Source organism: Ceratotherium simum, chromosome 1, assembly GCF_057802395.1.
Source record: "Ceratotherium simum simum isolate JZ-2026a chromosome 1, ASM5780239v1, whole genome shotgun sequence".
NCBI lineage: Eukaryota > Metazoa > Chordata > Mammalia > Perissodactyla > Rhinocerotidae > Ceratotherium > Ceratotherium simum.
In genome coordinates, this window is record NC_141900.1 from 86,042,718 (window position 1) to 86,186,896 (window position 144,179).

The window sequence follows — 144,179 nt, forward strand, 5'->3', positions numbered from 1 at the left end:
TTTCCAAGGTACAGGGAAGGGACAAAAAGTTAGCGTTAGAAGGAATTCTGTTCAACTTATCAAAAGTCAATTTCCCAGTGGAGACGAAAAGCCCCCCACAGAGCCAAAAACACGCATGGGACCAAGGTTAGTGCCCAGAAAGGATAGACTTGCAGAGAATGAGAGGGTACAGCACGACTTGAGTAGCAATTTCAGGAGCTTCCAGTGCTAATAGAATTGAAGCCTAAATTACATCTTAATCACACTTTCATCACACAGACTTGGATGGACATGCGCACACACGCACGCACACACACACACACACTGCAGCCATACTCAGATCTGCTTCTTAACGCCTACAACCTCCCCCAATAAGTCTTCATTCAAGAAGTCTGCACCACCAGATTTCTAGCGCTGGAGCTCTCAATTGGAGGCAAGCTGATAACTTTTCCTTAGAGAAACATAGATTTAGTCGGGGAGCAGGGCTGTGGCACTGCTCACATAACTTCCCTAAACTTGGTTCTACTAGTTGTTTTGAAAAGATTAAAAGCAATTATTACTGGACATTATTTTTTTGAAAGGTAATTAGAACACTATTGTTTATACAATATTGAAAAAATACAATTTTTTATTGTTTGAACTCAAATCACCACCCAGCACTTTAAGCCTACCCTAAATCGCACCTACAACAGTTATAGCACAAGCAAACTGCTAGTTCAGCAGGTAAGCAGGTTAGACAGTGCCAGCACAGCCCCTCCCTCCCCCAGAGTAATGAGAAGACAACGTGCTAGATAAGAGTTAAAGTACACCAGTACATGTTAAATAGTTAACACTACCCTTCCAACAAGCCACAAATGCTAGATAGATAACTCAGTACGGTTAACTAACCACAGCCCTACATAACAGCACTTTTAAATTTTTTTTAAAGAAACCCTTTTGCTTCATGCCCGTAATTAACATAAAATAAGTAAGTTCTTTGTCTTTTTATTTAGGAAAATAATCATGCTAAAAGCAAGTTGTATTTTATATAGATTTTCAAAGAAAAGATTGATTGTGCTTTTTGAATAAAAAAAGATAGGATATCTTCCAACCTCACTGACTCAAATCTTGTGAAATATAGCACTTTTAAACTAAAAACATACATCAGAAAGAAAAATTAAATTATCCCAGTGGGACATTCAAAATTGTCTTTAGAAGGTTTTAGGATTGGCTAATTCTGCTATTGTCCTATTGGTTGTGGCAAAAACAGAATACAGAGTTGCTGTCTGAAGTTCTCCACGTTCAGCAGGCAACACTCAGATTTGAAAGGAACTCTGCCGGCAACCTGGACATATGGTTAGCTGAGTACACATTTGATTAGCAGGCATTTTAAACTGTCTGATTTCCTCTTAACTTATACAAGAGAGAAAATTTTCTTCTTTCCAAACCTGTTCTACTACATCATATTTCTGAATCCTTTCCTCCTATTCAGCCACACTCTGAAAACAGCGGTTTGTTTTTCTCATGTAGAGCCACTTTGGGTACAAGAACCTTTATTTGTTCCAAATATTACTCATTTTAAATTTAGAATATGTGTTGGGTCTAAAATACCCATTTCCCACTCCCACAAGATGATGATGACCAGGCTGCTGCCAAGAGCAGCAGCAGACAGGAGAACAAAACCAAAACATGAATGAGAGTACCCAGGAGTCCCAGCCGCCAGACGGGTCTTCTTCCCGAGGCTAACGGTCCACTGAGCGGCTGTCCGAGGCGGCGGCCATCTCTTGGTAGGTGAAGATTAAATCTGCAACCTGTCTAAGCACAATTCACACACACGCCGAAAAAAAAAGAAAAAAAACCTCAAAACAAAACCACCTTCAAATTTAAAGCTCTTCGTCCAGGGTAGCGGTCTCAAAGTGGCCAACAACAGGATGAGGATGTGACTCTGCACGTGCTGGATGAGAGGAAACATCTTCCCAGTCACTGTTCTCCTGTCCTGTCCTCTCAAAAAAGGTCTGGATTACAAGCTCTACCCAAGAAAAAGAATCAGGTTCAGAAAACTTTCAAAAGGTTCTCTAAAGCAAACACTTGTGGCTGCAGGGCCTCATAGCAAGAAGGGCAGGAATCTACATATAAAAATGTACTTAAAATCTGAGTCCAAAAAATTGGTTTAAGTTTCAATACTCCAATTAGCTCCCTGCTTTATACTGTTACTCCACAGAAATGGGGCCACCTAGGATTCAGAGGAAGGAGCAGCTCTGATTCTGACGGGGCTGGCTCTAAATACTCCCACAGCAGGGCTTTTCCTCCCCATTTTTTTCCTTTCCATTTAGAAAAAGCACTATTCTATCTTCATGTCCAAGAACTGGTTGGTTTGGTTTGTTTCTTTGGAACCATCAATAAAAGAAGCAACTTTTTCTTGTTATTTTTACTCACGTCTATCTATCAGAGCGGCTATTTCTTTCAACAGTTCAGTAGCATACAGGCTGACTTGGCCAAATGGACTTATGAATGCATGCATTCAGACCGCATATTGCTACCAAAATGGAATGTGGGAATATGCTATGCACCTCAGGTTGAGAAATGACCAAGAAATCAAGATCTAAAGGGTGATATATAATATATATATATCAATGCTATTATTCATAAAAACCTTGTTTAGTAATAAAAAAAATTGCTTTGTTTAAATATGAATATTATAGTCTGCTTCTCATGGTTAGGAAATAATAGTCTTTCTGAAAAGCAGATGCTTCTTCTACTACAACTCCATATCCTGGGCCTCATCTTCCGAAAAGTCAGACATAGAACTCTCCGACGAGCTATCACCGGTGCCCTCTTCCTGCTCTTTCAGCGCCTCCTCCGTTGCATATTTCTGGATGTACTCTGCACAGGGGGTGGGGATAAAGAAAACACAAGGGCAGTGAGCAGGCAGGCATGTGCTTCAGCGACCCCCAAGCTGGCAAGTCCCAGGGAGGTTCGAGCCTTCCTTACATGACAGGGGGTAACAAAGATGATAGTTATGGTCTCTAAAGCTAAGGGGAAAATCCCACAGGGAGATGTCTTTGGAGTTTGTGCATTTTGCCCCCTTAGTAAGAGAGGCAAAGCAGAACACTTGATTTGCAGGGGAATAAATACACTGCATCACTATCCTAGGAACTCCCTTGGGCCATCACCTCCCAGGTGGATGAACACCCCCGAGGTGGAAGTGTACCACCCCAGTAGCTGATCACCCTGGGCCTCAGCTGCACGCCATGGGAAAGCCGGCAGATGTCCAGGATAATGCCTGGTGTTAAATGGCCTCCATTCTCCAGCCAGAGCGCCCTCCAACTCTTTCCTTGTTGGCTTACCAATATGGCGCACTCCTCCAAACTTGATGGACTGGGGAAACGTGAACCCCATACTTTCTATGCTAATAAAACCATTCACCTCCCAGATAGAACAGGACTAGTTATGGTTCCGTAGTAATTTACAAGGAAATCCCCCATCATTTTTAGATCTGCAGTTATATAATTACAGTCAGCCCAAATCTATTATTTTGGGAATAGATTTTAGCCTAAACAGAGCCTGCCTGTCAGGTTTTTGAGCAGCTGGTAAAAACAGTCTCCTAATCTGCTCTGGAATGAGCTGCTATGTGGAGACACAGCTACCTTCTGAGCGACTTCACCATCTATTATCTACCTAAAGATTTATGCTACTATACCCTAGGCTGAACCTGCTGGCTGAAAAAAATTTTAAGAACTGCTGAATAAACAATTAAACTTGTTCCTAAAAACTCTTAAGTGCACACTGTTTTCAAGTAACTAGCCTACACACAATATGAAAAGACAAGAAAGAATCCTCATTCAGAATGCCAGTAGGAGAAAAACATCTCCTCGTGTCCTGATGCCTTGTTTTTCCCCCTATAGAGCTGTAGGGACTAAGTGCAAAAGGAAAATAAGGGAAATGGCTAAATGGGCCTGCCAAATTTGAATAACTTAGTGCAAGGGCCTAGTTAAAAATATTTATTATATTTTTAAAGGGTTGTTAAAAAAACAAAAAAGAAGAAGAAAGAAAGAAAAAGAATATGTGACAGAGACATGTGGCCAAATCTGGCTCTTTACAAAAAAGTTTGTAGACTTCTGACTTCAGAGTCCTTCAAATTCATTATAACAAAATTTTACACAGAGATAATGAGATTAAAAAGCCCCTGACGAGGTAGAAATTTACCTTAATTCACCTTTTAGAGTGAGAAATGTTTATTAAACCCTCTGAAATTTTATTTTTACTCTAATGGGCTGGCTACTTTGTTTCTTCCTTTGTATAAAGAAGTTGCTGCACTTTGACATTGTTCTTGGACGCTCTAATTTGCTAGTCTCAGCCTTAAGTATATTCAAGGAAACAAATATGTATTAAGTGCTTACTAGGACAAGGCCTTTCAGGAGAGAGAATAATGAAGAGCAAGGTCACTAATGTGCAGGAGAAACAGATAACGATAAAAGCAGTGAGCTGCTAAGCGCCATCAGAGGAAGCATGGAGGAATGGACTGCGGCCCTTAGAGCCAGGAAGGCGATCACATCTGCACTGACCCTTGCAGGAGTCCTGTCGGCTGCAGCACAGGAGGCGCCATGCCAGGGGAAAAGCATAGCCTCCCCAAAAGCACAGGGAGAGGAGAAGTGGTTGGGATGTTAAGATACAACATTAAGAGAGAACTACATTTGTTTCCTTTCTGTAAAAAAATTTGAAGCAAATAAGGCAAAACGTTTTGCTATACAGTCATGTGTCGCTATACAGTCATGTGTCGCTTAACAACGGGGATACGTTCTGAGAAATGTGTCATGAAGTGATCCCGTGGTTGTGTGAATGTCATAGAGTGTACTTACACACACCTAGATGGTATAGCCTACTATACACCTAGGCTATATGGTAAGAATGTGGTCCGTCGTTGTCTGAAATGTTGTCATGTGGCGCATGACTGTAGTTGGATGGCGGACACACGGTTGTTAAGTTATTCTCTGTTTTTCTGTAGGGTTGAAACTTTCCATGACTAACTAAGGAAGCAAAGAGATGGGTATCTGAAACTCATCCAATTTGATTGTCACATATTGATACATTTAGAGGAGTAAAGGCAAAGACGTAGATCACTCACAGTTACAGAGAGTCCTGAATGGCAGGCTAAGAGGCCACTCAGTGAAGGTTTTTGAGCAGGAAGTGACATATCTTTAGAAAGCTCCAAGGTGCCCCGCCCTACAAGCAGTCCAATATTTATGAGATAAAACAGCATCAATTAAATATGAATGCTGACCAATGTTCATGGTAAGAAAGGGTACCTACACTGACCTGTGATGTTAGGCGTGGAAATGTCCAGGAGGCAGCTGGGGAGAGAGGTCACGCCTAGACAAACATTTTTGGAAATCATCTACCTGGACGGGATCATCTCAAGCTGTGAGGGGTGAATAAGCTCCCCACAGGGTGGGGGAGAGGAAGACAGGTAGTTGAAGATGGAATCTTAAGAGAATGACCACGTTTAGAAATTGGAATGAGAAGAGTTTTCACAAAGCTAAGGGGTAAAATACCAAAGCTGCAGAGAGGTCCAGGAAAATGGATCTTGAGAAGGGTCCACATGATTAGGAAGAAATGAGATTACAGATTCAGTAGAGGAGGGGGAACAAACCAGACCTCAGGAGTTTAAGGCAAGGAAGCGAGACGTTTGAAAATGAAAGGAAATACAGAGCAAGACTCCTAAAGGAGGCCACAGGACTTCTGAAATGGCCCCCTAATAGTCTGCAGGTGGAGGGGGAGGACCAACAGTGCCAGGATGAAGGGCATAAATGGGAGAATAAGATCACAGGTTGGTGGGGGTAGTGAGTCTGAGAAATAAGACAGGACATCTCTTATTCCCATAGGGGGAACAAAGAAAAGATGGGGGGAATAAATACATATAAAAGGTACAGTAGGAAGTTGGGGTGAGCTCAGGTCTGATAGCCATGATTTTCTCAGATTACTAAGGAAGACAAAATGACAGCCAACATTAACATTTCAGAAAGCTAGAGCTAGCCAGTCTAAGATAAAAATGTAGGTTGGGTTCTTTTTGTAATTGTTGCTATAGCAGATAGGTACTAAACAGGAATAGTGTTAAATTGCTGAGGCATAATGACTATAACAACTATAGAAATATGCTGTGCACCGAGATATCTGTGGGTTGCAGACACTGTTAAGTGATTCCTATGTCAAAACTTGAATACAGTCTCATAGAAGAATTTTATGTGGTTGAAACTGCCTTTTTCTTGAAATACACGTTTGTTTGGCTATGTAGATATTGTGCTACCTAAATTAGATATGAATTTGCAAAGCACCTGAGACCTAAGTAAATTAATTAGAGTCGATTTATTTCTACTTTATCTCAACAAAAGTACCAAACAATACTCTAGAGAAACGTGGGAAGAATGAGAAAACAGAAGGAAAACCATTGCTCAACAAACAGCCCCAAATGCTCCCATTTGTCTCATACTGGCACTGTTAAAAGTGAAGACCTATATATTCAAGCTCTCATAAATTATTTCTACCCTCATCTCTTGCAAATGTACCTCAGAGGGGCCACACATTTTGCAGAAGTTGATGTTTTCAATTGCTATGCAGATGGGCAAGTCATGCTAAAAATTGGGCAGATACCAACGCCTGCCACTGTTAAGAGCAGGCCCATTTTTACAGACTGAATTCCTTTCCTTTTTGGTAGAACTTTATGTATCTAGACTTTTCACTATGACAGTTCTCAAACACATATAGAGATAAAAAGGACAATATGATGAACATTGGTAAACCTGTGTGGAGCTTTAGATGTTCTTTTATAACTATATTTTCATTTTTATGAAATTCACATCCCATTAGCATGTAAACTGTTTAAGAATAGGAAAATAGGGTTCTAAATCTTAAGGGATGAGCAAACTACCACCACTACTAGCACATTTCTAACTTGAACAGCACATTTCAAGTTTTAATAGAAAAGTCCCACAGCACCAGGGTACTGGGGCCGGGTATCTGCAGTAGAGGAGAAATGCGCCCAGATGTAAACTTCCCAAAGTAAAAGCAAATCAGTATGGGACCAAGAAAAGAAGCCCATTGGTTATTTTTTTTTTTCCTGAGGAAGATCAGCCCTGTGCTAACATCTGCCCATCTTCCTTTTTTTTTTTTTTTTTTTTGGCTGAGGAAGACTAGCCCTGGGCTAACATCTGTGCCCATCTTCCTCCACTTTATATGGGACGACGCCACAGCGTGGCCTGCCAAGCAGTGCATCGGTGTGCGCCCGGGATCCAAACCGGCGAACCCCGGGCCACCACAGCGGAGCACGTGCACTTAACCACTTGCGCCACTGGGCCGGCCCCCAGTTGGGTATTTTTAATTCAACAGGTGAAAGGATATAATTTTTTAAAAAGTCTCAAGATGAATTAGGCATTTCCCAGCTCCCGAAGCTGCTTTCCTGAAAGGCCAGGATGATATTGTCTGTGAACAAATGTGAGATTATGCTTTTCAATTAATACTTGACTCTCAAGTCCAATTTTCTAATTTTACAAGAGGAAGCAAATGAAGGCAAAGGTTTTTTGTGTCCACAGGGATTTCTGGCAGAGTTACATCTACTACCATCCAACAGGTGAGCCTGCCACTTTCTCATCTTTCCCTTCGCTCTTTCTCTCTCCTTCTCTTCTTCCTTGCTGGTACCTCCAGTCTTCAACGGTGTCTCTGACCCTCGGAACTACAGAGGCTAGTGAGCTCTGCTCCAGCCCACAGCTGTCTCTTTTTAGGCCTGAGAAAAATGATTAGAAGGGCTTTTAATTATCAAAGCCCAATAGACTTAAAGTTCTTCTGTCTCCAGGTTAAACTATTTGCCTTCTTACCTTTAATTTTCTGCTTGTATTCTTCTGGTCGGTGGAGGTACATGGCTGCAGCGTCACCATTGAGAGGATCTATGGGGTTAGGATAGGCCAACAACTGGGGCAGGAAGGACTCAAATATATTGGTAAGATCTGAAAAAATAAACAGAAATACATCATTAATGGAACAAGCAAGTTCACCTAAAATTCATTTGAATTCAGTAGTCAAAACTGCTTACCTTCCTAGATATTTAATCATATGGATGTTTTTCCATATAACTGTGCTCCATTACATGTGATCTATATTATATATTCCTTTCAATACCAATTTTTAAATTTAATTTTAATTTGAAGAACCAGATAAAGGTATATCTGATATTCACTTTGAAAGGCAATTGTCCCAATTCTAATTCACTTCATTTTTCTAAACCAATAATTTAGAAATATTACATACATTGTTTATTAATTAAAACTTGTGTCCCAATACTCTACAGCACTCTACATTCCAACAAAATGAGTGGTTAATCTCTTAATATCACCATTTTCTACAGCTTTGAAAACCCCCACCCTGAAAAGTATTCAAGCGCCAGATTTTAAAAGAACTGAACACAATTTTATAGGCCTTGACATTTAATTCAATTCTCCTAACTTCTAATGAAGGTAAATATAACCAGTTTTTCAATTATTCTGGGTAAGGAGGATAGGAATCTATATGGACCACTTAAAATTATAAATAATCATAAAACAGATAAATACCAACCTACTATATTTATTAACTCCCTTCTTGCCAGATTCAGAACAAGGTGCTGGGTGTACACAGATGACATCTACACACAGTTCAACAAAAACAACAAAAACCCTGTAGCCACATAGTGTTTTATAAAGGATATAGGCCTTGAAAACCTGTAAAATAAACCACACATCCTCATAAATTCAGAGACGCTCTCCCATTCTATGTGCTTCTCAGTTAGCAGACATAACTGTAGAACCTTAACGCCTCCATTTCTCTGCCCTATTCTAGTTACTCTACCATGTTTTATAGAAAACATTTGTTTCTGGAGGGAAGGCTAAAATATAATAGCATAAAAACTACTCTTTAATTTATTCTGCTCTTTTAATGGACTCTTTTTTTGTTTTTCACAGTGAGCACTCTTATCCAGTATTATAAATGAATGTTTTGTTAAGCCACATCACTTTAGATTAGTGGTGCTCAGCCAGGGGTGATTTTGCTGCCCACCACTTGACAATGTCTGGAGAAATTTTGGGTTGTCACAACCAGCTGGGGGAGTGGGGGCAGGTGGTGCTACCAGCATCTCGTGGATAGAGGCCAGGGAAGATGCTAAACATCCTACAATGCACAGGATAGCCTTTCACAACAAAGAATTATCTGGGCCAAAATGTCAATAGTGCTGAGGTTGAGAAACCCTGGCCTAGACAAAAGGGGTTAGCAAACTTTTTCGTAACGGGCCAGAGTAAGTACTTTAGGCTTTGTGGGCCACGTTCAGTCTCTGTTGTAACTACTCAGCTCTGCCACTGTAGCACAAAAGCAGCCATAGACACTGGGTAAACAAATGGGTGTGGCTGTGTTCCAATAAAACTTTATATACAAATACAGGCAGCCAAAGTTTGCCAACCGCTACTCTAGAAAACCCTACAAATAAGAGGAGGCTTTTCCTTGTCACTGTAAGGTTAAGAAAGTGAGCAGTCAGAGAATGAGCTAGAGCTGCACTATTTTTTTTTTTAATTTTTTGTTTATTGCAGTAACATTGGTTTATGACATTGTAAAAATTTCAGGTGTACATCATTGTACTTCTATTTCTGCATAGATTACATCATGTTCAAGAGCTGCACTATTCAATAGAACTTTCTGCAATTATGAAAATGTTCTGTATCTGCACTGTCAAATGTGGTAGCCACATGTGGCTACTGAACACATGAAATATGCCTGGTATGACTGAGAAACTGAATTTTTAATTTTGTTTAATTCTAATTAATTTAAATTTAAATAACCACACATGGCTAGTAGATCCCATATTGAACAGCTCAGGTCTAGAGTGATGTAATGGAGAGTCCTATGACAGCTAGCACAGTCATGTCCTCATGCACAGATGTTGATGCAGAGCACGTTTACCTCTAACCCCAAGTTATGGACTTGGTATTATTACACAGACTGAGGCTATTTCACCTTCATAAAGCTAACTTCCCAAAGAACCACATTATAATAAGATTCCCATGTACCAGGAGACAAATACAGAGATTCCTAATCAATAGAGCAAAACAAAAATAATCTTCCAAGATAACCCCCAACCATCTGCAGTAAGATTTTTACTGCTGTTTTTCTTATAATTTTTTAAAAAAGGAAGCAACATATTCAACAAACCAATAATTATTCATGGTACAAAACCACTGAAAACTATTTGCAAAGGCTAAGGGACAGAGAAAAATGCTTATGCTCCAATGCCAGGTGGAGAAAGTCCATTAAATGGTATGTTCTCTAGAATTACAACTATGTACAGTATGTATACCTAAGAACAATATTTAAAAAGTTATGTCAAGGCAATAGGCTTGTAATTTCTACTTTTCACACTTCAAATGACACTATTTTTTTTACCTTTAAAAATGGAATTTTCCTATAAATATGTCCTTTCTACTTCTGCATATGTTTGAAATATTCAATAAAACATGAAAAGTTTCAAAAAATTTTTCTTTTCCTCTCTTTATCCTTAGGTGGGTGGGTTATTAAGGCAGTGGTAGGAAATGCCAAAAGATAAGCAAATTAAGAAGAAAAAACAAGGAGTGCGGAAGTTTTACAAATTGAACATGATCCTAGAGCAGGGAAGAGTTAATAAGAGTTACATGAACACTAGTAACAGTAACAGGAATGGCAGCAGCAAGTTCACACTCACATAGCACCTACTACAAGCCAGGCACTAGTAAACACTTTACATAAACACTCTTACTTTCACTATAGCCAGTGAGGTAGGTACCATAACTATCTCCATTTTGCATATGGGGAAACTGAGGCACAGAGAGGTCAGAGGCTAAGTAACCTGACCAAAGGGCCAGGTTTCAAACCTGGGCTTACCCTATGCTGCCTCCCTTAATGGCTAAAATGAACACTGTCTCAACCTTCTTGATGGCACAAGCTCCCCGCACCTTGGTGTCAAAATTGCATACCCTCAGAAATGGCCACCCCCCTCTCAAAGTTTTCCTTTCTCACAAGTCCAAGGCCAGCAGGATGATCTCTAAGCAGAGAATGGTCAGAAGTTTCTGCAGCTGAACTGTCTGATATTTCACAGAGGCAGTGTGCTTGTTTTCAAGTAGCCCAACCACAGGAAGTAGCCCACAGCTGTTCACAGATACCGGTGCACAGTGAGCTGGGCCAGGCTTCTCCTGCCATGTCATCATTACAGGCGCTGCTCAAAAAGATTAGCAGCAGAATGTTGCTATCAAACAACAAAAACCTTAAAAAAATAAAGTACAGGTTTTATTCTCTTTAAGTATTGTTCAGAAGTGCTTCAGGACTCGAGAAATATTGCAGACAACATGGTGAATATTTCATAACTAGGTGTTTCATGTGTTCCAGGAAGAAATTTTTAAACCCTTCCCCACTACTTTTAAGTTTTTTAAGCTACCAATAAGTGCCTCTGCCTAGGTATTTGTTCCAAACAAATACAAGAACCCTCAATTACTGGTTCTTCCTTCCTGTGTCTACTGTCTTCCTGCATTAACATACTTTTGATCCATTTTACAGATGTGCTGAGTCACACCCATAAAACAGAAGAGCAGAAAAGGAAAAGTACACAGCCCAGTTTCAGGTGAAGATGACAGCTTCTGAAAGCCAGGATGTTGTGGCTATGGCCATTTTAAAGGAGTACAGCATTCCTGAAGGTGGCTAACAGAGTGATTACTCCTGAGAGGGTCCTCCCCAAAAGAACATCTCTCAAACGTGCAGATGTGTACAAAATCTTCTTTCAAGATAAATATGTTGGCAGAACGGACCTAAGCTATAAACCAAGAATGAAACAAAGATACTCATTCTTTGGAAAAATCCATCATAATGAACATTTTTTCCTAAAATAGTAAAAACATTTATCAGTTCAAAAGTCTTTTTTAAAAAACATTAACCTTCCACTTTTTGAAAGGGAGAGAGCCAGATACAGGTCACCCAATCTAGCGATTACAGTCAGCTGGCTCCATTACTGGCTGCCTTAATTTTTAAGGGAAGTCCCAGGATCCCTGAGAAGGGTTTATGATGAGCAAACAGTTCTTACTTTTGCTTTGGACTATATCAGCACTTACCAAAATGCAGTTCATAAGGACTGATTCTTCAGCTTTATCTTAGAGTATTAATGTTAACAATATTACAACCCTCGTACCTCAGTTTAGGCACATAAACTAATGATTTATATTCATATTTAATTTTTAAAAACACTCAAATCATACTCATCTCTCATCAAAAGTAGCATCGTTTGGGGCTGGCCCCGTGGCCTAGTGGTTAAGTTCACGTGCTCCGCTTTGGCGGCCTGGGGTTTGCAGGTTTGGATCCTGGGTGCGGACCTAAGCACTGCTTATCAAGCCATGCTGTGGCAGGTGTCCCACATATAAAGTGCAGGAAGATGGGCACGGATGTTAGCCCAGGGCCAATCTTCCTCAGCAAAAAGGAGAATTGGCAACAGATGTTAGCTCAGGGCTAATCTCTCTCACAAAAGAGTGGCACCATTTACCCCCACTCAGTCTAGAGCAATGGTTCCTGGACAATTCTAGGTCCTGGGTGTTTCTCCAGCAGAATTACCCATGGGGCTTTTGCAAAATATGCATGCTGAGGCCTCATACATACCCCAGGGATTCTGATTTAGGATTGGCCAGCGTGTGTGTGTGTGTAGAAATGCACAGCCAGGAAACACTACCTACCCTATGCACCCCCTATCCCCAGAGACCAAATGGGAAGAGGGCTAATTTGCTTGTGGATTCTTTGGTTCAAGGTCTTGGCAGCTAAGCTGAAGAGGTCTAGTTTGGTGGCCCTCCCTGAACCTCTCATCGTTCTTTTCTGCTCACTGTGGTCACCATCACTTCCTCCAGGTAGAAGAATTCCAAACTGTAGGCAGGAAAAAGTGGATCCATTTTAGAGGGACATTCAAGGGCTGCTTTAGAGTAGAATAGGCAGTGACAGTGGACATCGGGTGTGGAGCAAATTCCATTAGGCTGAACTGTCTCCAGCAAAAGGGAAGCTGGCTCCTTAGTGGTGAATAACAGTTGAAAAACCTAGAAGACCACAAGTCTAATCTCAGGCCTTCCACTGACTTGCTCTTTGACCTTGGGCAGGTCTCTTCCTCTCTGTATCTCAATTTCTTCATCTGCAAAAAGAGAAGTATAATACTGCAGTTCCTTACAAGGAAAAATTACACATAACTAAAAATGACTATTAAAATAGGCTTCAAACTGCAAAGGACTAGACTAAAATATTAATACAAATATGACATCTTCTTAGAGTAGAAGGTACCTGTAATCCCTCAAGGAATACATGTTAATTAAAATGAGTCACACTGAAGGAAAAAAAAGCACCAATTCTTGAAGTAAAGCCACCCTAACTCCAGGCAACTCACAAAAAGATGGTACATGGCTTAAAGGAGAAAGCACAGGAGGGGATGAATGAATCACACATCTCATGTTTTATTCTTGGCTGTTTATGAACCAGTGACCACAGGTTATTTCTTCTTCCTCTATTTCCTTTGAACATTAAAATGGAAACTTTTATATAGCATGCTGCTATCTTCAGCTTAAAACCCTGTGGATGCCCAAAGCTTGACAGTGGTCTGCCCCACCAGGAACCACAATTACCAAGCAGATAGTCATCTCAGAGACTTTAACTTACATAATCTTCATTTGTTTTTCAGATTTAACACCCCAAATGCTGTAACTCAGAAAACACCACCATCCTATAGTACAGTCATGGCCAGGCGCCAAGAACCATCCAAGTTACCCCCTCCTTCTCAAATGCCACCTATCCTGTCCCTTTTCTAACTCTGTTCCTCATCCCCCAGATGTCCAATGCCCTGGGTTCCTTCTTTTTAAAGCCCAACAAATAACACACAGAAAAACTTGTTTGGAAAGACATCAGTCACTTGCACAGCAGTGTGAATTCTGTGGTATTTGTATTTTAAGAATTAGCTTCATACACTGTTACTCTGGGAAGCTCATCATCTTATAATTTTAAAGAAATAAGTCTATGTTGATAACTCTAAATCTTTCTAATGAGTCCTTTATATCTCTCGTCTTATCAAACTTGGCACACCTAAAATTATTTCCCTGAAAACCTATTCCTTTTTCCTAATACCTAGTGTTGACTCCAATACTCTGTCCCTAGGCTCCAAACCTCTGGAAGGACACGGTTAGGCTTTTCTCCTGTATTCCATGCACTCAGTCTGTTTCCCAGACTTCCTACGTGTCCTAATGAAATGCCTCTAGTTCCTCTTCTGGTTCCCCTGGCATGTAACTACCTCAAGGCCAATATATCATTCTAGCCCTGGATCATGGCAACCATCTCCTGGATGGCCTTCCAGGCTTGCCTTTGTAATCAGCTTCCTTAAAACAATCACTCAGGTTATTTCTCATCAAGAGCAAGCTCCTCTTGTTTTCCTTCAAAATTCTTCATATTCCACAAGCATGCTATCCAAATACACTTCTATTTTACTGTGTCCCTGCCCTCTGGAGGACCCCTGGCTTCCCAATTTGAGAATCACAGAGCTAGCCACGACTCCCTAAGGTATTTATCTGTTCTGTAATTCAATAGGGAGCAGGACCGAAAGGAGAAGAAGAAAATAAAAGTCCTACAAACAACTAGAGGTAAAAAGATGGACAATCATCACGAGAAATCAACCTGGTCCAGAACTGATGATTTCCTCTGTGACTTACACAGATCTCTTCTTTCCTTGGGTTTTTGGCTACTACAGTGGAAACTAATGACTAAATAAGTAGGGATCGCCTGGGAATTTTAACCATGTTATTGGTATTCTTGATTTATTAGAGAAAATCAGCAGCTGACCTTTCAAAATCCCACTGATTTAACTTTTGTTCATCTTACAAGGAATTGTAATTAATTCGTCACAAACTGCTAAGCAAGTCATGAATTTATAATATATCTTCAAAATAAAACCAAGTTTTTTTTGGGGGGGGTATATACTACATGTATAAAAACATACAAACATACGTGTAGCCAACTTTTTTTAACAAGACTAAACAGGGCAAATAAATAAAATTTCTAGATTTCCTTCAGTTATTTAACAATTTGGGGCTAATTAACAGACCTTTACTTTTCCACTCTTTTACCAGCTCCTAAGAAGTTGCAATATTAATAACAGATTTGAGTTTTTTACTTTAACTTTCTTTTGCTTACAATCTGAACACAGTGGAATTCTACTTCCAAAAAGGAGGAGGAGTCAGAAACCTATACACTCCCATCAACTGGAGGGTCAGCATTGCATATGATCAAACAGTTGATACATATGAAAAAGATATGGTAAGCAGTGGGCCCTAAAAGATGTCCGACATCCCCTTGAGGAAAACCTTAAGCCAATCAGGAGGGATGCCTTCAGATAGACAAGTGGACTTGAAAGAAGAAATGGTTTTGAGATTAAAAATATTCTCTAAAATAACTAATTTGAACCCAATTTCAATGACAAAAAACTTATTTCTATAGTTGTTTTGAGGGCACATGCATCACGGCAAGCTGAAGTAGACCACCACAAAGATTTCCTGCGGTCCTGTGGCACGGAGCCAGGTGGCCACACAGCTTGCCACACTGTATTTAGCTTACCAAATGCTAACATGCTGCTAATGGAACAATATATCCAGCCACCAATCTGCTAGATGATAAATTCAAGAATGTATCCAATTACTTAACTAAGACGGTCTTCTGTGTGGATAAAATACACAAAAGGTCTGAACACATGAGATTTATGTATGTTCTCATCTTTTAAAGATAGAATAAGGTCTCATGAAGAGGGTCATGAAAGCAAACAACAAACACCTCCCTGCTCATGCCCCTCAAAAAAACAAAACAAAATGAGCAATTAGTAGGAATTAACAAGAATTAGTAGTTAAACAAGTTTTTGCAATATACATGATACATTTAATCTCACTAGTGATAGCATTACAGTTTTTAAGTATTCCAAGATAAAAACATGGATTTCTGCTATATGTGAGAAAGGGCAATGTCAAAGATGTAGGGTACTAAAACCCGGAAGAATAGCAGATACATTCTGCTGAGTGCCAGATCACCAGGTCACCAACCAGAGGTGTGTAGTTACATAACACAGAACATTTTAGAGCATTCCACGGACTTAGAAAATCATCTCCCATCCACTGCCTAATTGCAGCTCCCTCCTCCCAATGTATTTAAACTGTAGAGATCTGCAGAAGAAAACGAATGTTACTACATAGATCAGAATGAAGAAAACAAGCTCTTGCTCATCAAAAACATCCCCCTTATTGCCATGTCAACCTCAAAACACTTCCCACCTTACTCAGGTGTTCTTTAGAGGTCAGTCATCCTAGTTCAAACCTGGCATGACCCTGCTTACCTCAAAAGATTGCAAGCTAAACATGGTAATAGGATTTGTTATTAACTTTCCAGAAATGAGGGCAGTTAATTTATAATTAGCTGGCTGGGTATTCTTATAATCATACTAAAACTCATTATTAAAGTGTTTAATTACTAGACAATAATTTAGTTTGTCCTTACCGTTAGAAAAGAACAAGATAACTTCATGCAATTACAAGATAAGTGGCCATGCATGGGGAAAGACTTTACCTATACACAGTGATCACAAGCAAATGAAGAGAAAACAAATCCATATAATCACTACTGAGCCCTGAAACTACAGCCCCAAAGAAAGCAGAATATAGCTGTGGCTGTCCTTCAGGGCCATAGCCTGGCCCATGTCCCACGATCCACAAAGCCCGGACCACTCCATGGTTCTAATGCTGACCACCAGTGAATGTTAATGTGGTGTTTTTAATGAATTTCCACTAAGTTGTTCAACCCAAGAAGACCCCATTTTTCTGTGTGTAGCTATTTAAACTCGGGCCTCATACCAATACCACATATGAATATCTCCAAGCAGACAGATAAAGGAGGTGGATCACAGAGCTAAGTACTATTGAAGCCATCAAATCCAAAACTCAGCCTATTTCTTTTTATCTACTACAGTTGACATTTCTCCCATAGTACTCCCAAGAAATTGCTCTACCTGGCCTCTGTCTAGGAGACCCATAATGACATCCAGCTGTTCCAAAGGCAGAATGATGTTTGTGATTCCAACATGGATGGATCAATACTGAGTTCTCAAGCCTGTTCAGACAGTAGTTGTTAGCCAATCAATCATCCATGCAGACAGACACATATATCTCTTGTCTGTGTAACTACACTAAAATGTCTAGAAACATAAGTTAGCAAACACTAAGGCAACACAAAGCATTATTTTTAGATACCATCACCTTCAGCCAAAATCTGAATTGTTTGGAAAGATTCACAGGCTATCTAACTGAAAAGAGGGACGGAATACGTATTTCCAACACGGGAAAGCTGAAATTCATTTAGCAGCTTAAATTCATTGGGCCACAGCATAGTACTACTAAATAAATTTATGGTTTAAAAGTTTTCTAAATGTCTAGTAAAAGAAATTTTGTTTCTCTGTTCTAATCCTAATCTCCAAGTCCCCTAAGCATTCCTTTTGTTGTAGTCAACTTCATTTGTCTGTTATTGACTCGCCAGATAACTCTAGGGTAAGTAATTTCCAAATGTTGATTTTTCTCACCAGTAAAATAAGAGGAGTATCCAGTCCATTGGCTACCCTAAGGGTGAGAATAAAACTGTAAACTGCTCAATTTATAAAACTGTTTTCCACCTTACTTGTCCACAACTTAAACCACAACAAAAGAAATTTGCCAAGTGAGGCAAGAAATGAGTAAAATGAAAGTTGGAGAGAGAAAGACAATTTGCAGGAGTCAAGTACGCGTGTCCCAGAAGGGTGGGGGGGGAATTAAAGCTGTACTGTAGTGAAGGTACCTGAGTTTCCAGAAGTGTGGGTTGAAAAGACAACTAGATACAATATATCTTGGAGTAAAAAGGAAAACTGGAAAATAGAAGGGAGCTTACAAAGCTACCTATGGCTTAATGAACTCTCCTTCCATCAGTCTAAAATTACAGTTGTTTTTGAAACTGATATCCAGATCCCACTGGCTGCATTTTAAATTTTCCAGAGCTTTTATCATTACTGTCTGGAAGAGCAGGAAGGGACGTAAAAAAAGATGCTATCATACAGGAAGCCAAAATGAATCAATTTTGTGATGGCATCTGCTACTTTCTTTTAATGTCACAAGAGTAACAATAGTAACTTCATACTCAATAGACAACTTCATACTGATGACAAGCATCTTTACAAAATTAACTGTTACCCACTATAATTAGCTCTCTTGTAAGGTTAAATAATATAAAATTAAAAATTACTGGGTGATTAAACTACAGTTATACCAATTTTGAACTTCTGAATGAACTGCATGTACACTTGGCAAAGAAAAACAGGATGAGAACAGAAGCAATGAGTCAAATGGGCTATTAGAAATCAAGTTTCTTTTGGTGGTGGGGGGTTGGAATAGAGGACTAAATTTGCTGGACACATCAACATGGTTTATTATCAGGATATGATAAGTATAAATCTGAAATTTCAACTGGAAATTGCTGTTATATTACAAATATGTATATTCACTGCACAGTACACACCCTCAGGCAAAGTTAATAGCAGGAAATTTCACAAGTAATTCTCTGCTCCTTACCGTATTATATACAATAGAGGTGTTGAAACAAGTTTTGGTTGCCAGACTAACCCTTTCGCTTTTCAGACATATTTGAACTTTCTCCTCTTAGTTGTTTTGTATTAAATTACATTTTTTTGGTCCTTTGAACTAAGATTCTCTCAAGAATTACAGGAAGAAACTGAGTGATTCAGAATTCACCAATTATGAACTAACCTTCAATGCCAGAGGCTTTAGCAGTTTATAATAAAAATTTAGATCTCAAGATCAGTTAACTCTAAAAGAAACTTCAAGGTCATTTGAACAAACCTGTTCTACCAGTACTTTTATATAAATAGTATTTACCTGCTCCTAAAGCTTTCTATGAAAGAATGTTGAATTTTCTTGAGGAATAGTTTGGGTTTGAGCAAAATGTCAAAATAATTCTCTCATGCAGAGTATACTTTTGACTACATTCTAAAAATATTTCTTCTTGGTTTCTCCCACTTACCTGTAATGTTAGTGTATCCATGCTCTTGTATTATGGAATACTTAATGATAACTCATACACATGTAAATCAAATGTGGTTTAATTCTTGTTACTAAATGCTTTGCAAGGTAATACAAGAACATATTCTAACATTTTACAGACATGATGAAACCTTAATCATGTTGGCCTTCTGCTTTAAAGTCTGTTCTGAACCTCATACACTTTGGAAAACAGTCTGCCAGCTTCTCAAATGATTAAACAAAGAGTTACCATGTCATTCAGCAATTCCACCCCTAGGTACATACCCAAGAGAAATGAAAACATATGTCCACATAGAAACTTATGCACCAATATTTACAGAGACATTATTCATAATAGCCAAAAGGTAGAAACTACTCAAATGTCCATCATCTGACAAATGGATAAAAACGTGATTATCTGTACAATGGAATATTATTTGGTCATAAAAAGGAATGAAGTACTGATACATGCTACATGGATGAATCCTGAAAACATACGAAGTGAAAAGAGCCAGTCACAAAAGACCACATATTATATAATTCCATTTATAAGAAATGTCCAGACTAGGCAAATCCATAGAGACAAAAAGTTGATTAGTTGTTGCCTAAGGCTGGGGGTGGGGGGTTAGGGGGATAATGGGGTCATAGCTAAAGGGTATGGGTTTTCTTTCTGAGGTGATGAAAATGTTCTATGATGAAAATGTGGTAATGGTTGTACATAACTGTGAATATACTAAGAACTATCAAATGACACACTTTAAATGGGTGAATTTTATGTATGTGAGTTATAATTCAACAAAGCTGTTATTAAAAAAAGATCTGTTCTAAGATGTGAGGTACCGAGAATCAGCAAACCTCTTCCACAAAGCTTTTCTGGTCAATAGTAAAAGAATTAGCTAAACTCAAGTCCAATTTACTTTATTGTAATTGGAATCAGCTTGCACTATTTTGTTATGTACATTTCTAAAATGTGAGTGCAGTTTAAGAAAATATATCATTACATCAGATATTCCAGGCAGACTGCCATGAGACATTTTCTACCAAAAAACCATCTTAAAAGGAATCCATTTAACCAATCTCAGTATATGTTCCTTCTCGTTGCCTCATCTCCTTATAAGACGTCGTTTCCCTAAAACTCTCACGTTAAACAGTACTGGGCATGATGAATTCACTCCTTCATTCAACAAATATCTGAACATTTACTGCACACTAGGCACTGTTTTAGGCACTTGTATACATGTGTGTGCATATGTACACACACACGCACACACATACGACCAAGTCCCTGCTCTTGTGGAGCTTACAATCTAATAGGACAAGATAAACAATAAACAAATACTGGTTTTAAAGACAGGATTTTAAAACAGGGTGCTGTGCTATGGAAGGGTGTTATTTTAGATGGGAGTGTCTTGGAAAGGAGGCTTCTCCAAGGAAGTAATGTTTGAGGTGAGAAAAGAAGGTGCGAGCCACACAAAGATCAGGGAAGGTCACTCCAGGCAGAGGAAATTATTCTTAAATGGCAGAGTCAAGAGGAGGAAAAAAAAAATGGATTAATTGTGTGTTGCTGGTGACCAACCTTCCTCAGTGATTCTCACGCACCATCCTAGTACAAGGATGTCTGGCAAGGTGATGCGCAGGTTCACCTTGCGAATAAGGTGGCTGGAATAAGACGTCTTAAGTACCTTAAACTGTTAAAAGGTCTCACAACTCTTCAACAAGAGGAGGCCATCTCTGGTTAACTCTAGCCTAAAGTGTTCGTTCCCCCTTCTTCTTCTACCTCTCAGCAACTGTTTATTGTCTATACCACTCCTTCTTTCAAACACATCGGTGCAAGGCACTGTGCTAGGAGCGCTGAGACTTAAAGACAAATCAGACACACACTCCGAAGACCTTAAGCGGGAAATAACCTAGTAGCACAAAAAATGTAGGCATAAACAACAAACACAAGGCAGAAAAGCGGGTCACAAAAAAAAGAGCTATAAAATGTAAGAGTAGCTAGAGATTACTCCTAGCTGGAGCATCAGGGGAAGCTTCATGGGGCGGGGGCACGAGAGCAGGGAGAGTCTGTGATGCCTGAGGACTTGGATATGTGAGGGAATAAACAGATTGATTTGTTGTAATCTTAATTAACTTTAAATATATTTTAAAATATTTTTAGCTCCCCAACCAAGTTACAAGCTTAGGGAGAGATGGTCTGATAATCCCTATATCTCTCTGTGATATTCAGCACAGTATTTTGTGGAGCTAGGCAATTCATTGTTGATTCACTGTAAGAGATGTCAATTTCGGCACTGAAGGCAAGCCTGAATTAGTCTTCACTTCATAACGAAGTTTAGGCCTTTGAAACAGATGATCCCCCCCAAACCTCTTAATACCTCATTTCATTTCATAGAGACATTCCTAAGAGTTTTTCCAAAACTAAAAGGTATTACAGATAAACACACATATAATGTACTTCTGAATACACACATATGTAAAATGTTTGCAAATGTATTTGTATGTCTGCATATGTGCATCACTATACCTTAATCTCAGAACCTCACAAGATTATTTTAAATAAACTCCCACTGCTAAACCAAAGTTTGTACTTGTGAGAAAATATTTTTTTCACTGATCAGATTTTCCCATCCAGGCCTTCAAAATCCCTTCCCAGTCCCAACAAAACATCTTAAACCAAAGAAAAAAAGCCAAATGACATTTTTTTAAGGCAGTGTCTCAACATCTCTAAAAAATATTCCATGGCCAAACTCACCATAGAGAGCTGTCCAAGTTTGATTAATTACATCTAGACACACAGTTCCTGACCTGAAACAGATGGAAAGAATGGCATTTTTTTAAAAATTAGGAAGTTAGTTGCATGTATCTGGCAACTAATTTTATTTATTAAGAAAAATACTTTTAATAGATCATTAAAAAAAAAAAAAGAATCCCAGTTGGGGAACATATGATGAGGAGCAGAATATATACAAAGTTTTAAGTGTCTCCTTACAGGCTATTAGGGAAAAACAGTCACCACACAATGGAGAAATCAGACAACACCTTAACCAGGTGATGAGAATTAACGCTGGTAACCAGGGGCAGGGAGACCTGTGTGACTCCAAATAGGATACCCTGAGAAGGACACAATATCACTTTGTGGTTTTCTGGCCTTAAGTGCATACTCTGAATCTAATGATAAGGAAACATCAAACAAACCCAAATTGAGGGACAGTCTATAAAATAACTGGTTTATATTCTTTAAAAATGTCAATTTTATAAAAAGTTGAGGAACTGTTCCAGATTAAAGTAGTTTAAAGAAACAAGACAACTAAACGTAATGCATTTGATTCTGTACTGGATTCTTTACTGAACAAAAAAAAAGTGCTAAAAAGCACATTATCGGAATATGGTAGTAGATTAAAAATTATTGCGTTAAGGGGGCCGGCCCCGTGGTGTAGTGGTTAAGTGCACACGCTCCACTGCTGGCGGCCCTGGTTTGGATTCCGGGCGCGCACCGACACACCGCTTGTCAGGCCATGCTGTGGCGGTGCCCCACATAAAATGGAGGAAGATCGGCAGGCATGTTAGCTCAGGGCCAGTCTTCCTCAGCAAAAAGAGGACAACTGGCATGGATGTTAGCTCAGGGCTGATCTTCCTCACACACACACACACACACAGAAAAATTAATGTTTATAAAAAAAAAAAAAAGTATTGCGTTAATATTCAATTCCTGAATCTGACGACTATACTGTGGTTACATAAGAGAATATCCTTGTTTTCAGGATGACTGATACACAAAAGTATTAAAGGACACTGGGGCATGATGTATGGATACAACCTACTCACACAGGGTTCAGAATACCTCATATGTACGCGTGTGTGTGTATATGCATATCATATCAAAATTTAGTGCCATGACAAGGAAAAACTGCAGAACAAATAATTATGCATTCTAAACAGCACTGGAAGTACAAAATAAGAGGCACTAGTATCACATTTTAAAATATCACTAACAAATATTAGAAGGAAAGAAGAGATAATTAAGATTCATTAACTGAAATGAAACTACAGTCATTCCTGTCTGCTTTACTCTCAAGAACTGAGAAATACTTTAAGGACTGAAAATAGTAAATCTGTATACTGAAAACAGATTTCTGAATTGTGTCTATACAAAGAGAATGGACACGTGAAATATTACAAATCCTAGCTAGATATCAAGAGAAATGAAGGACCCATTCATGACAATAGAAAAAACTAAGCAGTCCAATAGCAGAATTTGAACTAAATAGTTTAGAATACCTTAGGGCCAGCCCCATGGCTTAGCGGTTAAGTGCGCACGCTCCGCTACTGGCAGCCCCAGTTCGGATCCCGGGCGCGCACCGACGCACCACTTCTCCGGCCATGCTGAGGCCGCGTCCCACATACAGCAACTAGAAGGATGTGGAACTATGACATACAACTATCTACTGGGGCTTTGGGGGAAAAATAAATAAATAAAGTTTAGAATACCTTATCCTTGGGATTCTATTGTTTAAGTGACCATTCATACAGTCCTATCTGCTGATAAAATCCAAAAAGATAATTGAGGCTTTTTTTATAATGGAGAGAGAGATGAACTCTAATCAAGAGCAGTTGCTGCTAAGATTTAAACGTTTTTAAATAGTTACTTACGCTTCATCAATGTTGGGATGGAAAATTTTATTCATGAATCCTGTAAAAAGAGATGTTAATTAGCAGCAAAAAGTATCCAGAGAACAATTAGTTTTAAACTTCAGTATTGGAAACAATTTCAGTACTGGAAAAAGGTGATGATACCCACAACTCATTATTTTCAATCTTAGATCTTTGGTTACTGAGAAGACTATATTCTCCTGACAGTGTCAATTACTTAAAATACATCAGAATTCTATTATTCAAATGAGCTAACTTTGAGAGCAATGCAGCTTATACACAATAATCATTAAAAGAAATTGTTTTCTGAGCTATGAAATTACTCGCCAAGAAAATTTATAGTACTAAATGGTTTATACCTAGTGCCATGATAAAAGCTAAGAAAACTACTCTGACTCCCCCCTCAAAAGTTTTATTTTTCAGTCTCTAAATTTTCGAAGTTCTGCATTTGAACTTCTCCTTCTGAAGCTCAGTTACTGGTATCACTCTGCTACACTGTGTGCGGAACATGAATGAAGCTGTTGAAACGCTCAAGAAGCACCGCTTCCAAACCACACAGGATTTCGTAAGAACAGTGACCAAAATATTTCCTTTAACTTTAGTCTACTCATTCCAGGAAACCCACTTTTGATTAAAATTGGGGCAACTAAGAAATGAGGCAAGGAGTTAAAAAAAAATTCTGTAAGATGGCTATATCTGTCAGGGATTCAAGTTTCTTGATTTATTCCTAGAAAAATGAGTATGGACTTTAACAAATATATTGATATTTAAATTCCAAGGAGAAATTAATTTTCTAACTTAAAACCAGTGATTCAATCAATGTGTATACATGCAAATGACAATACTCTAAAGTGAGATCCACTGTCAAAGCTGTCATTTTATCATCCTTATTATCTCATTTCCATTTAAGATTTCCTTATTAGATTTCATACTTTCCATAAATTGAAGTTCCTTCCTAAAGTGACCATCACTAGTTACCCATCCCACATTCCCTCACTCCCCACCTCACATATTCTCTCTCCTTCATTCATTCAAAATATATTTGGTCAACATCTCCGTGTCAGGCACTGTGCTTGTTTAGGGTACAAAAATAAATAAGATGCTATTCTCAAGGAAGGAACTGAAGCAGGAGGACAAGAGATACCAAGAAATAACTGCACTGTGCACAAAGAGTTGACACGATCGGGGGAGTACACATGGGAAGAGGAAGATGTCAGGAAACATACAGAGAAGTGGCATTGAAGGAGGATCCTCAAGAATGAGTTGAAACAAAAGTCTTTTTCAAAAATCTAAGAAACTTCTCTAGACTTAGAAAATGGGGATAAGAATACAAAATCCTAAGTATTCCAGTCCTCGCTTGCTCTAGCCACTCTAAGTACTAATCATGCTTTTAATTTTTGTTTTTTTAATCCTTTGTGTTAAAATAGCTTAATGTTTTACTTACTACTATCAAGAGAGCCCATGCAATGTTTAAATGCAAAAAGAAAAGCCTTGTGTCCAATTACTGTTTCATATTAATTTTCATTAAGGAAATTAAAGACGTTTCAAAGTTTAGATTTAAGAGGTATGTGTTTATGAAGAGATTATACTAAACCAATGGCAATGTTCGTGTCTTAATGTTAAGAGAAAAAGCATAACAAGTCTCTGTAACCCTAGAAAAACACTAATACACGTGTCCAAGAAGACCTATGAGGATATCCATTGCAGCGTGTTTATAAAAGCCAAGAACCAAATTCAACCCTATCAAGAAGAGACTAGAGAACCTATAGCACATCCATATTGGGAGTCCTATACAGCCAAGGTAATGAACTAAGTCAGTATGTATCACTTTGGACACAGCCAAATTTGAGGGGAAAAAAAAGTTGCAGAATGATACATTTACAGCATGACACCATTTAGATAAACTAAAACAAAGCAGTACCACGTATCCTCTGTGGTAATAAGCATACAAAACTGTACTGGACCAACATATAGCAAACTTACAAGAGTATTATCTCAGTGAGGGTGAAGGGCCAAGGTCATGGTGGAAATAGGGAACAGAACAGAGAATCGTGATTAAAGATGAATTACCTGTAAAACTATATACCTTTTAAAAAGAGAGAGTGCTCGCTTCAGCAACACATATACCAAAAACAGATAATGTACTTGTATTTTATTTGCTCCATTTTTTTTAAGTGTGCACATAAGATTGAAAAAAAAAAAAACACTGGATGCAAATATGTACAAATGTCAACAGTGCTTAATTCTTAGTGGTGGGAATATTTTCTCCATTATACTTTTCAAATCACATCACCCCACCCCACCCACCACCCCTGTACCAGAAGCAAGATCACAGCAATGCAAAAGGGCTAGAAGGAAACAAACAAGTGTCAGTGGTAGCCAACCTTGCGAGACTCCCCCATTATTTCCACCACTACTCTTCTGACTTTCCAAAATTTCTCAAATGTATAGTTTTAATAGTTGAAAAAAAACTTTCAAATAGGGCCGGCCCCGTGGCTTAGCGGTTAAGTGCGCGCGCTCCGCTGCTGGCGGCCCGGGTTCAGATCCCAGGCGCGCACCGACGCACCGCTTTTCAGGCCATGCTGAGGCCGCGTCCCACATATAGCAACTAGAAGGATGTGCAGCTGTGACATACAACTATCTACTGGGGCTTTGGGGGAAAAATAAATAAATAAAATCTTTAAAAAAAAAAAAAAAAGAAAAGAAAAAAACTTTCAAATAAAAAAATTATAACAGTAGCAAACATTCTATTGTGGACCTAATTATACATAGGTTGTCTAGTGCTGAACCCTTCTAAGGAAAAGAGTCACTAAAATCAACTATTTTATTTGAGATCTAATATTTTAAACACTCTTGTTTAAATAATACAAACTCATTACAAAAAAATCAGAAGATCCCCAGGTTATAAGGCACAGAGTCCTCAAAATCAGTTACATAAAGAAATATACTGCTATCACAACTGCCAAGAAACAAGTGGGAAACATTAATGTTTAGCCACTATACGGTTTAATTCAAGAGAAGCTACAATTTGCTTGAAGCTACAATTAGGAACTTAAACTTCATTCCTGATACTTAAAATCCTGTCTCTGCTAGAATTGTCTCAAGTAACACCCAGTGAAGCAATATCTGTGGTAAAAGTTCCCAATGCCAGCTAAAGGTAAGAATCACCTGGAGAGCTCTTTAGAAAACAGAAGTGCTATGCTAGAAGGTGGCAAGTGTCATGGAGAAAAACAGCAAAGAACGGGACTCGGAACAGGGATGCCAGGGTGGGGTTTGTACTTTTAATTAGAACGGTCAGGGAGGGCCTGAGAAGGTGACTCAATTTGAAGGAGGTGAGAGAGGAGTCATTCAGTGTTTAGGGAAAGAGGGTCTCCACAGCAGGAACAGCCAAGTGGAAAGTGCATCAGGCATTTGCTTGATGTGTCTGAAGACCAGCAAAGGGACTAGTGAAACTGACGTGGAGTGAATAAGGAGCAGAGGACTAGAAGTGAGGTCAAAGGTGACGAGCATTTGCGGGCCCTATTAAGGATACTGAGTGAGGTAGGAAGCCACCTAGACTAGTGCTAGAGCAGAGAGATATATACACAAATCCTTCTTTAAGTTTGTTTTTAACAAAAGGCTTATCTCCTAAAAAAGGCTAATTAGGACACAGCTCAGTCAGCTCAATGGCAGATCTCAAGCAAAATGGAATGAGCTGTCTCTCCTACAGTAAGAATGAAGCTTCAATAATTTGATGTCACAGGGAAACTCACAGGTGTAAGTTAAGAAAACAGCTACAGTGAAAAGAGCTTTAAATGTTTATCAAAGCTGAGAACTGTTTGGTGGGTACCAGGGGCAAGGGAGTCGGGGGGGGCTGGCACAAGGGGTGAACGGAGGCATTTACATGGTGACGGACAAATAATAATGTACAACTAAAATTTCACAATGTTATAAGCTATTAAGACATCAGTAAAAAAAAAAAAAATCAACCTAAAAAAAAAAAAAAAACCTGCCTCTGAAGGATTAAGGTGCCTCCCTCCTTGTATGAGGACTGGAGATTACATTTGGAATCAAAATAGTTTCCACACTGTTTTCAATTAAATCTAGATTTTGGCTTGGTTAGGTCCAAGAGTACATAATAGAGAGGGCCAAAAAGGACTTAGTAAACATATTCGTTAGTGATAAACGGGTTGGAGCCCAGTCTCCAGTGCCTCTGCTAAGTACAAAACACCACTGAGTTCTGAGATAGAAGGCAGAATCAGACTGGAAAGAGAAAAGTACTAACAGGGACTTGGGTTCTAGTCCCAACTCTGCTATTAACTGCAGGCTTTGGGCAGGTCACTTTACTTCTGGGGGCCTGTTTCTGATCTCCAAAATCTCCACTCTTATTCTGTTTCTAAAGGGACTATCAGCTCTAAAAATCTAGGAGTTAGTAACACGGCCAGAGCTCTGAGAACAGAAGACTTAAGGGAATGTGTTCAATGGTTAAGTCCATAAAGGAAATTCATTCCGTAAGCCACCTTTTTAGGCACAGAAATAGTCTGGATAATATAATACAAAGCTACCAACATGCTAAAATACCACAAGGAGACACACAAACCACTGACTCTTCCAAAGCAGGCAAAACAGAGTTTATAACCTTGCCTTTGAGGAACAAGCACAGCCAGACCAATTCTACCAACAATTTCCAGACTACAATGATCTCTTCCCACACCAGGCTTTTTCAATTGTTAGAAAAATATCCAAAGCAAATAAACGGAAAGAAGCATATATATCTCCTTTACATTTGTTCTTGGACAAGCTGAGGACAGCACTTCTGGCAAAGCCATTTACATTCTGAATAATGATGGCAACAATGCAACTTCTGGACGAGAAGGGGAGGAGACTGAGAAAGAAGAGGCCAGGAATTCAGAGAAGGAACGTTCTCAGGACTGAGCGTGTTTGCCCTGGCATGTTTTCCTTCCTTTTGGCAACGCTATCACCACAATAATGAATATGTCTGCAACAAGAGAATTTTCCCAACACTTGTTTCCATTCGACCAGGAACTATTTTGAAGATATTTTAAGAGAACATATTTTGAAAATTGCTTTTATGGAAACATGATAAGTAGAAGCAGCAAGTCATTTTTAATCTAAATGATTTAAGATTTTATTCACTACCAGACATTTTCAAATGATATACTTCAGTGACTTGACCAGATAAAATTCAGAACTCCTTTGTTTAAATCTTTTGGACAATTATTCTCTGGCATGGCTCAAGCACTTGTAAAAAAAAAAAAAAAAAAAAAAAAGGGCAGGGGGACAACAGGAACAAAGCTTTAGCTAAAATCTCACTGCCTGTCCTCTATCTTTTAGCAGAAGGGAATCAAGTGATTTATAATTCTGGAGGAGGAATCCAAATCGTGCTTAGCTGATATAAAACTACGTATCTTCGAAAATAAAAGCACAGATTATTAAAACAGAAAAATATGCCATACTTTTTTGCTTGTTCCACTCGAATACTCAACTGCTTCTAGAAAAACAAATCTCTTGACCCATAGGCTAATAGGCAGAGAAAGTAAATAACATCGTGCTGAGTCATGCTAAAAACTAGTTTTTATTTCAGCCTGTTTCTGTGTCCAATCCCAGGAGGGATCTGTACAAAGTTGCACACACTTTCAAGTAACTTCTGATATTGGGGTCAATACATACATAAGACAGGCAAAAATCCATTGTATTTTTCACTTTTGTTTCCTTTATTTGTGAGGATCTTTTTAATGATGAAATTTGTGGATAGAATGAAATACCTAAGGCCAGTCATCTATCCAGAAATTCCATTCAGAATAATCTTGAAGAAATAAGAGGTCAAACAAGTGACTCATGAAACACGGTAAATCCACCTTAAGGTAAACAGGTAAAAAGCGCCAAAGGCAAAAACGGTAGCTGTATCCCAGGGGTAAAATGAGCCTGGAGCGCAGACAGCTGAGGCAGCTGTGGCTGACGCAATTTAATTATAAGCTTACGAATTCCTGTGAGAAAATAGTAAGTGCATACATTAAATTATTCTGATATTCTATCTTCAGGACAAATGCCCATAAAAAGTAGACCATTCAGAATCAAATTCTTTAATTCTACTTTTTTAAAGTAAACATAATTGTTTAAAATACATTTATTAAAGATTGAATCTTATCTCCCCTAGCAGTATCTCAGACTACAAATTTTTTAAGGGCAATAACTTGGGTCTCCATTCCTAGCATGCAGGAGGTGACCAGAATTGGGGTGTTCCAGCTAAAAAAGGGGTGGGGATGCTGCCAGCTTCACTAGCGACAGCCATACTGCCAGCTTTGTGCATCAGTGCACACTTGGATAGATTTTCATCTTACCTCAGACAGCCAGGCCCAGCCCGTGGCAGCCTGCACCAGGCAGAAGTCTCTTCATAGAGCTGAGCCTTTCCTACTCAGGAGAGATGGACCTGGGCCGGTCTCTTCTTGGGTGAGGAACCAAGCAAGGAGCTCACTCTCAATGCCCTGTGTCATGGGAACTTCTGAACTGATCCTGTGTGTGTTCAGGAGATCTAAACTCAACAAGGGGTCCTCTTTTCTGTTTCTTCCTTTCTCTCTGAATATATGGAATCTGAGGAGGGGGCTGGATGGATAAGAAAAGTTCATTTATAACTAAGAAAAGGTGAAGTGTTATCCTTCAACAGCATAATCCTTCCACCAACCTAGCAGATTACCAAAACCTGCAGCCTTAAATCTACTCTCCTGTAGTTTCATTTTTGGAAGATTGTAATCTCTTTGCTGTCTCCATAGTTTATCTTTCACTCTCCTGGTAATTCATACAACCACACTGTCCGAATCAAGCAGCATTTATTTTCACAGTCAGAGGCAGTATAGAACACAGCAGACTTGAAACTGCAAGACCCAATCTCAAGTCTCTGCCACTCCTATTAAACAAGGTCATGGTTAAAAGATCAGGCTCCCATCAGCGTTGCGCAAGCTCAAGTTATTGAGTCTCTGCCTTTCTGTTTCCTTATTCATAAAGCTAGGTTAAATAATAGTATCCACATATCACAGGACTGTCCTGAAGAGTAAATGAATATATGAACAGCATTTGACCAGCAAGTGGCACACAGTAAGCACTCAGTAATATTATTAGCTCAGGTAAATAATTATACTTCACTTTCCTCATCTTAAAAATGAAAATATCTGCCCCTACATATCCATCTCTTAATGCTTGAGGAATTGTCAAGAGCATTAGAGGATATTTTGATTATGGGATATTAGGTTTCTTATAACCCCATCACACTGGGAATGGAAAATACAGCCACTCCAATATTTATTATTAAAAAGACCATTCTGACTGCATTTGGTATAGGGGGAAAAACACTAGACTGGAAGCCAGAAGGCAGACTCCGCAACTAGTTAGTAGTGATATATTTCTGTCTTCCTGAGTCTCATTTTTACCATCCTTAAAATGAGGCAACTGGATGATATAATCTTTGAAGTTCCTTAGCAATATGGTTTTCACCATTCCAGGAATATGAACAAATCTAAAACTGTGTGAACAAGCTTTTCAGAGGGAACTAAGACATTACTCTTATTTGTTTTTAAAAGAATTTCAGTTTAACTAAAGAAAAAGGAAGCCAAGAATACATGTTTTCACTATGATGCCAATCCTAAAGGGGAATGAATGGATCCAATGCCAAAAATATGTCAGAATTAATAACCAGCTCAAAAGCTAGAGGTCACCTACTATAGTCAAAGTAGGAACTAACCTAAACAGCAAGTGAGATGGAATTTTTATATAGTAAATGGAAAAATTTTATAACAATGAATTGCCAAAGGCAGAACTAAAACGGACATAAGCCAGCTTCAAGAAGGAAATGGACAGATCTGATTGAAGCAGGCATGTGTAAAGGCAAGGCTACCCTTAGAGGTGGCCTGGGGAAGGGAAGGGAAAGCTAACTACTATTATTTTCACTCTGCCTAATCTGAATTAGATATTAGATATCAGAATCTAATATCTGAATTTAGATATTACAGACTGCTAACAGCAGGTTTTTCATTAATAGGGCCAATTTGACCACTGGCTTCTTCCATCACTGAGAACTTCAGCACCTGGTCCCCAAGTCTCTGTCCCCCCAACTCCCGTCATTTTTAGTGACATTATCACCTATACAGACCACACTTCTGACACCCTGGCCTCTTGGTTCCTTAAGCTTCTCCTCAGTGACCTTTCCTCCATTCCATTTCATTCACACTCCAGGACATACCTTGAACTTTGTCTTCTCTACAAACAGCTTCACCTCCAAACCCACAAATCCAGACATCCCTCTCCCACCAGTCTCTTATCCTTGTCAAAGAGCTTCCCACCCCACGAACAATTCTTTCATCTGTGAACTCTAATCCACTGACCCTCCCCTTTTCCTTCCTACCTATCAGCCCTCCTATCTTTACCCCTCTTCTTCTTCTTCTTTTTTTTTTTTTTTTATGAGGAAGATCAGACCTGAGCTAACATCCATGCCAATCCTCCTCTTTTTGCTGAGGAAGACCAGCCCTGGACTAACGTCTGTGCCCATCTTCCTCCACTTTATATAGGACGCTGCTACAGCATGGCCTGACAAGCGGTGCACCGGTGCATGCCCGGGATCCAAACCCGGGCCGCCAGCAGTGGAGCGAGTGCACTTAACCACTACACCACGGGGCCAGCCCCTTCACCCCTCTTCTTACTTAAGATTTAAGAGCCATCACCATCTTCGCTCTCTAGCAGTCCTCTGTAAATCCCTCACCCCCTCCCCTCCAAAATGCCCATCTACAACTGGAGGAAACCAACCATTCACATTCTCTATACTTGGACTTGAGGGTGCCACTAAGTAGATATTCATTCATTCACTCACACACTCATTCACTCAACAACTATTCTTCTACAGAACAGGCAATGTACCAGGCCCTTAGGTGAGGAGAAGGGGGGTTAGTAAAACAGACCCAGAAACCGCCTTCATGGAGTTTATAGCTACTGGGCTGGCAGGGAGGAGAGACACAAATAAACATATATCAACTTACAAAGTATGCTCAATAACCTTCTGTGGATTCAGCATCACCTATAATTTTTCTCTCTCCTTTCTCTAGCTGCTTGCTCCCCCATTCTCCAATGACTTGACCATTTTACCACTACTCTGCATATCTCTCATTCCCTTTGTTCCTCCATTTCTCACTTTGACTTAGTAGCCCTGCCCACTTTCTTTGAGAAAATGGAAGCCAACTGGCTGGATACCTCATTTTCCCCAACAAAATCCTCCCTCCACACATGCTCATTTCTCCTGCCTCAACAGCTCACTCAAATGTTCAGTATTCTCAAACACCAGTCCTCTATTTGTGTTCTTATCTTGTCCCTTCAAAGGTCTCAAAGGCATTGCTCCTTCAATCCTCCCCCTGACCTCCAGCATCACCAAGCTTTCCTTCTTTTCTGGACAACTCCCTACAACAAGCATATGAACATTCTTCAGAATCTCCCATAAACCTTCCTTTTATCTTCCTTCAGGTACCATCCCCACTTGTATGTTTTCCTTAACACAGCCAAATTTCTTCAAAGCAACGTATATTACACCAGAGTTTCTCAATCTTGGCACCCTGATCCAAACAACTAGTATCTCTACTCTTTCTCCACAACAGTAGAGTGATCATTAAAACACGCCTAAACCCTTTCCATGACTTTTCCATTACATTAAAAATAAAACACAAAAAGCAACAAATGCTGGAGAGGCTGAGGAGAAAGGGGAACCCTAATCCACTGCTGGTGGGAATGCAAACTGGTGCAGCCTCTACAGAAAACAGTATGGAGATTCCTCAAAAAATTAAAAATAGAAATACCTTATGATCCAGCTATCCCACTACTGGGTATCTACCCAACAAACCTGAAATCAACAATCCAAAGAGGCTTATGCACCCCCATGTTCATCGCAGCATTATTCACTATAGCCAAGACACAGAAGCAGCCCTCAACTGATGATTGGATAAAGATGTGGTATATATATACCATGGAATACTACTCAGCCATAAAAAAAAGACAAAATCGTCCCATTTGCAACAACATGGATGGACCTGGAGGGTATTATGTTAAGTGAAATAAGCCAGAAAGAGAAAGACAAACAGTGCATGATTTCACTCATATGTGGAAGATAAACCAACACACGGACAGATAGAACTGTTTGGTGGTTGCCAGGGGCTAGCGGGGTGCGGGGTGGGCACAAGGGGTGGAGGGATGCACATATGTGATGACTGATAATAATGTACAACAAAAATTTAACAATAATAAAAAAAAAGAATATACACAAAATAAATAAATAAATAAAACACGACCCTTTAACCTGGCCTAGAAAGCCCTACGGGACCTCTCCCTGCCTATCACTTGGACCCTCTCTCATCTCTCACTCTTCACCCACCCTCCTAGTCTTCTCTTCCTTAAGCATGCTAAGCTCCTATCTGCCTCCGGGTCTCTGTCCTCACAATTTCTCCTGCCTGGAATGCCCTCATCTCCGATCTTGGAAGATCTGGGCTGGCTTTTTTTCCTTTTCATTTAAACCTCAGCTTAAATTCACTGTCAGAGAGGCCCTTTCTGAACACTTAATCTAAGGTAGCTATTATATCAATTCTATCACATCAATTCTCTGCATAAAGCTATCAGACATTTTAAACTTTGCTTTATCTTCTCCCCTCAAAGAATATACGGGTCAAGAGAGCAATTTGTTCACTTCTGTATCTAGCACGTAGAATAATGCCCTGCACAGTTGGTATCCAATAAATTCATGGAGCTGATTAGTAAGATGTAACCATTTTCTGAGAAAGTAGGTTCTGCCTCAGCTGTCAGACATCATCTTTTAAAAAATCCATCCTGAAAAATTTCATTTTCAGAACACCGGTAAAAAAGAGAGCTTTTAACAATGGCTTACATTCTCATAGCATTACCTAAAAAAATTTTCCCAAAACTTTCCTACTAGAACCTCGTTTCTCTCTATTGGAATTCAAAAGATACAGATCACTACACAGTAGCAATTACATAACTGTTTGAGACAGAAAATAAATTCAAACCCAAGGTCATAACAGTAGAGAAGTATATAGGTTATCTTAATGGAATTTTGCTTCCTCAGTCTAAGAATTCATTCTACTTGTGGAAATACAGTGGTCCAAGTAGCCCTTTGTTAAATAACTAACCCCAAATCTCTCATGAATGACACACTCCTCTCTACTCCAAATCCTGGTCCGCCTCTGACTAAACACTGTTCTCTTAAGTTACTCACACTAGTCCCTGAGGGAGTAATTGTACAACATTTCCATCTAGGAGGACACAAAGTAAAATAGTAACTATCTTAAGCTCTATAGTTAGTTCAGTCATACCATATTATAAAACTCCATTCCAAAAACATCATGATGCAATTTCTGGTCATAGTGAAATAAAAAATTTATAATGCCAGGAGAGTTTGCTATTCTGACAATGAAAAAGGTTAAATCATTTCTCTTAATCGCTGGCACAAGTGAAAAGAATATGGTACACTCATTATCAGAGTATCTTTCAATTAAGAATCTATGGCAGACTGGAAGATTTAGAAGGAACTGACGGGTTATCTAGTTTAGTTTCCCTTGGAACAGGATGACCTAAACCGTCCTATTTAGATGATTATCAGGTCTAATTGTAAAGGCTATTGGTAAAGCTCAACACAGTATTCTAACTATTGTTCTTGCCCATGACTTTTTCATTTTGTCTTCATTTACTCAACGGGACTTGGCTAACTCTTGCTATATGCTACTGACATCAAATTCCATTACAGAATGATCTTGGTTTTTTCTTGGCCATTCTATCAACATTCAGCAAACCGTTAAGCAATCCCTCCAGAATCCTGTTCTCAACCAACCATTCCTCTTAAATGCTCAGCTTTGGCATCATCAAATTGCAATCCAGACACACAGTGTATACAGCTTGTTCCTGGGAGACGGTCCTCCTCACTGTTAATATGGAGATATATATATGCAGTATTTCAAAAGTTAGTTTCTAGACTTGTTAGCTGGATCTTACAACATAATGTTCTATTTTTAAAAAGTATAAATAGTAACATAGTTTCCAGTCTGGTCTTAAGGTTATTTACAGAAGATTCTACAATACTCTATAGTTCTATGTGAAATTAGTAGAATGCAGCTCTATTAAAACACTAGCCAGTAATGATTTAAAAATAAGACAAAATGACAACTTAATTTTCTCTTCAATGCTAGTGTTTAAGTAAAGTAGGTATGATATAATGAAGACTACTGGAGATCCTGAAGGGGACTTCAAGGTACTTTCAAGACCTTTAGAGGCTGAAAGCCTTAAATCTAATATTTTATGTCAATATTTTATTTGAAGACATATTTTTCCCTTGGCTTAGGTTTACCAAAAGTATTACTGTTATTACTATTAGCTATGAACAGGAGCCTTTTTGGGTTCATATGAAGAGATAAATGGAGCAAGAGGAACACAAGTGGAAGAGTCAGACTGAAAAGAGAAGTGAGAAGAATTGCTTGAGGTGCAGCCCAAGAGAATGGAAAAGAGGGGAAGCAAGAAACAAGTGAAGAACAGTCATGCGTAAAGGTGTAAAGATAGAACCCAAGATGGAGTAAACTAAACTGTAAGCAGAAAGACCAAGGAAAGAACAGTACATACACTTACATGCACACATAATTAAAACTGAAAGGAAAAAAGAAAGGAGGTTGGTGGGGAATATGAGGACCAGTAACCCCTTAGTAAGCTACCAGGTAGAAAGTCTAGCCAAGGATAGCTTGATGGCTTTCTAGAATAAAAGACAGGAAAACTGAAGAGTCAAAGATGTAGACAGGACATTCATTTGCCTTATGTTTAAAATATTTACTTTTATAATGAAAGGGAATTTATTGTAGAATATTTGGAAATTACAGAAAAATGCTTTTAATCCCCTTAACAGCCACGGATAACTATAGTCAATATTTTGGCATTGATACTTGGAATTTGCATGGAAAAAAATTAGTGTTACACTATATAAAGTTACACATTTTCCTGTGTGTTTTTTTTTTTTTTTTTTTTTAAAGATTTTATTTATTCAGTTTTTTCCCCCCAAAGCCCCAGTAGACAGTTGTATGTCATAGGTTCACATCCTTCTAGTTGCTGTACGTGGGACCCGGCCTCGTGTTGGAGGGAGAAGTGGTGCCTCGGGGTGCTCCCGGGATCCGAACCCGGGTCGCCAGCATCAGAGCGCGCGCACTTAACCGCCAAGCCACAGAGCCGGCCCTCCTGTGTGTTTTTTTAAAGATGGTGTTAAAATATGAGTAATGGCTGTAAAACATTTTGTCCATTAAGATGTAGCATAATTTAACTACTTTATTATCAACTGGGTCATTTAGGTTGCTTCCAACTTTTAAGTTTTAGAAATAACACTGCAATTTACATACTCTTGTACATTAATCTTAGTGTACATCTCTGAATATTTCCTTAAGATAATTTTTTAAGTAAAATCACTCAAAGCGTATAAAATCTTTATTGATCAATATATACTGGTAGGTTGGCTATATCATAATACCTTTGCCAGCAATGTTTAACCTGCCAATTTGATAAATCATATAGTCTCATTTTTTAATCTGCATTCTTTGGATTGGACATAAAACCATTTTGTATCCTATGCTTATTGGTTATTTTTTTTTTTTTACAAAAAATTGCTCTGTGTTACTCTCTCTATACATGGGATCATTCATCTTTATTTCACCCCCACAGCACGTGCAAGTCTGTGTTTTCTCTGACTGGTAAAAGCTTTCTCTTAATAGATGAGCACATGTGTAATGGCTGAAAACCATGAATCTGGAGAAGTACAGAATATGGCGGTCTCTGTAGGAACTTCTTTGCATAGAACAAAATCTTCATGGATTGGGGATTACCTGGGGTTTTGAAAGAGTATTTCTAAAGTCCTTATGTGCAGCTTCACATCTCTGAAGCTTTGTAAGGACTATATTCTCAACACATGAAACACAATCTTCCTTGTAAAAACCTATCTCCATACACTCTCTCTTCCTCAACTGAGGCGCTGACTCACACCTCTCCTAAAAAGCAATGAAATGCTGTCACTAAAGCATATGCAGTATTTTATTTATGTTGATCTTCTAACTAGTGAAAGCCTTATACAGCCTTCCTAATTATGCAGTGGAATGCCATATATCCTGAGTATTTCATACACTGGTCACTATCAAACATGCAGAGTTCATTTAATCCAATCTCACTTTCTAGAAGAGGAAACAACGGTTCAGATGAGTATCATTCTCATGGCCAAGGAGAACCAAGGCCAGAACCACTCTTTCCTGATAACCAGTCCACTGACAAATCACACTCTCCTAACTCTATACAGTTGGTGACATCCAGCAGCACTGCTAAGCATTCTAGGAATGTTTCTAATGAAAAAGATAAAAGGCTAAACTTTCAAATAAATCAGAACTTAAAGATTCAAATATGATTTATTTCAAAGCAGTCTCTCTGGAAAACTATGCAAACATTTTAATGATGTTACAATTGATTAAAGGAGTTTTATAATTTCTCTTTGAAAGCACCCATAGGGTCAGTTTATAAGAAAATCATAATCCTTAAACTTAAGTCAATTTCATAATCATATATCATTTTACACATCAACTGATTAAATTACTCAGTTTTTCCATTCATCTTATGCCCTGGGATTAAACGACCTGAAGCCATTTCAAAAATTCATATTCAGCTTCAAAGCATCAAGATTTGCCATCACTTATGATATTCAAAGAGAATGTAAAATTCCAAAAGATGAGCTTAAGATGTTTGAAACAATGATGGCATTGTAAGAGTAAGTTTGTAACCTCCCAAGGTGTCTGTTTATATTCTTTCTCTTTCCAAGGAAGATTTGAGGTAGGCTTTATCACTGTTTAGAAAAAAAACACTTACTTGAAGATGTAAATTGTTTTTAAACGGACATTTTTAGTTACACCTTACGCAATCACGTAACTACTGAAAACTCTCTAGAACTATATTTGGAGGACATCCCAAAGATGAGCATGTCAAATTATATTGAATATATACTTAAATATGTATATATGTATAGAAAAATGTTTTACAGTACATACACTAGAATGTAAATAATGATATCCATTGAGGGATAAGGTTATGAGACATTTTCATTTTTCTTTATTTTTGCTCACCTGGACTTTCTTACATTCCTACTGTGGATATGGAGCATTTACACAATTAAAAATATATATATACATATATATAAATATCAAACAAAAAAGTCTATATCCACATATATTTTAAAATTCCAAGATCTAAGCATTAAAGATGCTTAATCGGAATTTGCACATCTTCACATTCAAGAGCTCAAAATTTGGCTCAAGAAGAAGGATACACCTGCCTAGATACTATAGAGGCAGGGTTTAAAAAGAACGTTGAGGTTGGGTTTATCTTTTCTCTTTAACTTTCTGTATAATTCTACAACTATCTGTACAACTCAAAAAGGAAACTTTGCCTATTCCAAGTGAGCTACTGCCTCTCAAAATGTTTAAAGTGCATTCCAACAGTAATTACATTGTTGACGACCTGAAAATGGGTCACCCCACACAACTGATTAAAACTCTCTTATGCAATCTTCCTTTGGAGGGAAACAAGGACAGCTTGTACAAATATTTCAACCAGATCTACTTCCCTAAGAGAAGATGGTATACAGTCATAGATATTGACAAGAAAGGCAAAGGAAAAATTATGAAGAAGTTAAATTAGCCTCGTCATTTGTCCCAACCAATTTCATATTACATCATTAATTTAAGAAAGTACATAGGCTTCTGTTGTGTCATTAGCTAATAAATAAACAACGTCTAAAGTTTAGATATTTTTACTTTGAAAGTTATGATGAAACAATTATATCACTTGGAAAAATGTTAAGACAAGGTTTGAGAAATAACTACATTTCTATAGGATATGTAATTGTTATTTTTATAAGTTCACTGTTTCAACAAGCTATGTTTCCTTTCTGACTAGGAATCTAGGGTAACAAAATGAGATTTAGCATGCGAATTTTTAGTTTTTAAGTAAAGAGGTATTTATGAAATATATTTGAATCAATTTACATGGTTTGGACATTCTGTTTGTAAAGGTTTAAAGACCATGCCACTCAACTACATAAAAGTTTAAATTGCCTCTACAGAAAGAAACATCCTAAAGTTAAGAGATAAACGGCTGACAGGGAACCATAACATGACAGAAAAGCCCTCCCGAACTGAGTGAACCCTATATTCCACCACCTGGAATGGAACTGGGAAAGAGCTGCTGCCCCGACTACACAGGTTAAGTCTGCTAGAGATTGTCTCAAAGACTCAACATCACACAGCTCCCTTCCTATTTCACCATCCGATAACTCTAAAATTCAGAGGCCCTTGTAGCAATGGGGAAATTCCCAATTCTATTAACCATCAAGTATCTTCTTGATTACTGAGTTCAGAAAACTTACCTAAGGGACCTTAAGAGGAAATCACCAATTTATTCTTACAGTGAGAACTAAGATCTCCCAGCCTAAGAAGGAATGATAAATGCTCTGTAGTGTTCTTATACACAAAGCTATAAAGCATGTAAAGTAGCTAGATGCTGGAGGAGAGGCTGCTGCATTTGCTTGGGAATTAGTCTGTGACTATCCTAACTTTTCTGCATTATTTATCCTAGACAGAAATGTGGGGGCCTAGGATCAAAACACATGGCTCAGAATGTCTTTGGTCCACCTCTTTTAAAAAACCCTTTCACTTAGGGAGTGGGGGGATGTCTAAACTCCAAGAGATCTGGCATTAGTTCTGAAGACAAGCCCACAGCAGTAGCAAGATGTATGAACTCTGGCAATTCTGAACAGGAGCCTCAGTGTGACTGACAGAGAATGTTCGATATATCCCAATTTTATTTTCTCCTTTTTTTTTTTAAGATTGGTCAATATTTTAGAATATTTAAAAATAATCTACAGAATGAAATTTTTAAAAGTTGGCTTTAGTTAGCTAAATTACTACCATTCTACAATCTCAAAATATTTAAAGGTGTCAACCTTCAGATATACCTCTATAGCATCTGATGGTAAAATACCTAAATTGTCACTAAGTGCCTTAATGGGGGTGACAGGTTAATAATATCCAAATTAGGGCAGAAGGAAGATGAAGGCAAGGAAAAAGTATCTTTTTATACAACCCCCACTGAGGTTTCTACTCTACTTTCTCCAGCTTATTTAGAGAGCTAAAAAGATGGCGAGTGGTGAGAATGGAAAGCAGTCATTTCATTGCTAGGCATCCAGACCTGGAGTGAACAAAAGCAAAGTAGGATATAGAGAGGATTTCTAAATGAGAGAATTAGAATAGACACTATCTAATATTAATTCTGACCATCTGGCATTTAAAATGAGATTTAAGATATGTTTATTATTTTACTACTAATAGCCTGAATGAACAGTGGGCCTTAAAACTGTTTGTTTAGTCTGACCCCAAAAGAGAGAAAAACCTAGAGTTACAGTCATTACAATCATGCAAAGGGTATATTTAATGATAAGGAAGTCCCTCTATCATTCTATGAAGTCCCTCAAAAAGTCACTGATTAATTAACCAAAGTCAAAAAAGGAAAAATTAGCTAAGTAACCATTTCTGGAATTAATTATTTCCCACAAAATGTAGGATTTTTTTCCCTTTGATTTCAAAACTCTCTAAGGAGAGAAACTGGGTGGTTACATACCTATAGATGGAGATTTGAAAGGGTATTTATCAGGAAGATCCACTCTAACTTTCCATACTCCGCCTTCATATGGTGCTGAAATAAAAGTAAAAATGTTAAACATTAGAACTGTGTATCCAAATTAGAAAATAAATCTGAGTGTAAGTTAAACATTATATCCTAATCTACTTTGAAGACCTTGCAAATTAACTCCTTCAAGAGTCAGAGACCTCTTATAACCAGTAGGTACTCTATGTTCAGACTAAAATACTTTTCTTTAAAAGATCTAGAGTTAGAAAATAAGCAAAAATTCATTTTCTCCCCCAAATTTACCCAATTCTCTAAAGTATTAAACACTATCCAATTATTTGGTAAGTAAGAGCCTCCCATCTCAATCGACCCCATGCCCACCAAAAAACAGAAACAAAAACAAAACAAAAAACATTTCTCCAAAACCATGCATGTGGCCATCCATAACAAAACCCAGAATTCACAATCCATGTTTAATACTGTCACACAGAAATAAAAGAGAAAAGCTTATAAAGTAATTATGAAAAGAGCAAGACTTTCTCACTGGTTCTAGAATTCAATTAAATTTAATTTTCAAAAACTACACATAACCACTATCTGTCTTCGATATTCTCATTGTCTACTACGGAACTGAGTAAAAGATAATAGAAGAACACATACCAACACGTGTACTTACTTCCTTGTGGTCCATAAAACTTCACTACAAATTCATTGAGGCCTCCCAGGATTGTAACCTCATGCTTACTCTCAATGCTAAGGTGGAAGGTAAAGGAAATTACATAGGTTTTATATTACCTGGAAGAACTACAGATGACATCCCCAAGACATGCCATTTAAAGTGGCACCCACATTTGATATGAAACTGATAAAATATAAAATATACACAATTTAGAAGGCAATATGTACTCTCGTAAAAAGAACACGAATCAGCTTTAGATTCAGAGAGAGTGGTATTCATATCCCAGGACTGCCATTTACTGGGTTTGTGAGCCTACATAAAATAATGTAAACTCACTCCCTGCGCCCTTGTTCTCTGTCGGCAAATCAGGAAAACACCACTTCATAGGATTTCTGTGAGGATTAAATGGCTAAATATGTCAAACGTGTAAGACTGCATTTTGTATAAAGTAAATGAAAAATAGGACCTTAATTTTAGTTTTTCTCCCCTCTGTACTCTCTCCTCCCCAACCTTATCCCCAATGAGCCTTTAACATAAATCCATTATTTCCTTTAGTCAAACTCAAATACTCAGGAAAACATTGATTCTCCTAAACTGGAAATGCTATGCTCCTAAAATTATGAATTTACTAAGGAAAGTCCCCACAATTTTCTCCCTGAATTAGAGATACAACCTTGCTACATGTAGTAGTGCCAAATGCAAAAGATTAGCAAAAAACAAATTTTTTTAAATCTTGTCTGTAGTATTTATTTTCACCTACTCTTTCCCTCCCTCCCAAACCTCCATTCCCCTTAGCCTGGTCTCTAGGTTCTGGTGCGCTCTGGAGCTCTAATCACAGAGGAGTAACACTTCTGTGTTCTCTTCCTCAAAAACTTACCTGTCCCTAAGACTCTAACCCCTTTAGGGTACTAAGATTCAACTATAAAAACCAAACCAATCCATATCAGAAGATGAGAGGGCTACCGGTCTAATACCTGTTTTATGTCTCTGTTTTGTGGTCTAACCCAAAAATGACTCTACTGATAGAAATCTTAGATGGTGGGGGCTTTGGAGAGCTCTCAAATCCCACTGTAACATTTGGGGAAAAAGAAAACAACAACAACTGTATATGATAGACCTGTCTAAATCAGCAGTGCAAATTATATTAATTACATGTACTACTATACAAAAGAGAAAGAAGCCAAATTTTCTCTGTATTTTTACAGAGAAAATGGTATTTTTAAAGATTTGAAACTAAGATCCTCTGTCCCATGTGCCACCGAACAGAGAGGTTGGGTGTTATTTTTGTCAAAGTCCTTGCTCAAGAGCCCTGAGCAGTATCCACTAGAGATATTAAATAAGATAATTTAGTCTCTGCTAATTTGATCTCATTCTTTTCTAAATGAAAACTAACTACTTTAATAACATGCACATTGAAAGGATTCAAATAGTATCCACGTTGGAAAATGGGCTTCATTTCTCATGGTCAAATGACACATACATGCATGCTTTGGTGTACTAAATTTTCCTGACCAAACAGTCATCCTCTGACACACTGCAAAATATACTAAAGCTAATGCTAATGTAACTAATGAAAGTAAAACATAATTGTTTTAAAACTAAAAAAAAAAAACCCACCCTTGCGTTACTGAAAGAAAAAGAAGTCAAATCCAGTTACAATAAACAAAATTAAGTACAAACAATAAAGTCCCAAAGAAAACACTTAAAATAATCTTGGGGGTAAAAAGGCAGACACTAAAGGCTGGCTAAGAATGACACTAAAGCCAGAAACCACAGAGGAAAAGATCAGCAGATGCAAGCATGCTCACACATTTAAAACTTCCAAATTATAAAAGACAAAGGACAAATTAGGAAAAAAAAATTATAGCATATGACAAAAAAATGTGGATTTTTTTGAAAATAAGGAGTTATTACAAAGCAACAAGCAAAATTAGAAACACCTCAAAAAAGAAAGGCCAAAACAGCCAAGTTAAAAAAAAGAAAATTGAAATGAGCAAAATTAAGTTATAAAAAATTCAACTCATTAAAGTAGTTTTAAAATGAGAAATTTTTCACTATAAATTGAAAAGATGAAAGAGCCCGATAAAACCTAGTGTTTAGTGGAGAATAAATTAGTACTCCTGAGGACAAATTTAGCACTATATTCCAAAACCTAAAATAAATCTACTCTTTTATTCAAATTTCACTTCTATGAAGTTATTTTTTTAAAAATAACCAGACACTGCTGGTGGGAGTGTGATACAGTTTCACCCACTTTGGAAAACTGTTTGGGTGGGAAAGCTGCACATAAGCATACCCCATGCCCATCAGTGCTACTCCCGATAGATATGTATAGCTGTGATCATCAAAACACACGGTTAAGCATGTTCACAGCACTATCTGTAATATCCAAAAATTAGGTTACAGCCCAAAGGTTCATCAACAATCAAAAGGATAAATTATACTACAGTCACCCAACAGACTATTACACAGCAAAAAAAAAAATCCATTTACACACATCTCAAACAGGCTAAATGAATCAATGGTATTAGAAAGTAGGATAGTGGTTACCCTAGTGGGGAATGTGATAACTGGAAAGGCGTTTGTGGGGATTTCTAGGGTGCTAATGACACCTTTATTTATTGTTCCATTTATCATTGAGCTGCAAAAATGATTTGTACACTTTTTGTATATATGTTATTGTTTAATAAAAAGTTTACTAAAAACAAGACAAAGTGTAAATACATTTACTGGAATATTTTAAATTTAAAAATGGAAATAATCTGAGTATTTATCAATAGGAAACTGGTTAAATTAATTATAAGCCGTTTATACAACAGGCTGTTACTAGTGTCTACTAGTGCCCTCTCCTCACCCCACAGCTCCTCCAACGTATGTTTCCACTCAACTTGGGGTATATAGAAGTAGTCAATTGAATATAGTAGTAAAGATACCCCAGCCAAAAACAAAACCAAATAAATTCGCAAGGATAATGAAAGAATGGAATAAGGGAGAGGATTAAATGAGTTTAATGAAAGAAGTCATAAACTAATTTTATAATATAAAAACCTGGAAAAGCAGCATTCCCCATCAATCAGAACTAATTTGCTATGAATGACACTGATTTACAGCAATTACTTTTTTTTTTTTTGCTGAGAAAGACTGGCCCTGAGCTAACATCCGTGCCAATCTTCCTCCACTTTATGTGAGATGCTGCCACAGCATGGCCTGACAAGCGGTGTGTCAGTGTGCGCCGGGATCTGAACCCGGGCCGCCAGGAGCGGAGGGCACACACTTAACCACTAAGCCACGGGGCCGGCCACTACAGCAATTACTCTTAATTAATCATTTAAAATTATGAGTTATCCACATGGATGTCTCTTCTAGAAAACTGAAGGTATCTTTTCTATCCTTTATGTGGATGCGATAAATCCAGGTTTCTTCCATTTCATGATCTGTTTGCGATTTAGTCCATGCTTTTATCTACTTCCCAGAGAAGATTCTCCTTTCCAACAGTCATGTTAAAATGAGATTAGAAATCAATGCTCCAAACCTCCTCTTTCCCATGATCCCTGGTACAACCTACATGCCAGATACACTGGGTCTGTCTTTAATTACATGTTATACTGTAAATTAAAGAGTTCTTATAGTCCATTTCATATGAAAAGCTAAAGGTAAACTGAATGAAACCTTTACAACCTCTACCGAGTTGGTAAAAATGAAGAAGCTGTGCTAAATTTATGCTGCTTTAGAATGATACAGACACTAATTCAGATGGAAAAAAAAGAATTTAAGTTTAGCTGAAAGAAAAACACTACATTAAAAATAAGCCATTCCATTGCCACGAATGAATGACTTGCCCACAAAAAATAGAAAATTACTTGACTGCTGTTACCATGTGTATTTATGGTAGAGGCCACAAGTTTCTTTCTCCTCTCTGCTGCAAAGTCAAGGGCAAGGAAGGCAAATGAGAAGGCAGGTTACAACGACAAAAATAATAATCTATTCCTGAGATGTCCTGGTCTGGCTAGCAGACTGGTGGAACTCAGTAGAAGGCTCCTTCACTACGTTTTCAGTTTCAAAGCCTGAAAATACAAAATATCCTTCAGATATTGTTCTGGTAAATATATGCTAAACCCATAAAACCACATTTTACTCACCTCTGATCTAAGTTATTGACAAAATACTGCTTTCTACTTACTTAGCATTTCACTATTAAAGAGTATCAGCATTTTCAGTAGAATAATGATTAACATTCCGAGGAACCTAAGTTCATTTCACGTTTAAAATGCCAACCACCCACCACCTTATTTTTCCTGAATGGCATTATGATTACACAATCTAATATTTAAAGGTTAACGCCAAACTGTCAAGAGATAACTGACATTCTTGGCAAAACGTGTCTATCGGGATTTTAGAAATGATTTTTATATAGTTCTGGAATTTTCCAGAAAGGGAGCCAAAGCGCTAAGCCTGTGCCACAAGACTGACATTAACAGGAAGGACCTAGGATTCAGACAGCATTGTTTCCTAAGTTTACTGACAATGAATTTATAAAATAAAAAAAGGTGGCCTCCCTGAGCTGTGTCCATGGGTATAAGAGACTGGGGTGAAGAATGTGCTTCTGTGCAGAAGGTAGAAGCAATCTGTGTGGCTTTCTCTCTGTATGTTCAGACCTGTCTGTTTCCAGCTCTCCTAGAGATTAATCACACTACCAAAGTTGAAGAAACTCAGCACTGTCACTACCTAGTTTTCTTGGTAAAAATATGGTATGCCTATTAACCCACTAATGTGCAAAATATCACAAAAATAATACTTTGAGGGTTATGTTTATAAAGAATCCTTCTCCGTTAGAAATACAAATGAAATATTTACTAATTAAAATATATGATATCTAGGACTTGCTTCAAAATAACCCAGTGTGGGTAGAGTTAGGAGAGAGAGGTCTAGAAGAAATGTCATTAGCCCTGAGTTGACAATTACTGGATCTGAGTGATGAGTACATGGGGGCTCATTATTCTGTTCTCTTCACTTTTGTTTATGTTTGAAATTTTCAATAACAAAGTTTTAAAAAATAAATAATGTAGTCAGTTATCATCAGAACTTTAGCATTTAACAAGCATAACAGTTTAGAAGAACTCAGCTATTATATAGCTCTCTTAAAAGCTTATGAAACAATCCAACATTTTCCTGAGGTCCAATAGTTAGTCTGAGGAAGAAAAAAATAGCAAGTGATTCAGTATTCAAGAAAACAAAGACTTTCTCTTGAAAGAGAAGAATACACTGCCAAGATAGTAAATCAACAGCTGACATTCCAGAAGAATCAAATTTAAGTGGATTCAAAAGGATGTCTAAGAAAAAGCCAAGCACAATGAATGAAGATGAGCATGGCTTTTGCATATCCATGAAACATGGCCTCTGGGCACAATAATAATTGTAGATGTGCTTCTGTTTAAATTATAAGTAAAGAAAAATGTACAACAGCAAAGGCTCCTGTTTGAGATGAAAATTTAAACTTTTTTAAAAAACGTTCTTAAAGGTTTGTGTTCTTCATATTAGGAGAAAGGGGGACTTTTATTCAAAGGAGAAATAATAAAAATAGCAGAAATAAAAGCTTTCAGAAAATAAGCATGGGGAAAAGGATGAAAGGCAGTGAAGAGGAGGAAAAAAGGCTTCTACCAGTTATGAAATACATATAGATAAAGAAGGAGGACATACTTTTATTCATTTATCTCAATTTGGGAGGCAAAAATACAACATCAAGAGCAATCAACAAAACAATATACACGTATCATATCTCCTAAGTTCAAGCAGTTTTATTCCCTGTATCCCTCCAAAAAATATTTTAAGCTTTCCACATGAATTAATAGTAATCTATTAAGCTGAGCTATGAAGAATATAGTGCTAGCATCTATTAAATCCACGAAAGAGCACAGGCTTTATTTCTATTAAAAGTTGGCTTACTAATTATTCACTATAGCCAAGAAGTGGAAGCAACCCAAGTGTCACTTGACTGATGACTGGGTCAAGAAGATGTGGTATGTATATACAATGGAATACTACTCAGCCATAAAAATAGACAAAATCATCCCATTTGCAACAACATAGATGGACCTGGAGGGTATTATGTTAAGTGAAATAAGCCAGAGAGAAAGACAAACACTGCGTGATTTCATTCCTATGTGGAATATAAACCAACACACGGACAGAGAGCACTGTATGGTGGTTACCAAGGGCAAGAGGGTTGGGGGGTAGGCACAAGGGGTGAAGGGAAGCATTTATATGGTGAATGAGAAACAATAATGTACAATCAAAATTTCACAATGTTATAAACTATTAAGACATCAATAAAAAAATGAATACACGACCTGCATTTTCATTATAAAAAAGAAAATTAAATACTTACCATTTTGTCTGGTGAAAAAAAAAAAAGTTGGCTTACTAAATATTCTACATACCTCCCACATAAGTGCCATTAGGCAAACAAAAACTACTCTTAAACAGAGCCTGCCTTCAAGAAGCTTAAAGTCTAGCAAGGGAACATGAGATCTGTACATTAAGGAATGCATGCAAAAAAAGAATTTGCATCAAGTGCTACTAAAGTTTAGAGTAGGAAGAGATTTCTTCCAGCTTGTGGATAGAGACAGAAGTGGTTTGCTATGGAAGGCAAGGATTTACACAGGTCTTAATCCCACCACCCCCCAAAGCCCCAGTAGATAGTTGTATGTCATAGCTGCACATCCTTCTAGTTGCTGTATGTGGGACGCGGCCTCAGCATGGCCGGAGAAGCAGTGCGTCGGTGCGCACCCAGGATCCGAACCCGGGCCGCTAGCAGCGGAGCGGGCGCACTTAACCGCTAAGCCACGGGGCCGGCCCACACAGGTCTTAAAAACAGTGATTTGGACATGTAGAGGTGGGGAGAAGGCATTTAAAGCAAAGACAGAAAAGAGCAAGATAGATCCAGAGAATAAGGACTACTGTATTTTTATTTCGATAAGTGGACCATGGGGAGTATTAGAAAGTAGGCCAAGACCAGATTACGAAGGGCCCCAAAGCATGGATTTTATCTGGTGAACAGAGAGACAGTTGGTATTTCCAGGCACAGTGCAACATAACTGTGCTTTACAAAGATAACCAAGCTGTGGTGTGTAGGACTGGCTGACGGTGTGATAAATAGAGTGAAAGCAAAAGAGCAGAAAAGAAACGTTCAAGGCCTCAACTAAGGTAACAGCCATGGGAATGATCGGAGAAATTAAATGGAGACTCACAGACTTTGCAACTGACAAGACACAGTATAGCCAGAAGAAAGCACCAGCGTTGCTAGAATATCTCACTTTCACGAGAAACCAAAAAACTAGATATCTAGGTCAATCTCCTAATTTCTAAATGTAAACAAAGCACATATGCTCCAATGTCTTTCAGTGAAATCTCCTGTGACCACCTTAATTACAACCACATACTGCTACATTCCCACCAACTAATATATTATATATTTTACTTTAGCTTATTACTTGTTTCCTACTACTAGAACGCAAGCTCCATAAGGGCAGGAATTGTCTTTTTTGGTCACTGCTGCATTCCTAGAGCCCAGAAAAGTACCTGGCACACAGTAGGCATTCAATCAATATGTATAAAATGAACACATGAATGAAGCTGCAAGACAGGCACAGCCTGAAGCTGCTAGTTTGAGATCTAAGTATAGTTTTAGCCTGTCAGACAGGTGAGTTTGCCACCATTAATGGCAAAGTGGAACACAGGACAGAAGGAACAAGTTTTTTATAGAAGATGCTAAGTTCGGTTTTGAACACACTAAATTTGAAGTATAAATGGATAAACCAAGAGGCGATATATTATAAACAGCCAGAAAACCCGGATTTAAAAGGCACCACCTTGTAAACCACTTAACTCTGAGCCTATTTCCTAATCTCTAAAAAAAAAAAAAGGCGGGGAGGAGGGAATTGGGGAGGGGTTACTACCTTATTCACAGGATTGTTGAAGATTAAGTATCTACAGAGGTAGACACAACATTCTGACACAACAGAAATTCAATTTTAATGTAACATAAATACACAAAACTCTGACTAAATTTCCACATGATTAAAATTACTTAAGCAACACTTGTTTTTTTATAGTATCTGAAAAATAAAGCTTTCTTCTACATTCTTAAGCAGAATACTAAAAAAAAACACTGTTTCTTGACATTAAGTCATCATTATGAATAACAGTTGCTATACAGTACTACAAAATACAATGATACCCTTAGGAACCAATAAGGTATATACTTATTTTCTGAAATAGAAATTTCCCATACTGTTATGCTGAAGGTATTGGCAGGTTCTTTTCCTAGTTTCTCTCTCATCTTTAGCTAGGTTTGAGAGCTGTCACTGGGCTACCATCCCTTAAAATGTATCTATGGTGGGTTATAAAAATCAGATAAGTTCATGAAATTTTATTTAAAAGACTAAGGGTAAATACATTCTAAGAAAGACATTCTTCAATAAATAAAATACATAATTCTTAGCTGTTTGTTTGGAAGTTTACAACTAAGTTAGTTCGCTGAAGCTGCCGAACAACCTCTGAGTGAGGGAGGTATCACTTACTTAAAAATATCCTTTTCAACATAAATATGTATTGTCCAAAAGTAAGTAGAGCAAAAAAGTTTGACAACTTACTATAATATACTGAACACTTAAAGACTCAGTATCTAAGGGGTAAAAAGTAGCATATGTTTTTAAAATTTTACATAGATAGTAAAAAAAATTTAAACAGGTAAGATTAAGGTTAAACAGTAAGCATGTTCTTCATCACCAACCAGCAGACTATAAATCACACTAGCCTTAGGAGAGATTTTTTTTCTCAAGTGTTGTACTTTCATTTAAAGCTTCCATGTCAGAAACCAAAGTAAACACTGGCAAGGTCTAAGTTAAAATATTTTTTAAAATGGGAAAATCATAACTTAGTTCTTCCCTGGATGCATTATTCTGCTACCAGATTCCCAAATGACAGAGTAAAAAATTCCAAAAAATATTAAGAGTCATTAGTTACAGAAAATAATTTTTTCAAATAGGTTTTAAAGGGGCCGGCCCGGTGGCACAAGCAGTTAAGCGTGTGCGCTCCGCTGCGGTGGCCCGGGGTTCGCCAGTTCAGATCCCGGGCGCACACCGACGCACTGCTTGTCGAGCCATGCTGTGGTGGCGTCCCATATAAAGTAGAGGAAGATAGGCACGGATGTTAGCTCAGGGCCAATCTTCCTCAGAAAAAAGAGGAGGACTGGCATCATATGTTAGCTCAGGGCTGATCTTCCTCCTCCCAAAAAAAAAAAAAAATAGATTTCAGAAAAACGAAGTGCATCAGAAACATATATAGGAAATGTAAGCCCCACTCCATCCTCAACAAAATGTTTTAAAAGGCAGATTTACAAAGTCAGACAGAGATGACCCAGTTGCAGAAAAAGTGCGAGAGAGAGAAAAGCAAAGGGAAATACGGAAAAATAATGATGCCATCATGAGACCAAGGTAACACAGTCAAAACAGAAATAAGATTTATATTTTCTAAAAAGTTCAAATTCCAGTTAAGCACCTCAAAATATTTAGAGGACTATCAATAAAAGAGAAATAGTTCTTTAATAAACAAACTCCACTGCTTTGCCATTTTATGGTAGCAGTGCATTTTGTTTACTTTTAACAAAATGTACAAATCCATGTACCTAAATTAACAGTATATTAGCTAATTAAACAGTACATTACTCTTAACTCAAAAGGTTAATCAAAAGCCTAATTTTCACAATTTGGTTTGTTATAGCTTGATTCAAAGGTAAAACCCACAGTATGTTAAAAATAAATACTCTTCCCAAAAAATTGCTTATTTTCTTAAGTGTGATAATGGCATTATGGTTATTTAAGAAAAGGTCCTTCTTGTGTGTGTGTGTGAGGAAGACTGGCTCTGAGCTAACATCTGTTGCCAATACTCTTCTTTTTGCTGAGGAAGATTAGCCCTGAGCTAACATCTGTGCCCATCTTCCTCTATTTTATATGTGGGACACCGCCACACATGGCTTGATGAGCAGTGCGTATGTCTGCACCTGGGATTCGAACCCGTGAACCCCCGGCTGCCAAAGAGAAGTGCGCAAACTTAACTATTATACCACTGGGCCGGCCCCAAAAATGTCCATATTTCTAAGAGGGGCCTACTGATATATGTACTAAATGAATAACAATGTCTAGGATTTGCCTTAAAATATATCAATAAGAAAGAAAAATAGATGTGTGAGAAAACACTGATAATGGAAAAATTTTAATTTGGGTGATGGGGATTAATTAAACTAATCTTTAATCTTGTGTATACTTGAAAAATTTCATAATAAAATAATTTACATTTAATTTCCAATACCTATTATTTCTTCTTTTTTTTTTTAATCAGAAGACTGTACAGTTGTCCCTCAGTATCCTTGGGGGACTGGTTCCAGGACCTTCTGCAGATACCAAAATCCACGGACGCTCAAGGCCCTTAAATAAAATGGTGTAATATCTGCATATAAACCATGTACATCCTCCAATACACTTTAAATCATCTCTGCATTACTTATAATACCTAATACAATGTAAATGCCATGTAAATAGTGGTTTTACCTTATTGTTTAGGGAATAATGATCAGAAAAAAAAGTCTGTACATGTTCAGTGCAGACGAAACCCTTGTAGGCCTTTCAATCCATGGTTGGTTGAATCCACAGAGAAAAAATAGACTTGCAAGATTCTCAAAACATAAGACACCCCAGAGACATCAAGTCCACAATGAAAATCCAAACAAATCATCTAGAAAAATTGTTTAAAAAAATTTTTTTTTAATTATAGCACATAAAACACATTAAAAGATACTGGTACTTAATTACAACTTCCAGTTTCCTGTCCTCATTACGGAAGTAGATGAAAACACTGTCCACACGCCAGAAAAACGGACAGAAAGAACCCTGTCATTCCAAAGGCAGACTACCTAATCACAGGAGGCTGGAGAAGAAAAATAAACAAATCACAACCTTAAGGACAACAACAGTACCTGAACTTGAAAACTTGGAAGTCACAGGCAATATACAATTTCCCCATAAATTATACGGAAACATGCAAATAGTTGGGTGGCACTCTGCAAAATCCTAATGGAAACATCTATTTAAAATACATCATACCTCCCCTTCTGGGTTGCATGCTTCTTCGCTGCGTCATCCACAGTGCCTAAGTCAAAGTACATCATGAAGCGGCTTCTCAATAAGTATTACTAAGCTAAATTTAATACAGCTTTATGGAATATCCATGCAGTGTATTTGGTATTCATGTTTCCAATGCTCTTCTCTTCTCTGAAAATCTCTGAGAACTTTACTTCCTTTATTTGTTTTAAATACAGTAGACCAGTTTTTACCCTAACACCTGACACGTAGACTGCAATGCCACTCGAAAACAGAATTAAGCTAAGTAAGTGTTTAATAAGCCTTACCCACAGACATTCTAATCAAGGCATATGTGAATCGTTCACAGTATGCAGTGACATTGTAAAGGAAATATTTTCTTTGGCACTCTCCAAGTGACATGTAGTATATCACAACTGCAAAGTGATGTGTACAAATTAATAGACACCAAGCAGTGGTACCCATTCAGCAGATAAAGATTACGGAAGAGTGAAAAACAATGGATTGCAGAAAATGAGTAGGGGGAGATCTTAGATATGTATGTGGTCATCCTCTTCTTTTCATGTAACAGTCAACACATCTCGAAGTCATGGAGCTACTTAGAGAAAGACCCAGGTCTACAACCTAGGCCACGGCTCTTCTTCCTTTCCTTCTCTGTGCTGGCTAATTATGAGTTTGTGTCTCTAAAGACCAACAATTCCCCATCATAATTCTATGACTTCAATAATCTCAAAGAGGGGCCAGCCCCATGGCTTAGCGGTTAAGTGCGCGTGCTCTGCTGCTGGTGGCCCAGGTTCGGATCCCAGGCGCGCACCGACGCATCGCTTCTCCGGCCATGCTGAGGTCGCGTCCCGCATACAGCAACTAGAAGGATGTGCAGCTATGACATACAACTATCTACTGGGGCTTTGGGGGGAAATAAAATAAATAAATAAAATCTTAAAAAATAATAATAATAATCTCAAGGAGAATTTCTTAAAACAAGGTCTTTAAAATTCAAATATAAGTGCCTGTAAGCCCAGAGGAAAGAGGGAGAGATAACACACATGCACATACAATTAGTTTGCCCTTATAAATCACCATTCTAAAGTTCTGGTGACAGTGCCTCCTCACTCCCTGGTTCTCTCCCAGAACATGAATGGCCAACGCCTGCTATTCCCTTTACTACTCCATGTTCATTAGGTGTAGCAAATATTAATAAAAACCACCTTGATTTCATAAAAATGATAAGAGGACAGAGAGCAGCACAGACTCAGGCTTTTTAAAGCAATACATGTGCAAAGGAATAAGTAACAGGTTCAAGATCATCGTCACCATTTTATACTGAAAAAAGCAGAACTACAGACGAATATACTGGATAGAATGCTAAATTAAAGCATGGTCTACCATGTAGAGAACTCTGAGTTCCAAAACAAATGAATATGCCTTTATTCAATTAAGCCTAGTTTCTATTATCCATTTGGAAGAATTATGAGAGGTAATAGCAATTATCTGTTGGAAGTTTAATAGAGGCTTGAATAAATAGTGTAAAAAAAAGGGATTAAAAGGTAATTCAAGGGCCGGCCCCGTGGCTTAGCAGTTAAGTGCGCACGCTCCGCTACTGGCGGCCCGGGTTTGGATCCCAGGAGTGCACCGACGCACTGCTTCTCCGGCCATGCTGAGGCTGGTGCCACATACAGCAACTAGAAGGATGTGCAGCCATGACATACAACTATCTACTGGGGCTTTGGGGAAAAAAAGGAGGAGGATTGGCAACAGATGTTAGCTCAGACCCGATCTTCCTCAGCAAAAAAAGAGGAGGATTAGCATGGATGTTAGCTCAAGGCTGATCTTCCTCACACACACACACACACACACACACAAAAGATAATTCAAAAGTGATATGGAAAACAGCAGTTTCTTCTTGATTGAAATACTGCTTAAAAACTATATGAAAGGGTAGTTAGTAGGAAAATATCCTATTTGATATGTTCAAATAGCTTTAATAAACTGCCTTTATTATCTTCGTGAATAACTAGGATGAAAGAACTGGTATGAAAACTTGCAGCAAAAACTGGAGTGTTGCTTTCCAAAAAAAGTCCATAGTAAAAATAAGCAAAAGAACTGAAATTTTAAAACAGAACCCTACCATAAGAAAATAACTCCAATATGATTAAATAAGCAGAAAACCCTGGAAAGTCAAGAGATGTGAGGTAAAAGTGGACTGTAACTAGGTGTGCAATGTGATACAACCACCAGAGTGACTGGAGCTATTTTAAGCATCATACAAGTAACAGGTGCGAGAGCTGAGAAAGGAAGCTTTCTTGCCATGCTAGTCAGACTGCTAGCTCAAGACCAACAGCAACGATTAACACACAGTAGGAACTGGGTTGTCAGGAATAATTAAGAGATATGGAAGTGATGAATATAAGCGATAGGGAAGCTAGCCTAATAATTTAAACCGAAATCGGAGATTTCTCTTTTAATATGCATAAACAGTAACAGAATAAAGGCTGTATTGTTATGGGGTATGGGAAGGAAATTAAAAACTAAGTTTCTCACAAGAAATGCTTCCTGAATAATTAAACAATGTGAAAAAAATTAAAGTTATTTAGCAAAACAAGAGAAAACAAACCTAGACACACACAACAGTGGGAGTATATATAGAAAGAAAATTTGGCATTGAAAAGGTGACAAAACTATTAGGTTTCCCTCTCTCATGTTTGTACCATGGGGACAAGTAGGACTGAGAGGCTCAGGTGCCACTAAGTGAGACAAACAGTTTGCTGGTGCCACAATCAGAGGACAAAGGGCAGTTCTGAGAATGCCTTTCAATGCAACTAAATAACCTCATCTGGTGAAGTACTGAGTTTTAGGCTTTTTTAAAAAATTGTCTTTTAAAATGTGAGTGGGGTCTAGAATAGCCTTCCCACCCCACCCCCCACTGCCCAGATATTACCATTGTTTATATATTTTATATAGAAATGTTTATATACACACACATTCACACAGACACACAAGTGTAAACTGTTCTGTAAACACCTTTCTCCGTGTTATATATGGAGGACATCTCTATCAGTACATGTAGATCTAAGCTCCCTTTTTTTAAAAAGAAATGCCTGCACAGTATCAATGTACCAGAATTTAACTAAAGCATCCATTAGTGAACAGGCAGGTTGTTGTCAGTTTTATGCTATTACAATGTTACAAATGAACATCTCAGTATATGTCTCTTGCTAAACTTTTTCAGTTTCTGTTTGCATTTTCTAGAAGTGGAACTTTTCAAAGGCCTATATACTTAATTTTGATAAATAGTGCCTAAATGTCCTTCAAAAATGCTGCATACAGTTACTTTCTAACCACCATCATATAAGCCAACCTGTTTTCCTCATACTTTCACCAATATTGGTAATTAAAGCTTTTAAAGTGAAAAAAGTTCATCTTTAAACATTTCCCCAGCCGGCCCGGTGGCGCAAGCGGTTAGGTGCGCGCGCTCCGCTGCGGCAGCCCAGGATTCGCGGGTTCGGATCCCAGGCGCGTACTGACGCACTGCTTGTTAAGCCATGGTGGGGTGGCATCCCATATAACATGGAGGAAGATGAGCATGGATGTTAGCCCAGGGCCAGTCTTCCTCAGCAAAAAAGAGGAGGATTGGCATTGGATGTTAGCTCAGGGCTGGTCCTCCTCACACAAAAAAAAGACTTCTTTGTTGGGCCGGCCCCGTGGCTTGGCGGTTAAGTGCGTGCGCTCCGCTGCTGGCGGCCCGGGTTCGGATCCCGGGATCGCACCAACGCACCGCTTCTCTGGCCATGCTGAGGCCACGTCCCACGTACAGCAACTGGAAGGATGTGCAGCTATGACAGACAACTATCTACTGGGGCGTTGGGGGAAAAATAAATAAATAAAATCTTTAAAAAAAAAAAAAATTTCCCCAATTGTCATTTGAACTTCAAACTGCCCAGTGCTCTTTTTCTCTCATGCTGTTCACCAATTCAACTGCAGCCCTGGCTGGGTCACCCAAGGGAAAAGGGATCCACTCTAGGGACCTTCCTTCTTGCCTCTCTAACACCTGCATGAGAAGGTGGCCCTCTAGGATTCACGAACAAAAAGGCACTAGGATGTGAAGCACCTCTCACCAACTATCTCAAAGACAAGACTAGCCAATTAAATCTCACTTAACTCATCAGATAGGTTAACTACATGGCGTCACTCAATTAAAAGACAGGAATATCTTACCTATTTCTCTAAATACTTAAATTTAGTATTGGTGTTTCTAAATCTATGCCCCAAATAGGATAGGAGGTTAATTTCTTATTTCTTGGGTGGGCCTAGTATTTTAAATAGCTCCTTAGACCAAACTACTTCTGCAATCACAGCATACAAAATAATGGATTCTCACAAAAGAATTACAGATTTGAATCCCTCAAAAACAGATATCCAGGGGCCGGCACCGTGGCTTAGCGGTTGAGTGTGCAGGCTCCGCTACTGGCGGCCCGGGTTTGGATCCTGGGCACGCACTTGTCCGGCCCATGCACCACTTGTCCGGCCATGCTGAGGCAGCGTCCCATACACAGCAACTACAAGGATGTGCAATTATGACATACAACTATCTACTGGGGCTTTGGGGAGAAAAAGGGAAAAAAAAAAAAAAAAAAAAGGGAGGAGGATTGGCAATAGATGTTAGCTCAGGGCCGGTCTTCCTCAGCAAAAAGAGGAGGATTGGCATGGATGTTAGCTCAGGGCTGATCTTCCTCACAAAAAAAAAATTAAAAAACAAAAAACAAAAAACCAGATATCCAACATTTAAAGAAATATATATTAGTCTCCAACTTACTAAAAGCCATAGAGTTTACCCTTGACTACTAAAAATAAATGAGATCTTGTAGAAAATAATTCAAATATACAGAATGGTATTTACTTTCCATACATCTAAATAACATTCTTCTGTATTATCTGATTTTCTAGCTTCAAATATTATCAAATGACTTTCTCACTATAGAATATCAGGATTTTCACCTTTCCCCCACATTCCCTCTCCCTATCCACAGAATATAGTTATATTACCACTGTTGGCCAAATCAATATTCAGAGATTACGTTATTAATGACCATGTAAATATTATTCACCGCTGAGTCATACAATATTGTATGATTCAGTTTCTCTTCAGTATTTTTTCCCAAGGAAATAATCACTGCCTTAAAAAACTAAGCCAACAAGAAACCAATGTAACTATCATTAATTTGTCCCTCAACTATAATAGAACTGTCTCAACATGTTTAAACACATCAAGACGAATATTTGTATTTGAGTGTTTTCCCTCACAAATTTACCTTTCTCACTCCTGGGCTTGATCAGGTGGCATCCATTCCCTAACCACATGCCGGCTTGACGGCACAGGAAGGGTATTCATTAATATGCGAGCTGACAGGAGGCAGCCAGATAGGGATCAGTACCTGACTACAACTTGCCCAGGAGTCATTAAGAATTTTTCTGTTAAAAAGGGACCTCTAACATCACTTTAAAAGAAATAGAAAGTATTCAACACCAGCATTATCTAGATGGTAAAATCCAGGAATAAAGAGTTACATGTTGGAGACTCACCAAGGACAGCAAAGAAGTCCTACCCAACTACCTCTCTGCCACTTAACTTCACAAAATCACCCAGTTTCAGAGCTCTCCTTCCCCAAAGGAAGAGGGTTCTTTTCCAAGAACAGAGATTTCATAATAAGTCTGGACAGAGATTTATTATTATTTAGAGAGTGGGCTCATTAGTTTGAATCTCAGCTTGATCATTTACTGCAATATGGTCTTGGGCAGGTCACTTAACCTCTCTGTGCCTTGGTTTTCCTCAATGCAAAAAGGGAGCAATAGTAAACATATTTACAGGATTAAGGGAAGGCTCAGTATTTACTATTATCATTAATTCTCCAAAAACAGTATCCTCAGATTTAACAGGGTACATCTGTTTAAACTAACTTGTTTACAAACCTATAAATCTGAAATTACATCTCTTCAATCTTGAGAAGAGTTAAGTACATAAGTGACTTTTTACCTTTAATATGCTTAGGTCCTTATTACACTGATATTAGTAATTGCTAATGAGGGGCTTATTAACCTATAATTTGTTCTAAAGAGAGCATGCAGCCCAACTTCTATGCTGGCGCAGCCCCTTCCCAATTTTTTAAATTGCTACTTCCACATTTTAGTCACAAATATTAACACAGCTAGACCTTTTGGCACTTCCAATGTGCTAAGCACAGTTCTAAGCCTTTTGTACTAACTCATAACCCTCAAAACAGCCCAGGGAGACAAGTTATTATTACAAAGAGAGGTTAAGTAACCTGCCCAGGCTCACACAGCCAGCAAGGTGTAGAGCTCGGGCTGGAACCCAGGCAGTCTAGTTCAAGTCTGTGCTCTTAGCTATCAGCTGTCCTATAGTCTCTCTACCTAGGCCACAGAGCTTTTGGAGAGGGGTGTACCATACTCAGACTTGTGCTGGTTTAGGGAGATTAACTCCAGCGAGACTGCAGAGCACTGCAAGGAGTCAGTGGTGGGAGAAAGGCCAGCAGGGGTCTGATGAACAAGGACACGCAAAAGCTGACAGGCAGCAAAGGGTTGAAGAGGAAGCCACATTTCAGTGAGATTTCTAAGAACTAAAAGAACTTCACGACTAATCGTACGTGAGGGAAAGAGAGGACTCAAGAATATCTGCTATTTCCAACCTGATAGATGAGGTAGAGGACACTGTTCTAACAAAAACAAAAGGGAAGGCAAGATGAGGAGCAGGTTGGGGGTGGGGTAGATAAGAGCAATATGGGACATTTAAGTATAAGATGATGAGACACCAAATAATTGTCTGATAGACAACATTAAGCAGTATTTCCCCATTTTTTATCTAGCCCTACACTTCTTTAAAAGTAAGACCTTTAAAAAGGGGATGGAGCACATAAAAAATGTTCTAAGTAAATGCTGAAAGAATGAATAGGGCCGGCCCCGTGGCCTGGCGGTTAAGTGCGCACGCTCTGCTACTGGCGGCCCGGGTTCGGATCCCGGGCGTGCACCGACGCACTGCTTCTCTGGCCACGCTGAGGCCGTGTCCCACATACAGCAACTAGAAGGATGTACAACTATCTACTGGGGCTTTGGGGAAAAAAAAAAAGGAGAAGGACTGGCAATAGATGTTAGCTCAGAACCGGTCTTCCTCAGCAAAAAGAGGAAGATTAGCACGGATGTTAGCTCAGGGCTGATCTTCCTCACAAGAAAAAAAAAAAAAAAGAATGAATAAAATACAACTTCAGATCCTTACTAGTATAAGGAATTATTAAATAACCAACTTACAGGTCCCTCCATAAAACCTTTGTTCCTCTGATAAGAGTTAGGGAGGTTCTATGGGATGGTGGAAGGCTTTGGAGTGGAGCAAACCTGGGTTTGAGACCCAGCTCCACCACTTCCCAGGTAAGTAGCCTAGGACCTAGCTACTCAAGGTGGTGAGCTTGTTAGAAATGCAGAAACTGGGCCCCATTCCAGACTAACTGAATCGGAATCTGCATTTTAACAAGATCCCCCAGTGACTAGCATGCACATTGAAGTTTGAGAGGCACCAGCCTACAGCAAGTGAAATGTTTTCTAACTCTTGCTTTTCCCCCTCTACCAAGAGATGTTAGTGTCTTACATATGATACTTCATTTAACCCCCTCAACAACCCTCTGTGCAGGTATTGTTTCCACTACAAAGATGAAGAAATCACCAGTCTGCAACACTTTCCAAGGTAAGATTGTTGCTAAGTAGTACAGTTACCACTCATTGTCTCTCTACTCAATATTCTGCTTTCCATTAAGCCCAATAATGCATATGCAACCGAGGGCAGTGAAAGGCACAAAACGGGTTTGTGAGAAGGGAAGAAGTCTTGCACTTACAGAAAATCCAAATAATAGTTCAAAATAAGTTAGCACACCAATCAACATAATTCAAAAACTGTACTCATATAAGTTTAAATGACACAGCTGTGCTTACCCTGAATTGGTTTTCAGATGAGGATACCATAATAAATTAATAGTATTTACCAACAGTTGTGCTGAATATTTTGAAGATCAACCAGCAGAAAATAATGATGGTCAATAAGACTAAGCAAAAATTCTCAATATGATACAGAAGGCTTATCTGGCTATATCACAGGTTCCCTAGGGACAGAAATTCAGGCATGGAAAGGAACCTCCCAAGAGTAGCTGGTCAATTCCTATAAAACTGTAATTCCAGGTTTTCTTTCAATTATTATTTGTGAAAATTAACTTTCCAGAAAGGAATACGCAAAATGAACATTTAGAATCACAAATTCTAACAGATAATCAAGTACTAGCTCCAAATAAATCTTAACCTACGTGAATCACTGTATCAAAGTTCTAATTTCACTGATACAAGCCCAAAATATGACTGACACAGTATATTCATGCCATATTCTTCCTCTCTGCCTTTCCAGCCACACTGGTCTTTCATTTCCTGAAACACAACAAGCTCTCGCCCTTCTCAGGACCTTTCCAATGGCTACTTCTGGCTAGCCCTGGCTTCCCGGTTTCTACAGATAGCTTGCTTCTTCTTTATCCTTTATGGTGTGTCTTAAATGCCACTTTCTCAGAGATCTTTCTGATCACCTGAGGTATACACCCCAACAGACCCCCAATTAGTCTCTACTTCAGTCTATTGTCCATTTCCTTGTAGGTCTTACCATAAGTATGATTTTGTCTGTTTACATCCTCCCTCAACTTCAACAAAATTCACGTTCCAAGAGGGCAGTGAACCTTATTTGACTTGTTCTTTACATGGCATATAGTGGGTGCTCAACAAATACTGGTTAAGTGAGTAATGTGAATGGGTGACAGGCACTATGCTAGACAGTGGGATCTGGAAAAAAGAGAGTGCCTGCCTTCTGACAGCTCAAGTTCTAATGGGGAAATAGACAAACGTTTACCAAACAGTGAAATAAATGAGTGTTACTCAGAGGGTATTAAGGAGGCAAACCAAGGGTGCATACTGAGGGTGCTCCAAACTGAGGAGGGTAGGGAAGGGGAAAGTGTGTTTTCAGGAGGTAGAAATGCCAGCTGAACCCAAGGGAGAGATTAGCCTTTTGTTCTTACGCGTCAGCTACAATGAAGTCTTCTCCAAACACATGTACTAAGATGGCCTTCAAAGTTCAACTCCAGACCAATACAAAATGACTGAGAAGAGAGAGGTGCAAGCCATCTGAAAGAGAAAGCTTGGTTTCCGTGTAGCAAGATTCAAGCAGAGCCAGAATGAACATATTCATACATACAAAGAAACAAGGTATCTGACAGCAAGGGTCTGCCTTGCAAGCACTGAAGAAAAATTAAAAAGAGAAAGACTGGTAGGGGCTAATGAAGCAACTAGGAAGGGGAGGGGAGCCTTTGCTCAAACACATGAGTTTTCTGGTCACAAGGGATCTCCCTATTACGAAATAGTGGTATCATCCAATTATGGCAGGCCATTAAATACTCGATTCATCTCATTGCTTTTGTTCTGATTCCTTCTCAGATAACCTAGTCATGGTATGGGCTCTTAGCTCTGTGTACCTACAGGGAGGGAACACACTGGTACACACTGAAAATTATGTACTGGCTTTCCAATTTTACCTTTCAAACTCATGAGCTTGGTTATTCTGAGGCCAGGGGAAGTGGACCTGCTTTTAGTTCACCAATTAAATACTTGGAGGGTGAGGGAGTGCCCCTCCCAACAAAGGATGAGGTTAGCCTGATTTCAAACAGAGAGAAGAAAAAGGATTTAAGAGAAATATTTGACGTGGATCTGACAGATATAGAAGATGAGGAAGAGGGCCAAGCCAATCACCCAAGGTTTTAGGCCTGAATTATTTGGGGATGGCAATACCATTCAGCAAGAGAGCAACAGCAATAAGAGGAGCAATAGACTTGTAGAGAGAGAGGTCCCATTTATGTTGAATCTATGGTCTCTGAAGCATAGCTAAGTGGAGATGCCCGGTAGGCATTTAGCCATCCAAGATTGGAAAACAAAAGATAAGGAATTTTTAAATTTTGGAGACACTTGCATTTGGGCAATGATAGATACAATCACCCAAGAAAAGTATGTCAACCAATAAGAGATGAGGACCAACTGTGGAACCTGAGTAAACCCATTATTTAAACAACAAAAAAGAGGAACCTGCAAGGTAGGCTGTGAAACAGAGACAGGCATCTAGAATTGCTCTAAACATTTGTTATCACTCAATGTCAGATTTCAAAAAGTACATCTGCAATTTTTTACAGAGGGAGTACAAGTTTTAAAATAAAAAGAAAAACAATTTGCTTATAGTAAATTTATTACCGAAAAAGACACAAAAGTTCTTTCAGAATACCATAATATGGCTTCCTGGGACAGGAAGGAAATCAATGAAGATACACCCTACTGACTTCTTACCAGAACTTCAAAAAGTGAAATAAAGCTAGCTGAAAGGAACAAAGAATTTTCCTTTGAGACCTACTTTAAATGTTTAAATCTTGCCAAGAGTTCAAAGTCCATGAGGCTAACCACCTTTGGATGAATTTTCAAGGCAGAGATAAAAGCTCCATCATGTATTTTAATGACTAACACTGGTTTTGAAAGACATTACTCCACATTTATACTCTGTGACAAACCAAACCTTCCTTCTCTAAGAGGTCTATGATACAGCACAGTACTATTCTTCCCAACAGTAACACTGACTTTGTCATTTACTGAATTGGAAGAGCCACTGAAAAGTTTACTGTCATCAAGAACCACTTATTAAGTCTTTTTTTTTTTTTTTTTGAGCAAAGCCAAGTGCTAAAAATTGAGTTGTACATTTCCTACCCTATCACAGTTTACAACTTTGTTGGGGAAGACCCAACTATTCCATTAAAAACTTGCGATTTCAGTACAAGTTGCAAAGTTAAGTGCCAAACAGTGGTACAACAGGTCAGATGAAGAAGTGACCACTAAAGACTGGACTGTATAAGAAAATGGGGTCTGAGCCAGACTTTTAAGGAAAGGCAAAACAGTCAAGACAGGAAGGAACATGAGGTGACAGGAGTACTGCAGGCGGGTACAGACATGAGCAAAGACACAGATGCAGGAACTGTGCTAGGAACCAGCTGATCAGTTTTTCTCGAATAAGGGATTTATGTAAGCAGGTAGCGTCTATAAGGCCAGAGAAGCAGACAAAGGGTAAGGCAGCAGAGGGCCAGGCCACAGAGTTTTGTACTTTATCGTATGGACAGTACATAGCCAGTGATGGTTTTATGCACAGGTGGGTGGTGAATGCAAAGCAAGATTTTAGAAAAATTAATCTGGTGACTGTGCGTAGAAGGGGTTATAGGGTATCATGATTGTAGTGGGGTATACATTTGTCAAAACTTATCAAATTATATGCTTAAAATTCCTGAATTTTACTGCATTGTATGTAAATTATACATCAGTAAGGCTAATTTTTAAAAAACAAAGGACAAAGGTAAAGACAGAATGAGACAAGTATTAAAAATACAGGCTGTAAAAAAAAAATGCAGGCTGTAAAATTCTGAACATTTGATAGCTAAGGTTAATTCAGCAGCATGCTGAAGCCAGCTGATTATATGCATCTCTTCCCAACTTCAAGTTCAGTGATATCAGAAACCAGCCATGGTGGAGAACTTACACTTCAGAAATCAGCAAACGCTAGATTTCAGGGCTTTATCCCCACGACGGCAGTTGTTCAACATTCACCAACACACCACTATGTCCTTTCTATACAAGGTCTAGTATGAATATAGCACTAAAAGAAGAGTACCTCAACATTTTCCTCGAATTCAAAATAATGACATAGTTCTGAAGCATCATTTCTTAATTTTACCACAAGCAGATGGTTACCAAAAAAGTATAAGATTTAAGAGCCTAACATTTTATTAGTTCCAAGAACTAAGCATGCCTATGAATAAGACAGAAAGCTTTGTTTGCATCTCTCAATCAAGGTTTTCTAGCTATTATGCGGTTCCCCTGGGACTAACACCAATTGATGATGATGATGTACAAAATTCCAGCATTCACTCCATTATAGTAAAGGATAATTGCATGGGCCTATTATTGGAATATGCTTTCCTAGCTCAAACTAGCTGCATTTCAATAGGGTAAAGAGGGTTTTCTGGAGAAACCCTACTGTGAAAAGATGAACTTTGCCTTAACAACTTTAGTTTCAAAAACTATTCATTTATAAATGCCTATTTCACATCTCTGAAGCAAAATGGCTCATTTGTTATGTAGATTACTAAGCAGTCACTTAAGAATAAAAAGGTTTCTTCTTTAGAGGCTCCAGTTAACTATCTGCATAGGCTCAATCTCAAAACCAGCAGTGTATGTACTTCTAAATATGACAGCAAATAATTGTTTGAACCTTTTTGATTAGCCACAGAGAAATGTGCCCCATTTTCCAACCCATCTTCCAGGGGCCAACCTGGGGCTCCTCCCAAGGAAGGTTGCCTTTATAGAGCTGCTGGGTCTCTATCTGTAAAGGTAAGAAATCAGAGTATAGGAGGGGGGTATGGCAAGAAGTATATGATGATGTTCTGTACAGCAGGTTTGATTCCATGAGTCCTTAACTAACAGACTTAAGTTTTGTTTCAAAAGTTAAGTCCATTACTTCGAACTCAGAATGTAATTCCTCACAAATAAAAGCCAATTTAACTCATTTGTATCTGAGGTGCACTATTTTACTTCAGAATATTAATCCTCATCTATACCAATGTTTCTACTAGAAAACGGGAACGCATTCGGAGCTCTAAATTGAGATGTTATCATCATTTGAACCTCGTTGCACCTAGAGCCCCTCTCTCAGAGGAAGTGAAATAAGATGTAAGAAGAATGGTTATGAAGAACTACGAAATGTAAGAAGCAGGGAGAAAATCTCAGGTGGGAGAAATGACTGGAAGTACGAAGAAAAAATATACGTGTATAAGAATCACCAGGGCCGGCCCCATGGCTTAGCGGTTAAGTGCGCGCACTCCACTACTGGCGGCCCGGGTTCGGATCCCGGGCGCGCACCAACACACCGCTTCTCCGGCCAAGCTGAGGCCACGTCCCACATACAGCAACTAGAAGGATGTGCAACTGTGACATACAACTATCTACTGGGGCTTTGGGGGAAAAAAAGGAGGAGGATTGGCAATAGATGTTAGCTCAGAGCCGGTCTTCCTCAGCAAAAAGAGGAGGATTAGCATGGATGTTAGCTCAGGGCTGGTCTTCCTCACAAAAAAAAAAAAAAAAAATCACCAGAGTATTGTGATCAGGTATCACCAGGTATGGTGACCAGAGTATGACATCCCTCCCCCAGTGATAACTAGCTGGGGAGAGGGGAGTGGTAGGCATTCATTAGATATGTATACCTTGATGAATCACCCCATGAGTTTCTGATCTACATTTCAAATTAAGAACCACTGCACTAGGGAGTGAGCCGCCAGGCCTCGAAGAATACAAAGAGGCAGTTCTGAGTCCCAGGCCTGTCCACTGAGCATTCTTTGTACCACAGACCCTAGCCCAAGGGTTTTTTTCTTTTTTTGCTACTTTCCTTAGGCTGTTAAGTCCCCTGGAGAGTAGAAATAAGAGCCCCCCCCAAAAGGGAAAAAAAATGTACTTGTGGCTCCATATCTTCATTAAACAAATATTTACCCTTCTTCAAAATGTCCAGGCCAGATATACAATGTACTGTTCTAGGAGCTGGACACAAAGGCATAAAAGATACAGGATCTATCCTCCAAGGAGTAGTTTTAAAGAAGTGGGAGCTGGAGCAACAAAGCACACAGCTGATTATAAAGTCGTAACTGCTTCTCTGAGGAGCCAACAAAGGGTGCTATTAAAGCATGCAGAAGACAGGAAAAGTATCTAAGGCAGATATGGAGACTGGGGAGCAATTCAAGGAAGGGTTTCAGGAAGATGCAAAGCTTAAGGTGAATACTAAAGAATAAACAAAAGTTAGGGGCCGGCTTGGTGGCATAGTGGTTAAGTTCGTGCGCTCCACTTCTGTGACGGCCCAGTGTTCGCCAGTTCAGATCCCGGGCGCGGACCGATGCACCACTTGTCAAGCGATGCTCTGGTGGCGTCCCACATAAGGTAGAGGAAGATGGGCATGGATGTTAGCCCAGGGCCAATCTTCCTCAGCAGAAAGAGGAGGATTGGCAATGGATGTTAGCTCAGGGCTAGTCTTCTTCACACACACACACACACACACACACACACACACACACACACACGAATAAACAAAAGTTAGCCAGAAGAAGAGAAAGGGACTACGTAGGACAGTTAGGAATTGTCCTCTGAGAAGGCTGGTGTGCTGCAGGGGTGACTGCAGCACCACATCTTGGACCTTTATGGTAGGAAGGCACTACCTCTCTATCAAAATGATTTTTATGCCAAGGTTAAGCTTTAAACCACAGGCACGGAAGAACAACTAAGGGGTTTTAAGCAGAAAATGGCATGATCAGGTGTACTAAAAACAAGATTGCTCTAGCAGCAAAATGAAAGACAGACTGGAAGGAGACAGACGATATACAGGGGGCCCTGAGGTTGTGAGATGATTTGCAACAGTTCAGGTGAGACCATGAGGGCCTGAGTAAAGCAGTAGTGGTAGAGATGGAGAGAAGGGGACAGAGCAACGATTTCAAGGGGGCAGAATAAACAGGATGAGGGAGGAGTTAAGGGGACATCCAGGTGAGTGAGCACACATACACGAAAAGACTATAGTGTGATTTTGGAGAATACAGTACTGAAGTCAGTTTTTGGAGGATATAGTACTGAAGTCAGTATCAGACATGTTAGTTTTAGGGGCCAGTTGAGATATTCTTGGATAGAAGTTTGGAAGGCAAGCAGCTATACTAATCTAGAGCTGGAAACAATTCAAGTAAATATGTACATATATGAATCATTTTATAGCAAAGGACGCATTACGTGAAAAGAAAACTGAGGATGAAGCCCATAGGAAAACCAACCTTTAATAAATCTACATCGACCTAGAGAGACATATAGAACCAAGGTAGGGCTTTATGATGAGACAGAATTAAGTAAGTTCCTTTAGTCTAGGAGTCCACAAACTAAGGCCCGTCATCTGTTTTTGTAAATAAAGTTTTATTGTACCACGCCAAGCCTACCCATTTACATATTGTTGATGGCTGCTTCTGTGCTGCAACGGCAGAGTTGAGCAGTTGCAAAAAAGACTGTATGGCTCACAAAGCCTAAAATATTTACTATTTGGCCCTTTACAGAATATTTACTATTTGGCCCATCCCTGCTTTAATCAACAACCCTTGGGCAAAGCCCATCCCTACTTCCTACCTCAGTACTCCATCTGAGAAACAAAAAGTACATTATGTTTCAATGCAACAAGAACTTAAAAGTCTCATGAAAGTTGTTAATTTAACATCAAAGCTATTCATTAAAACTTATGTTCAACCCTTAAAAAATTTTGTTCAACACAACCAAGTGTATTTCCAATTAAAGTCAATATTTTAAAGTATATAAAAATTTACAACATATAATTTGAGGATACAGTATTTAAATTACAAGGCAATTTACTGATTTACAGGTGACTACAAAATAAAGGGAATCTCAAACTCTACCTTATATCCAATTCAGTCTACTCCAGAAAGCATTCACTTCTACAAAAACCTTTGGTAAGAGAAGAGATGGACCACAAAGCAGAATAAACCACCACCACTGCCATCATTTCCTGAACACCTACCATGTCCAGATACCATGCTGAGCACCTAATGCATGTTTACCTTACAATAACCTGTAAGGGCATCCATCCATTTTACAGATGAAGAAACCGAGTCTTAGAAAGGTTAAGAGCCTCATCTCAGGTCACCTAGTAGAGAGTGGGTGAGAGAACCAGTAACTGATGCAGCCACAATCAGAACCAGGTCTGACCTCAGAGGCTCTGTCTCACCTTCAACCCCATACTTTATAGTTTGTTACCTACAACAAAGGAGATAACATCTGTAAAGGGACAAATGGAATCTAGAAACAACTAGAAACATATATCTGCTTCTCTTATCGGAACTCAAAGCAGGTCTTAACCCAAGTAGGTATCACAGGCGTAAGAAGGTGAAGTGTATGGATTGTCCCAATGGGCTCCGGCTTTGGACCCACAACCACTGCAAGCAGACAACGTATTCTGAGTTCCAAACCACCGTCGCACAAATGAACCCTTTAAACAACGCTCCTCTATAAATTGGGGGCAGCCAACACAAGAAATAAAAAGATCATAGTAAATCAGATATTATAATAACGTGCTCTAAGAGGTAATATGATCAACTCAGTGGAAAGAACACAGGCTTTCACTTCGAACTGACCCAGGTTTGAATTCTGGTTTCAACACTAGCCATATCACAGTAAATTATTTATCCTTTCTGAGCCTGCTCCCTCAGGGAAATAAGACCATCCTCCTTGCCACACGGTCTGGGGAAATATCAATACTGTAACCTCCTTGCCACACGGTCCGGGGAAATATCAATACTGTAATGTAGAGCTTAGTGGTTCAGAGTCAGATGCTCAGCTCTGCAACTTACTTGGCATGAGACTGGGGCCTAAGCCTCAGGTTTCTCATCTGTAAAACAGGAAAAATGACAGGAGGATCCACCTCTCGGAGCTATTTTGAAGATTAAATAAATTATCTAAAGTGCTAAAAGCACAGTGCCTGGCACAAGGTAACCACTCAAAGAGGCTTTTTATCAGTGTAAGTTATAGATCAACGACAACTCAACTTCCAACCCTCCTAGAACTGATCTTTAGGGGAAGCAACATCTTTCCCTGAAGCTATGAAATTAACTTCTATAGCTTTAAAAGACTGGTAGAAATATATTTCCCAAGAAAAACCGGTGGCTTGGCTCTGTTTTGTTAAATGGCAGGAGGTTTTCTTCATCTGTTGCCTCAAACTTTAAAATAAATATTAAATAATACCACTGGGGCTTTCAGGCAGGCAACGCCCTTAACCTCTAAACAGAACAAGACTATTTCCCCCACACACAGTTTTCAGAGCGCCAGGAACAAACACTGGAAAAGCATCTGTTTGGAAGTAGAACTTTAACTTCTTTGTGTAACAGCCTGCCTGCACCTGTGGCCAAAGCAGAAGCAAACAGGCCAAGTGGCCCAAGACCCCAACCTGTCCTTCAAAAGAACTCCCCACTCCCCCCTGCCCACCACCAGCATGCAGTCACCCTTGAGCCCCATCCCCAACTCAAAAGCCATAAAAATACTGAGTTCAATGGATTTTTCTTTCAATCATTAGTTCAGAATACAGAAACAGATCAAAGGCAACGCAAAGAAAATCTATAATAAAAAATTCCTTGTCCTTTACCAGCCTCGTAAGTCCATACAGCTAAAATGCGCCTTTCCTACCAAGTTCAATTATTAATGACAAGACAGAAGAAATCCATACAGCCTTCTAACTCTCAGTAGGCTTTCTCTGATGCACTTTAAGTTTTCAAATAGTTTATATTCCTGTACCTGTTAATTTTTCTTCAAATGACTTCAGCTTTTTTTATAGGCAGATAACCACATTTATTTAGTCCAGGACTCTAATACCCTAAACACAAAGTTTTAATGGGCATTATAACCGGTTTAACATAGAAGTCCTCTGCCATTAAACATATCCAGTTCAAGGGAGATCTAAGAAAAAAGGAAAAACTCTTCAGACACAGGACGGTGTTCCCCACCACAGAAATCAACATGCTCAGCTTATACAGACTTTAACAGATTTGCTTTAAATTTCTCAGCTATTTGCTACAGAATATGCACAATGACTGATTAATGTTTTGTGCTTTCTTCTCACTTTTTTAAAACCATTTATCTATGCTCAAGTTCTAACAGAATTTTTTAAAAAAAAATCCTCACCAAAAGTCAAACCCAGCACCAGAGCTGTCCTTCCAGCACTAGGCAACAGCAACAGTCTGGTTCAGGTTTACAAGCCTCACTTTTGTTTTGAAAGCTAAGGAGAAAGAAAGTAGCTTTTCTGTTTTAGATTTCATTCCTGGGGAAATGGAAATAGATGCAAGCCTTCAAGGTTATACAGTACACACAGAGAACATCCTGTCCATTTGCCTAACACACTCCTAGCATGCTCACAGCTAATGGACAAACCACCTGCAAAAGTCTCATTTGCCCAGTCTCACATGCCCACAAATTCAAGATTCTGCTGTTTCATTTTGTTTATTTTAGAACAGTCACCTTGTATCCAACTGATCCAGCACATTTCTGCTGCCAAGGCGTTAACATGTATTACATTTGCTAAAGGCAGGAAGCAAATACAACAGTCCCAGTCCCTTCCCTGAGGACTGACCCTCACATCCCTACTCATTCTCCACCTGTTAAACTCTGTGTGTGTGTGTGTGTGTGTTGGAGGCTGAGTGGGTGACAAGGGATGACAAGGCTGAGAGAATCGACACCGTGGGAGCTTCTGAGAGGAAAGGGCAGAGGCAGAGACATTGGGCAACACAAGGTTCTGTCTAGTTCTTTTAATGCCAGGCATGGTTCTCTCAATAAGAGCTCTCCCTGGATTAAGTCCTAAACTAACAAAAAGCCTTTATTTTAGTGATATCATGGAGGGAAGTGTGTATTTTTAAAGTATCAAGTAGCTAGGAAAGACAACTAAAACTTTGAACTGTAAGGTTTAGAAAAGTTCTTTTAAAAATCTGCTTGCATATGATTTCCCTAAATTAAAAATAACATCTGTGCAGTACCTAGTGTTGCCCCAGCATCTCAATGAACATACAGTTATGCATCACTTATCGACAGGAATATGTTCTGAGAAATGCATTGTTGGGCAGTTTCGTCATTGTGCAAACATCATACAGTGTACTTACACAAACCTAGATGGTATAGCCTACTACACATCTAGGCTATATGGTACTAATATCATGGGACCACCATTGCATATGCGGTCCATCATTGACCAAAATGTCGTTATGCAGCGCATGATTATCTTTGAATACTCTTCTTACCACTAACACAAGTGTGAGATTTATTACCAAGAGCTAATATCAAACATGCACAAACTAACAAGTGTTTACTGTTCTGTGCTATATGTTTAACATTTATTCTCTTAAGGCACTGATAAATTTCAAAATATTACAACTCTCTCCAACGTGGTCTCTAAAAATGCTTCTATTTAAATTAGGTGTTGGCAGGTCTCAACTTTCACGCCTTAAAGCAAGACAAACGCCCCTATTAAAAAGGACTGGCAGGGTTCTGTCCCGGTGGCACAGCAGTTAAGTCTACACACTCAGCTTCGGCAGGCCAGGGTTCCCTGGTTCAGATCGCAGGCGCCCACTGACGCACTGCTTGTCAGGTCTTGCCAGGGCGGCGTCCCATATAAAGTAGAGGAAGATGGGCACAGATGTTAGCCCAGGGCCAATATTCCTCAGCAAAAAGAGGAGGATTGGCATCAGATGTTAGCTCAGGGCTAATCTTCCTCACAAAAAAAAAAAAAAAAGGACTTGCAACTCAGGAATGTGAAAAGCGGCAAGGACCCCCAAGAGATCTCTTATAGCATCATCTACACACACACACAAACACACACACACACAGTTGATTAACAAGAGGCATTCAAGCTTTCTAAAGGAAGTTCTGTTCAACTATACTCATACTTGCTATCATGTAGCAAGAGTGAGAGATAAAGATTGTAAACATCCTCCTGAAAGCATTGTTCAAAAATAAAAGATCTTAAAATTACTGATCCTGTCCAAACTCACACCTATTCTTATTTGATGACAGAGAGAAAATACTCTGAAGACCATCTGTTTCCCCACTTAAAATCAAGAAGCATGGATGAGAGCAAATGTGTCACATGCTAGGCTACAATTATTTCTATTTTGGAAAGCAAATGATGAACTCCAGTTCAAAGGAAAAATACCAATTTGTACTGTCTACCTGTTTCAAAAGGGCAATAATAAATTTAAGAGCCAAGGCAGTAAGTTTGAAACTGAAATTAAAACAAAAGCTTGATTGACCATAATCTTTAAAATAGCAAAATCCATTTCTAGACTTAAAAAAAAAAAAAAAGAGTCTCCTGGGGCCAGCCCAGTGGTGTAGTGGTTAAGTTCACGTGCTCCACTTCAGCGGCCCGGGGTTCACGGGTTCAGATCCCAGGCTCGGATCCCCGGCTCGGACCTACACTGCTCATCAAGCCATGCTGTGGCAGCATCCCACATACAAAATAGAGGAAGACTGGCACAGATGTTAGCTCAGGGACAATCCTCCTCAAGCAAAAAGAGGAAGATTGGCAACAGATGTTAGCTCAGAGCCAAAATTCCTCACCAAAACAAACAAACAAAAAGATTCTCCTACAACAATAAACAAACACATAGAGACAGATTGGATTGGTGGTTACCAGAGGGGAGGGGGGGAGGGAGGAGGGTGAAAGGGATAATTCGGCACGTGTGTGTGTGTGGTGATGGGTTGTAATTAGTATTTGGGTGGTGAACATGATGTAATCTATGCAGAAATAGAAGTATAATGATGTACACCTGAAATTTGTACATTATAAACCAATGTAACTGCAATAAACAAAAATTTGAGACAAAAATAAAAACAATACGCGAGCAACAAAAAAAACAGAGTCTCCTGTTAATACCCTGCTTAAAACCTTCACCAGGGAAGGTTTGGTACCTGCAGTATCAAACTCCTTCAGCCTGCCCACAAGTCTGCAGACTCTCCTCTGCTTCTCCTTTGGCCTCCCCAATCCTGGGACTCTATGCACAGTCATTAACACTCAATAAATTCTTTGAGTGATGTGGTTTTACACCTCTATGCCTTTGCCTACTCCCTTCCTCCCCACCTGGAATGTCCTTCAACTCTACTGCTGTCTGAAAATGCCTACTCATCTTTCAAAACCAAGGTCAAGCGTCATCTCTCGCAATGGCCATGTTTCCAAGTGGGCCACATATTGCTCCCTCCTCTGTGTCCTTTTGCCACTCATAAGTTGACAAAGTTCACTTCTATCTCCTAGAATAGAGAAGCCATGTCTCGCTTCTCTTCGTAGCATCTTTACTGCTTTGCAAAGGGTCTGACAGAAAAAGCACTCAAAGTATAAGATTAGAAAACAAACAGAAAACATTGGGATACCATTTCACATCCATCAGACTGACAAACATTAGAAAGCTAGATGAATGTTGGTGTGGATATTAAAAAAAATAAGTCTCTGGGCCAGCCCTGGTGGCCTAGTTAAGTTCAGCATGCTCTGCTTTGGCTTCAGTGGCCCAGGTTTGGTTCCCAGGCATGGACCTATAGCACTCTGTTAGCAGCCATGCTGTCCTGGTGGCCCACATACTAAAAAATAGAGGAAGACTGGCACGGATATCAGCTCAGGGCAAATCTTCCTCATCAAAAAAAAAAAAAAAGTCATCTCAAATGCTGTTGATGGAAAAGTAAATTTGGTACAAATTTGGCAATTTTTTCCTCTCTAGCAAAGCTGAAGATGCGCACCATTAAGACCCAACAATTCTGCTTCAGGTTATAGACGTTATTTGTCAAATGTGGGTCCTGACTAGTTTTTTTTAATGAGGACATATATGGAGAGATACAGCTATTTCAAATGTGCATCTCTCAAATTGTATGGGTAAATATTTTTTCAGGATAAATATTTTTATAAAACTATAGTTTCCAGTATGCATATACACACATACATATGCTGGGTGTCAACATAAAGCACATTTCTTATTATGTCTAATGAACAAAAAAACCTGAGAAACACATACGTGCTCAAAAAGAAATTCATAAATGTTCATTATAGCTCTACATATAATGGTGAAAAACTGGAAATAACCTAAATGTGCATTTACAAAATGGATATGTAAAATATGGTAATGCAGGTAACAGTATAAACAAGTTAACAAATGAAGTACAGCTACTTCTATCAACACCAATAAACCTCAAAAATAATACTGAACTAAAATGTATGACACTATTTAAACATGCAAAACAATACTACATATTACTTATGGATATGTACATATATAAAAAAGTAAAAAAAATAATTGGAAAGATGATAATTCAAGAAAATGGTTTCCTCTATTTCATGAAGAGAGGGAGGGGGGTGGAATCAGGGAGGATTTCACAGGGGGCTTCAATGTAACTTCAGGCCCCATTTCTTTAAAAATAGAATTTCTGGTGCAAATATGGCATAATGTTAAGATCTGACAAAACTGGGTAATGGATCCCATTCTATTATCATTATCCTATTTCTCATATTTGTTGTGGTGCTCAAAATATTTCATCATTTAAAAAACATTTTTAAATGAGAAAATGACTAGAACCAAAAAAGAAAAAAGCAACCTTGAAAACGTCCTAGTGCCTACAGCTCCAAACGTTATTATTTTTTAACAAAAAGCTAACATTTGAACACTTATGTGTCAGACACTGTGCTAAGCCCTGGGTACACAATCTCATTTAACTGGTGCAACAGCCCTCAGTGACAGGTTCTATTATTTTTCTATTAGGCTGACTGCATCACTGTCTCTGGTCTTTAATCTTTTTGTGTGTGTGTGTGTGTGTGTGTGAGGAAGATCAGCCCTGAGCTAACATCCATGCTAATCCTCCTCTTTTTGCTGAGGAAGACCGGCTCTGAGCCAACATCTATTGCCAATCCTCCTCCTTTTTTCCCCCAAAGCCACAGTAGATAGTTGTATGTCATAGCTGCACATCCTTCTAGTTGCTGTATGTGGGACACGGCCTCAGCATGGCCGAGAAGCGGTGCGTCAGTGTGCGTCTGAGATCTGAACCCAGGTGGCCAGTAGCAGAGCGCGAGCACTTAACCGCTAAGCCACAGAGCCAGCCCTCTGGTCTTTAATCTTGACAGTCCAATTGTACTCATCATTCTACATTTTCTGAGGGCAGAAAAACAGACTAATCTCTTTTTAAAAGATTTTAATATGTATTCAAAGCAAAAGGGTTTCTTCTGCTCAATTTTCAGTTAATCCAAAGAACTTATTCGAAGAATTACACACAACTGAAATTTAACTAAAATGTAGCCTCTGCAGTTTGTGTAAAATAAATACATATACAATGAATGCCAATCTAGGCTCCATTTGGTCACTTTGCTTTAAAAAAAATCAATTCAATGAATATGGGTCCACTTCAAGTACATTCTACATAAATTGCTAAATTTTTAAAAAATCTGCAGCTGTAACAGCCAATTTAAACTCTAATTTAAAAGCTTAGTTTATAAATTATTAGAATGTGTGAAAACATTTTCCCCACTAGGATAGCATGGGTTTTAAAGCAATCTTTTTTCGTACTAACTTTGTGTAACACTGTGTTAAAATGTTTCAAGAGTAAGAATATATGCTTACTCTTTCTTCCTCTGTAAATGGGTAAACTAACAATCTCATTTGAATATTTCCTCTATGGAAATTACATGATATAAATGGAATTATTGTTAATATTCTTTGGTGTGATAATGGTATGTGGTTAAACAGGACAGGTCCTGCCTCTTTGAAGATGTATGTTCAAGTATTAAGGCTGAAGTGTCATGACATTTGCAACTTACTTGCAAATGGTTCAACCGAAAAAATATATGACAAAGCATACATGGCAAATACTTATTATTGAGTCTACGTGGTGGGAAGATATACAGGTATTCATTTATATTATTCTTTCCACTTTTATGTAGCTGATATTTTTCATAGTAAACTATAAAGAAAATTTTTCAGTCAATATCTGTTGAGCAAAAAACTTAGTACTGCCATCAATATGCAACTCTATCTGAATTATCCTTATCAACTAACACCCAGAATAAAATGAAGTTTTACCTGCTTTGGTAGTTTTACTAATAAAAATGCGGCAGCTGTAAGAAAAAGATGTACAGGGGCCCGCCCCATGGCATAGTGGTTAAGTGTGAGCGCTCCACTGCTGGCAGCCCGGGTTCGGATCCCGGGCACACACTGACTCACGGCTTGTCAGGCCACGCTGTGGCGGCAGTCCCATATAAAGTAGAGGAAGATGGGCACAGATGTTAGCCCGGGGACAGTCTTCCTCAGCAAAAAGAGGGGGATTGGCATGGATGTTAGCTCAGGGCTGATCTTCCTCAAAAAAAAAAGAAAAAGAAAAAAAAGAAAAGAAAAAGATGTACAATATGGCCAAGCTAAAGGCCTACTACTATATTTTAACCAGTAAATATTACTGCCAACCTAGAATTGGTTCTGCAATATTATTAATCATAATTTAAAGCAGCCCTCTTTTGCCACTGGACAAGTGTAGACAGTTTTTATGTGATTAGAAGTTATGTAATTTGGAAAAATCATAAAACTGATAACCAATTTCCTCAGTCACAATTATTCCCAATAAGCTGAATTTCAGTAAAAGGATCTATAATTTAATACTTTGTTCTTACCTACTAACTAGTTGAAATATCTCAATACCAATTACAAACATCTAAGGTGACTGATATTAGATAAGATTGGTTCTAAAACATGGAAGCATTCTGAAACCAATTGTTCGTAACACCAGGGATCAGGAAACAAAGATGAAGGAGAAATGTACCGGCTTGAAATTATATTAATTGTCTGAAAGAATTCTAACAAGGCCCTTGTCCCATCTACTAAACCATACTACCTCTCTAGATGTACTCTACATGAAAAATAAAACTGAAACAAGACATGGGAGAACCACAGTGTCCCTCTCCTGAAACATATAGTAAACAAATACAGTTACCCCACAGGACAAAATAGAAGGCATTCTTAACCTGGCTGCTCCTCATTACCGGACAAGGACCGTAACATCTTGCCTTAATTCCAACATCTATAATAATGGCAACAACTGATTCATTCACAGAGTTGGTCAAAGTTGGACATAAACATGGTAAACAAAGCATTTGAATTCTCAGGTAAGCAGATGATGCGTTAACACTGGCTAGTAGGGCCGGCCCTGTGGCTTGGTGGTTAAGTGCGCGCGCTGCGATGCTGGTGGCCCGGGTTCGGATCCCGGGTGCGCATCGAGGCACCGCTTCTCCGTTCATCGTTAGGCCGAGTCCCACATACAGCAACTAGAAGGATTGCAGCTACGACATACAGCTATCCACTGGGGCTTTGGGGGGAAAAAATAAAAATAAATAAATTAATTAATTAAAAAAAAAAAACAAAACACTGGCTAGTATTTTAATAATTATCCTTTCATAAAACTTCAACTAATTCTAGGAATCTATTTCTAGAAATGAAAGGATAACGACTCTTACTGGTTGGTATAAGATTGAGGCTTTTCCTACTCAAATTTAACATTAATGCAGGTTGCTACATATGAAGCAACAATTTTACTACCATATTTCAAAGTCAGAAATGAAGATGTCAAGGTTTTCTACTTCGTACTTCTAAAAAGCCCTAGTAAAAATTCATACCAAGAAAGTAATAAACCGCAGAACTTATTTATTTTTACTATCCATATCTATCTACAAGTTATTAAAATTCAAAATAAGATTTTAAATTTATATTATAAAGCTATTTTCAATTCTCTATTCCTTAGAAGGCAATGCCAGGTATACAGATGGCTATGAAAGTCTTTTACATTTTATATATACACACACACACACTAAGAGTTATATGCAAAATGTCTACAGATGAAATCAGAATATTCAAGTTGCAAAGACTTAGAATCATCTAAGCCAATTTCTTTTTTTTTTTTTTAGATTTTTTTTTTTTTTTATTTATTCAGTTTTTTCCCCCCAAAGCCCCAGTAGATAGTTGTATGTCATAGGTTCACATCCTTCTAGTTTAAGCCAATTTCTTATTTGATAGATAAGGAAACAACTACCCAAAAAGGAAGTGAAAGGCACAAGGTCTCATGGGCAGCAGAGCCAAGGGCAAGAACCCTGGATGGTCTTCCAAGCAGTCTTCTTTCATACTAATATGCTGCCTCTCCTCTACCAACCTCCAACAGTGACCAAACTCCCAAACAGGTCCTCTGAGTTAAAGTTTAAAGATACTAGCTAAACTATAAATGAAAAGAGCCAAATTAACATTTTCACTTTTCCCTTAATGCCCAAGAGTAAATAATTTTATCACGTAAGCCCCGTGCCCCAGCAAAGCAGAACCCAGAAGACAGGAAATAAATTTTACGAACCAAAATTCAAGGCATAGGACATTTCATGGGAAGCCAGGCCTAAATGATAATGCTCCCAAATATGTAAATAAAAGAAAAAATAAAACTTAACCTTCACTGTGGCAGGCACTACTGGTTATCCAGCTCAATATCTACTCTCCCCTTCTTTCTTACTACTAATACTCGTATTTTCTTAAGGGTAGTCAAAGCAATGTTTCCCAGCCTCTCTTGCAGCTAGGGTTGATCAGCTGACATTTCTCACTCAGGATATAAGTGCAATTTGTAGGGAAGAACACTCAGAAAAGCTCCTTAAAAGCTGTATGGGGTGGGGGGTGGAAGTGCGGGTTGGACAGTTTTAGCCAGTTCTTATCCCTTTGCCTTGTTCACCCCTTTATTCCTCATCCTGCATAAAATATTAATGACATGGTAGGAATGACCCCATTAGAAAGTAAGCCACACACTAAAGATGGCTGGGTAAAAAGACAGAAGGAATCTGGGTCCCTGATAACAACCTTGCTCTTATCTGCCTACCTGCTAACTCCATGTTACAGCTACATTATTTCAGATCTGTTACTAGCAGCCAACTACAATTCCTGAGTCATTCACTAAGCAATTCCATATTAAATGCATTCACATACATTATTTCATATAATCCTTCAAGCAATTCTACATTGTGGTATTTTCTTCATTTGTTGGACAAGGAAATCAAACGTAGATGCAAATCCAAATTATGGTCATTCCACTATATTTTACTTTTCAAATGTAGCATAGATCTGAAAAAGGATATGCATTTCAAAATATTATCTTAATCATTCTCATATAATGTGCCACAAAACCACGCATTCCCTTCTGTAAACACTGTTACAACCCTGCCAACTCGTGGTCCGATTTCAACAACCTCTGTGGGTAAATTCTTTACCAAGAGTGCTCCTTTGGTTGACAGATGACGAGAGATCAAACCTCCAGCCCTACTGGTTCCCAAGTGTCCATTAGATCAAACAGAGCAAAAAGCTCAGCCTATTCACCTTACAGCAACCCACATAATCTTGGTCACACACACTGCACTCTAGTACATACATACTTACAGCGAGTAATTTACAACCTCTGATCCTTTAACCAAGTTAAGTCACCAACCACCTCCCCCCAGGTGCCCTCTTGCTTATTTACCTCCTGTCTCTATGACATGCAGCTTCCTCCAGGAAGCCTTTTCTAATAGATTCAACTCCATACATTTCCAAGGTCCTAACCTCTTTTTAAACTTATTTAAGGGTGCCTGTTATTTATTTGCATAGTATCTTTATGTCTGCACGTTATGGTCCTATTTATTTTTATACAGAATTAAACAGAAGCACAAGGTTAATAATAGAATCCAATAACATCTTTTCATAGACCTAGTCAAGAGAACAGAAAAGGCTCTAAAGAGGAAGAATTGAGCATCTGTTCCTCCTAGGTCCCCATAAGACCATGTTGAATAAATACTAACAGTGCTCAAATTCAGAATAACAGAAGCCACAAGTAAACTTGTGAATTCCTCAAGCTTCAGCACAGCCTTAATAAATTTTAAAAAAATTTAATGAAAAGAAAATTAAAAATTTTTTAATTTTGCTACTCTTTTTCATTCATTTTTCCAAGGGCTACACAGTAAAACCTCCCAAGGCCTGCTTTACAATAGAAATGGGAATAACTCAACACTCACCATTATGTTCCCATCAATGTGATTAAATAGAAAAACAAAAAGCTTTGCATATTAAAAAAAACAAAATTTATATCACATTTTCTGTTTTATTTTAAAAGCCTGAATTCCAGCATTAGAGTCTAGTCTTCTACCTTGGAATAGAGATAAGTGCTTTATGAATGGAATATTCTAACAATGGGCCCATTGTCAAGTGCCCAGAGTCAACTCAATGCCTGATAAAAATAACATTTAATGCAGCATACCCTGTAGCCCAAGAAGTAAACTGCTATCAAATGTGTTTCTTGTCTCCAAAGAAAAAGAGGCACTACCTTACTTCATCACATCTATAATACACCATTATTTTACGACACACCAACAAAGAAAAAAGCTGACAAACTATGACTCACCACCAATTAAGACATCTCAATTTCAAAGATGTTAAGACAGAAAAAAAAATCTTAAAATCTATAAAATATGGTGTAAACCTGAAATTCCTTACTAACATAAAAACACTTGCCATCTTCACACAACACCAATTTCTTTCTTGGCTAAACGTGTATTTACAAGGTTTACGATATAATTTAATTCAATCTGATTCAAATATTTGATTAAAGAACCTACTATTATGCCAACATTATGCTAGGCACAAATAAAGCATGTCCTAGATTTTATAACAACGTGACTTCTCTTTCAACATACATTTGTTAAAGTAGTGGTTCTCAAACTTCTTGGTCTCAGCATTCGTCACACAAAGATTTATGACTCCAAAGAGCTTTTTCATGTGGTAATATCTATTGATATTTACCATTCTAGAAATGAAAAACTTTAATTCATTTCACAGTAATCTTATGCATGTTAACATATATCATTTTTATGGAAAATAACTAATTTCCAAAACAAAAAACTATTTAGCAAATCTCTTTAATGTCTGTCAATAGAATTGAGCTGGATTTTCATATGTGCTTCTTCATTCAATCTGCTACAATATGTTTTCAATGTTGTTAGAAAAGAGAAGTTGAATAGGCTTTTCAGATAATTCTGGACATTCTCCATTGATATTACACCAAAACTTGACAAGTGGTAGTTTCCAAAAGACTAACTGAAATTTGGAATCTGAAATAGTATCAATGAACTTTCCATACTGTGTATATTAAAATCTACTGGTCTACCTTGTATTTTGAATGGATCTTTTATTTTGAATGGATCTTTTACCCAAGCATGATTTTCTATCATGCATCGGCCATCTGGAAAATACTGGTTCAATGACTCATACAGATATTGCAAATGTTGACACATTTCATCACACGATATTGAAAAATCATGTTTGTTAATATCACCACTGATCTCATCAGAAATGTAAGTATTAGACAACTGTCAAGCATCTGGTGGCAGACATAAGTTTCCCAAAACTCTAATTTTCATTTTAAAGCTTGTATTCTATCATTGGCAATGTATACCATCAGTTTTTGTTGAAGTGCTGGGCTTGCTTTGTTCATTTCTGAGAAAATGTCTGGCAAACATCAAGTCTGCATAACCATAGTTCGTCAGTCAGTCACACTTTCAAGTACAAATGGCATCCCATAAAAAAAGCAGCTAGTTCAGTTGGCAACTCAAAATCACATAAGTGCTTTTTCTAGAAACAACCACCATACTTTTAGGACGCAGGAAAGGTGCTTCTCATTTCATCACACAGAATATTAAAGAGACATGTACTTGAGGGTAAAATTTTATCAATTGTTTTTACTCCTTATCAAGGTCATGCTCAAGTAAACCTGCCTTTTTTTAAACCGTAGGTATGTAGTGGTGAAGAATAAGACCAGCAGTAACACGATTTTGGTGTGGTAAGTCATCGACAGTTTTATCCACCATTGGTTTTTCACTATCAGTACAAATGTCAATACAGCAAAAAAAAAAAAAAAAAGGCAAAAAAAAATGAATTACGGGCTGGCCCAGTGGTGTAGTAGTTAAGTTCACGTGCTCCACTTCGGGGGCTTCGGGTTCACAGATTCAGATCCCAGGCACCGACCTATACACCGCTTGTCAAGCCATGCTGTGGCAGCGTCCCAAGTACAAGGTAGAGGAAGATTGGCACAGATGTTAGCTCAGGCAAGCAAAAAGAGGATGATTAGCAACGCATATTCAGGCCAATCTTCCTCACCAAAAAAAAAAAAAAAGAATTATAATATAACTAGGAAATAAGTTTTAACCTTATGGTCCTCCTAAAGAGTCTTGGGGATCCCCAGGGATCTGCAGGCAACACTGTGGAACTTCTGTACTAGAGGGTTCAAATAATTAAAGAACTTACTAATACCATAAGGAGCAAAAATCTCTTCTTCCTTAACAGAGAACACAATTTGTGTGTGCAAATACACAAAGGAAAAAAACTGTACTTATGTGTATATACTGTTTAAATATATCAAGAGACCTCAAGTTTTGCATCTTTAAAGTGAGATTTTAAATATCTGGCTATTACAAAGTATTTTCATCATGTTCTGAGTAACTAAAAACAGGCCACATACAATTTTCATAGAAGGTGTCAGCAGTTAAAATATTTCTTTTTTTTTTTTTTTTTTTTTTTTATTTCTTTCTTTCTTTTTCCCCAAGGCCCCAGTAGATAGTTGTATGTCGTAGTTGCACATCCTTCTAGCTGCTGTATGTGGGACGTGGCCTCAGCATGGCCGGAGAAGCGGTGCGTCGGTGCACACCCGGGATCCGAACCCAGGCTGCCAGCAGCGGAGCGCGCGCACTTAACCGCTAAGCCACAGGGCCAGCCCTAAAATATTTCTTAACTAAAATCTTTTCTTTCCTCAGGTTATGGGTTAAAGAGTGAAAATAAACACAAAATAAAGACAGGTCCTCAATGAAGGCCTGAACAGACAAAGAAGTTGATAGTATCAAATCTTAAGCTAGTAAAAGCCACCTTTAGAACCACTAATTTATGAGGAGGAGCTTGAGACACTACAAAGTATCAAACAGAGTATTAGTAAGCTATATGATTTGGATAAGTGTAAGGTACTCCACCCTACAAGGGAAGTAACAGAAGTTTTAGCTGTTTCTTCCCCTAATCCACAATCTCAATTTCCTTTAATCTTAAATAAAACCAGCAATCGAATAATCTTAACAGAGAAATCACCAGAAAATGGCATTTAATAAACTAAAGAATTAGCATTTAGGACAATTTCAGAACACAAATACACATGTTACATGTGGAACAACCAACAGTGTAGATGAAATGGCAAATGCCATCTGCATATAAAAGAACCGAAGTCTCCATCATCTGAGGAAGATTTGCCTCTTCCAGCATGATTTCCATATTGTTTCCATATAGGTGCCCAAGTTTAGTCTAAAACTTACCCAAGGACTTGGTGAAAAAACTCATGGTATATTATTTACCATAATTCATTTAACAGGTGTTTCCTGAACACCTGTTTCATGTGCAAAGCTAAACGTGTGCTATAAGGGACAAAAGCATAAGAAACCTTAGTCAGCTCCAGACCCATCACTAGAAGGACTTATTCTATGACCTCAGCACTTTCAACCAATCTGTGTAGCCCAGGTTTTTTTTTCCGTAAAAAGTGGGCCATGACATCTCAAAGAAAGTATGCTACAATAAATGTGAAATATATTAGAATGAGAAGTAGTACATTATAGAACAAGTATCAGGGGGTGAGAAAGGTAGAATTGAGGGCCAGCCCTGGTGGCCTAGTGGGTTAAGTTCGGCACGCTCCACTTCGGCGGCCCAGGTTCAGTTCGTGGGCACAGACCTACACCACTCGTTCAGTGGCCATGCTGTGATGGCTGCTCACATACAAAAGAGGAAGGCTGGCAACAGATGTTAGCTCAGGGCAAATCTTCCTCAGCAAAAAAAAAAAAGAAAGGTAAAATTAAGGACAGAATGGGGCAGTAGTATAGAATTTAGCTACTTGCTACTAAGAGATTTTTTGAAAAAAGTACAAAGGTGAATCTGGAAAAGTTAGAAATCATTAAAAGACTATTAGCTCTGTTCACTGAAAATGGCCAACTGAGGTAAACGAATACATTCACAAGCTGTGGTACATCCCAACAATGGAATACTACTCAGCACTAAAAAGTTATCAAGCCATGAGAAGACATGGAGGAAACTTAAAGGCCTATTACTAAGTGAAAGAAGCCAATATGAAATGAAAAGGCTACATACTGTATGATTCCAACTATATGACATTCTGGAAAAGGCAAAACTATGGAGAGACAGTAAAAAGACCAGTGGTTGCAAGGGGGTGAGAGTGGGGAAGATGAATAAACAGAACACAGAAGATTTTTAGGGCAGTGAAAATACTCTGTATGATATCATAATGATGGATACATGTCATTATACACATGTCCAAACCCAAAGATACACAACACCAAGAGTGAACCCTAATGTAAACTATAGAGTTTGAGTGATAATGCTGTATCAATGTAGGTTCATCAATTGTAACAAATGCACCACTCTGGTGGCAAATGTTGATGATAAGGGAGGCGGTTGACGAGTGGGGGCAGGGGGATAGAGAAAATCTCCGTACCTTCCCCTAAATTCTGCTGTGAACCTAAAACTGCTCTAAAAAAAACAGCCTTGATTTAAAAAAAAAAAAGGCTCACAGGGCACTCAAACCTAAGAAAGAGAGCAAAGGAAACAGGTACAAAAGAACCAGTTGAACACCTGCCCAGAGTCATCAAGCCAGTAAGATGGCCCTAAGTGCCACACTATTGACTCTCAGTACCTACATGACATCCAGATGCTGGCATTACTTAAGGCCAAAAGTCTAAAAATGCACCACCAGGTTTATTAAACTAATAAACAGCTGGTTATAAACACTTCTGACTTATATACCTCACAAAAACCCAGGTATCCCCATGAGTTGATTTATAAATTCTGAACTATCCTCAACAATCTCAAATTAAAGAATTTGCCACTCCACTTATAACTAATGAGATATTTGCCATTAACACCCAATTTCTACCTTTCTTCTTCACTCTTTTCAAGGAAGCCTCTGAAAGATAAATACTTTGGCTTAACTTTTTAACCTAGAAACCAAACGGGTTTGGCCAGATTTTAATATCTCACTTTTATTTTTCCAGCAGTCACTTACCCAATAGCCTCAAATATAAATATACTCTGCTCAAGAAAACAATGTATTGTATATACTTTACAACTTTCATCATATGAAAATCAGTTAGTGTTATTCCTAGAAAGAAAGGAGAAATGACAAAAACATCAGCCAAAATAAAAATACACCAAAAACTGTCAAAGTAAACAAGTTTTATCATTTAAAAGAGTAAGCTTCAAGCCAGCCCTGATGGCCTAGCAGTTAAAGTTCAGTGTGCTCTGCTCCGGCGGGCCAGGTTCAGTTCCCGGGTGTGGAACCACGCACTCATCTGTCAATAGCCATGCTGTGGCAGTGGCTCACAAAGAAGAACTAGAAGAATCTACAACTAGAATATACAGCTATGTACTGGGGCTTTGGGGAGGAAAAAACAAAGAAACGAAGATTCACAACAGATGTCAGCTCAGGGCGAATCTTTCCCAGCAAAAAAATAAAAATAATAATTAAAAAAATAAATAAAAGAGTAAGCTTCAATTGCTTAGAAAATTCTGAGACCAAGAAAAAGTGAAATTCTACTCACAGTCAATCTTCCCATAATAATTGAATTTCTGGTTAAAACTGCCAACCACAATTATATCAAGATTTTCATTGAAACCACAAATAAAACTGCTACAAAGAAAAAAGATATCAAAATGGTGAAAAATACACTCCTTTAAGATAGAATAAAATGTTTCTATGAGCCAAAATAATGACCCTTTGCTAGAAATAGCAGCTGATAGAATATATTCTTCTCTCTTGAGTTAATTATATAACTAGATAATAATAATAAGAGATGCAGAATGTAAAAGCATTTTATCACTACCCCACCTCCAAGTTCTTTCTGATCTAAAACTCAAGATTATAGAATTCCTTGAGTTATGAGGCTCTTTACTAATACCCTTGCAACTCATCCTAAGTTTATCTTCATTGTCACACGTAAATGTTATTATAGATCTAAAAATAGCCAAATGGAGTGTTAAATTTGCCATGTAAATTGCTAAATAAACAAATCCACCAAATCTGTGTGCTCCTAGACCACATCCTCATATATTTACTTCCCATTTTGTTTCCAAAATAGTAGTACCAATTTACATTTCATTTAAAATCAAATGTAACTTCTGTACAAAAGCCACTAATAACTAAGATCAGTGCACTAATACATTACGGTCAAAAGTCAAAAACAATTACCCACTCCAGGAGGTAGAGTCTAATTCTTCTGGCCCCCTTGAATGTCACCACACTTAGTGACTAGCTTCCAAAGAACAGAATACAGAAGGGAAAAACAGTAACCTTATAGTGGAGAAACCGGGCAAGCACCACCTTAATCAAGTGGATCAAGGTTAACACTACCAATGACATCATGAGGACACAGGCACCCCACACACACATCATATGTGATTAGAAAGGCACTTCACCTTTGTGGTATTCTTTCCGAAAACCCACAATGAGTTTGGTCAAATTTTAATACCTCACTATTATAACATCTAATCATGAAGGAAAATAAATCAGATAAACCAAAATTGAGGAATACTCCAAAATATGAGGAGTACTCCAAAATGGTCAAGGTAATGTAAAACAAGGAAAAAGTGAGAAACGGTCACAGACTAGAGAATACTAAGGAGACATGACCACTAAATGTAATGTGATATCCTGGATTGAACCCTGGAACAGGAAAGAACATTCATAGAAAAGCTGGTGAAATCCGAATAGAGCCTGGAGTTTAGTTTACAGTAATGTACCAATGTTGGTTTCTTAGTTTAGACAAACGTGCCACAGTAATATAAAATGATAACAGAGGGGTAACTAGAACTGAGTGAGGAGCAGGAACTCTCTGTACTATCTTTGCAACTTTTCTGTAAATCTAAAATAAAAAGTTCACCTAAAAAAAGTAAAAGATATCAAACATTAAGGCAAAAACAGTAGAAAAATAAGAAGGGCTCTTACACCCCAAGCCTTGTTTTTATAAAATCATCCCAACTTTTAAAAAATTAAGCATCTAAAGTTTTTACACATGCTTAGCTGTCTTGAGACTAATAATTAAAATTACTATAAATACGAAGCAAAACTGATCCAATATAGGGACTCGGAGTTTAAATATCAATAAAAATGTTAGCAACTAAGTTTCTGTGAAAGATATATTTAGAGTAGCAAAAGACATAAAGGTGAAACATTCAAATGCTTAAGTACTAACTGTTTCAAACTCTGATAAGATCCTATCCTAGCTCTGGGCATATTCTCTTACTCAATTATACTCCCATTCCCTAGCTTACCCTTTAAAAACCAAAATATAATTTAGGTCATTAAATACATAAAATTTTAAAAGAACGGTATGCTGCCATTCTATCCTGATAAAAGCTTCCGTAAGTCAAGGACTCTTATGGGGCTTGTTTTATTTTTTAAATTATTGACAGGGCACATACAATTCAGACACTTCAAGAATACAAAATGCAATGCCATCTAATTTATTGTTGTAAACAGATACCAGAACATTTATATTAAAACCTACTAAGTCATTTTAATTTTCTCTTTATGACTCTTACATTCATAAATAGGATTAACTGAGACATTAGGCTATAATGTTCTAATTCTATTTTTCACATAACAAATGTGGCTACTAAGTAGTAAAACTGATTTTATAAGTCACAGATGAAAAGCAGACTCCTTATTTCAATCTTGGCTTCTATTTTTTCTATCAATAACAAAAACAAAGTTACTGGAGTCTACCCTCCTAATCTGAAGCAGCACAGCCAGGCATTAATATTTCTTAAATTGTTACTTAAAGCCACAAATGATATTGCCTAGAAAGAACACAATTATTAATTTCAACTCAAAGAGCCCTTACATTCAGAAAGCAACCATTGCTTTGTAATACTATTATTTGCATTCCAGGTTTTCTCCAAGTAGAAAAACATGCTAAAATCTACGTAAGTGTAATACCTACATAAATTTAACTTTAAATGATAAAATGTCATCAGAACTTCAAAGCTGACAAAACACGCTAAGAATGACATTTAAGAAATAAAACAGCCAGAACTGACAGACTAAAATCATTACATTTTATCCAATTCATTCAAATGAGTAATAAGCCCCAATTTAAAAGCACACAAGTCATACACTAATTTCTGATTTTAGAAAAACAAAGAATTTCTAATTCTATTTCCCATTAAGCAAATAGAAAGATAAGTCCTGTATCTCTGTTAATTAAGATAATAATTCAATTCAAAGGCTTGAGTATACATACCAGTTCACCAATAAAAAAAAATTGAGAATAAACACAAGTAGACATGGTATTTCATTAGTTATTCTTTGAATTACAAGATGCAAAGGGACTAACATAATAATCTTGGGTAAATGGGAACTACTCCCATTTACCTTGCCTGAGCACAGGAGGATGCTGGGTGAGAGAGACCTCTCGACTTCCAACCTTAAAGACTTAAAGAAAACACAGTCAGCAGCTTCTGAATCTCAGAAACAGTGACCAGATTGTATAAAACTAGCTTAGAAAAACCAAATTCTTCAGAGGCAAGGAGAGACCAAGACCTTTAAAGTATAAGCACACAAAATTCAGGTGCCAAGTTCCATTGTGTCTGACTTCATCGAACAGAGTCAAGGCAAATCTAAGGCACAGCCTACTGTTACACTCAGAGGATACATAGCAAAACTGTAAACAGCTATACATTTTTAGCATAAGTAAATTCGAATTTGATAAATAACTGCCAAACTGCAGAAAGTGAAACAGGCCAAGTAGACTCTGATTTTCAAACTCCTAGAAAAAAGGACCTGGCTTCACTACCACTTTTAATTAAGCCTGAATGTAAGATATTGTAAAGAATCTGGAAATGCCGTCTCTCCAAAGGTTTATTTGTGTACTTTCCTGTTAGTGAATTTAACTGTCTTGCTCAATTTCTAGAAATCAATCAAAGTATAAGCTATGAACACTAATAAAAAATAGATATATAGACTGAAATATATGAAATGAAATTATAGTCTTTATGAGCCACCAATAGTGTTCCTGATATATCATGGTTTACATGTTACAAAATTCTTAGCCTAATCTCAAAGGAAAAGCCACATTAATTACTCAAAGAAAGAATCTGGTACCTAACTATTCTTACCCAAGAGCCTGTAGAAAGAAAAGATAAAAGCAAGTAAGTGTTCACAAGAGCATGAATGACTCAATAGAGGTATACTCAAATATGTCATTTGAGAATCAAAGACAGCATTTAAGAGCCACCTTTCTTTACTGCCAAGAGAATTGGGTAGCAATCTAGATAATCAAACTAAAGAACACACTCGAAGGTCTACTTCCTCTCCTTCTTCTACCCATAAAACAAAACTGACTTAAAAGAAAAATACTGTGTTGTTTTTTATTTTAAATCTCTAAGGATATAAATGAATAAAGAGGCAAAATACAGGGGTTTTTTTTCTTTATTCATTATTAAGATGGTGGCTGTGGTGAATTGAATTAATTAGTGGGTAAAATTAACAGATGCTAATAATGTCAAATTGTGTTGCCAAGAGCGGCGATTCTGTTATCAAACATGTATTAGGTTCTACATTTTAATATACTTACTTAAATATACTTTCTTTTTTTTTAAAGATTTTATTTATTTATTTATTTATTTTCCCCCCAAAGCCCCAGTAGATTGTTGTATGTCATAGCTGCACATCCTTCTAGTTGCTGTATGTGGGACGCAGCCTCAGCATGGCTGGAGAAGCAGTGCGCTGGTGCGCGCCCGGGGTTCCGAACCCGGGCCGCCAGCAGCGGAACACGCACACTTAACCGCTAAGCCACGGGGCCGGCCCATTTAAATATACTTTAAAGCAACATTAAGATCAGCCACCAAGATTTCCACCTCTTGTCAGAAAATGCCACAAATATTTAAAATGCATTTCCTCCCTGTGTTCATCCATTTGAATGTAAATACAATTTGTAAAAAAAATCCAACGTGTCCAAGATCTATATTGTGGGATTGTTTGGCTTAGAGCTCTGACTAAGTACCAATCCACAGTCGTGGGACCCTAAAGGCCATATAAAAGGGACCATTTGTTAATGAAAAAAAGCAAATTCAGTTTCTTTCCTTTGGAGTGAAACAAAAAAGGTTATGTAGTTCCAAGTTTGTTGCCAAGGAGACTTACTAATTTATTTACAGATTTAGATAACTAGATTAGCAAAAGGGTACTAAACATTCAGTAGTCTATAAGACCATAAAACAATATATTCAACTGTATTACCCCTGGTAATCTCTTATGGACACTAGTCTAACTGAATAAACCTTCTATAGACAGATGCTACAACGGAAATGTTTACCTGAATTTTTGAATTAATCAACCTTTCAGAAACTGTCTACACAATAAAGTCAACTGATTGAAAAGCAATATCCAGATAACCAAAGTTATACTGGCACCATTTGGACAAAACACTAAATTTATTTTCACTAAGCTGAGTAGTAACCCAATTGCTTCTGATATAACACGAACCAGGCACACTCTGTATCTAATTTTCTATTTATATTATTACTTCAACTAAGATTTTATAATCCAAGAAACCCTGAAAAGTGTACATGATAAAAACATGATACATGGAAAAAGAAACATTTTGCTTAATACTAAAAAGAAAATACTGTAATTTACAACATTAATAACAATTTCAATGTAGGGAATATCTCTTTTATACATAGTGCCTCCCTAAAAGTGGTTTAAAAGTTAGAAACCAGAGAGTTGAACAAAAGACCAAGATTCCATTCCAAATCAATTAAATAATATTCTAAATCCCTAAATATGGTTCCTCCAAGTGCGACAGCCCAGGCATCTTTTGTTAGCCCAGAGATAGACCCACCAGTCATGCCTGTCTTCCTGAGAATGACAAAGTCCAGCCAAGCCCCTCCCCTTCACAAGGTTTCCTACTCCTCCCTGACTTCTGTGCAGGGCCAGGTCAAAAGATCAGTAGCACGTATTCAAACCAACTACCTAATGCCCTAGATACGTAAAAAGCAGGGGAAGGCAAAAAGGATCCTTCATCTCTCATGTACATATAGCTGCCCTGTGGGGCTTTCCACCTGGCTCTTGAGGATTTGGGTTCTGCCAGGCATGGGCAGGTACCACCATCAGCCTGCAAACAACCAGCCACCTTTCCCAAATATCTGGTGAGGTATAGAGAAGAAATTACAACCACCACAGCACCTGCCCATAAAAATACAACAGTTCTTCTCAAATGTGATACTCTACCTAAGAATTGCTAATGGAACAACTGCATCTCAAAAGTATACACTGACTTTTCTGTGTTTTCAAAGGTTTCTACACTGCACTTGAATTACACTACGGCCATCAGAAAATAATACACTAATATACATGCTCAGAGTACCATCTCGTTTCTGACTGCTGAACCAAAGTCCACCTACCGAATAAACTGTCATAGACTCCAACCTGAAACAGGCATAAGCCAGGTTGTCTTCTTTCTTGTTAGCCAAGCTAAAAGTTCCAGCTATCAGTAACAGGTGTTAATTTTTTAAGCAACATGCACATAAACACCTATACATAAATTCAAATGTTTGTAACTTATCAGAAAGAATGTGATCATAACTTTTACAAAGCAATGTCTAATTTTTTATTATGGTAACGTCTACTAATTAACCTATCAAATAACTCACATAGGACGCCACAAAGTAAAAAAACAAACAAAAAACACCCCACCATTTCATTAAAAGTTAACTTTAAAAAAGATGCCAGAAAAACATACTAAGGGATACCCTAACTCTTAGAATCTGTTTCCAGCTCTGCCATTGATTTGCTGTTGGTTCCTTTTACCTGAATTTAGTCCATATGAAAATAGAAGATACTATTCAGACCTCAACAGAGTCCTGTGTAAATATCTGTAAACTACTGTAAATGTGACTCAAGGTGCTAAGTAAAACTAATGTTAAAAAAAAAATCTTGGGCCGGCTCCGTGGCTTGGCGGTTGAGTGCGCGCGCTCTGATGCTGGCGGCCCGGGTTCGGATCCCGGGCGTGCCCCGAGGCACCACTTCTCCGTCCAACGCGAGACCGAGTCCCACGTGCAGCAACTAGAAGGATGTGAGCCTATGACATACAACTGTCTGCTGGGGCTTTGGGGGGAAGAAAATGAATAAATAAAATCTTTAAAAAAAAAAAAAAAAAAAAAAAAAAAAATCTTGTCAATATCTTACAAAAAGAAAAGGGTACCATCAACAAAAAGTGAGCTTGCTTTTACAAAAAGGTATACAGAGTCTTACCAGCAAATGCAAAAATATGTTATTTGTGACCATAATTCCTGAACTACAATTTTAAAGGGCCAAAAATAAAAATATTTCACAATGAACATTTAATTCACTAATTTTGAAAGTGGGAACGGGAACAGCAGCTACAAAACAAGCTTTGACAGAGTTAGGTTAGAAATCAGTGCTTCAGGATTATGCTATGTAATGGGATTCCTTTAAAATATACAATTGAAACAACAGTTTAAGGTCACAATCTAATTGCGTAGGAAATACAGATCATCATCAGTAAAAGTTAAATTCGAGCTACTGTTAGAAAGTTAAACATATACCTACCACATGATCCAGCTACTCCACTCCTGTATATTTACTCAAGAGAAAAGCAAGTGCATGTCCATACAAATGTTCACAGCAGTTTTATTTGTAACAGCCCCAAACTGGAAATAACCAAATATCCATATAGAAGTGTTGTATAAACACAATGGAATACTACTCAGCAATAAAAAGGAAAGAACTACATGGTAACTACATGCGTGAATCTCAAAATACGATGAAAGAATCTACACAAAAAGAGTACATACTGTATGATTCCATTTATATAAAATTCTAGAAAATGCAAAATAATCTATAGTGACAGAAATCAGGTCAATACTTGGGGGAGAGGGAAGAAAAGACTACCTAGGGGCACAAGAAACTTTTGGGGAAGATGAGTATGTTTACTATCTTCATTGCAGCAATAGGCTTCGTGGGTGATACTGATGTCAAACATCAGATTTATCACTTTAAATATGTACAGTTATTTTATATCATTTATACCTCAATAAAAAACCAAAATAAAAAAATTCAAGATACCAAAACGAATTCGAGAGCTCTTGCCATTCAGATCTATCTGCTCATAAATGTAACATATTTAATCTACCAACTCAACGTAGGCACTTTGAGAAGTACAAAAGTATCCCTAATTTGAGGATCACCATTATCACAAAAACACGAAAGTCTAAACAAAGAGATCAGAATTCATCTTCCATCACTATGCCAGGTTGACTGCTTCAGTGCTGAAACGACACCAACTAAAACACAACAGAACAAAATGAGAGCCCACTTTGTGTCAGGCCCCAAGATTTTTAACTAAATCTTGATTCAAATGTTTATCTTTTTTCATCTAGAATCGCATTTCTGGAAAACAGAAATAATCCAAAAATACAAGAAAAGCCTTATGCACAAGGATGTTCATTTCAACCTTATTTATCACAGAAAACTGGCAAAGAATTAAATCAATGGCACAGGCACAAAATGGCATATTGCATGAGCTACCCATTACGCCTGATGTTTTTAACTGGGAAAGATAGTTGCAAAAATGTTAAGCAAAAACAAGGCACACAGGATATGATCAACAGGCTGAAAATAATATATCCTGGGGGGAATAAAAAAGTGATAAGAAAAAACACCATAGTGTTAACATTTGAGGACAAATGTCCTTAAACTGTGGTCCCTGGACCAACAGCATCAGCATCATCTGGAAACTTGTTAGAAATGCAAGTCCTGGGCCAGCCCCGTGGCTTAGCAGTGAAGTGTGCGCGCTCTGCTACTGGCAGCCTGGGTTCGGATCCCGGGCCTGCACTGATGCACCGCTTCTCCGGCCATGCTGAGGTCGCGTCCCACATACAGCAACTAGAAGGATGTGCAACTATGACATACAACTATCTACTGGGGCTTTGGGGGGAAAAAAGGAGGAGGATTGGCAATAGACGTTAGCGCAGAGCCGGTCTTCCTCAGCAAAAAGAGAAGGATTGGCATGGATGTTAGCTCAGGGCTGATCTTCCTCAAAAAAAAAAAAAAAAAGAAAGAAAGAAAGAAACGCAAGTCCTGAGCCAGCCCTGAAGGCCCAGTGGTTAAGGTTCAGCGCTCACGACTTCTTTTTTTTTTTTTTTTTTTTTTTAAAGATTTTATTTATTTATTTTTTCCCCCCAAAGCCCCAGTAGATAGTTGTGTGTCATAGCTGCACATCCTTCTAGTTGCTGTATGTGGGATGCGGCCTCAGCATGGCTGGAGAAGCAGCGCGTCGGTGCGAGCCCGGGATCCGAACCCGGGTCGCCAGCAGTGGAGCGCGCTCACTTAACCACCAAGCCACGGGGCCGGCCCCTGCGCTCACGACTTCTACACCCTGGGTTTGCTTCCTGGTTGAGGAACCACACCACCCATCTGCCAGCTGCCATGCTGTGGCAGGGGCTCACACAGAAGAACCAGAAGGACTTACAACTAGGATATACAACCATGCACTGGGGCTTTGGGGAAAGAAAAAAAATTAATTACTTAATTAAAAAAAAAAAAAAAAGGAATGCAAGTCCTCACGCTCCACACTCTAGACCTACTCAATCAGACAACTCCAGGAGTGAGACCCCGTAACCTGTTTTAATAAACCCTCCAAGTAATTAAGATCGCACTAAATTTGAGAACCACTCTTTAAAGGATAGGATTATGTGTGACTGTTTTCTTTCTTTTTGTAACATACGTTTTCCTCAATTATCTTACTACTTTTATAATTCAAGTAAGTTTTTTTTTTTTTTTTTTTTTTTTTTTTAAAGATTTTATTTATTTTATTTTTCCCCCCAAAGCCCCAGTGGATAGTTGTGTGTCGTAGCTGCACATCCTTCTAGTTGCTGTATGTGGGACTCGGCCTCAGGATGAACGGAGAAGTGGTGCCTCGATGCGCACCCGGGATCCGAACCCGGGCCACCAGCATCGCAGCGCGCGCACTTAACCACCAAGCCACAGGGCCGGCCCCTCAAGTAAGTTTTTTCATTAAAGCATTTTACTAAAAGGTACACTGTGGATCTACAGTTAGAAAGCTGTTACAGTTACACTGTAAGGACTTTTGCAGGTCTGAATTGCATGCCTAAAAATCAATGATTCTTGGAACCATCAAACCTGTTAAGACTGAACAAGATACTAAATTTAAAAATACATATATAAATTAAATGCAGGTCAAGGTGATGGAAAATTGCACAACACTAGAAAACCAAGAAATCCAGGTTTTTCTAATGCATGCACACAAACAGCATAAGGGAAGTTATGGGTCACATATGCAAAAGATTTTTTTCCCCTAAAAGCTGAATTTTTAGACTTGCGTGTAATTTACCAGAACTGCACTGCAGGAATCAGATGTTCTGAAGCTGTAAATGCTTTACTCACATAGGTTCCTGCATAACCAAAATAAGTACCAGTATGTTATATTTGTCACCAAAACCTAGGCAGAGAAGACAAATCAGAACACGGGGTGTTGCCAAACTTCAACTTTTAGCTTGAAGACCATAAAACTGTTCCACCTTCCATCTCATCAAGTTACTAAAACAGAGGCCACAGGAAATAAAAGGCAAACCACAGGTTCCCAATTGACACTGCAGCTAGTTAAAAGATTACAGAATTGTCTACACTTCGAGCACAAATTAAAGAGTAACAAAGACTACTAACTTAGGGACAGAATAACTACTGACAGCAAATACTAAAGTTGAAGTCACAGACAAATGGCTACACATTTTAATGCTTGTTTTTGTTTCAATTGTTGAGCATCTATCTTTTAAATAAGAGAAATATAGATCCCCATACATCCGCATCCCATCACATAAAATTCACTTCTTAACCTTCCTATTTCTTGAAAAGTCAATTCTGAAAGTAAATACAAGTTATTCAAAAAGCAAGGTGATACATACAGTGCTGACCTGCTATAAACAAAGCCTGTACTTTAAAAAAAAAATTGTTTAACTAGTTACATAAGCACAATGACCACCCACACTGAATTTTTCACTACTGAACCCCCAGCACCTAGCCCCAAGCATGTTGTTCAAACTATGGAGGGGATGAACTTGTTACAGAAAGCTTCTGAAACCCTAAAGCAGACACCCAGGATTCTGTAAGATTCACTAACGCTGTTAATGAATCTAGTATAAGACACTGTCCCTTTCTGACTATCACTCTTAAAGCTTTTGTAGGGGAAGCTTACCTTTCTACCATACTTTTGAATCCCTGCATGAGTCAGTTTAAGTACATTTAGAATGTCAGCGTATCCTGTTTTAAGTTCCAGCACTCTCTCTGAAAAAGGGAATCTCTGAAAACTCTTGGTATTATAAAATAAGTTCCAAAATCTCACACCAATAACAAATACAATGTATGCCAAGTCCCCATTATTATCAGATTCACTTTTCTGATTCAATCTTAATTTTTCTGAACATTTCTGTACTCACAAGTCAGGCTTTCCTCCCCTCTTTTACCCCCTGAAAATACTCTTGATCCTGTAACACCACTCACAAGACCTCCCAGCCCCTTCTTTTGTATATAAACACACTCTGGTCACACACGCCATCAGCTGTTTGGTAGCTCCGCCCCTCCTCCTTTTCCGGGTAGTAACAGAGCAGCCAATGAGCTGTGAGGAGCTGTGCCTGCGGCCTTTTGCCTGCATACGCTTTTCCAAAACAAGCAGCTCCAGCCTTCAGCAGGGGCCATTGGTTCACAGATAAAAGGATCACCAGCCTGTGCAACAGGGTGAAACGAGTAACCCCCACCAACAAGGAAACCCATGTAATCTGAGCTGTTTGTTCCTCCACCGGGGAGAATTTAAACCGATATTCCTTTAGGGCAAATCACGCTATAAGGTCCCCAAAGTCCCAGTTCTCAGACAATCTAAATAATCAGCCGGGTTTGAGATGGAAACCTCAAGCGTTGCTAGGCTGGAACAGCACAGTATCACCAATCTACCTGACTTTCCAAACAAATGGCCACACTATTCACGACCATTCCATAGGATTTGGGTTAACTGCAAGTTTTTCGATTGGGACACATTCCTACAGGGCCCATAAGTCATGTATGTACATCAGCTTCTAGGCTCCTAGAAAGGTTTGCACAACCCTCAGCAAAGGATCAGAAGAGAAACAATGAATGAGTCAGAGTTTCAGAACATAATTGCCCAGCAGATTATTAAGTGCATTGGTGCAAAACACTCACTCCCTGCATAACTTGGGAGTCAGCTCTCCTCCTACCAAACCGTCACAAAAGAAATATCACCGACTCCAAACAGAGACAGTGTCTCCAAAAGAACCTACCGAGGTGGTGGAAGGCAGTAGCCAATTAGTTACACATCCTCTTCTCTCCCTACCCCCACACTGCTACTTTCATACTATATACGTTCCCCGCCAGGCTGTAAATCGTGGTGGCATAATTACGCTCAGGAGACATCCCAAAATGGGCTAAACAGGAGATTGCAATGAAACCAGCTATCGGCCTCCACACCAAAGAAACCATCAAGAGGCACTGAGGGGCAAAAAGCAAGTACATTCCTTCAGATCTTTTCTACTTCCTCTCCACCATCTTTCATTTTCAACCCCTGGCTCTTTCACAAAATTGTATTCATTTTAATAGTGGGCTGGGGAATTTTTCCTTAAATTTTTTGCTAAATATACCTTGCTCAAAAATTGTTGGCTCCATTTGGGCCTACTGATGCGAATTCAACAGAGAAAGGAGGCCACAAAATCTCTCATCCCCCATAACACACATGCACACACAAAAGGAAACATGAAAATTTTAACTTCCAAACTACATTAGACCAGAAAATAACAAACATGAAATAAAGATAACCTCTGGCTTTTAAATTCCGAGACTGTTGTGCTCCTATCTCAGAGATCTACGATTTTAAAGCGCCTCTGCTTTCTTTTGTCAGAAAGGAGGAAGGTGGGGAAAGAACAGAAGGCCAATGCATCTTTGCCTTTCTTCATTTTCTACTAAAAATAAGCTATGAAATAAGCCACTTAGGGGAAGAAAAAAAAAAAGACACCCTGCTGTTCTTTGTCTGTTTTTCTCTCCCTCTCCACCCCCCACACCCCGACTCCTAAATGCGGTAATCATTCTAGATGCCACAACTACTAAATGAACAAAAGGCACTGTATGGAAAAGGCATCAGGTCAAATTAGGCCTCACCCTTTACCCTCAATCTTCTAAAAATATATATGTACATAATTTGAGAACCTGACATTGATCAAAAACAGCTGGAATTCTCTCTCCCACCCCCATCCCAATTAAACATTAGGTACAAATTTGCATTAGGTGTGACAGTAACTCTCAATTCAAGATAAAAATAACTCAGATTCTGCTGCCATGTCATTTCCTAGTTTCTAAACAAAAATAAAACTCGAAACTGCTTTGTGTAAAATGTACACACAGCCATAGTTACAAGTTTTCCTGGAGCCTTATGAAAAGCCAACATTACTGGTATCATTCACACATTTACAAAACTCAATCAAAGCCACAAAGAACTCAGAGAGTCAATTTCACTTGTGCCTAGATATATATTCGGTACAATATATATACTTTATTTCTTGCTTCTCTCTCTAATCTTCATTCCTACCTTCCCCAAATTCTAAACTTCAAAACCCTAAAACTTAGAAGTTATCTGCTATTCCTAATTTCTAAACAAGTTTTGCCAAGTGAGAAGAAAAACACCTTCTTATTCCTGAAAAGATTATGAAAAAATTTTCTTGCCCAAGCAACTTGCCTCCCATCCCCCACTTCCAAACCAAACGCAAAAACTACTTTTTTAAAACTTCAGCGAATTCCCTGAGTATTTGACAATAATCATCGATCTCTACAGAGAGGTAAAACATCCAATCAAAAACAGTAACAAATAAAAGGAAGAAAGAAAGAATTCACCTGAAGAATCTAGCCAAACAACTTGAGTTATATAAACAAAACCCTGCAACAGGGGGAAATGGTGGGGGGATGGGGGGTAAAGGAGAAAGAGAAGCAGGAGACAGGACTTTTTTAACTGCGTTTCACACGCTACCCACCCCCCAGGGATTAGTTGTTCAGAACACCGGGCTCATTTCCTCTGTCCCCCCACCCTCTAAACTACCCCTCAAAAAAATGTCTCAATTTGTCACAGGAACCTTCGCGAATTTCTCTGGCTGGTCATGAAATAATCGGTCTGGACTCCAACCAAAACCACTGCCTGAAGGACTCTTATCAGTTAGAGCTTTCCCACTGCTACCTCCAAAGTTGGGGGTGGGGGGCAGGAAAATAAAGGGTGTCACTTGGCAAGATCAGGGCAATTATTCCCCAAGAACCCTATCCTCACAGAGGGAGTTTGCTTAAGTGCCTAGTACAGGGGCTATTTTGTCAAGGAGATCCTCTTTCTCTCCCTCCCCCCAGCTGTCATATCCTCAATATGGAAGGTGGCTTGCTAGAGGGCCTGGGGGTCCTCACCACATGCAACTATGGGTGGGACAGGCTTTGTAAGTGGAAAGAAACACAGTGGGGTTCTCCTAAGGCCCAGACAGCTGAATAGGGGTCTCTGATTTAAAACACTCAGAGCTCTTTATTACAAGAAGGGGCACTGAGCAGACTACTCTCTTCCTAATATAGAAAGGAATTAGGGATAAAGGAGGTCACTTGAGTTACCCCAGTTCAACAAGCATGTGAGTGGAGGGAACGGAGGCATCTCAAGAAAGGGAGAAAGGCTTCACCCTTGGGAATTTCTATCTCAAGTCCCTAAATCCAGAGCAAGCAAACAGGAGACAGAGAGACCCTGAAGGTGGGCTCGGTGGTGGTGAAGAAAGGTGGCTGGTCCTGCAAAAAAAAAAACAAAAAAAAAAAAACAAAAAAAAAACACAACGCCGTCTTGGGCGTCCAAACGTCGTAGAGGAAAGTCATGGGCACTAGGGGTGCAGGAAGAGCGAAGAACAACGCACATTTTGGGGGGCTGCAGATAAAGGGAGAGCTGAAAAGGCTCTGAGCTCCTGGGAGGTGCCAAGGAGCCGCCGCAGGCACTGGGGGGAGGGAGGAGAGGGAGGGAGCCTCGGACAGGGGCCTGGACTGCCCCAGGGCCCCTGCTTGGGTTTCAGGGGGTGCTCTGGGCATCCCCACACCGCCACCCACATACAGCCTGAATCGCCCCTCCACGAAGGATACAGCTTGACCACGTCCGTGTCCATCCGCCTCTTGCCCGGACTGGGGGATGACATGGTGTCGCCGCTGCCTCCCCGTCGCCTGCGCCGCCGCCGCCGCCTCTCTCCCTTCCTCGGCCCGTCTGTCACGGGCCCGGGGCCCCGGCTCTGAGGAGCCCGCGGCCGCACCGGCTCCTCGGTGGAGGTGGCAACACCCCCGCGGTGCTGTCGGGTCCCGTCAGCCGCCGCCGCCGCCCCCCGCAGGGGGGAACACCGGGCACCGTCCGGCCGAGTGGGGGTGGGGACCCCGCGGCGCCCGGCTCGGGCTGCCCCTCTCCGGCTGTGGGTTCCGCCGCGGCCCGGCCCTGGCGCTCCTCTGCGCTGCGCGACGCTCCCTCCTGCCTGCTCTAGCTCGCTCGCCTACTCGCCCGCTCACCCTCTCGCCGGCTCCCTAGTAGCCTCCACGACAAGCGGACGACTCCTGCTCTGTCGGCCTCTCTACCCCAGCCTCGCTCTGGGCGCCGTGACGTCACCTCTGTGACGTCATCGGTGGGGCGGGTCTAGCCGGAGAAAGAGGTGGGGCGCCGCGGCGTGGACTTTCCCGGAGGGTTCTGGGAGATGTAGTTCCTCTTTCTCCTGCCCTCACGGCCCTATGCCCCCTCCCCCAACTCCTCCACACACTTAATCGCTCAACTGCCAGTGTCGTTACTATCACCATAAACGATAGTAGTAAATAATGGCAACATTATTGCATTCATGTGTTTTAGGCCAATGATCCTCCTTCTCACATTCACTGTTAAAAAGGCTGTTTATTTGATTTGAGGAGGCCAAGGTGGCAATTACTCAGACAGGCACCAAAATCCGGAAATTCCCACATTGGCAGGTTCCCTGCATTCTGCTCCCTCCTTGGATGGAGAGAATTTGTTTGCAGCGACTGTAGGCTATAGCAAGGTTTCCTCAGAGCTTGCAAACCAGGGTTCATTATCTTCCATGTGTATGGCACCACTATTTCAAAGATTAGAGTTGAGGCAGCAAAGTGGCAAGGCCAGAAATAATTTAGTACTGACATCTTTACTCTTTGGAGATGATTTCACAAAGTGAATGACTGATAGAAGCAGAAACACCCCAAATGTGCTGTACAAGTGTATTGTACAAGTGTACAAGTTCAAGTTGTACTTCAGTTCAACTTGAAGTTCAATATTGTACAAGTATGCAAGTTCAGGACAAAGATTGTTCTGCCCTCCAAACTCCTATACCAACCCTACATACTCTGTCATTCATTCAATAAATATTTATTGAGCACCTGCTGTGTGCTAATCTCTCTGCTGGACATGAGGATACTATGATGAACCAAAAAAGACTAAACTTACACAGCCTCCCAATATGGTCTGTGGATCTAGAGTGTCAGCCTCACCTGGGAACTTGCTGGAAATGCAGGCTAGAGCTTCACCTCAGAACTACTGAATTAGAATCTGCAGTTTAACAAGGTCCCCAGGTGATTCCTACATGCAGTGAAGTTTGAGAGACACTGCTCTACAAGGCACTGCAAAAGAAGTAATATGGAACCCAGGAGTCAACTAGGCAAAAGGACAGGAAAGAGTGTCCTAGGCATCTCCTCTATTGATATCACATATTCACTGCCATCTATTTTCAAATTTTTTATCTATTCCCCTGTTCCCATGAATACACTTGTACTTTGTCAGACCACGTGCTGTGAGTTGGGTCCCTCTTACATAACCTCACTCACACACACACACACACACACACACACACACACACACCCCCCCCTGGTGCAGCAGCAATCAGCTACAGTTGAACACTGTTTGCTGCTATCATTCTATCCCTCAAAAATACCTGCTATTTGTGTGTGGTAAATATACATCACATAAAATTTTAACCATTTTAAAGTGCACAATTCAGTGGCATTAAATACATTCACAAAGTTGTGCAACCATCACTACTATCCATCTCCAGAACTTTTTCATCATCCCAAACAGAAACTTCTGTACCCATTGAACTATAGCTCCTCGTTCATTCCCCACTCCCCCAGCCCCTGCTAACCTCTATTCTCCTTCCTAAAAGAGACGGGCTATTTTAACTGCTTCCTTTTAAAAGGGGTGCATTGCTCTTTCCTACTGCACACAGCAATTCTGCCAGAAGGAGAACATGTCTGAATGAAGAGATTTCTAACTTCCTTTATCAAGCCACTTTGTTAAAGGGAAATAAGGACAGAGCGGAGAATTGTTCCTGGCTGTGTCTCCTCTAGGCTCTCCGGGCTCCTGTTGCTGCTACCTCCCCTCCCAGCATGGTTCCCCATTCTCCTTCACCTGAAGAACTCCCACTCCTGTGCTAAGACAGTGGTTCTCAAGCTTTGGTGTACTTCAGAATCACCTGGGGAGCTTGTTAAGCTCACAAATGTCCAGGCCCCACCCCTGGGGATTCTGATTCAGAAAGTCTGGGTGGGGCTTGGACGTCCATGTCTTTAACAAGCTCCCCAGATAATTCGGATGCAGGCCAAAGTTTGAGAACCACTGCTTGAGACTCCAATGGGCATCAGCACTTGCAAAACACCTGCCTGACCCTTCTAGGTGGGTCCTGTGCTTCCATAACGTCCTCTGCAAACAAGAATGTTTCCTCCCCACCTGAGAGCAAGGTGGCAAGTTAAGAAGACCCAAAGGTATTGTTTCCAGAACAGAAAGAACTGGTCAAGGATGAGACACTTGAGAAAGAAGGCCATGGTGTAGATCTAAAAATTTTCCCTGGTGCTTTAATCTTCACAGATGCCATACTGCTGTGATCTAAGTACTAAGCAAAAATAATCAGAGGAGTATTTAGTTAAAGAAACATGTTCTGGACAATACTGGAGAAGGTGGGGCTGCTCTTCCTAGAAATGCAATGGAGGTTTAACCTTCTGAGCAGTCATTGAAAAGGAATCTCCCTTCCTAGAGAAGAGTTGTGTTTAGTAAATATATTAGCTCTGGGTTACTTAGGACAAACCTGACCCTCCCCAGCTCTTAATTATGCTTCAGTTAATTGCATGTATCCTCCTTGAGCCTCAGTTTTCTCATCTGTAAAATGTAGCTCATAATGCCCTACCCACTTGAGTGGGTTGATGGAGTAAATGGAAAAGATGAATGCAAAGTCCCCTTGTAAACTATAAATTGCTTTTCGTAAAGGTAACGTGAAATGTTGGTTACAAGGTGTAATATGATATTGGTGGCAGTATTATCGTGTTATTTGTCCCACTCCTTATAAACTGTATATCATTTAAGGAGAAGGGCATTGACTTTTTTTGGTAATTTTTTTAATGTGTCATAGCATCAATTCCTTCTCTGTAGCGAAGGTATGTTCACGTTTTTATGATACACCTTTTCTCTCTGGGCATTTTGCCATTTGCTCATTCATAAACCCATCTCCCCTATTCTGGCTTCCTCCCCTTTCCTCCATTGCAATCCTCCCCCCTCTCTCCAGAGCTTCAGAGGACTCCTGAACCTGCCATTGACCAGGTAGGTTCAAAAGGTGGCTCAAAAGTGGTGTCAAATGACAGCCCTGGTTTTACTTATTCTTGGTTTATGAAACCTGAAGCTCCTCTTGAGCACAGTAAGTTTGTGCTCACCTTTTTCCCAATGTTTCAGCCATTCAGAATGTCAATAATTTACTCTAAGACAACACTGGGCCCTGGGAGTGTCTGTTTATGTGTGTGCACACAAGGCAGTGTGCTGGAAGGAGCCGTGTTCTTCCTTATCAGGTACAACCAGGGGCGCTGGGAGGGAACAGCTGTCTGACCCTGCCTGACTCAGTAGTGTTGCAATCTGGGAAATGTATTCGGGCCTGTTTATTTCTCCCCAGGGCAAAGCCAGGCCTGACCAATGGAGCCTCCAATCTCAGGACCAGCTTCTCAAAGGCAAGAAAATAAGTTTGGAGAGAAGGTAATGCTTTGAGCCAGATACTAAGAGGCAATAAGATGAAACCAATCATTTGGTGGAGTGAGTGAAAGAGCCCAGCCCAGAAGCTGCTCTCTCTCTGAAGGTACCTGTTGACTCAAGTGAATTTATCAGTGTCCCCACCAAATGTGAAAGTCCCCCAAATAAGGCCTCCTGATTCCATTTGACCATTTCTATCAAGAAATGGGTTTGTTTTGAGCTGGCGCTCTTGGCATCTGAGATCAAGGTCCAGACCCCTTAGAGGGAAATAATATCAGCAGTTTCCTAGCTGCTATGGAAACAGAAGCTTAAAACTCATTTCAAGTCATCTCCATGTAACCCTGTCTTATTTGTCCCCACAGAAGCAGTCAGTGGGGGCTCAGGAACATGCAGGCCGCACAGCAGCAAGGGGGGAAAGATTTCATCTCCTGCACGGCTATCATTCCCGCAGGTTTCTTTGCTCACTACCTCTGGCAACAGGCTCCCAGGCCAAACACCAAGCCCCCAAAAGCAGCATGACTCAGTGAGACCATGGAACTTCGAGACAGATGACCTCTTCCTGTCCCAGGTCTGCTACCTATTATTGATGTAATTTGAGCAAGTAACCTAACCTTTGTCTCGGTTTCCTCCTCTGTAAAATGGGATGATAGCACCTGCACCACCCTTGCCTAGATCAAATAGGGGAAGAGATGTTGCAACCTTTAAAGTGCTATTCATGTATAAGATATTATCTTCATACACACACACACACACACACACACACCCTAATGCCAAGGCTCAAGGAGGGAGCAAGTTTGGAAATTATTCACACCTACATCCAGGAGCCCTCACCTGGGCCAGTTCCCCTGTTTGGCATGCTTGTATTGCCAGTCGTGGCCTCCTGTGTTTCCTTTGCTGCTTCATCCTCTCCCTGATCTGGAAATGCTGGAGGCCCCAGGTTCAGTCCTCAAGCCTCTATTCTTTACATTTAATCCCTAGCTGACCTCATCTAGTCTCAGAGCTTTAACTGCCATCTATACTCTGACTCCTGGAGGTATATTTCTGACTGAGGCCTCACCCCTGAACTTCAGATGCATTTACACAGCTGTCTATTCATCATCTCCTCACGTCCAAAGATAAACTTCTGACACCCTCCCTACCTCTGTCTCATATAGTTTTCCTCATCTCAGTAAATGGCAACTATTCAGTTGAAATATATGAAATGGCCACTTTTTTAAGTTAAGAAGTCAAATATTGACAATTTCATTTGGTTTGACCCAATACGTCCTTTTAGCTGCTCAGGCCAAAGGCCTAGGACTGCAATCCTTGACCTCTCTCTCTCTAACACCCTACATCCGATATACCAGGAAATCTTGTTGGATCTACTATCAATATATCCAGAATCTTTTTCCCACTGCCTCTGCCAAGTCATAATCATTACTACAGTCACTTCCCAACTGGCTTCCTCTCTTCAACCCCTGAATTTCACTCAGATAGAAGCCAGTGATCCTTTTAAACCATAAACCAGATCTTGTCTCCCAACAGTTCAAAACCCTCCAAGGTCTTCCCATTTCACTCTATGTCAAAGTCAAAGCTGTTAGAGGCTTCTAAGGCCCTATAGGAGTTGCCCCTACCCTTTTCCCTCACTCTTTTCTAGCCACACTGGCCTTGCTGCTCCTCAAATACACCAAGCATGTTCCTGCCCCAGGCCTTTGCACTTGCCACTTTCTTAGCCATTCTTCACCTAAACAGATGGCTTACTCTCTCATCTCCTTTAGGTCTTTGCAGAAATGTCACCTTCTCTGTAAGAGACTTCCCTGTGCACCCCATTTAAAGTTGCAGTCCCAACTCCACCCCACACCTTCTCTTCCCCTTCCCTGTTTTGCTTTTCTCCCTAGGACTAACCACCATCTCACATGTTACATACTGTATTTTACTTAGCTATCTGTTGTCTTCTTTCTCCACCGGAATGTAAGCTCTATGAAGACAGGGATTTTGTCTGTTTCATTCACTGCTATACATTCAATGCCTAGAACAGCATGTGGTGCACAGTAAGTGATCAGATACTGAATGAATAAAAGGAAGAAAGAAGGACTCTAGCTGAAAAGACCACAGAAGATTAACATCTTTTTTTTTTTTTTTTTAAAGTTTTTATTTATTTTATTTTTTCCCCCCAAAGCCCCAGTGGATAGTTGTGTGTCGTAGCTGCACATCCTTCTAGTTGCTGCATGTGGGACTCGGCCTCAGGATGAACGGAGAAGTGGTGCCTCGATGCGCACCCGGGATCCAAACCCGGGCCGCCAGCATCGCAGCGCGCGCACTTAACCACCAAGCCACAGGGCCGGCCCAGATTAACATCTTAAAGTAGTCCTTTGGAAGCTCACAGGTAGGTCTTCCTAATGGTCTCCATGGAGTGGCAGGAAACCTTAGATACTGAGCACCTACTCTGTGCCAGGCCCTGTGCCAATGTGTGTTACTTACAACCTAACAAACCGGCAGGACAGAGGTTACTTTGCCTATTTTACGGATAAAGAACCTCAGTTCAAAGAAGTTAAGTAATTTGCCCAAGGTCACATAGCCGGTAAATGGCAGCACCAGGATTCAAATCCAGGTCCCCAACTTCAAAACCTGTGCCACTTGCAATCTGCTGTGTCACTCTGTTTAACTCAAATGAAACACTGAATTTGTCAATGAACTCATTATTTTTAAGACCTAACCCAAATTTCACCTCTGTCGTGACCATGAAGACTTTCAGGCCATTCTAAACCAAATTAATGTTCCTCTGAAAAGGAAAAGTCTATGCCTCCCCTCCAGTGTTCCCCATCTCAGCAAATGGCACCATCCTTCAGCAGCCAGCTGCTCAGACTGTTCTTGGAGTCTTCCTTGACTGCTTCTTTTTCCTCATCCTCATATCCATCAGCAAACTCCATGAGAACTCCCCTCAACGTATTTGCCAAACCCAAGCCCTTCTCCCCATGTCCATTACCTAGTCTGAGCACCACTCTCTCTGCAATAAATCCTATTTATTAGCCTCTCTGCTTCCACTCTTGCCCACCAGGCCCCTGCCCTCACTTCACAGTCTATTCTCCACCCAGGAGACAGAGAGATGTTTTAAAATATAATTCAGCCCAAGTCACTTCCCACTCATAGTCCTTTAGTGGGTCTTCCTTAAACTCAGACTAAAATCACAGTTCTGTGGCCTCTGTGATGCTGTATAATCTGGGCTTAGGCTACATTTCGAACCTCATTGCCTGCCTTCCTCACATCCCCTCAGCCACTCTCCATGCTTATGTCCCTGGACACACCAAGCTCGTTTCCACTTCAGGGCCTCCACGCTGGCTATTCCCTCTTCTTGGAATGCCCTTCCCCTGGATCTTCATGGTCAACTCCCTCCTTTCCGCACTCAGGTTTTTATTCAAATGTCCTGCCTTCGAAGACGCTTTCCTAGGCCACCCTGTTTTAAAAGGTACATCTCTTACTTTGACTCCCTTACTTTGCTTTAGTTTTTTGGTAATTTTTTAATTATTTTTTTATTGTTTTTGTGAGGAAGATCAGCCCTGAGCTAACATCCATGCTAGTCCTCCTCTTTTTGCTGAGGAAGACCGGCTCTGAGCTAACATCTATTGCCAATCCTCTTCCATTTTTTTTTCCCCCAAAGCCCCAGTAGACAGTTGTATGTCTTAGCTGCACATCCTTCTAGTTGCTGTATGTGGGACGTGGCCTCAGCATGGCTGGAGAAGCAGTGCGTCGGTGCGCGCCTGGGATCCGAACCCCGGCCACCAGTAGCGGAGAGCGCGCACTTAACCGCTAAGCCACGGGGCTGGCCCGGGTAATTCTTTTAGATTTTTATTTTGGAAACGTTCAAATATGCTGAAAAGTTGAGAGAGTAGTACAATGACCACTCAAATACCCACCATCCAGATTTAACAACTGTTAGTATGTTGCCATATTTGCTTTACCTGCATGTAGGCGTGTGTGTGAGTGTGCAGGCTTTCTTTTTTTTTTTTTTGCTAAACCTGAAAATAACCTTCAGACACCATGACACTTGAGCCTACATACTTAAGGACATTTTCCTTTATAACCATATCATTATCACATGTGAGAAAATGATCCCCTAATATTGTCTAATTTCCAGTCCATAATTAGATGTTCTTAATTGTCCCCTCTATCATTTTTTTGAGCCAGATCCCTTGAAGATTCACATAATGTATTTTGATTTTATTTTATTTTTTAATTTTATTTATTTATTTTTTTCCCCCAAAGCCCCAGTACATAGTTGTATGTCATAGTTGCACATCCTTCTAGTTGCTGTATGTGGGACTCGGCCTCAGCATGGCCAGAGAAGCGGTGTGCACGCACCCGGGATCCAAACCCAGGCCGTCAGCATCAGAGCGCGTGCACTTAACCGCTAAGCCACGGGGCCGGCCCTGTATTTTGATTTTATATCTCTTTAGTCTACTGTAATCTAGAACAGCCCCCCATACACACACACACACTTTTTTTACTTTCCCGTCGCATTGATTTTTTGAAGTAACAAAGCCAGTTGTCTTGAACGTCTTACAGTCTGTCATTATCTGATTGTTTCTTAGTAGTGTCGTTTAACTATTTCCTCTATCGTGTATATTTCCTATGCACTGGAAACTAGGTCTAAAGGCCTCATTATATTTAGGATAAATATTTTGGGCAAAAACACAATGCTTCATAGGTCGACGTTGGGTACTTCATATTGTGTCACTTCGAGAGGTACATCTTGTCAAGTTGTCCCTCTATACGCAAAGCTAATGATGATCACTTGGTTAAGGTGGTGACCAGCTGCCAGCTCTCTCTATGATTGCAAACGGTCTCTTTCCCCTTGACATTTAGTTCTTGGTGTAGCACTCACCACCTGATATTTCATTACATGAGCAATCATTTGTACACATGTACATAGGAGCAGAGATTTGGTCCATTTGGTTCACTGCTGAATCCTCAGCACCTGGAACAGTGCCTGGCATATAGTTGGCGCCCAACAAATATATGTTGAACGAATAACCAGCACTATGCCTGCTACCACTCATTTTGGCGTTTAATTGCTTACAGAGGGCAGTGCAGTGTGACAGTTATGATTAGGCACTGATTGGCCATGTATTGATAATTATCAAAGCTGCATGATGGGTATACTGAGCTTATTATAGTATTCTCTCTAATTTTGTGTGTGTTTGAAATGTTCATTATACGCTTTCTTAAAAAATGAGGCTCTGGGACAAACTCTCTTAGTTTGAGTCCTGGCCTAGCTCTCACCAGTTGTGTGACCTTGGGCAAGCTGCTCAACTTCTCTGTGCTTCAGTTTCCTCTGCAAAACAGGGCTGACCCACTGCGGCCTGATTGCCAGAATTAAATAAGCACTCAATACATATTAATGATGATTATCATTAGTTATTTAAGTATTTCTTAAAAGCTTAGTCTGGCTTCCCCAACTAGTCAGAGGACAGTTGGGGAATTACATTTTATATTTATAGTTCTTTTGGGTCTCTGACCTCCTGCATCCCCTCCCTCACCCCTACTCTTGTGCTATGTACACAATAGGCAGTTAATAAATGATTGCTAATGACTAACTGAAAAATCCTACTCTTCCATACAAAAACTTGTACACGAATGTTTATAAGCAGCATTATTCATAATACCAAGAAATGGAAACAACCCAATGTCCATCAACTGATGAATGGATAAATAAAATGTGGCATATCCATACAATAGAATATTATTCAGCAAAAAAAGAAACGAAATACTGATAGATGCTACACCATGGATGAGCCTTCAAAATGTTATGCAAAGAGAAATAAGCCAGTGTTAGCTCACGGCTGGTCTTCCTCAGCAAAAAGAGGAGGAGTGGCATGGATGTTAGCTCAGGGATGATCTTCCTCACACACAAAAAAATAAAAATAAAATGTCCAGAATAGGACTATCTATAGAGACAGAAAGCAGATTGGTAGTTGCTTGGGGCTGAGGGAAAAGAAAGAATGGAGGGTGACCACTAAAGGGTGCAGCATTTCTTACTGGGGTGATGAACATGTTCTAAAATTGATTGTGGTGATGGTTACACAACTCTGTGAATATACTAAAAACCACTGAATTGTACACTTTGAGTGAATTGTGTGGTATGTGAATTCTAGCTCAATGAAGGTATTATTGAAAAAAAAAAAAAAAAAAAAAAGTCCTACTCTACCTGGTTGCTCCTAATCACAGAAAAACAAATGTTGACCAAACATCCTCTTCCCTCTTCTCCCATCTTCTCTCCTCTGTCCTCTCCTCCCTTTTGAATCAGCAGAGGTGTTGAGGAATGGAGAGAAGGAAGCTTCACCTGCTTTACTGGAAAGGCATTTTCTCTTCTGGTCTGCTTACTGAGAAGAACCACAACTTTTCTTTTCAATAAATGTCCTATTTTGCCCTCTCTGGGGCAGAGTCCCATTTTGTCCCCTTGAATGTGGGGCTAGCCCTATCCTCCTGTCTGTGAGGCTGTTGCAGGTCAAGGTCCCCTGTGAGGGCAAACACAGCTGCCCATCTGAGACCATCTCCTGGAGTCGAGGCAGCCTTGCCAGGTTCCATGTGTACACAGCACTTCTATTTTGTGGGTGACGCATGGTTGGAGTGGCTACTTGTTTCTGGTCCAGTTTTCCTACTGCACTGTGAGCAGGATTGTCTTATTCATCTTTGTATTTTCTGTGCTTAAAACAACCATTAGCACTTAAAAGACAGAATGTGTGGAGTCGGGGCTTCTAGATCCAGAACTCCAATCTGGCTCTCTAGGAAGGAATGGGGAGGCCGTGGCCCTGAGGGAGACAGCCTCAAAATCTGGGGTTCTGAATTCCGATCCCAGCTGTCACAGAGCACCTCGGGAATTCATCTGCTCACCCCTGACAGACTGTGGGGGGACACTGGCTGATACCAGGAAGGTTACACTGATGATAGTTTACATTGAATCGGGACCTTTAAAAATTTTTGGTTAAGTCTTTTCAGACATAATTGTTATTCCTCTCAATGCCAGCTAGGTCTCTTCTGCTAATTTTGCTGGAGACGAAATGGAATAGCCTTAAGGAAAAGTGAGATGTACGAATTTGCTTAGCGACCAAAGAAAAAGAAAGCTCAAGTGAGAAACTGAGACTCCTGGTTCCTTTTCCTTCCTAAATTTCTCTCCTTTTGACTTTCTCCCAATGTCTCAAGAGGCTGTTTGGTTTTCCCCAGGGCCCGCTGGCTGCCTTGGCCTTACTCCAGTGGTCACACGCCAAAGGGTCCAGGAAATGTACCCTCAGCTGACTGGCCCGTGATGGGTAAGGAGACGGAAGAGGCTTGTTACCAAACTCTACAATGATTGGTTTGATTCAGTCACATTCTTCTTGGTTAAAAATGATCATTTTGCAATATACATATATATATATCTCTCTCTCAAATCACTATGTTGTACACCTGAAACTAATACAATGTTATATGTCAATTATACCTCAATTTAAAAAGTACACATTGAGGGGCCGGCCCAGTGGCGTAGTGGTTAAGTTCACGCACTCCACTTCGGCAGCCCGGGGTTCGCAGGTTTGGATCCCAGGCGTGGACCTATGCACTGCTTATCAAGCCATGCTGTGGCAGGCGTGCCACATAAAAAGTAGAGGAAGATGGGCACGGATGTTAGCCCAGGGCCAATCTTCCTCAGCAAAAAGAGGAGGATTGGTGACAGATGTTAGCTCAGGGCTAATCTTCCTCACCAAAAAACAAACAAAAAAAGTACACACTGATGTATGCATACACAAAGTAATAAAAAGATATGCATCAACATATTTAAAAATTTTTTAAGTTTTGTGCTTCAAAGGACACATCAAAAAAGTGAAAAGACGACCCATGGAGTGGATAAAGTATTTGCAAACATATATCTGATGAGCTCCTACTACCCAGAATATACAAAGAATTTTAACAATTTAACAATAAATAGATAAATAACCCAATTCAAAAATGGGCAAAGGATTCGAATAAAAATTTCTCCATGGCCAATAAGCACATGAAAAGATGCTCAACATCATTTGTCATTAGGGAAATGCAAATCAAAATCACAATGAGGTACCACTTCTCACCCACTAGGAAGACTATAATTGAAAAGACAGACAATAAGTATTGGGGTGAAGATGTGTAGAAATTAGAATCCTCATACATTGCTGGTGGGAAAGCAAAATGGTGCAGCCACTTTGGAAAACAGTCTGGCAGTTCCTCAAAAAGTTAAACATAGAGTTAAGGCATGACCCAGAACTTCCATTTTTAGGTATGTACCCGAGAGAAATGAAAACACAAAATTGTATATGCATGTTCATTGCAGCATTATTCATAATAGCCAAAAAGTGTAAACAACCCAAATGTCCATTAATTGATGAGTAGAAAAATAAATGTGATATATCCATACCATGGAATATAATCACTATAAAAAGGAATAAAGTTCTGATACATGCTATAACATGGATGAAATTTAAAAACAGGCTAAGTGAAAGAAGCCAGTCACAACAGGCCACATGTTATATGAGTCCACTTATATGAAATGTCCTGAATAGGCAAATTCATAGAGAGAGAAAGTAGATTAGTGGTTTCCTGCGGGGAGTGGGAAATGGAAAGTGACTGCTATTAGGTATGGGATTTCTTTTTGGTAATCGTAATGTTCTAAAGTTAATTGTGCTGCTAGTTGCACAACCTTGTGAATAATCTAAAACCACTGAAATGTACATTTTAAAAGACTGAATTTTAGAGTATTTGAATTATATCTCAAATAATAATAAGACCATATACAGCTTGAAATGAAATTAAAAATAAACAAAAATGGTGCCGTTCCAATGCCATGTTTTTGGCTAGCTGGTCCATAGTCATACCAGTGATCCAGGCCTTCTGTACAGTTGCAGGCCCAGCTTAAACTTGCAAGGCCTCTGGGCCCTTGCAGATAGTTGCATCATTTCATCATGAAGCGAGAGCCCAAGATATCTCTCAATTCACATCCTTTTTTATTAACCACTCCTTACCAAAATTGCAGTAAAAATACGTTTGACTGCTCAGATCATGAAGGGCCTGAGCAAATTCAGAATCGAGATAGTTTTTTCTAAAGCAGTGTTCTGGACCCAGTTTATATACCTTCCTAGATTGGCTAAGCCCCACCCCTTCTTAAACCTCAATCTTGCCTCGTCTTGCCCTGCCTCCCGGCTAGAGAGGCCACAACACTGGCTTCTTTCTTTGGCCTTACAGTCATAACTGCTGTCATGGCTCTATCTTGCTCAGGCACTGTCTCAACCTCCCCTAGGGAGCGAGGGCACGGCAGCTCCAGCACCCAAGTCCAACTGATCTGGACTGCAGCAGCCTCCGGCTTCCCAGCAGCTGCTCACACAATCCAGACAGGAGGAGTTAACCTTCGTGGGGTAAACTTTGACCAAAAAGGGAGAAGAGACTGGGAGGAGCTGGCAATTGCTCACTCTGCTTCTTTCCCCCCAACTGACTCTTCCAATCCCTAGAGTCATCCCAAGTGAGTAAGTGAGCAACTATGTGTATTTTCTTGTGAGGCTGTTAACAGCTTGATAATGCACAACCTCCTATTTGCTTTCCTTCCTTCCCCGCCTCACCTCTTTTTTCCTCACTCTTGCTTCCCTGGGTTTGCAACCTCCCCAGTGAGACAGTTATCCTTAGGTTTTGCCTCAAGCTCTGTTTTCTAGGAAGCCAAGACAGACAAACTTACATATTTACTTGAGGGTAAAGGGTTCATAAACCTTCAAAGGCTCTTTGGGCTATTTTCATCACCCTGCATTCCTACCTTGCCCCATTAAATAGAAACTTCTGCTCACTTCTCTGGGAGGGAATGGTACTGCAAAAATAACTTTAATCCTCCCAGGCTCCCGCACTCCATGAGGTGAGCAGCCAGCCTTGGCAGGAAGGAGGGGGTTGTTTGCTCTGCAGTTATCCAGCTGTATTGCCGAAGACTTTGTGGGTAAGTTGAACTCTGGGAGGAAAAAATAGGAAGCCCATTTGGATGTAGATACCAGCCACATTTTTTCCAATCCAGCCTTATCAGTAATAAAGCTATATTTTCATCTCAATTTATCTGATTCCTAAGCCTTGTTCTCATTTGGTTCAGAAACTGTGGTGGTTGGGGAGGATATTGTTATAAGTCTTACAATAATGAAAGTGAGCCCTCCTACCCGCCGCCCTAGGCTAGAATCATCTAGAGACCACGAGTCTTTCCACGGCCCAGAGCAGGCTGCCTCTAGCTAATGGCTCTCCCAGTGTTGTCCAGACATAGCAAGCAGGCAGCGACTTCATAGGAATAACAGTGGTAATAGGGATGATAACATCATATTAAAATGTCCATATTTTGCTTTGGGCATAAATTTAAAATGTGTCCGCAATATTTAAGACATATAGGTTAGGTCATCGTGGCGTCACTGACAGACATGCCTTTCATTTATTAATTCTAGGGAGTTTTTTTCTTTTTTCAGTGGCTAGGCCCCAAGTGTCAGATTGGGGGGTTCCCAATAGTGTGCCAAGAAGTAGGTTACAGGTGTGTGGAGGAGAGATGGACCCCCACAGCCCTGGAGCAGCTGGCGCCTGGTGACTGCTTCCGGCCTTGAGCAGTTGGTTACCCCGCGTGTCATGCAAATATTACTGTTTACTGTGACGTGCACCATGAACTGAAAAGGTCTGGGAAGCACTGAAATAAATCACGCTTTTAATATGGGATATTTTGCCTTCCCTCAAGTGGCCTGCCAATTGAAAATGTTTGGGAATTAATGATGTGACAAGCAGATCAGAGGGATATATGTTGAATGAATCAGTGAATCAATGAAAGAAAATGAAGACAACCTGAGTCTTCCTGTGGTCCTTTGTGGGGAAATATCTGGGAAACAAACCTGATTTATCTGAGTAGAGAGACCATTTGGAACAGAGCGACAAGGGAGAATGACAGGACACGCCAGAGGAAGGACAGCAGAATCCCGAGTTTTTCCCTCAGGTCTTTCTCCTCCAGCCCCCAGAAGATCTTTCCCCCTTTGCTTCATTATTTGTATCTCTTTGCCTCAAAAGTCACATAGAGGCTCTGGCTCTGCCTCCCCTGAAGTTAGTGGTAGACTTTCTGGTCCCCTGAGGCCATTTCCCTTCTCCTCCCACCTCTAAATAGATTATCTTTGGTGTCCCCAGGAGGCCCCCCGGTCCTCACCTTCCTCCCCCCGAATTGTTGGCTGTGCTAATGCGCACAGGCGCCTGTGCATTTGTTTGCTGCTCTGCTCATCTCTGTGCTGCTTGAATTTTGAACTCCTGAAAAGGAAACTCTTTCTAGTATTCACTGGCACTGAATAAAGACAGGAAACACTCTTGCAGCATGGAAGGATTGTGGTATGTGCTACGTTGTCTAAACTACCTCCTTGCCCAGGATTTTTGACCAGTGCACAAACGGGATAAATCTTCAACATCCTTTACCGAGGAGCTTCTGAAATACACTAAGGGTCTCTGAACCATTGGCCTGGCCTCTTCCTACCAACAAGGCTGGTACTGGTTACCAATGATGACCAGTTGGGTACAACACTTCATCCAATCCAGACCCAGGCAGGACTTGCCTATCATCCCTGAGAGTTCCCTTGTTAAACTCCTGGCTTCTAGGTTACCCCAAATTCTCAAATATCCCTCCCCCACCTTGGAAGGGAGGAAAAGCAGTGCAGTAGCTGTTGGGAATGCCTGTCTTCAGTGCAGGGAAGGTGCCAGGCAAAGTCCCCAGAGGCCTCTGCTGTTTCCTCTCCACCCCCAGATCGTTGGTTCCCTGCCTCAGCAGCCCTCCCCAATTCCCCACTAGTCTCAGAACCATTCTCTTCCTCCTGAGACCCCTACATTCACCTGCGTGCCTGCCCCTCCCTCAGAGGGCGGCCAAGGCTGGGGAAGCAGCAGTTTCTGAGGGGTGCTGGGAGGCTCCTTAAAGCTTACTGAACCAAACACTCGCCCTGCCTTGCAGGCCCTTAATTCCTCAAATGGCAACAGAGAAGAGGGAGACAGGCAGGAAAACAGAAGAAAAATTTAGAATTCAAATCAAAACTCAACCACAGCTGCTTATAGGCCTGAAAGTATTATTTTTCATTGGTAATGATCCTTTTCTGATTTTAAAAGTAGTATCTTCCCAGTGGAGGAAATTTAGAACACGTAACGAAAATAACAGGGCCGGCCCCCGTGGCTTGGCTGTTGGTTGTGTGCGCTCCGCTACTGGCGGCCCGGGTTCGGATCCCGGGCACACACTGACACACCGCTTCTCCGGCCATGCTGAGGCCGCGTCCCACATACAGCAACTAGAAGGATGTGCAACTATGACATACTACTATCTACTGGGGCTTTGTGGAAAAAAGGAGGAGGATTGGCAATAGATGTTAGCTCAGAGCTGGTCTTCCTCAGCAAAAAGAGGAGGATTAGCATGGATGTTAGCTCAGGGCTGATCTTCCTCACAAAAAAATAAAAAAAGAAAAAAAAAAAAAAAGAAAATAACAGTCATCTATAATCCCACCTCCCACAGAAAACTTCCTTAATATTTGGCATATTTTCATTTTTATATTTTTATGTAGTTGAAGCATATTGTATCTATGAGTTTGTATTAACTTCTTTTCCCTTACTATATCATAAGTACTTGTTCCCATCCTTGTTTTTAGCTGTTGCAAACTATTCCATCATATGGATGTACCGTGATGTGTTTAACTGTTGATTGGTTCATGGACACTTGTTGCATCCCTTTTTTTCTTGTTATAATTCACACTGCATATTTGTATACAAAACTCTAATTTTTAAAAACTGCTTAGGAGGTATTCCAAATAAAGTGAAACACCTGGGCATAGAGTATGAGCATTGTAAGATTCTTGATTTTCAGAAAGGTTGTACAGCTACCAGCAGTAATATTTGAATAAATCATTGACACCCCTTTCCCAAAAAAATGAACTTAACTGTGTTCATTAACAACAGTTTGCCTTCCTGGGATGTTGAGGGAGAAAAGGAGATGTCCTCTGAGTTCTTCAGAATGTTGTGTTACAGCTGAATCTCTCTGGACAATACACAGAGTGGAGCCCAAGGCATGGCCCTGGCTGGTACCAGGAGACTAGAATACTTATGGAATGTCAAAGTTCATGATTGCCTTTACAGGAATTATTTGATTGCTGTTCATCTCTCTCACAGTACTAGAATTCCGTGAGGGTGAAAACCCGATCTCTCACAAGGTAAGAGACAGCAGAGTCCCTGGCATATATAGTCAAGTGCTCAATAACGATTTGTTAATCAATGCTTAGATGGAGTCCCTCATCTCCTTTTTCATTTCACTAGGCCCCTTTCTCGAGTTCTCTCTCAGGTGGCCATTGCCCAGGTTTACGTGGAGAATTTTCCTCCCAGCCTTCTTTGCCATCTAAGGAAGCTCTTGGGAATTCCTGCGGCACAGAGGCACTCAATCCCCCACATTAGTTCCCATCCTCTTTCCATTTCCCCGTTCTGCTCCATTCCCTCACCACTGGATTCTGTCTGTGACAGATACAGTCTCCCCATCATGAGCTGATTTCTCACATCTCCCATCTGTGGGGAGGCCTCCGCTCGCAGCCCTCGAAGGTGCTCATCCTCCCCTCAGCCACCCTGAGTGGGTGTCTAACCCGAGTGGGGCTGATTTAGCATCAAGAGGGGAATATTTCTGATTATAGTCCGAGGCTTTGCTTCCCACTGCATTCCAGCTATCTACCAGATCAGTAATTAAGTCAGGGAGAAAAAAAAAAGAATCTATAAATGTGTTTGGTACAAGCTGTTTTGGAGAAATAAGTGTTTGTTGGTTATTAGATATCTTTCTCTCAAACCCTGCTGGGTTTTGATTGGTGTCCCCTGAGCTCCCACACACAGATCACTGGAATTAAATTTCTCTCACTGAGGGATAACAATTTGTCTGTTATTGAGATAACTGAGTACGTTTCCAAGCCCTTCTCTGTTTCTAGGGTAAGGGAGGGAGATCTTGAAGAAGTGTGCTAAGAAGAGTGTGCCAAGGAGCCCTCCTTTGGCTGCGTGCCTTCCGGAATGGAATAAGCCTACTTGCTGTGGTCAGTTGTGCTAATAATGTTCATTTTCAGCACAGGTGGAAACATTTCATCCCATGGTACCTCGGTTTCTGGGGCAGTGCTGATTCAGCTGTTTATTATTTGGTCAGTTTTATTAACACCCTGAAGCCAAAGTTTTGATGGAGCGAGCACAAAACAAAACAAAGCATAACAAAAACAAAACAACACTCTCCCCCCTCCCCCCTACACACACTTAAGCAAACTAACAAATGAAAAACCTGCCCAATTACACAAAAGATCTTCCAATGCTTTCCTTGGGTGAAAATTTTCTCAAGTCTTTGCTATTTTGCTAATTAAGTATTTTGCTAAGTCAAGTATTTGCTAAATTATTAACACTTGGGCTATTAACTGCCTGGAATCAGGAAGGTCAAATCTATTGACTGACCATGGAACCGATCTTCATAAACTGGCAAAGATTTGGCCACATAGGATAGGAAATTCCAGGACAAACATTCTGCCTTGTACAAACTTGTCCCTAGCCTAGGAGGACGAGCTGCTATCAAACTCTGAAAATCAGGAGCTCTCTGTTGGTAAAAGAGAATGCGAAACAGAGGCCTTGGTATAAGCCTTGTAACATGGCCAGTAAGAACAGTATTGTACTGAGAATTCTGAATTCCACAGGCAATTCATTCATTCATCCAACATTTGTTAAGCACTCATCTTGGGAATACAAAGATTTGTAATATGGGCTATCTGTCCTCAAGATATTTCTAAGGCTATTAGGGAGACTAAAACATACATAATTACAGAAATGGTGAAGCTTCTTTTTCATTTTTTGATTAGGATGAAATGTAAATGCATGCTATATGAAGCAGAGTGACCTATTGAGAATCAACTCGTATTTGCCTTTGTGGCTATGGATGCCCTAGGAGGGAATGAGAGGCATTTTTCCCCTCCCAGAATGGTAAGCAGGCCTCCATTCTGATTCCTGGGAAATCTTTACCTCCAGGAGGTGATAATAGGAGGTGGTGAGGGTCATTTGAGTAATCTCCTATCAGTGAGATTAGATTTTATTGTCTAAGAAAGTGGGGGGGGATGTTCAGGGAGTTGGAAAGGGGCAGCAGCTAGACTTCCCGGGGAGTCTCGAGGACTGGGAAGAAGAACAAGGTTGGTAGAGGCTTTGGGGCCTACGGAAGGGGTGGAGATGCTGTGGAGCTGGCCTCCATGGGGGAAACACTCACGCTCTGAGCAGGGAGCAGGACCAGGAGGCTGCAGGATCCCGTAGGACACCAATGACAGAGAGACATCTGGTACAGGGCCTGAAGCAGCAGTTCTGGCTCACAGAGCAGAAACAGCAGAGCCAACCAGGGCCTCTTCCTGCTGGAGGACTGGGAGTCTGTGGGACCCTTTCTAAGCACTCCAGGGTTGAGTGATGATCCAAGGGAGTGGAATCCATCTCTGGAACAACTTCATATCAAACTTCTCTCCAATCCAATTGGGTGGACTTGAGGTGGTTCTAACTAAAGCCATGGACATTTTTTTTTAAGTAACATAATTGGCACCCTCATTGTTGCTGAACAGTTCATACCTGCTACATGTGTGGGATGCTCAGACTGGACGCCTGCCCTAAAATGAGGAATTCAGGGAGCGCTTCCCGGAGAAAGCAATCCTTTAGCTGAGACCTAAGAACAGATAAGTGAGCCAGGTTAAGGCAGGATTTGGGGTGGGGGTAAGAGGTATTCAGGGAAGAAGAAGAAGCACAATTAAAGGGAAGAAGGGGAGACAATGGTGTGCAAACGTTAGAGAGAGTGTAGCATGAGTTAGTGAACTGATAGTTCAGTGTGGCTAGAGTGCAGGGAGGGAGGAGAGACAGAGGAGGTCCCACATCCCATATGCCATAGGGTCTGGAGGTAAATCAGATAACCTCAGGACCTCTCCCAAAGGAGTATCTCAAGGTTAACTGTGAGCCCTCTCTCCATGAATTCAGACCCAAACCCTGACAGTTATCCTTTGCTGAATGAAGGGTAAGCAAGTCCCAGACCATGCAGGTCCTTGCATACCCACCCTGCAAAATCCCAGCCCTGAAGCCAGTTGAGGGCTGCCCATTTATCTCTGCTTCAGTCTCATTCTCCCTGTCTCTCTGTCTCTCTCTCAGGCTCCAGTCAAACACAGGCCAAGCTAGTTCTGCTTTGGATCATTAGCAAGCTGAGAAAATAGGCAAATGGACACTCTGGACGTAGTCAGGAGCCAAATCACACAGGGTAGCCATACAACCTTGAATAGATAAGAGACTGTAGAACCTTCGCCTTTCCAGTGCTGGTGGCCCAAAGAATGACCACACTATCTCATTTTGTATGGGATTTTACTCACTTTACAAAGGGCTTTTACAAATGTTTCCATATTTAATTTTCACAGGAATCCTGTAAAAAAAGCAGGACAGATGTTATTTATCCTATTTTTTTAGATGAGGAGAGAAAGTGGATTGCCCACCACATACTGTGAGTGGCAGAGCCAATCTGAGCCTAGATCTTCCCGCTGCGGGCCACCCCTGATCCAGCAAGGGCCAACAAGGCCACGACCCAGATCTCTGTCCACTTAGATGTCGAGATTCCCAGAGAAATGACTATGTTCTAGGCTTTTCAAATGTAAAGTCATGCGTCATTTAATGATGGGGATAAATGTGTTGTTAAGTGATTTCATCGTTGTGTGAACATCATAGAGGGCACTTAACGCAAACCTAGATGGTATAACCTACTACACCCCTAGGCTACATGGTGCTATCTTATGGGACCACTGTTGTATGTGCAGTCTGTTGTTGACCCAAATATATGCAGTGCATAATTGTATTTAATTTAGACATATTACCTGTATTCAAGGAGTTTTCAATCTAGTGATGAAAAATCAAAGGCAGGTCATTATATGGTTTTAGAAATACATGCAAAGATAACAAAATTCTGACATAGAATGTGACAGGGTCAAAAATATTAGAGCACATTTACAATTGCATCAAAAAGAATAAAGTATCTAGGAATAAATCTTACCAAGGAAGTGAAAGACCTATACAATGAAAACTACAAGACATTATTGAAAGAAATCGATAATGACATAAAGAAATGGAAAGATATCCCACGCACATGGATTGGAAGAATAAACATAGTTAAAATGTCTATATTACCTAAAGCAATCTATTGATTCAACGCAATCCCAATCAGAATCCCAATGACATTCTTCACGGAAATAGAAAAAAGAATACTGAAATTCATATGGGGCAACAAAAGACCCTGAATAGCCAAAGCAATCCTAAGAAAAAAGAACAAAGCTGGAGGCGTCACAATCCGTAACTTCAAAACATACTACAAAGCAATAGTAATCAAAACAGCATGGTACTGGTACAAAAACAGACACACAGATCAATAGAACAGAATTGAAAGCCCAGAAATAAAACCACACATATATGGACAGCTAATTTTCGACAAAGGAGCGAAGAACATACAATGGAGAAAGGAAAGTCTCTTCAATAAATGGTGCTGGGAAAACTGGACAGCCACATGCAAAAGAACAAAAGTGGACCATCTGCTATCACCATTCACAAAAATTAACTCCAAATGGATCAAAGACCTGAAGGTGAGACCTGAAATCATAAAATTCATAGAAGAAAATATAGGCAACACACTATTTGACATCGGTCATAAAGGAATATTTTCAGATGCCATGCCTAGTCAGACTAGAGAAACTAAAGAAAAAATAAACAAGTGGGACTTCATCAGATTAAAGAGCTTCTACAAGACAAACGAAACCAGGATCAAATGAATAGACAACCCACCAGCTGGGAGAAAATATTTGCAAAACATATATCTGACAAGGGGTTGATCTCCATAATATATAAAGAACTCACACAACTGAACAACAGAAAAACAAACAACCCTATCAAAAAATGGGCAGAGGAAATGAACACACACTTCTCCAAAGAAGATATACAGATGGCCAGTAGGCATATGAAAAGATGTTCAACATCACTAATCATTAGGGAAATGCAAATCAAAACAACACTAAGATATCACCTCACGCCCATTAGAATAGCTATAATCACCAAGACAAAAAACAACAAATGTTGGAGAGGATGTGGAGAAACGGGAACCCTCATATACAGCTGGTAGGAATGCAAACTGGTGCAGCCTCTATGGAAAATGGTATGGAGATTCCTCAAAAAATTAAAAATAGGGGCCACCCTGTGGCATAGCGGTTAAGTGCACATGCTCTGCTGCTGGCAGCCCAGCTTTGGATCCTGGGCATGCACCAATGCACTGCTTGTCAGGCCATTCTGTGGTGGCATCCCACATAAAGTGGAGGAAGATCGGCACGGATGTTAGCTCAGGGCCAGTCTTCCTTGGCAAAAAGAGGAGGATTGGCATGGATGTTAGCTCAGGGTTGATCTTCCTCACAAAAAAAGAAATTAAAAATAGAAATATCCTATGATCCAGCTATTCCACTACTGGGAATCTATCCAATGAACCTGAAATCAACAATCCAAAGAGGCTTATGCACCCCTATGTTCATTGCAGCATTATTCACTATAGCCAAGAAATGGAAGCAACCCAAGTGTCCCTTGACTGATGATTGGATCAAGAAAATGTGGTATATATATACAATGGAATACTACTCAGCCATAAAAAGACAAAATTGTCCCATTTGCAACAACACGGATGAACCTGGAGGGTATTATGTTAAGCAAAATAAACCAGAAAGAGAAAGACAAACACCATATGATCTCACTCATATGTGGAATATAAACCAACACATGGACAGAGAAAACTGTATTGTGGTTACCAGGGGCAATGGGGGTGGGGGGTGGGCACAAGGGGTGAAGGGAGACATGTATATGGTGATTGACAAACAAAAATGTACAACCAAAATTTCACAATGTTATAAACTATTAAGAATCAATAAAAAAACAAATATTACAGCACAAGTATTTGCAGCCCTGCTCTCCCCCCATGCTCAACCTAAGAGCCTGAGTGCTGTGGACTGAAAGTTTGCATCCACACAAAATCCATATGTTGAAGTCCTAACCCCCAATATGATGGTATTTGGAGGTGGGACCTTTGGGAGTTAAGTAGGTTTAGATGAGGTCATGAGGATGGGGCCTCCACGATGGGATTAGTGCCCTTATAAGAAGATGAAGAGACCAGAGCTCTCTCTCCACCATGTGAGGATACAGCAAGAAGGTAGCCATCTGCAAACCAGGAAAACGGCCCTCACCAGAGACCCAGTCTGCTGGTGCCTTGATCTTGGACTTCCCAGCCTCCACAACTATAAGAAATAAATGTTGTTTAGGCCATCCAGTCCATGGCGTCTTGTTCTAGCAGCCTAAGCTGACTAAGACACTGAGCCTCCTCAGAATCAATTGTATGGGATGGAACTCTAGGACTGGAAGAAGCTTAGAGAAGGCATGGAGAGAGGGGAGGATGGGAAGGTCGGGAGGATATCTCTGCCACAGGAAGGCACCAAAGGTTAGAAGCAATAGAAGCACAAAGACTTAATAGCTAGCCTGGGGTAGGGTGAGAGCAATGCTCATGTCCGTCTCCCAGTCTTGACTGGAGAACCTGATATAGAGCTGCTATAACCTCCTTCCAGGTCCCAGGGGCGCGCCCGTGTGTGTGTGTGTGTGTGTGTGTGTGTGTGTGAATTCTTTGGGGGCAGAGGAGGTGGTGGAGTAAAGCCTTTCAAGGTAGAACTTCTGCCCAAGCATCAGAGACAGCTCCATCATGGACTTCAGGGAAGCAAGGGGATTCACATGCAAGTTTCAAGACTAGCTAGAGGAAGAGGAAATTAGAGCCCCAGGCACTCCCATCCCACCCTCTACACCTGCTCCTTCCTTTCCTTTCTTCCGAGGGCTGAGAGAGACTCATCTTCTGGGCAAAAGGAAGAGCTCCTCACCTAGGCTACACGACTATTACTCAAAAGAAGGCTCACAGAAAGGAGAGTCACTTAGGTAATTTGGGAGGATATGAGTAAGTGCCATGAGCTGACTGAACAGAAAAGACTCGAAAGTGGGGGGACATTTTGAAAGATAAGATAAAGCATCACAATCAACACCGGGGCGAGACCACAGTTCCAGGTCCAGACATCAGCTTGAGTGAAGGATCTGAGGTGACATCACACCCTGGAAGGCACTAAGGTGGCCAGCCATGGTTACACTGACAGAGCAAATGAATTATAACATCTTTGCTGAACATGTAGAACAGATGGAAGTGGGGAAGGGGTGCAAACGAGAAGACTTCTCTCTTGAGCTCCAGGTCCACATTTCCAACTGCCTGTTAGAAGTCTCCAGATGACATGCTCAAAACCCCATCCACCATCTTCCTCCCAAGCCCACTCCTTCTCCAGTGTCCCCTGTGTGTGTTCCAGCATCCTCTCTTCCTGCCATCCAGGTTTGATGCCTCTTCTCTCTGCCTCACACTCATCCCATCAGTTATCAAGCGCCATGGATTCCACCTGGAGAATGCCTCTCAACCCTCTCTCCCGCTAGCCTGGGTCAGGTCTTCCTTACCTCTTGCCTGGATGTGCCTATTATAGCAGCTGCCTAACTGACCCCTCTTCTTCCAAGCTCCTCTCTAATCTAACCTTTACACTGCTGCCGAGCTTACTGTCTTCCTAAAGATGGGGTGCCCATCCCTTGGGTCAAATATCCTGTGAAACTCTTCTCCCGATTATCTACCAGAACCCCCTCCACAATTGGAGACATGTATAGATATTTCTGATGGGTTTGGGGGAGGGGCCAGAAGGCCCCCATCCCAAAAGAAAACCCATTCCCCAATGGGATAAAGAGCCCAGTGCAGTAGTCCTGATCTGGTAGCAGAGCCCTGTCATGGCCGGAAGCGGTGATTCTATGTGCAACGTGGAGCCTGATTCTAGAAAACATTGGATCACGTCACCTCCCTGCTTAATAAATGTAGGCTGCCGAGTCCCACATACAGCAACTAGAAGGATGTGCAGCTACGACATACAACTATCCACTGGGGCTTTGGGGGGAAAAAATAAAATAAATAAAATCTTTAAAAAAAAAAAAATAAATAAATGTAGGCTGGCTCCCATTGACTATGGGATAAGACCTCAACTTCCTAGCTCAGCGTACGGTCATTTACAATCTGATCCCACCTTATCTTCCCAGCCTCCCTCCCATCTCTGGCACCTGCACACTCGCATCCAGTCTTCCTGCGCTTCTCTCTCTGCTCTGAACAGGCTATGACCTTCTACCACAGCTTCCATTTGCCCGTATGTTCCTCTGCCCAGAATGACCTCCTTTCCATATTTTCCTTGCAAACACCTGCTCCTCCTTCAGACTATCTTTTCCTCTGCGAAGCTTTCCCTGACTCCCAGGCCTGGATTCACCTAGACCTTGGCTCATTGTTTGGCACCAACCGTACTTTACCATAACTTATGTGTTTGTTTGTTTACCTCTATACTTGGTATATTTCAAGGACTGACCCTTCCGTGTCCCCTTCTGGGGAAACGCCTGCTCTCAGAGGCACTGAAGGAGCCATATTTCAGATAAGACTCTGATACCTGTGCCCACAATTAATTGGGCTGGAGCTGGATACCGAACCAAGTAGGGCAATCTGTAGGCTGCCCAGCAACCTGTGACTTGCAGTTGCCTCAAAGAGGTTAACCGGTCCTATTTCTTTGTTGGAAATTGGAAATTGGAAAACTGAGAGACTGAAGCAGTTGGCAGCAGGGACAGAGGCTGAAAGAAAGGCTGTCTCAAGAATTGCCACCGTGTAGAGCAGCCATGGAGTGAGAGCCACCGGGGTCATGTTCAAGCTGGGACCACGCAAATGTGGGGGCACAGGGTGGGGGTAGGGCAAGAAAGAGCAGGCTCCCTGAGAGACAGAAATGCGGTGAGATTTGGGGGGAAAAGAAAGAGGGCTCCCTCAGTTTCTGGCCTGGATGTGTTTCCCCTTTCAGTAACACTCCTTTTTTCCCCTCTGTTGAAAGAATCTGTCCCTTGTAACCAAAAGAACATTCTGAAACCTTCTCCTCTCCCCGACTGAGAGCTTCAGTTTTTTCTATGTTGTTGCACTGGAGCAGCGGCTATTATCTAAAAGTTTTCTGTTTTATGATGCTGTCCCTTTCCTGTTCTTTTGGCTAGAGAGATCAAGCTTTTCTTGGGACTTTTTTTGTCTGTGCCCTTTCACTTTTTGGGGTTTCTGGCTTCTTCAGCTCCGCCTCTGGGATATACGAAGAAAAAGAAGATCAGGGAACTCACCAGAGTGTTGTTCTTTGGGACCTGAAGTCCCTACCCAGCTTGCCACCTTCTCTCTACCTTTCAAAGTCTTCTTATATTTCTTTTATATTTAATGTCCAGTGCTTTTATTTATAGTAGTGGGAGGAATAGGGGAAAGTTTGTCTACTCCATCTTCCCAGAGGCAGAAATTCTTTAAAGAATAATTCTATGAAATGACCATCAATGTACCTTCCACCCAGCCTAGGAAAAAGCACACCACCAATGCCTTGTGCCCCTGGCTGCCGCTTCCCAGCTGCATCCCTTTTCCTCCAGCCAGTGGGAACCTCTTCCCTCCACTTTCTTTGTAGTTTCCCACAGATGCATGTGTGCTTAAACAATATTTGATTATTTTTGAACTTTATATAATTGGAATAATACTGTATTTTCTGGCTAGCTTTTATCACTCAATAGTACATTGTAGGGTTCACCCATGCTGATGAGTGCAGCTGTCATTCATTCATTTCATTGATGCATAGTAATCGTCGTATGAATATACCACAGTTTACATAGTTATTCCCCTTTTGATGGCATTTGCATGGTTGCCAGTTTGCACTCCTAGAAACAATGCTGCCAGGAGTGTTCTTGCACACATCTTCTGTGCAAGTGTATACGAGTTTTTCTGGGTACATACCTAGGAGTGGAATTGCTGGGCCACAGGGTATGGACATGCTCAACTTGCTGAGGGAAAGTTATCTTCCAAAAGGGTTGTACCAATGTACCAATGGGACTTTACCTTTTTCACTCTATTTATGACTGCTTTATGCTCAATTTTTAATAATGAGAATATAAAGAAATATTTTTCAGTGAAAAAAGAGAAATAATAGATGAAGCAGGTGGGCAGATAACCTCTGATGTCCCTTCCAGCCTGACATTCGGTGAGGCCACGCCCCTTCCCTGATGCCGGATGTATACTCCTGGCCTCTGCTGAGAGACTGGGGTCCGCTCCCCGCACTCTCCCACACTTCTGCCCGGGCAGAAGTGATGTGAATGAGATGGAGGGGGATGCGGACAGCCTGTGTGTGAAATTTACCTCCCCGGAGGACCTGGCACACGTTCATCCCAGCACCAGAGGTGTATGCCTTCTTTGTAGCCTCCTCTTCTTCAAACTCTGTAAATTCTCCCACAATAGGGAAGCCCAAAGCTCTGTGTACTTGCTCATCAGGACACTTAGACAGGCTTCCATTTGGAGTTTTCCCATCTCTCTGGGAAGAGAACACCTGCCTGGTTGTTCCACGGCTTTCTGCTCTGGTGACCTCCTTGTGGCAGCAGCTGGATTGGTGTCCACCGCTGGTGATGACTTGGGCATATGGAGGTGACTGACAATCTTTATTAAGCCCCGTTTTTCAGGTAGGTAGACTGAGGCAGGGAGGGAGGAGAGGAAGAAAGGTGAGAGGAGAGGATGGAAGGGAAGGTTTTGTTAGAGGTTTGCTGTTCTACTTCTTTCTAAACCTGGAACACCACAGACTTGTTCCCGCCCATGGGCCTTTGCAGTTCCACTGCCTGGAATGCTTTGTGCCCCAGATTTTTGCTTGCTGGCTCCTTTCTGTCAGTTGGGGATCAGCTGAAATGTCACCTTCTCAGAGAGGCCTTCCCCAACCTCCCAGTCTAACACTGTCACCTTCACCCCACCTCCATCACTTTTTATCACATCAGCCCGCTTTTATTTTCTGCAGAGCTCTTCACGGCAGACACTGTTGGCTGCCTCCCCAAAGGCCATTTCCCCTTCCGCCTCGCCGCCAGAACTCTGATCTTGTTCAGGTGACTATTCCTACCCCCAACTCCTCTCAGGAGGAAATCCTAATTAGTTTCAGCCAAGTATGGTGCTCCAGCGCCTGTGCCAGTGCTTGGTTTGGGACTGGGCATGTGATGACATTCTGGCCAATGAAATGTGGGGGGGAATCTATTGGGGAGCTGCTGGGAGAAAGCTTTATTCTTCCGGAAAGGGGACACATGGCATGAAACAGTCCCTCTTTCCTTCCAGGGAATGTTGTCCTCTTGAGTGTGAAGCCTAGAACTTTAAGAGCCAACTTACAACCACGTGAGTTGCTGAGGACCAGGCAGAGGATGGCAGCACAGAAGGATGAGAGGGTCCTGCATCCTTGAGGAAGCCTTTGAGTCCCTGAGTTTATCGAGCCTGGAGCTGTCTGACCTCAGGAGTTCTTGTTGGGTGGGTGCAATAGTCTATATTAGGGCTGCCATAACAAAGTACCATAGACTGGGTGGCTTAAATGACAGAAATTTATTTCCCACAGTTCTGGAGGCTGGAAGTCTGAGAGGAAAGTGTCGGCAGGCTTGGTTCCTTCTGAGGCCTCTCCTTGGCTTGCAGATGGTGTCTTCTCCCCATGTCTTCACATGACCTTGCCTCTGTACTTGTCTGTGTCCTAATCTCCTCTTATAAGGACATCAGTCATATTGGATCAGGGCTCACCCTGATGACCTCATTTTAAGGTAATCACCTCTTTAAAGGTCCTATCTCCAAAGACACATTCTGAGGTACTAGGGGTTAGGACTTCAACATATGAATTTGGGGGGGACAATTCAGTCCCTAACAGAGGAATAAGAAATCACCCTTATCATGTAAGCTGGTTCAGTTGAGATCTATTACTTGTGCTTGAGAACATCCTGATTCAATTACCGTCTGAAATTATCTTATTTACTCATTTGCTCATTTACTGACTGTCTCTCTCACCAAAATCTCAGCTTCATGAGGGTAGGGACCCAGTCCGGCTTGTTCAGTGCTGTATCCCTAGTGCCTAGTATTGTGTCTGGCTTAGAATAGCTGCTCAAGAAATACTTCTTGCGTAAATGAACTATACCAAGCCACCTTTTCTGACCTTGTTATTCTTGATAATAATCCTCATATTTTATAGTTAAAAAGCAGAGCCTGACATGCAAGAAATGGCAATCCTCGGCAAATAGGAAGTTCTTCATTTTGAAGATCTGGTGTCTGCATGATTTCAACAGAAACTTTACTTCTCAGAGAGGCAGAAATCGTGTATGACTCCAATCTGAGCCTCAGGGGTTTCCAGTGTCAATCAAACAAGGAAGTGAGCATCAAAGAGAACCTGACCTATGAGGGCACTGACTCTGAGTTCGGTGTGAATCAATCACCTGGAACCTTGTTAAAATAATTCAGATGCCTGACTCCCCCACATAGACTCCAATTTAATGGGTGTAATGCGGGGCCCAGGCATCTGTATTTTTAACAAGACATCCAGATGTTTTTTTTTTAATAATTGTATTTATTTATTTTTTCCCCCAAAGCCCCAGTAGATAGTTGCATGTCATAGCTGCACATCCTTCTAGTTGCTGCACGTGGGACTCAGCCCCAGCATGGCCAGAGAAGCGGTGCGTCAGTGCGCGCCCGGGATCCGAACCCGGGCCGCCAGCAGCGGAGCGCGCGCACCCAACCGCCAAGCCACGGGGCCGGCCCGATCCAGATGGTTTTAACAAGCCACCTGTGTTTTGAGACCCACATGACTAGTGCCTGCTGAGGAGGAGTGTGACTGAGGAAGGCGGGGGAAGGGAAGGGATTCAGCTGCTCTGAGGACTAGGGCTATGACGAGGCCTTGAGTCAGGCCCTTGAGGGGTGGAAAGCTTGGGAGACTGTGACCACCTCTCTGTTTAGGTACAGCTGGGCCTGGAACTGTTTGAACCAGATCAAGCATGAAGAGCAGACGGTCACCTCAGGCCAAGACCTGCCGCTTCCAAGAGGTAGCTGGACATTTGACCTTTCACTCTTTACTGTGACCTTTACGTTTTCTGCTTTCTGGTCAGTTCTGGGGAAGGGACAGACATGGCCCGAGTTGCTGAAAATTCTGCTGGTGGCTTGGGAGTATGTTCAGACCTGGGGATAATCCAACCTACCACAGGTGTCTAAAAATAGAACCAAGCTAGCCAGAAGCCAGCTGGTTAGGGACCCTGAGGCCCTCCTGGGTGATGGAGAGGCCTCTGAGACCTTGCAGCCCTCTGGGAACCACAGCCTTCTTTTCAGCACCACCCCTGGCAGCTCCCAATGTGTCAGGTAGCTACCATTTGATCCCAAAACAAAGCCACTCTTCTCTGGAGCAGCCAGTCAGGCTGGCAGGTTGCAGGGTGCAGCCCCACTGCCACACTGGGTCAGTTGGGCCCCAGTGGGCCTTGCTAGCCTACCCTGGCCACCAGGAGGGCTCTATTTTAAATTGTGATAGGATGTCCCCATGGAACAGCTGAAGCAAGTGCTTAAAATAGAGGGGCCTCTGTTTCCTGCTCCCACCCCACCCCTGGCTCACCCTCCTCCCAGCCCCCACTGCTGTCCGCCTGCCAGAGAGCAGAGGACTGCCTCTGAGTCTTCATACCACAGAGAACCAAGGCGGAAGGGGAGACATTGTCACAGTGAAAGTACCCAAGAGGAAGGGAGCAGTCCAGGAGCTGGCGTCTGTTTAAGCAGATGTGTATGTCAGGGCACAGAGCCCTTGGAGGGGGGTGTGTGTGTGCTTTATTCTGGAATAAGTTTTGAGCATGTACCGTGTTGATAGCTCCATGCTAGGAACCATGAGACATAAAAGAGCATGGCTGATGCTGCTCCTGAAGAACAAACAATGTCACTGGAAAATTACTCATTCACTTACTGAGCCTGACCGCGTGCCAGGCACTGTTCTCAATGCCTTACAGCGTCCAACTCATTTCATTTTCACAACTGTCTTATGCAGTGGTTACAAGGTAGTCACAATTATTATTATTCCTATTCCAAAGATGAGGGCACTGGGGCAGAGAGAAGCTAAACAATTTGCCTAAACAATTTGCCCTAGGTCACAGCTAGTGAGGGACAGAGCTGGGATTTGAATCCAGGTGCCAGCACCCAAGGCTGGGCCGTCACCCTGGCACTGAACTGCCCTCAATGTGGTTGGCACAGACTGGGGGTTGGGAAGATGCTGCCTGAAGCCCCTTCCTCCTCCTGGGAGTTCATAACTACGAAGTAATGAGATTGTTTTTTATACAAAAATAGAACCAGAGGCTCTCAAGTTTAAGAGGAACTCAAAGGTTGTGGAGTGTAACAACCCAGCCATTCTCTGGAACTTCACATCCAAGTAAGTGTCGCCCTTTTCACCTCTGGAAGGCTAAACAGCGATGCTGTTGTGGCTCCAAACATTCCTGGCTCTCCAGTTTTGGAGCTGCTTCCAGGGACAATGTTTGAGCATGACAGGAATCAGTCTCCAGAGAGTCATGTTTATTTTTTTATTTTTCTACCCACAATGTTATTACCTAGCTTTATCACACAAATTATTTGCCAGACTTAACTCTGAATGCCTTTTAACTATATTTCTCAGTCAGATCTGCTGCAAACCACTTACAGCTTTGCGACCACTGAGGTTATTCAAAAGAATGCACCAGAGGCTCTAAAAGCTATTTCATGAGAAAAGCTAAAACACAAAACAAAAACATACAAAACCTTCTGAGCAGCAGCAGCTTTGTCAGAGGCGGGAGGGAGGGAGTCATCTCCTGTTGGGACTTTGGGAGGAGAGGACTCATTTGGATGTCTCAGTCCTGCATGTTTGTTAGAAAACCAATCTCACTGCCTTGTGGTCGCCGTTTGTCCACTGGGTTGTGTGCTCTGGAGGGCAGATGTCCATTTTGCCCACTGTTGTATCCCCAGCACCTAGGACGATGCCTGACCCACCGTAGGTGCTCCATAAATGCTTTTTGAATGAGTGAATGAAATGATACACCAAGTGATAACAGGAGCTATAACCAGTAAAGGAAGACTGCAGGCAATGTACGTCCCTGGGGTATCCTCAGAACTTGGAGATGGTTACCTGCCCAGAGAAATGAAAATGAACACATCAGCCAGATGCAGAAATATTCCCCCTTGATGCAGGTTTGTAAGTGTGTTGCTGATGAAGCCTTGCACCACAGTGATCCCCGAACCACTGCCATCTTCTCCCTTTGACATCTATAAGCTTTAACAAAGACGGTAATGTGGGAAATGATAATAGATAATAACCATTGAATGCTTACTATATGCCAAGTATTGTTCTAAGCATTTTGGGGGGGAGGGCTTAAATTGCGGTAAAATATATATAACATAATATTTACCATTTTAACCATTTTTAAGTGTACAATTTAGTGGCATTAAGTACATTCACAATGTTGTGCAATTGTCACCACTATTCATTTACAGAAGTTTTTCATCATCCCAAATATAGAAACTCAGTACCCATTAAACAGTAACTCCTCATTTCTACTTCCCACAGCTCTTGGTAGCCTCTATCCTACTTTCTGTCTCTATGAATTTGCCCATTCTAGGTACCTCATATAAGAGGAGTCATACAATATTTGTCTTTTTCTGTCTGGCTTCTTTCACTTAATATAATGTTTTTAAGGTTCATGTATGTTACAGCATGCATCAGGGTATCAGTCCTTTTTAAGGCTGACTAGTATTCCATTGTATAGATAGACCACATTTTGTTATCCATTCGTATGTTGATGGATGTTTGGGTTGTTCCCACCTTTTGATCATTGTGAATAATGCTGCTGTGGATACTGATGTGCAAGTATCTGTTTGAGTCCCTGTTTCTCTCGTATGTGTGTGAGTGGGTGTGGGGAAGATTGGCCCTGAGCTAACATCTGTTGCCAATCCTCCTCTTTTTGCTTGAGGAAGGTTGTCGCTGAGCTAACGTCTGTGCCAATCTTCCTCCACTTTACATATGGGACGCCACCACGGCTTGATGAGCAGTGTGCAGGTCCACATCCGGGATCTGAACCGGCGAACCCCAGGCCACCAGATTGGAGTGTGCAAACTTAACCAGCATGTCACCAGGCCAGCCCCGAGTCCCTGCTTTTAATTCTTTTGGATATATACCTAAGAGTGGAATTGCTGGATCATGAGGTAATTCTATGTTTATAAGTACTTTTTGTATATTTAATTATTTAATCATTTAAGTCATTTAATCATCACATCAAACCCCATAAAGTAAATAGTATTAGTGGCTTCATCGTATAGATGAGGCACAGAGAAGTTAGGTAACTTACTCAAAGTCACACAGCTAATAAATTGCAGTCAGGATTTCAACTCAGTGTTTCTCACTCCAGAGCCCATATTCTCTTTTTTTTTTCCTCTAGAGCCCACATTCTTAATCACTATGGTAGAGCAAAGATGTTGCAAGATGATAAATGAGCAAGAAATAAATGTGTGTATTACAGGCAGTAAATACTACAGGAGTTTAGAGCAATGAATCATGTGAGCTGGTGTGAAGCTGGGATTAGAGCTGGGTCTTAAAGAGTGGATACAATCTAGACAGGGAGAGAGACACAAGGAAGGGCATTCCACTCCTGGGAGAAAGGAAGGCACAGGTATGGAGGCCAGACCGAGTATGGTTTGTTTGGGAAGTATATACATGGACCAGCCTGGCTAGAGCAGACTCTTCTCATGGAATTTAAACTTACAAAGGTTGTTGAAATCAGACTGAGAAGGCCGCACTTCTGTAGGTAATGGGGAGTCGCTGAAGGACGTTGAGGATGACAGTGGCCTGGTAAAAGCAGGGTCTTGGAGTGATTCATCTGGCAGGAGTGTATGCAAGATGGGTAGACCAGGTGAAGTCTGGAGGCAGCGCCATCCTGGACAGCAACCTAGACAGGATGCCAAGAGGGCCTGGGCCATGGCAGGGCGGTCCAGGTGGGGAAAGAAACAAATGAGGCTGCGGGAGATGCAGGAGGGATGAGGCAACAGGGTTTGGAGACCGATGGATGGTGGTGAGAGGGGAGGAGACATCAAACACCAAAGATGACTCTTAAGTTTCCAGTCTGAAAGACTGGGATAATTACGACACTGATAGAAGACAAGAAGTGACTTTCAGTCATATTGAGTTTGAGGTGACAGCAGGACATTCTGGAAGCTGTTGGAAATGTAGGCAGAGTTGGGCAAAACGTCTGGGCTAGGGAAAGAAAAATTGGGAGAAATCTTAGAAAACAAAGAGCTTGTCAGGGGGAGGCACCCTGGACGGAGCCCCACTCGAAGCTCCAATGCTCTGTGACCTTTATCTACCAGAGGGTCCCGAGCCTTCAGCCAGAGAGAAGCTGACACTCTCATGCGGCCACCCAGTTGGCGGGCTGAGCCCCTCTCTAGCCCGGCTGAGGATGCAGAAATTTCCTTTTCTCTTTAGTTCCAAAGGACAAGCTTGCATTTTTCATACCAAACATTTTGTAAGATGTGTTACTTAGAAGGCTTTGGGCCACAAGGAACCAAAAAAAAGGAACCTCATCACTGTAAAAATTGGTTCAGGCAAGGGTAGTCAGTATATGTATAGTCTCAAACTATCTCCCCACAAATTACTTACTAATTACAAAAGGATTAATAGTAACCATATGGTAGAGAAACCAGTCAACATATTAACCAAGTGATCAAAACTAATGTCTCATTGTGGGGCAAGAAGATATCATATGTCTGCAATTGTGGTACCCTGAGAAGGACAGCATGTCACTAATGTAATATTCCAGTCATAAATATGCAACCTGAATCTAATTATGAGGAAACGTCAGACAAACCAAAATGATGGACTTTCTATAAAATAACTGGCCTGTTAAAAAGCGCCATGAGATCATGAAAGACAAAAACAAAGCAAAACGATAAAAGGCTGAGAAATGGTTACAGATTAAAGGAGACTAAGCAGGACAATTAAATGTAATATGTCATCCTGAATTAGATCCTGTGCTGAGGAAAAAAAAACACTTCAAAGGACATCATTGAGACAATTGACAAAATTAGGATATGGACGGTTAAATAAAAGTACTGCATCGATGTCAACTTGCTTGAATTTGATAACTGGATCACGGTTGTGTATGAGAATATCCTTGTTCTTAGGAAATCACTGAAGAAGTAGGGGTATAAAGTATAAAAGGACTTGAGACACATAGTCTACTCGCAAATGGTTCAGAGAAAAAGGGTGTACATACACACACACGCACAAAATGTTAAAAGTTGGTGACTCTGAGTAAAGTATATGGGTGTTTTCTTTACTATTTTTGCAACTTCTGTAAGTAAAATTATTTCAAAATAAAATTAAAAACAACAACCACCACCTGACTTGAGCTGGCTTAAACGATGAGGTAGTTTCTTATCTCACTTAACAGCCAGTCCAGGGGCGGGGCAGGCTGCAGGTTTGCAGTGCAGAGACCCCACAGTGTCAGAGAATTTAGGTTCTTTCTGTCTCTCCTGTCTGCCATCTTTAGCGCAGACTTCATCCTCAGCAGTTCCAGGGTTCACATCCAGACTAGAGCCATGTGAAGGGAGGAGAGAGATGGTGCCTCCTGTGGCTCTCTTTGCCTGCGTACTCTTCCCTACTATCTACTCAAATGAGTTGCTCCTGCGGTTAATGCTCTCTTGTATCAGCACTTGCATCATCAGTTTTTCTGCTCCTACTGGATCATTCCCATTAGCACAAAGACATTCGGTAATATCTTTTGTCTTGCAACAAATACAAGCATACTCCTCTTCTAGCTACCACTCCACTTCTCTTTATAGCAAAAACTCATCAATGGCGTTACCTATACATGTCTCCATTTCTCACCACTGTCCAGTGGTCTTTCTAATCAGGACTTTGTCCCCATCACTCTACTGAAAGCACAACCTCCAGCTTGCCCAGGTCAATTCTCAGTTCTCATCCTATTCAAACAGTCAGGAGCACTTGACATTGTTGGTCATTCCCTCCTTAAAACTCCTTCATCGCCTGTCTTCCAGGACACACTCTCATCATGTCCTACGTCCCTCCACCTCTCATCTTCTTGACTTGTAAATATCAGGGTTCCCAGGGCTTGATTCCTTGCTTCTCCTGGGAGACTTCCTCCAGGCCCAGGACTTTAATACCAAGGGTACTCAGAGGACCTCCAAGTTTATGTCTCTAACCCTTCATCTTCCCGGAGTTCCAGACTCACAGGCTGAGCTGCTTTCTCCCTTTTCATTTTAAATTTTTATTGAAGAAAAATTTAAGTATATAGAAAAGTAAAGAGAACAGAATGGTGAACCCCATGGTCCTCAGTGCTTTCGTGATGTCTTGCCATGGATTTCTAATGAGTATCTCAGAATTATCCATGGTCAAATTCAAACTCGACTTCCCCTCCAAAATGCTGCTTTCTCAGTCTTCTCCTCTCCGTGAGCTCAGACCCAAACCCTGATTGTCATCCTTTGTTGAATGAAAAGTAAGCAAGACCCAGACAAGGTAGGTCCTCAGATACCTACCCTGTACAATTCCAGCCCTGAAGCTGGCGAGGGCTGCCCATTTTCTCTGCCCACAGGGTAAATACACACCCTCAACAGATACAGGCTGTACAGCCCTCACCTCCCAATGCTGGGGATAGAGACACAAGCCTACCCTCGGATCCAAGAAAAGCTGAGTCCTTCTGGAAGGAAGAAGGGGAAATGGGTGCTGGGTGGATGATGACTAGTCCACTAGCCTAGAAAACGAAATGAAATATGTCTCTCACCAACATCCCCTTCACGGTAAAACAAAATAAGAACAAAAGGCAAAAAAATACTTGTGTTTATAGATCACTAAAATATATATATATATAAGTATATATATATATGTTTAATTATATGTGTATACTTATATATTGGGGCAAGTCTTTCCTCATCTGTAAAACAACATTCATATAGAATCTTACCTCACTTAAATCTCACAATGCTGTGATAAAGGTAATAGCATAAGTAGTATCTAAGTTTTATAGATGTGGAAACTGAAGTTCGGAGAGGCATGCTTACTGTTGCAAAGCTAACAGGGGCAGAACTGGAACTAAACCTCAGATTTTGTAATTTCAAATCTGTTGCTACCTTCCCCAAAGATTCACTATGTACAGTTGGGCAGGTTGTTCACCATACGAACAGCTCATCCTCTGCTAGAAAGACTTCATAGGGACCAGCAGTAGCCCTGACCATATGCTGTATCACAATTTAAAAAAATATTTTATGTATACACAAAACTTTATGTTTTATAAGTGCTTTCAAAACTACCTTTTTCTTTAATTCCCTATTGTGGTGTTGTAATGTAATCAATAAAAAGTAAGATATAGCAGAAAGAGTGCAGAACCCCGAGTTGGATGGATAGACCCGAATTAGAGCCTTCACTCCATTTACTGATCCTGCAGTTCTCACTTTTCTCATCTGTATAAGGAAGTTGAAACTAATATCTGTTTACCTAATTTTATGGAGTTGCTATAGGGTCAGATGAGACAATGCACTTGTAGGGTTTTGTGAATGATAAAGCTCCTTACAAGGTTACTTACCCTTATTTTAATAAAAAATAAATCCAAGAGCTTGCATATAAGTTCTCTCATTTACCTGTCCCACGTTGAGAATATCAAATGAGATGGACAGGACCTATAGAAATGTATGTTATGTCAAATTTTTAAAATGTTATCAAAGTCAGGCCACATACTTGCTGGGGCACATGGTCCCAAATTTCCCCTTTCAAGCCTTGGTTGGTTCTTCAAGGGACCAGAATGGAAGCCCTCATCCCCACGCTAGGGTTACAAGACAAAATTAGCTCTACCTCCAAACTCCTACTCCAGCTATAAACATCTAAGTGTTCATTTATGCAACAAGTGTTTCCTGAGCACCTTCTCTGTGCTGGGCACCATGCCAAGCACTAGGGATCCAGGACCGGGGAAGAGCCATGTGGCAGAGGGTAGATGAAGCACTTGAGAAGTTCTGAGAGATCAAAGGTTATCTTACACATGATTTCACATTTTCCAATGCCTGACTGCATACTTCCTCTTATTTATTCCTCATACCCTTATGTAATGTTGTGCTCTGCTGAAACTAGTCCTAAGATTGTCAGAGCTGAAGAGAACAATCAAAACCAACTGCTCATTGGAAAGCTGTTCCTGTATAAAGCTTCAATAGACCCTGAGAGCTCCCAGTTTCTTTGTTTCAGAAAAAAGCACTAAACTTGAGCTAGTAGATATGGAAACATCAAGGAACAGCTTCTTCTGAAATGGAGATGTTGGATGTGTCCTGGCTCCAAAAATCTACGACAGCCTTAGGGTGCCAAAGGCCAAGGGCAGAGGGAGGATCTCGGTGGAGAGGAGAGCTGACCAGGCAGGTGTCCCCTCCCTGTCAGGTCCTCAGTCTTGGTTCAGGCCCCCGTGGTTTGAGGGTAAGGGCCAGAAGCTAGCCAATCTGTTTATAGGTGGCTTTGGGAGACTTGGACTGTGCACTGCAGCTTTGGGGTGCAATGACAACATATGGCACTGAATGGAGGAGGGGGGTATCATCCTCACATAGACAGGGAACCCAACTTCTCAGGGCACCCAAAAGCATGGCAGCTTTGGCTCTCTCAAATGGCTTAGGGGTGTATGAGGTCGACCAGTGGGAGCTGAAGCCAGAGACAAAGAACGGGATATAAGATGCCCTGTGACAGACTGGCTTATGGACATATGTGAAGCACACTTTGGGACTCCCCAAAAGATCTGGGCACCCAGGATGTCTCTCATTTCCTGCCTGCTTGGCAGCTGAGGGGGCAAAAATCAGACGGAATTCTCAAAGGTTTGTCTTACTTGCCTAGGACGGGCCAAAAACCTTGACGTGGTGACCCGTTCCCCAGAGTTAGTGCCAGTTCTGGCATTCACGACAGTCGGTAGGCCTCTGCGGCTTGCTTCTGGCTTAGTGGGCAGCAGTTCAGAGACAGGGCACAGCCCTGGAGCCCAAACATCCTGTTCCTCAGTTGGCAGGCCAGGCACTGACTGCAGGCTTGTAGGCATCCCAGAAGGGGAACAGTCAGCTGCTGAGGGAAAGAACGTTCTCTTCCCGGTCACCACCTGATTCCCTTCTTTCCTCCAAACCACAGCCCGGAAGCAGCTCAGCCTGACTTCTCAGGGCTTTTTCCTTGGTCCTTGACTTTCCACCCCCGTCTCTCACTTCTGTTCTTTCCCTGTTCTTGACTCAGATACCAGCCACTGTTCCTACCCCTCCACCCCCGTGGCAGCACCTCCCATCCCCATATCATGTCCTTATGTAACCTGTCACACCTCACGTGCTGTGAGTGTGTGTCTATGACAGACTTTCACACTTTTTTTGGTGTCATCAGTAGGTTGTCCTGAAGAAGTTCGATATTTATTTCTACTCCACTAGACAGATAGACTGAAATGGAGACCGACTTGCGGAAAATCACCATGGTGACTAAACCAGAGCAGGGGCACTGGGACAGCCAGGCTCCCTATTCCAGCTCTGGTGTCCCCTTCCATCCCACTCTGCCTTCTGTGTGCAGAGCACTGGGCACGCATAGATTCTGTGTCCCGAGTTTTTTAGGACGGTCCTGTTTTTAAATGGTCATATTGTTTTCATGAACTCAGTCCTACTTGTTAGACCACGTGTCCCAATTTTCCCCTCAGAATATGTGGTGATGAAGAAGAGGCTTCTGGAGTCACAGGGTTCAGGGCTTGTCCTGGGGAAGTCAAGCCACAAGGCCTTGTTTAGTGGATGAGCAGTGCTGGGACCACCCCTGGCTGACCTCTGCTATGTGAAGCCCCTGATAGCACCCTGCCCACCAGGACCCACAATACCCTTTATAACGCCTTCGTAAAGGTCAGAGCTGGGAGTCACTCTAGGTTGGCAGGTTAACCAGAAAGCCAGTCATTATGACACTGAGGTCATGTTCTAGTGAGCAAGGCCAGAACTAGGTCTTCCCCCACCCTCCTGCCTCTCCCTTCCCTCAGGGGATAGTCTGTCGTCAGCTTCCTCAGGCTCTATTCCTGCCAAACTAGAAAGCATGAGGGGCGACGGGTGGCCACAAGAATGCTGAGGATTTAATGGGCCACAGATTGCACAGCAGGAGGTGCCACCGCCAAGCCTCCAATTACTTGGGGAGCTGCAGGGGGAGAGGGAGACAGGCAACAGCCGCAGCTGTGGGAAGGCAAGGCCTGACTCGACCCCTCCCCCAGGTCCCCCAGGCCTGGAGGAAGCTGGCCTCTTGGCCAGTACTTCGTTTCATGGGGCTCTTTAGCCCTCTTTCCTAGAGGAGGAGAGAGCCACATTCCCAGGCCTATGGGATTATTGGTTTAAAACACTGCTTCCTGTGTCTCCTGTCCCACCCACAGGTGTCCCCATGTGGCCTTCTCCAGTTCCCCTTTACCAGATGTGCCACAGATGGTCCCTACAGTGGAAACCACCTCAACACTGTCAACTTCTTCTTCCCAGTCCCGCCGGAGGGGTCCCATCTTTTCTCCTCTGTCACATCCTTCTTGTTTCCCTCACCCAGGGAGTCAGCTCTAGAGGGAGCAGGAGACTTTCATTCTCATTTTTCACACCTTTTTGAAAAAGTATTTTCTAATTCTATTATAATTTTAAAAGTTTTTTTGTGAAACATAGCACCTATTTTCTTCCTCATTTTACTTTGGAAAAACCCCAGGTTGAGCTAGAGGGAGCTGAGCTCTGATCATCGCTGACCCGCAGGGTTGGCCTGGGGAGTGCTGGGGCTTGGCAAGAGTGCCAGGGAGCCCTAGTGGGCACAGGGAGTGCTCAATAGTGTGGTGGGTGGCATGGAGTGGGGAGGAAGCTGCTGCCCTGTCCGTTCTGTACCTCTTGGTTTTGTCTCTGATCCGTGGAAGTGATTTTCCAAAGGTTCTGAGGCCTCCACTCTGATTCTGCTCACCCTGGAATGGGCCCTGGGGCCCTGGCCTGTTGTCAAGCCCTAGCCAGGCTCCAGTCAGTTTGGAGCTGTGTTTCTGGAGCCAAACTGCCTCGACTTGCTTGCTAAGGGGAGAACAAGCAGGGAGTGTTCCGGACTCCTGGCAGCCTGCTGGTCCACCTCCAGGCCCAGGTGGCTACAAGTTACAGGACAGATGACTCAGGTGAGCCATGCTGGACAAACAAACCAGTGATCTTAGCCCAGCAGGGTGATGACTGTAATTAGCTTTCCTGTCGTCATCGTACCACCACCTTCTGGGAGTGGGCTTGCCAGGCCTGGAGACAGGGCCCCAGGAGGCAGGAATGCAGTTGTCTTGGTCTGTGTCTTGTTGCCCAAGATGCTTCCTAATGCTCTAGAGCTGGGCTTGGAGCTGAGCCAACAGCAACTGCACTGTCTGATGATGTCACAGAGGCTGCTGGGCTAAAAAAGCCATACCCCGAGCTAGGACAATGTGGTGAAGAAACCCTGTATGGCTCTCGCTCCTGATCCCAACCTATTGTTTCAGTGCTTCCCTCCCTCAGGAGACCCAAAAGACCACGCAAACTGGAGAAACTTGGCCAGAGAGATGACCAGGTCGAAGCCAACAGGGTAGCTGAGAGGCCAGGTGTGCAGCTAAGGATCGTCAGACCTGCCTTATTCAAATAACACTGAAAAAATAGCTACTATTTACTGAGTACTATGTGCCAGACACTATTCTAAGCACTTCACATACCTCATTTACTTCTCAAAACATCCCTATGACATAGCTACTAGCATTATCCTCATTTTACAGATGGAAAAACTGAGGCACGGGGTAGTTGGCTCAGAAGCCTACAGCTGGTAACCAGTGAATCCAGGATTTGAACCCAGGCTACCGGATCCAGAGCCGGTGCTCCTAATTCTCACACAATACTGTCTCTCTCGTGCTGTCATCGGGGCTGTAGTGCAAGACGACCGCACACGGAACCTCAGGATTCTAGGCCTGGCCCAGCCACAACACCCTCAGTGTGATCCTGGCTGTCACTCCCCGCTCTGGCCTTCAGATGCCTCATTGTAGAAGCACGGGAGAGAGGGGAGGGTTAGGCCAAGTAGTCTTCGCACTTGGGAGTTTCTAGTTCTATGGCTCTACCTCATTTGGGAACAGCTCTGAGGAAAAGTCCTTCTCTCTTCCTCCTCCTCTGGGCGGCCCTGTTGGAAGTGTTTACTCCTGATTATCAAGGGCAACTTCATGGGCATTTGGGTAGGACAGTGATAACCTTGTGGCCTGGTGCAACTGACTAATGGAGCAAAGCTGCTTCCCCACTCCACACCTCAGTTTCCCCATTTGATTCAGTGGAGACAATGACCTCTTTGTGCTCAGTGCTACAATGAATCAGGGTTATTTAGCATTAGTCACAGACTTTGGAATCCTCACGAGGAAAGGGTCATCGGCTGGGTCCAGGCTGCACTGTGGCCATGATGACACACCACTCTGGCCCGTGCCCCTATGAACATGTCCTCAAAGCTTCATTAGTGGCTTGCCTAACCTTCTGGTTGGCCCTGAGGTGACCCAGGCCTGAGTGCCAGTGCTGAAGCAAGGCACGAGGATGACACCTCAAGAGGGCTGCTGCATGTGTGTCAATGTGGCTGCCAATGGCTTATCGTCCCCTGGGTTTCCTCTTGCAGCTGAACTCCCATTCAATCTGCTTCTTGTCCTCACTACTTGTGCCTTTAATCCTGGGCACAGGGTCCTAACCCTGACCTTAATTTTTTTCCTTCTCTGGCTCCTCAATAAATATTCTCTCTTCCTACCAACTGTCTCAGTGCTTTCAGTCTCTTTTTCCATCACTGTATGAGCCTCCTGTAGATACAAGGCAGCTTTAGCATTCAAGGAACGAAAGTTTGGTTAGGAGAGAAGACCTACATAACAAAATAAGAACAAAGTAAGAATGATGTTGAAAATGAGAATAAGCCATTTGAAAAAGTAAATGCTGTACTGTCCACCACTGT

At 40.6% G+C, this 144,179-nt stretch overlaps 1 protein-coding gene across 2 annotated transcripts; it reads right to left on the reverse strand.

Moving 5' to 3' along the window:
* Nucleotides 1-589: 589 nt before the first annotated feature.
* UBE2H (ubiquitin conjugating enzyme E2 H) lies at nt 590-101,832 on the reverse strand. Of its 2 annotated transcripts, XM_004418690.3 has the most exons (7): nt 101,352-101,832; nt 42,163-42,239; nt 41,478-41,552; nt 23,757-23,796; nt 21,859-21,911; nt 7,827-7,955; nt 590-2,841 (listed from the first exon to the last, which is right to left on the reverse strand). In XM_004418690.3, the coding sequence occupies exons 1-7, from the start codon at nt 101,402-101,404 to the stop codon at nt 2,717-2,719; spliced, it is 552 nt and encodes a 183-aa protein (XP_004418747.1). In that variant the 5' UTR covers nt 101,405-101,832; the 3' UTR covers nt 590-2,716. The 2 variants fall into 2 exon arrangements, with proteins under 2 accessions (XP_004418747.1, XP_087286762.1); XM_087430636.1 differs by lacking the exons at nt 21,859-21,911; nt 23,757-23,796.
* Between the last annotated feature and the right edge of the window lie 42,347 nt (nt 101,833-144,179).

What these genes read in the sequence shown, in the direction of transcription:
- UBE2H (XM_004418690.3), bottom strand. Translation starts at nt 101,404, where the DNA reads ATGTCATCCCCCAGTCCGGGCAAGAGGCGGATGGACACGGACGTGGTC. An exon ending in GACACGGACGTGGTCAAGCT is followed by an intron (nt 42,240 to 101,351) that starts GTATCCTTCGTG and finishes CTTCCACCTTAG; the next exon opens with CATTGAGAGTAAGCATGAGG. An exon ending in CATCCCAACATTGATGAAGC is followed by an intron (nt 21,912 to 23,756) that starts GTAAGTAACTAT and finishes CATCTGTTTCAG; the next exon opens with GTCAGGAACTGTGTGTCTAG.